Source organism: Gigantopelta aegis, chromosome 1 (assembly GCF_016097555.1).
Source record: "Gigantopelta aegis isolate Gae_Host chromosome 1, Gae_host_genome, whole genome shotgun sequence".
In the NCBI taxonomy this organism is placed as follows: domain Eukaryota; kingdom Metazoa; phylum Mollusca; class Gastropoda; order Neomphalida; family Peltospiridae; genus Gigantopelta; species Gigantopelta aegis.
Window position 1 is genome coordinate 6,884,321 of NC_054699.1, and position 144,179 is coordinate 7,028,499.

A 144,179-nucleotide genomic window follows, 5' to 3' on the forward strand; every position below is an offset into this window, starting at 1 on the left:
ATTCATATAATGTTTCCATTCATGAGTCCGATTACACGTACGTTATACGATCTACAAAGATTTACAAAAACAAATAGACTCATTTGTTTCGTAAACATGAAATGGTATATTTTCATAAGCAGCGGCTTTAGTAATATATAAAAACAATTATTTTCAAATGCAAATACAGTCGTATTATTTTGTACTGTAAACATTTGGCTGTAAAAAGAACGCCGTTATGCTATGACGTCACTTACATTACGTCATGTAATGTGCGTAAGATTATATGACGTAATGGCTGATGGCTTTGTTGTAGACTGCAGACGAATTTTTACATTAAAAATCAGTTAAAATTGACAATGGGTAATAAAGAGAATAACCAACTCGCTACGAGGAGTTACGAATTATCTGTCCCTCGTGAATGAATGTTGTAAAACCCTCGCCAAAGGCTCGGGTTTACAACATTCATTCACTCGGGACAGATAATTCATAATTCCTCGTAGCTCGTTAGTTATTCTCTAATTATTACCCATATGGGCTCAAATATACGGGGTAATATTTTTTCGATCTCTGCACAGTGTGCAGATTGCTTCTACAGCTACTGATTGGTTGGCTTTAAAATCACGACGTTTGGTTGGTTGCTTGCCATGGCCGGAACTTCATTTCATTCATATAATTTTTTCATTCATGAGTCAGATTACACATACGTTATACGATCTACAAAGATTTACAGAAACAAATGGACTCATTTGTTTCGTAAACATGAAATGGTATATTTTCATAAGCAGCGGCTTTAATAATATATAAAAATAATTGTTTTCAAATGCAAATACAGTTGTATTATTTTGTACTGTAAACATTTGGCTGTAAAGAGAACGCCGTTATGCTATGACGTCACTTACATTACGTCATGTAATGCGCGTAAGATTATATCAAGTAATGGTTGATATTGTAGATTCCCGAGGAATTTTTACATTAAAAATCAGTTAAAATTGACAATGGGTAATAAAGTGAATAACCAACTCGCTACGAGGAATTGTGAATTATCTGTCCCTCGTGAATGAATGTTGTAAAACCCTCGCCAAAGGCATATATGCCACGAAGGCTTCACGCACGCTTATCTCAGGCTTAATCTCTGACTTTCGCCAGTGACTAAGTCCGGGACAGATGGGGTGGGGAGGGGGGGGGGGGTAAGTTTGAAGTGGGCAGAATTTGGAGTGCGAGTGCGAATAATTTTTACATGCTCATATACCATTAGAGTTTCGAGCATGTCCGTCCCGTGGCCTGTCTCTGGATAGCCAGGGGCTTGCCCCGGGACAGAAAAAAAATTAAGCGGACAATTTTGAAATTTACATCCAAAAATTAAATGATGGGCCTTTAAAATTTTGATGCGCATCTCTAATTAATATAATTAATAAAGAAAATTCTACTCATTAAATTTGGTCGCTAAATTAGATCGGGTGGTCAAAAAGAAATTGGAACCTCCCCTCCGGATAAAAATTAAATCCACCCCCGTCTACATCACCCCCTCCTTGGCGATATGGGAAACGACCCTGAATCATTGACCTCCCCTGTGGGTGAACGGTAGAACCACCCCTTCGGGGGTTAAATCCCTCCTGGTAAGAAATGGGACTACTCCTGGTCTGATTACCCCCTTCTGGGTATGAAATTGGACCACCCCTGTCTGGGTAACCACCCTCCGAGGAAGGACCGAAATCGCCCCTGTTCGGATTATCCACCTCCGGGCATGAAATAGTACCACCCCTGTTCGGGTAACTACCCTCTGTGTAAGAATCAAGACTACCCCTGGCCGGGTTACCCCCCTCTGGGTATGGAAAACTACCACCCCCGTTCGGGTACCCCCCCCACCCCACCCCACCCCTGGATGTGCACGTAAAACCCTATGACATGACACATGATAACTCTCATGTCTTAGGCATTCGGCAATTTTCGCTTAGCACACAAACTGACAAAGTTGCTTCATGGATGTCCGATACCAATGAATACATCCAAGATGTTCCGGAGAGAGAGAGAAGAGAGAAGAGAGAGAGAGAGAGAGAGAGAGAGAGAGAGAGAGAGAGAGAGAGAGAGAGAGAGAGAGAGAGAGAGAGAGAGAGAGAGAGAGAGAGAGAGAGAGAGAGAGATGGGGGTGGGGGGGGGGGGTGTGTGAGAGGATCCCATGCTGCAACACATTTTAAGTTACTACCGAAAAGCAGCATGGACGGAACAGTACAAACCACAGCCTCAAATGATATACCGATTGATTTGAGGCTTTATTATTTATTTACTTTTACGGTAAATTAATTAATCATAAATTTATTGAAAAGGGATGGATTTAAATCATTTAGGGAGAAGTAATATTGTTTATTAACGCAACCGAACCAAACAATTCATTGCCCACGTGAATTTATTTGAGCCCTATTGTTACTATGTTTTCTTTTCTTTCTTTTTTTTCATACTTCTAGGTGATATTTAGTTTGTAGTCAGTTTAAGGAAGAAGGTGGAAAAGATTTATCCAGATTTTTACCGAGCGCATTGGGTGCTTCTTAGTCAAAGGTGGAAATATCTAACAGAATTGATACATCTATGACTTTGCAAAGTTCGGGAAAATGAATAACAAATTTGATGTGTATGTCACATTAATTTATATTCGTAATATTATTTATATATTGATTAACAGTTAGGTAAACATAAGGTTCCAAAATAATTACAGACTATGTTAATATGAAACTAACGTTCATATGCATTCTTTGTAGTATTGTACTAAGTCACTATGTGTTTCCGTGGTAGTTTGGTGTATCGTACAATGAGCAAAAGGCATATTGAATTAGATATTGCAGACCTTCGTTTTTGAAAAACCCAGGAGTGCTAAAAATCGCGGAGCCGTTATAGAATCTGTCCGCCACTAATCCTTCTGTAAAAAGAGGGATTTTTTGGTGGGATTCTTAAAAAAAGTGGGGCATGGTTTTCTGCGGAGGAAAAAGAAATAAAATAAAATAATTTATTTAGTAAAAAAATATGGACATTAAAACTTATTGGGGGGGGGGGGGCAGCCCCCCTTGCTAACCATAATCACTCTGTAGCCGTGTAGGCTATCAACACTCCTCTGTAACAATCGACCGACAAAGTTCCTAAATTAAAATAAAGTAAAACAGAAAATCACTCGACCCTATGTTCCTAAAACAAACTAAACCCTAACCGTTCCTGAAGTAAAATACAAAATAACGCAAAGTTCCTAAAATAAAATAAAATAAAATGGAAATTAACTTGAGTTATTGGGTTTATTTTAGTAATCGTCAGAGTAGTTAAAATTATCGAAAATTACATATTCGTTATTTAGTGTATACATAGTAAATGGTTGTATTTAGGTGGCGGACATATTCTATAACCGTACCAAAATCGCACTCCTCAAAATGCTTATGAGGGGGTGGAAATCGCACTCCTCAAAATGCAGAGTAGGGAAAAATCGCACCCCTCAAAATAATCAGAATTGGAGGCAAGACAATAACTCGAATGAGAGGAATTGCTGCGATTATTGCACCCATGAACTTGATTAAGGTTGAGGAGTAATGATTTCTAAATTAAATATCTTAAGGGTTAATGTTTTGTGTTTTCAAAATAAATATCCTAATTTAACTAATATTATGGTTGGTCTCAAAGATGAAGGAATGGGCCATTGCAGTCTTAAACAAGAAAAAGAAACACCATGTTATTTTGATTAGAAACATTACTTCTTAAGGTTAACAACTGGTGCTTGTTAAAGAGTATTGACACATGTATGTATGTATACATGTATGTATGAGCTTAAAAACTAATCTTAGGAAATGGGAAACACCAGGGCTCACCCTGGATCAAAAATACCTGTAGCCAAAATATTAGCCAAATGGAATTTTTATTAGCCATATTGAAAATGCTTTAGCCAAATTTGTTTTACGCAGTACTGTATAGAGTATTTATATATGAATATGAAAAAATATATTTTTTAAATAATTGTGTACAAACTGGAATAAATAGGAATAACAAAACCTCAATGAGGGTAGGGGCAGTTAATATATTACTTCGATTTTTCAGCGGGGGTGGAGTTGGAATGGGGTTATGCAATATCTTCAGAGTTTGAAGCCAGTACCCCATACACCCACCCCCACTTCTAAGGCCTATGGCATTAAATTAACAAACATACAGAAATATGGGGGTGGGTTGGATGTTTATGGATGTTGTTGTTTTTTTCTTCCTTTTTTTCCAAATAAAAATTCTAGAGCTTTTTTTTATATATAGAGCTCATTATTTCTTTAAATAGCAATATTTATGTTAGTTTGAATTGCTTTTTTTTCTCTCTCTCTTTTTTTTAAGTGACCCATCAATTCCCCACCACAAACAATTTCATAATTTGTGCCATGTTGTTGCGGTTGATTTCAGCGTCGTGTTAAATGTTTGTTGTGATTTCTGCTTACAAAATACCTCGGCTAAGAATGCCGACTTCATGGTATACTCCATTTATTAAAAAAAAAAAAAAAAACTTTTGTTTTAATAAAATACAAATTTACGGTCTTTTTAAAATCCGTCTAACTTATTAAATGTCACCTAACAGTCTTACAATTTATATCTAAAATTATCTAACAAATATGATTATTGTAAACTAATTTTATTCAGTGTACATTTAACTGCAATTTGTATAATTTAAATGCTGCATGTTCATTTCCGGCGATCGCGATCTGCATGTGTGCTCTCAACCATGGGTACGAAATTAACAAAGACAAAGGAATAAACAAAAACTGCAGTTAGGTGTTCATTGATGCAAATAACTATTGTTTTTCTACAAATTTACATCAAGATTTACTTTTGCGTAATCGTACTGTTTAATGTCCGCAACGATGTCTCTTGACACTCGGGTGTCGGCTGACTGAGGCATGACGTATATTCCACCGAGAGCTGTTCAGTTCAGCCAACGAACGTTCTTCCTAACGTTCGCGAACTATTTGATTGGTGTTCGTCGTGTCCATTTGGCTTAACATGAAGTGCACAAACCAGTCTAGCGAACGTTTTGTTTTCGCTCGGTCTGGCTGAACTCGGACCTTGAGATGGCCTACATGTCTTTCGGCCCTGAACTGGCACGTGTATTCAAATTGACACGCATTGTCGGTCTGTTTTTATTAGCCTACTTTGGTTCAAAGATTTTACAACGTAAAAATAACAAGTTACAGATTTTCCAGACATTGCTGTCATACAGACATTGCTGTCATACATGTTGAATGCATGTCGTTAGAATTAATAACCATGATTATTAAAATAAGCAAGCATAAGGCCTACACTGTATTCTGCATGACACCGTTTCTCGTTACCGGTCGCGAGATCGCTATTACGCTAATTGAATATTTGGTAGTATTATTATGTTTGAGGTGTCGGATAGATTATGTAACCGTTTGTTCACATCAGAAGACAGAAAATGGCTTAGCCAAAATTTTAGCCACTTGCAAATTTTATTAGCCATTTTTTGTAAAAATTAGCCAATGGCTAATTTGGCTACCGACAGCGCGAGCCCTGAAACACAGACTTCTGATAAATCGCCATCATGTACATGCACATGTCACGAGTGTTGGCCATGATCTTTTGATACGTTTTAAGTTGTTTTTGTTTTGTGTTTTCTCTGCAGATTAAAGCCAGATGACAGTGGTGAAGAAGACAACAGTGATATGGCCCCGAGACCAGCACCAGTAAGCAGGGCTCATTCTGACCATAGCCAAATTAGCCAGTTGTTCATTTTTGTCTCGTTAAAAGTTTTGTGTTTAGATCACTTTCTTACAAGCTATAAGTCCTAGGTCAATGAAATTTGTTATATAGTTGCACCTGTCAAAAATTGTATGGTAGCCAAGACTATTCTGTGGAATTCTTTTAAAATTAAAAAGTGGCAACCAGATTTAGTGTTTGGGTAATAAAATGTAAAATACTCTAGATGTACCAGAAAATTGGTTAACAAAAAATTAGTTTTAGTTTGAGGCTTGCCATAAAGTGTATTTGACGGTATGCGTCTAATTTTGATTATAAATTACAACACTATTGTAAATTACATTCATTTAGGAACAAATTATTTTAACGTGTAGAAAATTATTTTAAACAAGTTTTTAATATGCATTTCTGCCATTTACGTTATAGTCATGTCTATACTGTCAAATTTCCGACTTCATAAATGGCTATTTTGGTTCCATTTTTTTATATAAACATATATTATGCTATAAATCCCATAGACGAAAATAGTAACATGTGGCTAAAACTCCTACGTGCAGCGTATCAATCTACATAAATGCCACAGATATAAATACTACCACCCCTCACACTTAAAGTGAATCAGAAAAAATTGGGGGTCAAGCTGCTCGTTTCTGAGATGATGGATAGCGTCTATGACTACCCTAGTTCCGCACAAAATTTGAGTACTTTTTTTTTTACAGTTACACCATACATGTTTCAAGCACAAGGTTACTTGACACATTGGTACTAGAAAAAAATAAAATTGCATATTTGTTTACCCAGATGAAACTATTATTTTTTACAACCAACACACTCACATTTATAACCAATCACAGGACTTGTGGTGTTCACTTCTCTATTTTCAGTGCAATCAAAGTATGTGATATTTTTCAGATCACATACTTTAACAATTTGATAACTTTGCAAATTAGATGTAAATTAATGGAGGTCACGGCACTAGGTTTATTGACATTTAAGCAAACGCACATTGGGGACACTCCATAATTGACGCATGCCTTCATAGTCATCAAATAAAAATATTTCAATAGCAATTTTACACTGAAAGCTGTCCAGCGTTCAGAAAACAAAAAACGTTAGGCCCTAGTTTATTTTGATGTAAGGACATCCAAAATGACGTCATTCGAATTTGACGTCATTTCCATTCAAAAATACACCGCGCCACATATTCTTACGTCATTTGAATATCGCGTAATGGCTGACTGGAATTAAAGTTGCGTGTACAGTTTACAAAAACACGTATTAAGCGTGAGATTATATGATAAAGAGATTATTACCCTCGTGTATTTTGGTATCGTCAATATCATATATTAGGAATAAAAATAATGTATTATGCTCATAATACATTATTTTTATTCCTAATATATGATATTGACGATACCGAAAAACACTGGTAATAACCTCAAAAAATACATTATATATATATATATATACCTGTATACACCTGTACATGTGCCTTATGTCTTACTTTTTAATTTTTGTTCCTAATATATGATATTGACGATACCGAAAAACACTGGTAATAACCTCTATATATACATTATATATATATATATATATACCTGTATACACATGTACATGTGTCTTATGTCTTACTTTTTGTTCAGGAGGTGGGACATAGCCCAGTGGTAAAGTGCTTGATACACAGTCGGTCTAGTATCGATCCCCGTCAGTGTTAGATTATTTCTCTTTACAGCCAGTGACTCATGACTGCAATATCAAAGGCCGTGCTATTTGCTATCCTATCTGTAGGATGGTACATATTAATAGATCCCATGCCTCTTTACTAATTAAGGAAAAATATAGCGGGTTTCCTCTCAATGACTATGTATTGGAATTATCAAATGTTTGACATCCTATAGTCGATAATAATTAATAAATCAATGTGCTCTAGTGGTGTTGTGAAACAAAAGACACTTCTGGAGCATAGCCAGAGAGGAAAAAACGCTGAGGCAAACCCAGGCCTGTTTAAGAAATATCAGTGTCATGGGAAAAATAAAATAAATCTGGGGAAATTCCAGACGAGGCAAATGCCTTATGCTGGCTGCGCCATTGCACTTTAACTTTTAAAGTTGCAACACTATTGTAACTTACGTTATAATCAAGTCCACTGTCAAATTTCCAGACTTCATCAATGGCTATTTTGGTTCCATTTTCTTATAAACGTATATCATGCTATACAGTTGAAAATGTATTATAGCAGACTTGTGACCTGTATATACCCAACATGTATTATAGCAGACTTGTGACCTCTATATATCTTCAAAATGTATTATAGCAGACTTGTGACCTGTATATACCCAAAATGTATTATAGCAGACTTGTGACCTGTATATACCCAACATGTATTATAGCAGACTTGTGACCTGTATATACCCAAAATGTATTATAGCAGACTTGTGACCTGTATATACCCAAAATGTATTATAGCAGACTTGTGACCTGTATATACCCAAAATGTATATTAGCAGACTTATGACCTGTATATACCCAAAATGTATTATAGCAGACTTGTGACCTGTATATACCCAAAATGTATTATAGCAGACTTGTGACCTGTATATACCCAACATGTATTATAGCAGACTTGTGACCTGTATATACCCAACATGTATTATAGCAGACTTGTGACCTGTATATACCCAACATGTATTATAGCAGACTTGTGACCTGTATATACCCAACATGTATTATAGCAGACTTGTGACCTGTATATACCCAAAATGTATTATAGCAGACTTGTGACCTGTATATACCCAACATGTATTATAGCAGACTTGTGACCTGTATATACCCAAAATCTATTATAGCAGACTTGTGACCTGTATATACCCAAAATCTATTATAGCAGACTTGTGACCTGTATATACATAAATATATCTGTATGTGTCTTACTGTTTTATTTTTGTTCAGAAACCTGGTGTTGGAGAACACCCACTCAACTTCAATTACGCATATTGGTTTTCTCGCCGCACACCTGGGAAACAGATGACCAGCTACGATCAGAATCTCAAGTTCATAGGATCTTTTGCTTCAGTAAGATCTTATATACAAACAACAGTCACACATGTTCTGTTTGGTTTTCATATTCCTTTTTTGTTTCTGACAGGAATCTGTTAGAATTTTTCCAGGAACAAATAGTGTTTTGTGAAGGTGGTTGGGGCATGCAGGAAACATTTTCTTTTTAAAATATTGATTAGTGACAGTTGGTGATCAGCTGAAAATTTTACATTTTAGAATTGTGTAGTGATCTTTGAAATTTGTGTAATGAATCACAACGCGATAATAAACAAAATATTCCATGGGATGATATTAAGAGAAAGGAGAGGGATGGATGGTGCTAAATATGAGCAAGGGTCAATGTTGGTGATTATGGTATAGATATTGCTAAAAGATGAGTTGGCCTGATGTTACCAAATGTCTACTATCTCTTAAGGTTCTCTAGTGGTGTCATTACATAAAACAAACTACATGACATTGTATAAATTTGTTATGGTTATTACCGTATATCGCTGTGTATTAGCCGACTTTTTGATACAAAATTTATCAATTCAAAGGCTGGGGTCGGCTTATCTAAGGAGTCAACATTTTATTGGAAATGTAAAGTTAGAATAGTGACGTCACGGCTTGACTCGATCTATTGTCATTATTGTGCTCTGCATTTCCGCTTTCATAAAGGTTTAATATTGCATTTTAATACAAGCTATTACAAATAAAAGATATTAAAATTGTATATATATGTTCATCTTTAATAAATGTTGGTGTTTAAAAGTTATTGAGTAATATTTATCTGTTTAAACAACAATAAATGGTGACCGATCAAAACAATTTCGGAAAACTTCGCAGGTCACGTGTCATTACAAAACTGCTTACTAAACCGGTGAACACGTTAATTGTTCCAGCTTCATTTGTTTTGTTTGTCGGCTTGGGATTAATCGACACGGGTGGTTGGGTATGGTAGGGTATAGCCGACTACATGTAGTAATGAAAAGACCGATTAGCACAATCAACAATGCAAACAGTCACTGTGTTTTTAACGTGTGGCTGCAATCAAGAATGTTTAGGTATATTTCGCTATCTTGGTACTTATATTTTACGAGAAATAAATTAACCGGACACCATTTCTATAAACAGAAATCGGCTACTGCTTCCGGATAAGTTTGCTGTGACAAATGACGTTTGAAAGCAGATGTACTTTGTCATTTTGTAGACCACACAGACATCTGACTTGGTTAGTTTTATATAGGGGGGTCGGCTTATATACAAGGTCTATAATTTTAAAGCCGATTTGGAGGGTGAAACTAGGGAGTCGGCTAATACACAGCGATATATGGTAGTTGTACTAAATATTAGGGTCTCCACGAGTAGTCGGGCATGGGCAGAGTCTAACAAGACTCAAGTCCGTTCACAGGACTCAGTACCCGTGTAAGGAAGAGCACTTTCTTTTGGACTTTTAATTCCCGTTTAAGGAAGATCACTCTCATTTAATTATATATTTTTTACGTCATTTTGCCATATGCTTGCCTCTGGTTACATTATAGGGCTATGAGACATGGAGGGAAAATCAAAGTCAAATATGTGGAATGCAAGACAAGGGCATGATTTAGCATCCATGTTCATCGCTGGAATTAATAAGCATAATGCTAGTTTGCTTTATTCTTTAGTCTCATTATCATATAATGTAAGTGTCGGGTACTCTGGTCTGAGTCGAGTTTGACCCTCGAGTACTATTTTGGACTCGTGGAGACCTTACTGAATATTATTGTGACAGAATAGTCATCATTTGAATTAAAATGCTGTGTGACAGACTAAGCCAAATTTATTTATATTTTGTTTAATTTCCAGGTGGAGCAGTTCTGGCAGTATTACAGTCACTTGGTGCGGCCGGGGAACCTGTCTGGTCACACAGACTACCACTTGTTCAAAGAAGGAATCAGACCCATGTGGGAGGTAATGGGGCTGGGATGTAGTGGGAGATAATGGGGCTGGGATGCAGTGGGAGATAATGGGGCTGGGATGCAGTGGGAGGTAATGGGGCTGGGATGCAGTGGGAGGTAATGGGGCTGGGATGTAGTGGGAGGTAATGGGGCTGGGATGTAGTGGGAGGTAATGGGGGAGGGATGTAGTGGGAGGTAATGGGGGAGGGATGTAGTGGGAGGTAATGGGGCTGGGATGTAGTGGGAGGTAATGGGGCTGGGATGTAGTGGGAGATAATGGGGCTGGGATGTAGTGGGAGATAATGGGGGAGGGATGTAGTGGGAGGTAATGGGGGAGGGATGTAGTGGGAGGTAATGGGGGAGGGATGTAGTGGGAGGTAATGGGGCTGGGATGTAGTGGGAGATAATGGGGCTGGGATGTAGTGGGAGGTAATGGGGCTGGGATGTAGTGGGAGATAATGGGGCTGGGATGTAGTGGGAGATAATGGGGGAGGGATGTAGTGGGAGATAATGGGGGAGGGATGTAGTGGGAGATAATGGGGCTGGGATGTAGTGGGCTGGGATGTAGTGGGAGATAATGGGGGAGGGATGTAGTGGGAGATAATGGGGGAGGGATGCAGTGGGAGATAATGGGGCTGGGATGTAGTGGGAGATAATGGGGCTGGGATGTAGTGGGAGGTAATGGGGCTGGGATGTAGTGGGAGATAATGGGGCTGGGATGTAGTGGGAGGTAATGGGGCTGGGATGTAGTGGGAGATAATGGGGGAGGGATGCAGTGGGAGGTAATGGGGCTGGGATGTAGTGGGAGATAATGGGGCTGGGATGTAGTGGGAGGTAATGGGGCTGGGATGTAGTGGGAGATAATGGGGCTGGGATGTAGTGGGAGGTAATGGGGCTGGGATGTAGTGGGAGATAATGGGGGAGGGATGCAGTGGGAGGTAATGGGGCTGGGATGCAGTGGGAGGTAATGGGGCTGGGATGCAGTGGGAGGTAATGGGGCTGGGATGTAGTGGGAGATAATGGGGCTGGGATGTAGTGGGAGGGATGTAGTGGGAGGTTATGGGGCTGGGATGTAGTGGGAGGTAATGGGGCTGGGATGTAGTGGGAGATAATGGGGCTGGGATGTAGTGGGAGATAATGGGGGAGGGATGTAGTGGGAGATAATGGGGGAGGGATGTAGTGGGAGGTAATGGGGGAGGGATGTAGTGGGAGGTAATGGGGGAGGGATGTAGTGGGAGGTAATGGGGCTGGGATGTAGTGGGAGATAATGGGGCTGGGATGTAGTGGGAGGTAATGGGGCTGGGATGTAGTGGGCTGGGATGTAGTGGGAGGTAATGGGGCTGGGATGTAGTGGGAGGTAATGGGGCTGGGATGTAGTGGGAGATAATGGGGCTGGGATGTAGTGGGAGATAATGGGGCTGGGATGTAGTGGGAGATAATGGGGCTGGGATGTAGTGGGAGATAATGGGGGAGGGATGTAGTGGGAGATAATGGGGCTGGGATGTAGTGGGAGATAATGGGGCTGGGATGCAGTGGGAGGTAATGGGGCTGGGATGCAGTGGGAGGTAATGGGGCTGGGATGCAGTGGGAGGTAATGGGGCTGGGAGGTAATGGGGCTGGGATGCAGTGGGAGATAATGAGGCTGGGATGCAGTGGGAGATAATGGGGCTGGGATGCAGTGGGAGGTAATGGGGCTGGGATGCAGTGGGAGGTAATGGGGCTGGGATGCAGTGGGAGGTAATGGGGCTGGGATGCAGTGGGAGATAATGGGGCTGGGATGCAGTGAGATAATGGGGCTGGGATGCAGTGGGAGGTAATGGGGCTGGGATGCAGTGGGAGATAATGGGGCTGGGATGCAGTGGGAGATAATGGGGCTGGGATGTAGTGGGAGATAATGGGGGAGGGATGTAGTGGGAGATAATGGGGCTGGGATGTAGTGGGAGATAATAGGGGAGGGATGTAGTGGGAGATAATGGGGCTGGGATGTAGTGGGAGATAATGGGGCTGGGATGTAGTGGGAGATAATGGGGGAGGGATGCAGTGGGAGATAATGGGGGAGGAGGGATGCAGTGGGAGATAATGGGGGAGGGATGCAGTGGGAGATAATGGGCTGGGATGCAGTGGGAGATAATGGGGGAGGGATGCAGTGGGAGATAATGGGGGAGGGATGCAGTGGGAGATAATGGGGCTGGGATGCAGTGGGAGATAATGGGGGAGGGATGCAGTGGGAGATAATGGGGCTGGGATGTAGTGAGAGATAATGGGGCTGGGATGTAGTGGGAGATAATGGGGGAGGGATGTAGTGGGAGGTAATGGGGCTGGGATGTAGTGGGCTGGGATGTAGTGGGAGGTAATGGGGCTGGGATGTAGTGGGAGATAATGGGGCTGGGATGTAGTGGGAGATAATGGGGCTGGGATGTAGTGGGAGATAATGGGGGAGGGATGTAGTGGGAGATAATGGGGCTGGGATGCAGTGGGAGATAATGGGGCTGGGATGCAGTGGGAGGTAATGGGGCTGGGATGCAGTGGGAGGTAATGGGGCTGGGATGCAGTGGGAGGTAATGGGGCTGGGATGCAGTGGGAGGTAATGGGGCTGGGATGCAGTGGGAGATAATGAGGCTGGGATGCAGTGGGAGATAATGGGGCTGGGATGCAGTGGGAGGTAATGGGGCTGGGATGCAGTGGGAGGTAATGGGGCTGGGATGCAGTGGGAGGTAATGGGGCTGGGATGCAGTGGGAGATAATGGGGCTGGGATGCAGTGAGGTAATGGGGCTGGGATGCAGTGGGAGATAATGGGGCTGGGATGCAGTGGGAGATAATGGGGCTGGGATGTAGTGGGAGATAATGGGGGAGGGATGTAGTGGGAGATAATGGGGCTGGGATGTAGTGGGAGATAATAGGGGAGGGATGTAGTGGGAGATAATGGGGCTGGGATGTAGTGGGAGATAATGGGGGAGGGATGCAGTGGGAGATAATGGGGGAGGGATGCAGTGGGAGATAATGGGGGAGGGATGCAGTGGGAGATAATGGGGCTGGGATGCAGTGGGAGATAATGGGGGAGGGATGCAGTGGGAGATAATGGGGCTGGGATGCAGTGGGAGATAATGGGGGAGGGATGCAGTGGGAGATAATGGGGGAGGGATGTAGTGGGAGATAATGGGGCTGGGAGATAATGGGGGAGGGATGTAGTGGGAGATAATGGGGGAGGGATGCAGTGCTAGCTCTGGGTGAGCAGAACATTTTGCCAGATTATCTGTTGAACTTAAACAATTTCAGAAACCCAATTATTTTCAAATAAAATGTCAATTATTACCTGAAATCAAAATAAAATTACCAATAAGCTTTTAAAATTTGCAGTTGGGAAGATGGAACAATTCATTTTAAATTTTGGTGGATCCATTGGGCTATTGTTCATTCCATTCAATGCACCATAACTGGTATATCAAAGGCCAGTGTATGTGCCCTTGTGGCTGGGATTGTGCATATAAAAGATGCCTTGCTACTAATGGAACAATGCAACGGCTTTCCTCTCTAAGACTATATGTCAAAATTACCAAATGTTTGACATCAAATTGGCAATGGTTAATAAATCAATGTACTCTTGTGGCATCCTGAAACAAAACAAACTTTTAACTGCTGTGGTATGTGCTGTCTTGTCTGAGAAAGTGCATATAAAAGCATGTTTCCTCTGAAGACTTAAGTGTCAGAATTACCAAACGTTTGATATCCGATGATTAATAAATCAATGTGCTCTAGTGGTGTCAATAAACAAAGCAAACTTTAAACAATATAAATTGGAATCGCCATACTAATTTTAAACTGTTGCCCAACCTTAACCTAATTCTGGATATTTTAACCCACTTTCATGTCTTGTTGTTACAAATATTTCACTATATTTTTTTTAGGACTCCGCCAACAAGTCTGGTGGTAAGTGGATAATCCGGCTGAAGAAAGGTCTGTCGTCGCGCTGCTGGGAAAACCTCATCCTGGCCATGCTGGGGGAACAGTTCATGGTGGGTGAGGAGATCTGTGGAGCGGTCGTGTCCATACGCTATCAGGTCAGTTGGCTGTAGATGGTTGATTATAGTTTTCTCGGTCAGAGGGAGGCAGAACGTAGCCCAGTGGTAAAGCACTTGCTTGATGCACGGTTGGTTTGGAATCGGTCCCCATCAGTTTGGAATCAATCCCCATTGGTGGGCCCATTGGGCTATTTTGTCATTCCAGCCAGTGCACCATGACTGGTATATCAAAAGCCTTGGTATGTGCTGTCCTGTCTATGGAATGGTGCATATGAAAGATCTGTTGCTACTAATGGAAAAAATGTAGCAGGTCTCCTCTAAGACTAAAGTCAAAGTTACCAAATGTTTGACATCCAACAGCCGATGATTAAAAATCAATGTTCTCTAGTGGTGTTGTTAAATAAGAACAAACTTTAACTTTACAGGATCAGTGTTTAAAGGTGCATTGAACATGTTCAAAACTATCTCACCTTTACGAAGTTAAAAGGCGAGATCAGTGATGTCATTAAAAATAAAAATAGCAGGTGAAAATCAAATTATAGGCGGCCATTAATCAACAAAAAGTCGACAAGCATTGTTTATTGGAAGTTCGATACCCGGCGACAATTGATTCGATAGCCGGCGAAAAATCGCCGGGTGCCGGCTATTAATGACATCCCTGGAGATATAGGTATTACTTTGTTTATATGGATGTCAACAGTGTCAATTTTTACGTAAAGTTTAATACAGTCAAACTTCGTTATCTCGACCTCTGTGAACTCGAGTACCCAACATATCTCAAGGTCCAGTGTCAGTCCCGGCAATTTTCCTATGCAATGTTACGAAATTAAACACTGTTATATCGAGCATGCTAATCTCGATTATGAGGCTTATCTCGAGCATATTTTGGTGTCCCTAGGTGTACTTTCCTGTTTTTTTCTCGAAGTATATAAAACAATTACATGTAAAATGACTCCTTTTTTACTTATGTTTAGGGCATTAATTTCATACGTCATTTCATTCTTCCTTCTTCCCTAAATTCCGCCACTTAATTATAAATGAATCGATACACATAACAGAAAATGCTCCACATTTATAAAACCAGTGCAAAGTTTAGCATTATTATAGAGTAAAATATGCCAGTAGATGAACCACTTGTTGAAGGTCCCGGCCTTTCTGAGGGGACTGTTGAATCTAGCACTAAAAAAAACCCCACCAAAACAACGGGCATCAAACAAAAATTAATTGTTAGGATGATAGAAATGAAATTCGAAGCAATTAGTGCCGTTGAGCAGAATATAAAATCAAAGTTAGAAGTAGCGAACTAATTCCCTATTCTATCAAACATGCTACTAGTATCTACGTATATAAAAATACTGACAAAATTAAAGAAGCAATCTGCAGTGTGCTTGATGCTTTACGCATGATCAATCAGGCATGGGGAAATGTAATGCCAAAAACAATTAAGAACTGTTTCCCACACACAGTTTGGTACAAATGATGACCAGCCAAAACCAGACAGTGTAGAAAACTCAGACGACAACATCCTATTAAGCAGACTGTGTATACCAGTTGCCACTTACGCCAGCCTGGACGACCATTTGAACACATGTGAGACCGCGACCGATGTTGACAACATTATTTACACAATAATCTGTGCAAGAACCTTAACACCTGACGACGATGATGCTACTGATAAGGCCAAACAAAAAAATAGGTGTGTTCCCGGTCGACCGACCGTCCGTAGTTTTACCCCTTCCCCCCGTCCCTAATTTTTTCTCTCTTAAACTGAAAAAAAAAATGAAAAAAAAAAATAATAATAAAAAAAAATATATATATAAAAGAGGACAACATCACCAAACAAGAGTATTTCCTTCCTTACACATTGTTTATGTACTATTATACGATACATTTTGCACATGTAATTCCCTTCCAAAAAACATCGAGAAATTATGGAAAAGCTTTTGTAATAGAGTTCCTTCCCCTGATTAGCTACCACCGAACAGCTTAGTCGGTCACTGAAGTAACCGAATGTACGAACATAGCCTTGGTACAGGTTATTTCGATTAAATATAATCGTATCAATTCAGCTTAATTCTCGTCTTCACTTAAATCAGCAGGTCTTATTATTAATGCATCTCAAATGTTTGCATAAAGTATTTAAATTAAGAACAACGAAATTAATACAAATGTCCCATTAATTTAAGGAAATACACAAACAGTGCATACCAATACTACTACTACTACTACAACAATGACAATAACAATAATGATAATGATGATAAATAATAATAATAATAATTATTATTATTATGATAGTATTCAATTTAAAAAAAACAAAAAAAACTACCTACCTACCCTAATTTATGGGGGGATGCAATTGGAAACACACCTATTTTTTTGTTTGGCCTAATAATGACACCATAAGTTTGCAAACATAAATTTATGTTTGGTATAATTTTCATCAGGAAACTGTTATGTTTATCTCGAACTAGCGATATCTTGAGCATGTTGATCCGGTCCCCTCAACATGCAGATAACGACGTTTGACTGTATTTAGATGAGTTTCTCACAAACTGTAAGTCCTAGGTCAGTGAAACTCGGATTAACTTGCACCTAAGGATGTTCATCACAGAGCACTGAAAACATTTATGGTAGGCGACACATGTGATTCCACAGAATTCTCATCATGTCTGTTGATAGGAACGGGCAGGAAGTAGCCTAGTGGTAAAAGCACTCGCCTGATCCATAGTCGATCTAGGATCGATTAACACTGGTGGCCACATTGGGCGTTTTCTCATTCCAGACAGTGCTCCACAACTGGTGTAACAAAGACACTGTCCTGTCTGGCTCAGTGAATGCAAAAAATATTTTATTGCTTATAAAAAAATGTAGCCCATAGAGGAGTAATGGCGGGGGTTTTTCTCTAGTTATATCTGTAGTTCTTAACCATACCTGTATATATCTGACACCATATTACCATAATTAACCTTTAGACTACTGGATTAATTTTTGACAAAAACCACGTTGAGTGTGTACAAGTTTATAATTTTTACTCACATATATTCACTTAAATGTTTTATAAATATATAAAAATAAAGTTCATATTTGAATTGGTAAGTATTATTTTCGTGAGTTTTTCTAATTTTTATGATATTTTAGATCAATTGATGTTGATTAAATTTAGGCCAAAAAATTTGAAAACGTTGCTTTACTTGCAGGCATTTCCATTATTCCCAATAACTGCTTTTCTGACCAGAATGTTTTTTAAAAAATGAACTACGATTCATAGCCCAATATTTGGTGATTTTCATTGTTGGTAAAATGATAAAATATATTATTAAATTAGCTGTAACAATCAGCTATTGATTCCTGAAAACTACCGTGACATGCCGCCATTGTTGTCAAGCAAAAATACTTGCCGAAAACCACTTTTTGAACTAAAATTTCCAAGCTATTTTCCATTGAAAAACAATAAACAACTGCTACCATGCTGTTAAGAAAAAAACGTTTCCGGTGAGTTTCGTGTGCAAAACATCGGGAAATATGAATTGGGGAATGCACTGTATACAGTGTACAGTATGTCGACTGGCGTGACGTCGGGCAAGATATCTCGCCTGCAGTAGTCAGAAGGTTAAAATGAGTTGAGTGTGTGGTTGAAATATTTATATTTCTGTGTTGCAGGAAGACATCATATCTCTGTGGAACCACACAGCCAGTGACCAGGTGACGACGTCTCGGATTCGCGACACTCTCAAACGCGTCCTCAACCTGCCTCCCAACACCATCATGGAGTACAAAGCACACACCGACAGTCTCAAGTAAGCAGCTAGTCAATTAAAAATTGATTAGCAGTTACTGTTTTAATATTTTAAAATTGTGTAGCGATCTCTGAAACTTGTGTAACAAATCGCGACGCAATACGGAACAAAATGTTCCCTGGGGTGATCATAATATCCATCTCATCTTTTTGGGGCTGAATCTAGCTCAGTTGGTATAGCACGCAACTGAGCTGCTTAGGTCAAACGATCAAATCGCGTTGTGGATCCTTTTTCTGATTGCATTGAGATGGGAGGGCTGGCTAAGTTGGTAATAGCACGCAACTGAGCTGCTTAGGTCAAACGATCAAATCGCGTTGTGGATCCCTTTTCTGATTGCATTGACATGGGAGGATCATTTCATTTCAACTTATTTTCGTGCTTATATCCAATTAAGGTTCAAGCATGCTGTCCTGGGCACAAACTTCAGCTATCTGGGCTGTCTGTCCAATACAGTGAGTTAGTTGTTGGTTGGTTAATGGTTAGTGAGAGAGAAGAGGGTGTAGTGGTCTTACCCATTGAGCCCTTAAGAACTCGCTCTGGGTTAAGCCATACGAGGCTGCGGACCCTGTACGTACCACCTGTAGTCCAATGGCTTAACCACGACACCGCCGAGGCCGGTACATGAGGATCTGGCTAAGTTGGTATAGCACTCAACTGAGCTGCTTGGGTCAGAGGATCAAATGCCGTCAGTGGACTGATTCTCTAATTTGGTTTTCCATCCCAGCCAGTACCCCATGACAGGTATATATATCTAAGGTTGTATTATGTCCTGTCTTGGCTATGGAGATAGTGGATAGAAAAGATCACTTGATGCTAATTGAAAAATCATTTCATGGACAGAACTCTCTGGCAAAATCAGAAGTTCTGCTCACGACAGGCGTGCTTGAATAGTGCTCTGATGGAAGCATGCCCCGAATTACCCACACCCACAATTGAAAAATGTAGCAAGCTTTGTCCAAGACTGCATCAAAATTAATCAGGGCTTGAAACTTGCCAAAATATAATAATGGATGTTGGCAAATCATGGTAAGAGAACCACGAGCAAGATTTTAATGTGGAATACAAATATTAATAGTGGCTCATATGTTATAGCTCTAAAGAAGATCGCCCACATAATATTATTTGGGCGAATAACACCTTTATTTTTTTTTAAATTAAAGTCGCCCAAATGGGATATTGGTCACATTTGGTGCCCTGGCCACAAGCCGTTTCGAGCCCTGATTAATGGTGGTTTTAAACAAAACAAACTTTTTGAGGAGGTTGATAAATTATATGACTTTTTAATAAATGATGTTAACATTATATTATAGTAAGCAAGACTACAGCCTTAATATCTGAAATTAGAAGTATTATTTGTAACTTTTTAATATTTCTTTTCTTACAGAGATAACTCCAGTTTCCGCAATACTGATGTCTTCATGAGATAACGGCAACAACACTTGACAGACTTGCAACATTGACTACCTGCGTCACTCTAAGCAAAAACACTTTACATCTGAAAACAACAAAATAAATCCACCATGTTTAAAACCAAAGGAATCTGATACGTTAAGCAAAGCTAGTTCAACAGCAGTCATCAGACTAGGCCCTGTGTTTATTAAACTCCAACACAGGTAGTCTCATATCCTGATATTTCACTACAATGTGACCATTCGAATTTTTGTATGGCTTGAAGTTAACCTTTAACAAAGTCTAAAGATTTTAGTGTTGCACCTTTATTTTTGTTGGTGATATCTTAGCACAGCCAATAAACTGAGAATTGTTTTGCAACAGTAAATTCACCAATCTATGTCAGCACTTCGGAAAACACGGAATTTTTTTTTTTTTCCTATCCTAATTCAATTGTTTTTTTAATAGCAAATTGTTCCATTTTTAAAGTAATAATTACAAACATCACCAGCCAATGATGTCTTTAAGTGATTAAATAACAGGAGTTTGGTGACCGAACCGTTAGTGGTTCCAACAGATATTTAACAGCTCTCACTTATGGATAAAACCAAATGTTCATTTCTGATTTCTACAGTTAATGAATTCCTTGCATAATATGTATGTATGCTAGAGAAACTGTTTAATTTTATCATTCCAAAAAGCCTCTGTTTGTGGCTTAAGTTATGATGTACATGCACTTTGACTTCAAAATCTGAGGTTTTTCGATCTCAAATCTTAGTATAGATCCAAAATCAGATCAAATGTGTTGAATTATAATAAATATTTGAAAGTAGATTTTATAAGAAAACAATATACACACCCAAAAACAAATGGTAAAATTAGGTGGAACTTGCCTTAATGTGGAACAAGCGGATCCATGTTAACTTTATTTACATTGTGTGTAGTCAAAAACCACAGAGGATAGAATTTCTGATAGAAGTGAAACTATCTGCCATTTTTAATAAATTAAAAATTTTATTTGCAGAGTTTTGTGATAATGTGCAATATTGTTCTGCAATGTGGTTTCTCATATTCAGTTGTACATATTTAAAGTTCGACCTTTACTGTATAAGATAACTGAACGAGAATCTTGTAGAATAAATAAAAGTATAATTTGTACATTAATTTGTGTTCGTTTTTGTTTTATTCATACTTTTACCAAGATGCAACAAGAAATCTTTAATCACACCCCCACCCCTCAAGCAAATTATTTTTTTTCAATGCATTTTCTTGGATGCATGATTTGACCCACCTATAAACTTTCCTGGTCTTCTTGTCCACACCCCTTGTAAAATTCCTGCACACATACCTGTGTATATGCATTTTTCTATAGGAGGGGTGGGATTAGCTCAGTCAATTGAGGTGCTCGTGTCGTAGGATCGAACCACCTCAGTGATTGGTTTTTTTCTCGTTCCAACCAGTGCACAACTGGTCAAAGGCCGTCGTATGTGTGTTCTTGTCTGTGGGAAAGTGCATATAAAAGATCCCTTGCTGCATTAAGAAAATGTAGCAGGTTTCTTCTTGACTACGAGTCAGAATTACCAAATGCTTGACATCCAATAGCCGATGATTAATATATCAATGTGCTCTTAGGACAACACTTGCCCAACATTTGATCAATTGCCCTGAATGGAAACCCCATTTTTGTTTTGGGTTTTTTTTCACAGCAACTGGTACATCAAACATTGTGGTATGTATTGTCCTGCCTTTTGGAAAGTGCATATTATTTTAAAGATTTCTTGCTACTTTTTGATAGGAATGAACTTGATAAAAACAAGAAATATTGAAATACATGTATTACAAAACTTGTCCAGTTTGCAAAAGGAATTTTGGAATGACATCCAATAGGCAAGGATTGATCAATATGCTTTAGTTACGTTTGTTTTGTTTAACCACTATCATAGCACGTTGATTTATTAATGATTGGTTATCAAACATTTGGACAAGTAGTCTTTATAGGAAAGAAGGAAATGTTTTATTTAATGATGCACTCGACACATTTTATTTATGGTTATATGGCGTCGGATATATGGTTAAGGACCACTCGGATATTGAGAGGAAACCCGCTGTTGCCATTTCATGGGCTAATTTGCTTTGATAAGCAGCAAGGGATCTTTTATATGCACCATCCCACAGACAGGATAGTACATACCACAGCCTTTGTTACACCAGTTGTGGAACACTGGCTGGAATGAGAAATAGACCAATGGGGATTGATTCTAGACTGACCGTGCATCAAGTGAACGCTTTACCACTGGGCTATGTCCTGCCTCTCTTTAGAGGAAACCCTCTACATTTTTGCACTGACCAGTATCAGATCTTTTATATGCATCTTCCCACAGACAGGACAGTACACGCCACAGACGTTGAAATATGCAAGAATTCTGCTAACTAAATTCCAGTCAGCTTTCTGTTATAGACACACAACATAGAGTCATTTCAATATAGCACGCATTTTATTCAAGTAACTACAATGTACAAGCTATTAACTAGTTATTACATGTTTGTATATTTGGCTTGCCCTGTACAGATTTATTTTACAAACAAATAAGGTAGCACCAAAAGTATTAAAATAAACCATAACCAGTAATGCAAAAAAGTAAACAATTTTTTAGTAAAGACTGCAAGACATTGGGAGAAATCAATGATCAAACCCGATTATGCAGTCAACCCATATTGAAACCACCTGTGTTAATCAAGTTATGAAACCACTTTAATATTCTCATAAATCCACCTACGTTCAAAAGCCGGGAATTCAGTAGTTTTTCTAAATGTGTATCCAAATTGTGTCTTAAGAGTGCAAAATACATTAAAATCTCACACTAGTTTCAACCAATGAAAATGGAATATACGGATGGGCCAGTAAAATATTGTGCCCTGGATAAATCAAATAAAAGTTGTATTTTTATCAAAGGGTAGATCAGTGTCGTTTATCTTTTCTTTTTCAGGGGTGGGATGGTGGTGGGGGAGGTAGGCTTAATTAATTTCTTTGTGTAAATATAAAGTGCTAGTCTCTCTTGAAATCGATTACTTTTAAAGTTTGTAGTCTTGCAGTCTAAAAATTTGCACATATCCCAATTGTATGATAAAATAAAATGTTTACATTCAACACAAATAGGAAAATCAAAACTCAAAGCACTATTACAATGTTAAGTCAAAAGTAGGCTTTTTCTAAATATTCTAGTATACTGATAATTTCTGTTAAAAGGAACGAGACTTGTCATAGTCATAGTAGTCGAGTTGTAAACACATTTTGAGTTCATATTCCTTAAACGAAACACAATTATGTCAATGAATTAAATAATGCTTCGTCTTTTACTAATACCCTTTAATAATAATGGAAAAAAAACAAATAATAATAATAAAAAAAAAATTATAAGCAAAATGTTGCACAAAATGTCAAATGAGATGATGCTGTATGCTTAAAAATCCACCCAGATACTGTCGATATAGCCAAAGCAATGCAAAGAGAAGATGCTGGTTCAATATAAATAGTTCTGTACACGGGGTCACAGGGTTATCGCAGCGCCATGTTGGAATCCTCTTCTCTCTCCTGCGCGTGCTGTCTCAACTCCTGAATCGTGTGGACGAATCTCGACCACTCGTCCGGCTTCGGATTGGCAATGTGCTGAAGAAAAAACCAACAACGTTATAAGTAATTCATTCACGGTAAACAGTCTTCTGAAAACAGTGTACCAGTATATGAAATTAAAGTTTGTATTGCTTAATGACACCACTGGAGTATATTAGAAAAGAAGGAAGGAAATGTTTTATTTAACTATGCACTCCACACATTTTATTTACAGTCATATGACGTCAGACATATGGTTAAGGACCACAGATATTTTCGATTAGCAGCAAGGGATCTTTTATAAGCACCATCCCACAGACACATACCACAGCCTTTGATACCAGTCATGGTGCATTGGCTAGAACGAGAAATATCCCAATTGATTTTTAAGGCTATCAATGTGGGGTTGCTGATAGCTGCTTCAATGGATGTTCACCTCTATGCAAGTAAAAAAAACCAACAAATGAATTAAAAAAAAGACAAATTTTAATTTTTTTCTTTTAACCTGCTTTGAGATGAACATTCATAAATAAAAACCAAGTTTCATTAATGTAGGACTTGTAATTTTTAAAACTGGAGCTCAATGTGCAAAGTTTATGCTGTCGCCTATATCTCGTCTTGTTATGTATATATTAACATGAAAGAAAGAAAAGTGTTTTGTTTTGACGTAAATTACTTACATCAACGACGTCGTAAATCTTAATTCTGCCCATGTCGTCTCCCACGCTGATGTGGTGACCACTACGGTGCCAGCGAACCTGGTTCAAGGCAACATTGTTCTCCACAACAACTGACGCTGTCGGTACCTGGAACAAATGAATGAATGCATGTTTAACCACATTCCAGGACGGAAAAATACATCAGCTAGTGGGTGTCAAACTATGGTAAATGCAAACATTAATTGATGAACAATCTCAATATAAAAATTCATTAGTTAAATTAAAACACAGTGTAATGATCTGTGCAAAAACACAAATATCACAGAGAAGTAAAATTATAATTTATAATAAAATTCAGTATTACGAACAAATTGCAACAAAAGTATCAAGTATGTATGACCGATACAAGCAGAGTACCTGGAACAAAAACATTTATTACTTTCTGTTACAACAAGCATTCTGAGAGTACTGCTAAAGCAATACATGTCTCCTACCAGGCCCAACATATTTTCGTATCACCTAAGTTCAAGGGCCATAATTCTGTGAAAAAAAGGATAAATTGCCACGAAAAGTCAAACTTGATCTGTAACAGATTGCAACAAAAGTTCAGGATGCAATCGAAATGATTCCATCACATTTTTTCTACCAAATGTATCTTTTTCAAGTTGCCTTCAGATGACTGCACTCAACCAATGAATGAATGAATGGGTCAATTACGTATGACCAATATTAGCAGAGTACCTGGAACAAAAACATTTATGACTTTCTGTCATAACAAGCATTCTGAGAGTACTGCTAAAGCAATACATTCCTTCTACCAGGCCCAAATTTTTTTTGGTATCGCCTAACTTCAAGGGCCATAACTGTGGGAAAAAAAAAGAGTAAATTGCCATGAAAGTCAAACTTGATCTGTAACAGTACGTGATAAAGCTATACCCAAATGGTCAGCTCAATATCTTGAAGCATTCCAAACTGTTTTTGTAGAAAACAAATTTTCGTATCTCCTACATTCAAGGGCCATAACTCTGTCAAAAAAGGGTAAATAGCGTTGAAATCCAAACATGATCTGTAAGAGTTCTTGATAAAGCTATACACAAAATGTCAGTTCAATATCTCGAGGCATTGTGGAAAAAACATCCAGAAAACTATATGTGGGACAGACAGATAGATGAACAGACAGAAGGACAGAGGTGAAACCTATAGTCTGGTTGGACTGTTAAGGCACAAAACAAGAGTTGTTGTATGACATACTTCTGTTTCATTGTTCAGATTCCACAGGTCGAGTCTTCCCATTCCGTCGACGCTGGCAAACAGAGCGGGGTGAATCGGAGACCACTCAACACCGTAAACATAGTCGCTGTTGTCCTCAAACGAGTGGATAAACTTCTGGTCCTGTGGAAAACAAAGTGTGTTTTGTTTATCGATAAATGTTTGAGAAAGTCACTACAGACCTCACAGAAGCTTCGCGTGTAGTGTCTGTGTAAGTTATAGTAATACAGTTGATAAACCCCACTAGCCGGGATCGAGAGTTAGTGGACTGGTTGAACAATGACGTTTTATTTATCGACACTGCTACAGCACACTGATTTATTAATTGGATATCAAACGTTTGATAATAATGACATGTAGACATCAGTGAAAATTTGCTACATTTTTTTTCATAAGGGATCTTTCATATTCACTTTTCTAGACAGGGCAGCACTAACCAGTGTTTGATATACCAGTCACAGTGAACAGAACGGAAAAAAAAAGTGTCCACCATGGAGGTTCAATCCTACCACCCAAGCATTTCAGGTGACTGCTCTACCAACTGAGCTGAACACTGTCTCGCATTGAAAAAAAGTTTTGTTTATCTGAGACACTACTAGAGCACATTGATTTATTAATCACCGGCTATTGGATGTCAAACATTTGATAATTTTGACTCAGAGGAAACCCGTTACATTTTTCCATTAGTAGCAAGGGATATTTTATATGCACTTTCTCACAGACAGGAAAGCACATACCACAGCCTTTGACCAGCTGTGGTGCACTGGTTGGAATGAGAAAAATCCCAATCAATTGAATGGATCCACAGAAGTGGTTCAATCCTGCGACGCAAGCACCTCAAGCAAACACTCAAGCGACAGGGATAACTCACGCCCCCGCATTGAAAGAAGTTGAGAAATGTTCTGGTTACAAGTTAACTCTCATCATCAAAGTTGAGAAATGTTCTGGTTACAAGTTAACTCTCGTCATCAAAGTTGAGAAAAGTTCTCGTTACAAGTTAACTCTCGTCATCAAAGTTGAGAAAAGTACTTCCTTCTCAATAAAATCACATGGAGCTAAAACTTTACCACCTAAATACTGATTAGTTGTGTGTTAGTTAAATACAAGATAAACATAAAACTCTCGTCATCAAACATTGACCTAAAAGTACTGTGTTAGTCCAATTAAACATAAAACTATTATTAAAATCTCATGGAGCTAAAACATTACCACCTAAATGTGATTAACGTGTTAGTCAAATATAGTATTGAATCTCATGAAGCTGTTACCAGTTAAATGTGACAAGATAAGATAAACATAAAACTATTATTACAGAATCTCATGAAGCTCAAACATTACCACCTAAAATGTGATTAACTGTGTTAGTCCAATATAGGATAAACATAAAACTATTATTACAGAATCTCATGAAGCTCAAACATTACCACCTAAAATGTGATTAACTGTGTTAGTCCAATATAGGATAAACATAAAACTATTATTACAGAATCTCATGAAGCTCAAACATTACCACCTAAAATGTGATTAATCGTGTTAGTCAAATATAGGATAAACATAAAACTATAATTACAGAATCTCATGAAGCTCAAACATTACCACCTAAAATGTGATTAACTGTGTTAGTCCAATATAAGATAAACATAAAACTATTATTACAGAATCTCATGAAGCTCAAACATTACCACCTAAAATGTGATTAACCGTGTTAGTCCAATATAGGATAAACATAAAACTATTATTACAGAATCTCATGAAACTCAAACATTAACCTAAAATGTGATTAATCGTGTTAGTCCAATATAGGATAAACTATTATTACAGAATCTCATGAAGCTCAAACATTACCACCTAAAATGTGATTAACTGTGTTAGTCCAATATAAGATAAACATAAAACTATTATTACAGAATCTCATGAAGCTCAAACATTACCACCTAAAATGTGATTAATCGTGTTAGTCAAATATAGGATAAACATAAAACTATTATTACAGAATCTCATGAAGCTCAAACATTACCACCTAAAATGTGATTAATTGTGTTAGTCAAATATAGGATAAACATAAAACTATTATTACAGAATCTCATGAAGCTCAAACATTACCACCTAAAATGTGATTAACTGTGTTAGTCCAATATAGGATAAACATAAAACTATTATTACAGAATCTCATGAAGCTCAAACATTACCACCTAAAATGTGAAACTGTGTTAGTAAGATAAAACTATTATTACAGTGTTGAAGCTCAAATTACCTAAAATGGATTAACTGTGTTAGTCCAATATAAGATAAACATAAAACTATTATTACAGAATCTCATGAAGCTCAAACATTACCACCTAAAATGTGATTAATCGTGTTAGTCAAATATAGGATAAACATAAAACTATTATTACAGAATCTCATGAAGCTGAAACATTACCACCTAAAATGTGACTAATCGTGTTAGTCAAATATAGGATAAACATAAAAGTATCAATACGAGAAGAGTGATATGAATAAACAACGAAGTCACAATGTGTCTGTGAAGTATTTTTACAATAATGATATTAGGAATTATTAACTACAAAAATGTGTTGCAACATACAGGTTATCTGGACACAGGGCTTATTTTGATTCCTGCATCATTCTACACTAAATAACAAAAGAAACACATATGTTAATTTAGCTTTATTTTATTTATTTATAATTACTGGGCCTAATTTACGAAGCCTGTTGTTGTTTTTACACAAGTATTTATGCATTGTAAATGTATGTAGTTAAATTCAGCCTATTTTGTGTGAATCCCATAATGTATTCTTCATGTTTTGAATAATTTACTCTCATTTTGAGTCTATTTACCAAGTTAATTTTATTGCTGAAAAATATGCAAAAATATTTGCATTTCCTTTCTTGTTCACAGGGGCGGTGCATGCAGTAAAAAAAATAGTGGAATGGCTCGAGGTTGCCAGACTCGTCTTTCAAATTCACCTGTGAAGAACATTTTCACAGATACAACAAATATGAACAAAAAAGTGGTACGGCCATGCATCGCCCTTGTTTAGTATATATTAACGTCATGTACAAACCTTGATGCTCCACAGTTTGATGGTCCAGTCAAATGACGAGGTTATGAAGTACGGAGAGAAGTCGATTTGTCCCGGTACCGAGTGACAATCCACTTGTGTCACCGGGCCCTGGTGGCCATCAAAGGCTTCATTGATTCCCGCTTTACTGAAATGAAAGGAATATTTTATTTTATAATATTTTATTTATGGATACCGGCTTCTGAAAATTGCAAGAACAATAATTTTGTTTGCACTTTGCTCAAATGTATCTAGTTTTACGCAAATGATTTTAAATTTGTTCATGTGGATGTAATGGATGATTCAAATTTAAAATAGCTCACAACTTGCCGCCAAAACATAGGGAGAAAATTGTTACTAAAGTGATAAATGTTTTAACATTTCCCTTTCTGAGATTTTTGTATAATGTTTTATTTATTTAAAAATATGTTTTAAAAGTTTGTTTTATTTAACATTGAGCACACTGATTTATTAATCATCAGCTATTGGATGTTAAACATTTGGTCACTTTGACATATAGTCTTAGAGAGGAAACCCGCTTGTTTTCCATTAGTAGCAAGGGATATTTTATATGCACCATCCCACAAACAGGATAACACATACCACAGCCTTTGATATACCAGTCGTGGTCCACTGACTGGAAAAAGAAATAGCCTAATGGACCCACCAACAGGGATTGATCTTAGACTGACCACGCAACAAGCGAGTGCCTTACCACTGGGCTATGGTCTGCCCCTAATATTTCTGTTTAATCAGCGTGGTGTTGCTCTTCTTACCCCATTAACCCCAAAATAATAATATGACACAGAAATGATGTCACAATATATCATTTCTGTTTAATCAGCATTGTGCTGTTCTGTACCTGCCATGTCTACAGGCCGTGTAGACTGTACAGTCCTCGGCCCCCACTACGAAGTTGTTAACATCGCCCGACAGAAAGCAGAAACTTGTCACTGCAACCGCCTTGTTCTGCTTGTGATGCAGCTCCATACTGTCCTGTTCAAAAAAGCAAGAGAAAACTTTAATTTAAAAGAAAAAAGATAATTTCAAAACTTCTTTAGGGATATTCTACAACTGATCAAATGGTGTAGATGGGTGGGGTTGGGGAGTGACATTTTGTTTGTATATCCACTACCAAACAAAATAAAATTTTGGAGAAAGAAACGTGAAGTGTTTTCTCATTTTAGAATACTTCACCTGACCTCAAACAATAGCATATTCCCCTAGGGATAGTAGTCTGGTCCGAATTTCCCAAAAGTAAATGGGAAGATGGAAGATTTTTAGCCATCCCAGTGGCTGTTGGGATGTTCGAACCAGTCTAATATCCCTCGGGGAAAATGCCATTGTCTGAGGTCAGTGAAGTAGAAAAGAAATTTATCCTGTAACTTACCCATGATATCCATGTCATAAACCCATGTGATAATTTTATTTTATCAACCCGGTTAATAATGGTATGCAAATTTGCAAGGTCTCTCGGTAATGTGTTGCTGTGGATGAGTCATTTGCTTACAACCCAACAAGATCAGTGTACCTGTGCGCAACATTTTCAAAGATTTAGTTAAAATGTGTGACGTCAAACTAATTTGTGCTAATCGTGACAACGTCATATTACAGATGGCGACGACTTTAGTACTGTGATTTACTAATTTTTTTATTAAAATGTTATTTTAGAAGTGTTATAGGATAAATAGAATTCGCTACTCGTATTTTCTAATATGTAAAATATCAACCTCGTCTAGTTAATCAGTATTTGTCTCGGCAGAGCCTCGACAAATATCAATTAACATAGACTCGGTTGATATTTTCCCATATTAAAAAATACTCATGACGAATCCTCTATATATTAAATGAAGTACGCATGGAGGAAATCAAGAAGTTTGTTTTGTTTAACGACACCACTAGAGCACATTGATTCATTAATCATCAGCTACTGGATGCCAAACATATGGTGATTTTGAGTCACAGAGGAAACCCGCTACATTTTAACATTAGTAGCAAGGGATCTTTTATATGCACCATCCCACAGACAGGATAGCACATACCACAGCCTTTGATATACCAGTCATGGTACACTGGCTGAAACAAGAAATAGCCCAATAGGCCCACTGATGGAGATCGATCCCAAACTGTCCGCACATCAAGCGAGCGGTTTACCAATAGGCCATGTCCCGTCTCACATGGAAGAAATGTTACAGTAGACCCTTTAAGCATTTAAGGTTAACTCTATAATAGAATTAAGAACTATGAGTAAAATGGGTTATTCCTACTTTTGCTTTCACGTAAGCACTGTAAATTGTCTTACGAAATACTTACGCTAAATGTTCCAAATTGTATACAAAAACAAGGATGTCATTTAATGTATTCAGTACGTACAGTACATGCACTATAGAGCTGATGGGGGAAAATCATACAAATTACGTCACTATTCAAGAGAAAATCATAAACACTACATCACTATTCAAGAGAGTTAACTCTTGGTCATTTTTCCTTGTAGCCAAAAATCTATTTTTAATACAGGATTTTTATAAAATCGAAATAGCCTTTATCAGAAAAACCGAGACAAAATGGATGTCAAACATATGGTCATTTTGACACAGTCATAGATATGAAACCTGCTACATTTAGGAAAGAAAAGAACTAGATTAATTTGCTGATGATACCTGCGGCTGTGAAAGCATCTCCAGACTCCATGAACACATTTTGCCGTCAGTCGACACACTGATGAGATTGTGGGCATTCTGGGTTCCGACGACATTCACGCAGTACACAGGATGCTGCAACAGACAAAATACATCTTTACGCCCCTGACTCTGAGACTAATAAATCTTGTATTGAAAGATATCTTATTAAGAAGGGAAATAAATGCATAATACATAATATATGCATTTTAATGTCACATTGAACATTCAAGTATTTTTCTTGTAGACAATTTCCTTGTATTTATTTCAAAGGAAACAAATGGCATTAGAAAATTTTAAACATAAATATTTAAAAACTATTTACATTTTTGGTACCAACACTCTGGGTAACTTGCCATGAAAGTCAAACTTATCTTTAACAGATAAAGCTACACACAAACTTTCAGCTCAATATCTCAAGGCATTGTGAAAACACCATCTGGAAAACTATATGTGGGACAGACGGATGAACAGACAGAAAAAATAATGGAGATGAAACCTGTATAGTTGGATCGGTAGGTGACTAATAAAGAGTACCGATGAGGTACATAATATGTCTGTCAAAAGTAGGTCGTGGTGACCTAGTAAGGGCTAGCTCTGGGTCAGTAAATTATCTATCAAAACTTCAAATATGGTAGAAATCCAGTTAATTTTTCACAAAATATCAATTATTTCATAAAATTATTTTAGAAATTTGCAGTTAATTTGATGAGTGCCAGAGGTAGCCCTGCTAGTTACGCTATGCGACACACGGCCATCCCATGGTGTATTTACGTGAGGTAGCCCTGCTAGTTACGCTATGCGACACACAGCCATCCCATGGTGTATTTACGTGAGGTAGCCCTGCTAGTTACGCTATGCGACACACCGCCATCCCATGGTGTATTTACGTGAGGTAGCCCTGCTAGTTACGCTATGCGACACACCGCCATCCCATGGTGTATTTACGTGAGGTATCCCTGCTAGTTACGCTATGCGACACACGGCCATCCCATGGTGTATTTACGTGAGGTAGCCCTGCTAGTTACGCTATGCGACACACGGCCATCCCATGGTGTACTTACGTGAGGTAGCCCTGCTAGTTACGCTATGCGACACACGGCCATCCCATGGTGTACTTACGTGAGGTAGCCCTGCTAGTTACGCTATGCGACACACGGCCATCCCATGGTGTACTTACGTGAGGTAGCCCTGCTAGTTACGCTATGCGACACACGGCCATCCCATGGTGTACTTACGTGAGGTAGCCCTGCTAGTTACGCTATGCGACACACGGCCATCCCATGGTGTACTTACGTGAGGTAGCCCTGCTAGTTACGCTATGCGACACACGGCCATCCCATGGTGTACTTACGTGAGGTAGCCCTGCTAGTTACGCTATGCGACACACGGCCATCCCATGGTGTACTTACGTGAGGTAGCCCTGCTAGTTACGCTATGCGACACACGGCCATCCCATGGTGTACTTACGTGAGGTAGACCTGCTAGTTACGCTATGCGACACACCGCCATCCCATGGTGTATTTACGTGAGGTAGCCCTGCTAGTTACGCTATGCGACACACCGCCATCCCATGTTGTACTTACATGCAAGGTTTGATGATCCTATATGAACAGATATGAAAGATATTCTCAAGAATAAAAACCTTTATAGATGGACGGACGTACGGACAGATGGAGAACACTATACGACCCATAAAAGATGGGCATATTTTAAAAAAAAGGTGGTAAAAGAGTGGATAGGATTTAAAATGCTGAACAATCATGTAAGTGTTGGACTGTGAATCTTGATATCACGTTCTACTACAGCTGTGCAGCTTAAAACATTCACTGACCGTGTGGGCTGCGGCCGACAGTGGTGTCCGCTGTACGGGCGTCCGTTTGTTCACTCGGTTGTCCCACAGCACGATCTGCCCGGAGTACGTCCCGCCAACAATCAGGTTTGGGTGAAACTTGGCGAAACACGTCGACATCACCGGAGACTATAATCAAACATGTTAGTTTATATTCTGTAATTCAGTGAAGGAAGGAAATATTTAACAACGCACTCAACACATTTTATTTACGGTTAAGGTATCGGACATATGGTTAAGAACCACAAATATATGAGACAGGAAACCCGCTGTCGCCACTTCATGGGCTACTCTTTTTGATTAGCAGCAAGGGATCTTTTATATGCACCATCCCACAGACAGGATAGTACATACCACATCCTTTGTTAAACCAGTTGTGAAGCAACGGCTGGAACATGAAATAGCCAAATGGACAGTAATTCAGTGAATGCTGCTTTGTCAATATTTATTCAAACACTGATATTGTAAACGGTAACCAACAAAAACATTATTTAATAGGTAATTTCAGTCACTAAAAAGGCTTTATTAGTCAAAAAGATGTTGTTACATAACAGCAAACACTTTGATGTTTAACTTTAAAATAAAATTGTTAACTATAAGCAATATAGTTTAAATCTACTTTACTAATTACTTTTGTATTTCCAATAACATGTGAAAAGAGTTATTCCTATGTTTGCTTTCATCGAAGCACTGCAAAGCATTTAACAAAATACCTACTGCTACATATTCCAAACTTTATCCAAAAATAAGGATGTCCACCTTTACCGGTAGCTTTTTTCCCCCAATATGCCCCCGGCCCCCACTAAGCAACTCGGGCGCTACGAAGCTCCCTCACCATAAACCTAAATGACCCCCCCCCCCCCCCCCCCCCCCCACACTCAAAATCCTGGCTACGGGCCTGATATACGATGTCATTCTACACAGTTATCATTTTCAGTATGCACACTATTCATCAGATGGGGGAAATCATATAAATTATGACACCATTCAAGAGAGTTAACTCTTGGTCTTTTTTTCTTTTAGCAAAAAAAACATTTTAATTTTAGATTTTTCAGAAATTTTTATATAAAATTAAAATAGCCTTTATTGCAAATAAAAACATATGTGAAGTCATCTCCCAAGGCTTCTGCCAGAGGGTAAAATGGGTATAGCGTCATACCCAAATTTGTTTGCACATTTTATTTTTTTAAGTTAACCTTTTGACAAAATTAATCACTCTTTATCATTACTGTATGATTTTCTTAACCAAAAGCCTAAACTTAACCCCTTTTTTTTTTTTGGAGGTTCCCCCATGACCATGGTTGCATTCAATTTCATAGTGCCATACCCAAAAATGTCTTTCTGGCAGAAACTCTGTCTCCTGATATTTGACTACAACTTCGGAAAACATTTATTGTCTGGCTTTAACTTTACTTCATTATAAAGTTAACTTTTAACACTAAGTTTTGTTTATGTTAGCCGACAGTAAATCTGGTGTCGACTCTTAATGTGACAGCTCATGACTGGTAGATCAATGGCTGTAGTATGTGTTGTCCTGTCGGTGGAATGGTGCATATAAAAGATTCCTTGTTACTAATAAAAAATATATAAAGGGTTTCCTCTCTAAGAGTATATGTCAAAACGTATCAAATGTTTGACATCCAATAGCCACTGATTAATAAATCAAACTGCCTATGCACTGTCAAAATACAGAGCATGTTCTACATGTACGTCTTCTGCTATCAGATCTGTAGTTCATGCCAGCAGAGACGCAGTATATTTTGTCACATTTGATTCAATTTCAGTGCGTTTCTTTTTTTAGCTGGTACCATACTCGCCAGACCCTAAAATAGATGGTCGCCCAACGGACTACCTTTGTAATATTCTTAGTCACCCTTAAGAAATAAATGTCACCCATGAAAATTTCCAACACTGTTCTAATGGTGTTGTTGAACTAGACAAACGTTTAGTGCACCTGACAGTGGAAGACGTATTCGGGTGTGTCCTTCTTGAACTTGATGTTCCAGATCAAGGCCACACCATCTGGGTCATGATGGGAGTCCTCATTCATGTTGTACGATGCAACCAGCAACTCGGGGTGCTGCACAAACCAAACAGAATAACATATCAAAAATATGTACACAGTGAATTATATTCAGCACGGTGCAGGGAACATTTTGTTCAGTATCGCGTCGCAATTACATGTAGTTACACAAGTAGTGGAATTATATTCAGCACGCTGCAGGGAACATTTTGTTCAGTATCGCGTCGCAATTACATGTAGCTACACAAGTAGTGGAATTATATTCAGCACGGTGCAGGGAACATTTTGTTCAGTATCGCGTCGCAATTACATGTAGCTACACAAGTAGTGGAATTATATTCAGCACGGTGCAGGGAACATTTTGTTCAGTATCGCGTCGCAATTACATGTAGCTACACAAGTAGTGGAATTATATTCAGCACGGTGCAGGGAACATTTTGTTCAGTATCGCGTCGCAATTACATGTAGCTACACAAGTAGTGGAATTATATTCAGCACGGTGCAGGGAACATTTTGTTCAGTATCGCGTCGCAATTACATGTAGCTACACAAGTAGTGGAATTATATTCAGCACGGTGCAGGGAACATTTTGTTCAGTATCGCGTCGCAATTACATGTAGCTACACAAGTAGTGGAATTATATTCAGCACGGTGCAGGGAACATTTTGTTCAGTATCGCGTCGCAATTACATGTAGCTACACAAGTAGTGGAATTATATTCAGCATGCTGCAGGGAACATTTTGTTCAGTATCGCGTCGCAATTACATGTAGCTACACAAGTAGTGGAATTATATTCAGCACGGTGCAGGGAACATTTTGTTCAGTATCGCGTCGCAATTACATGTAGCTACACAAGTAGTGGAATTATATTCAGCACGGTGCAGGGAACATTTTGTTCAGTATCGCGTCGCAATTACATGTAGCTACACAAGTAGTGGAATTATATTCAGCATGCTGCAGGGAACATTTTGTTCAGTATCGCGTCGCAATTACATGTAGCTACACAAGTAGTGGAATTATATTCAGCATGCTGCAGGGAACATTTTGTTCAGTATCGCGTCGCAATTACATGTAGCTACACAAGTAGTGGAATTATATTCAGCATGCTGCAGGGAACATTTTGTTCAGTATCGCGTCGCAATTACATGTAGCTACACAAGTAGTGGAATTATATTCAGCATGCTGCAGGGAACATTTTGTTCAGTATCGCGTCGTAATTACATGTAGCTACACAAGTAGTGGAATTATATTCAGCACGGTGCAGGGAACATTTTGTTCAGTATCGCGTCGCAATTACATGTAGCTACACAAGAAGTGGAATTATATTCAGCACGGTGCAGGGAACATTTTGTTCAGTATCGCGTCGCAATTACATGTAGCTACACAAGTAGTGGAATTATATTCAGCATGCTGCAGGGAACATTTTGTTCAGTATCGCGTCGCAATTACATGTAGCTACGCAAGTAGTGGAATTTAATTCAGCATCATGCAAGGAACATTTTGTGCACAAAACATTTTGTTCAGCATCACGTCAGTTAGCCACCCAAGTAGTGGAATTATATTCAGCATGCTGCAGGGAACATTTTGTTCATATTGCATCGCAGTTAGCTACGCAAGTATTGGAATTATATTCAGCATGGTGCAGTGAAATGTTTGTTGACTAAGAAGGGTTGTATGAAAACATTCTCGACTAAGAAGGGTTGTATCAAAAGAGTAGTCGCTAATCAATTTTCAATTGACTAGAAATATCGCTCATCAAGATTTGGTAAACAAAATGTTCCCTGTGGTGGACAATCTTTTGAATGTTGCACCATCATGGAAGGGAACAAAACAGGGTTATGGAGTTGGGACAACAATGTAAATAAATACACACAGAATAATTAAAGCCTCTTTCATTGCAAGGTGTTAGTGATTTAAACAACAATTTAGAGCGAACAAAATATTGTTATGAACGACTGTGTAGCAAGTCCTTGCTGAATATGCATTTTGATACTTTTCATAAATGCACAGAAAAACAACTGAGTGCAAGATTTATGAAGGTATCACAGGTCATATTTTACTGAAACAGTGTTTGGAAATCATCTGTCTGTAAGCAAAACTTACTAGCAAAGAACTACCAAAACATTCACTGGCCATTCGTTAATTATGTTGAGGAGATACAGAATAATGAATAAATGGGTGAACAGACCTGTGTTGACCAGTCGAGGCTGGTAACAGTTCGATGACGAGACCAACGGTCATCGAAAAACTCCCGATTCATCTTGAGACGCTCACCAGCGAGATCATCACTAAAATGTAAAGATTAAAAACAATTGTTGATCATCATCATACTGTACATGCACGTAGAAGAAAGGCTTCTAGAATACGAAAGGCTTCTAGAATACGATAACATTATGCCCTAGGCCAGGGAATGAATGAAAGTTTAAAGTTTATTTTGTTTTGCAACACATCTGGAGCACATTATTAAAATTTGTTTTGTTTAACACCACCACTAGAGCACACTGATTTATTAATCATCGGCTATTGGATGTCAGACATTTGGTAGTTTTGATATATGGTCTTAGAGACGAAACTCACTCCATTTTTTCATTAGTAGCATGGGACTCGAGCACATTGATTTATTAATCATCGGCTATTGGATGTCAGACATTTGATAATTTTTACAGTCTTAGAGAGGATTCCTGCTACATTTTATTCATTAGTAGCAAGTGATCTTTTAAATGCACTATTCCACAGACAGGATAGCACATACCACAGCCTTTGGTTAGTTACTTAAAGTCGAAGACTCTAGTTTTAACTGTGAAAATGGACAAAACGATTGGTTAATCTACAAACCTGCAACACATCTGGATGAAGTTACAACACAGTGAAAACAGTCTGTGACATGAACTAAAAATGGCCCTCCTCGATCCTAGACCAACCATTCAACAGGTGAGCGCTTTACCACTGAGCTATGCCCAAACCAAAATTACAGATGAAGCACATTTTCTTGTTTAGAATATCAGTGTTTGTATATACAAAGTGATTCTGATCGCCAAAATGTTTCTAGACGTCAAAACAATATTTTATATTAGGAAGTAACCATGCAGTTTTATAGCTACTACAAACATTAGAGCGATCACAAACACATTAAATATAAAGAAAATGTATTTCGTGTGTACTTTTAGTTGTTCAAAAGGCTCTGTTACCGTTAGTTGTAAACATCTCACAATGGCAGCTAGAGCTGGGCGGTATACCGTATATACTGTTCGGTATCAGTATTATGTCAATACCGATTTACCCTACCGAGCAAATTTCAAAAGACAGAATTTTTTATATTGAAAAATATTTCCCGGAAAGCACTAATAATATATCTGACTAACGCAAAATGGGTTGGTATAAATCAGACGAGAGCCTTGTGTATGGAATTTAATTTTATTTACATGAAATTAGCGGGTGAGCCGTAACACAGGCATGATTTAAAGCCAAGTCTACCGAAAATAGCACTCGATATCAGTATTGTGTCAATACCGAATACCGTACTGATACTGAGGTAAATCACCCCCAAAATACCGATATCGATGCCGAACCTCAAATTTCAATACCGCCCAGCTCTAATGGCAGCCAACTCGGGACCGTCTCTTTAAACCAGGATCATTTTAAAGCCACTTACTCATCAGCTCCCTCTCTCTCCCCAGCGGCATAGTCGACAAAGATGTCGGCACTGCTCTCGCCGAGGGCGCGCTCAATGATCCGCGTCGTCTTGTCGAAAAACGTCGTGAAGTCCTCCGACATTATTATCTTCAGCTTCTCCTCCTCGCTGATGTCACGCACTGCAAGTAACCATGGTTACAGTCAATTATTGATGGTGGCGTGGGACATGTGCATTCATTCTCAACATTTAAAATTTAAAAACAAAAGGAATGTCTACAGTTATCAGGGTTTCTAACATAACATAACTGATACTTGCAAGGATTGAGAGAAGTAACCAAAAAGATAAAAAATTACAGTTCTTGGGTATCGGACAACCTCCTGTCACTGCCCTGGTTTCTCCAATTAATGTACAGGTCACATAACTTATTTTCAGATACTAGTTTTCTTCCTAACATTAATTAATTACAGAAAACCAATTCCAAGAATTACATGCACAATAGAGAAGTGATTAATTTTCTTTGCAACATCCTACACATCATTTCAAGCCTTAATTTTCACAACATATGACATTTTATGGACTTACACATGTATAGATACCTGGAATTTCATGACGGACATACCTGGAAATTCATGACAGACATACAAAATACCTGGAATTTCATGACATTGACATACAAGTGTACCTGGTATTTCATGACATTGACATACCTGGAATCTCATGACACTGACATACCTGGAATCTCATGACACTGACATACCTGGAATCTCATGACAGAGACTTACCTGGAATTTCATGACAGGCATAACTGGAATTTCATGACAGAGACATAGATGTACCTGGAATTTCATGACAGATATAACTGGAATTTCATGACAGTGACATACCTGGAATTTAATAACTGACATAACTGGAATTTCATGACAGAGACATACTGGAATTTCATAACAGACATAACTGGAATTTCATGAGAGAGACATACCTGGAATTTCATGACAGAGACATACCTGGAATTTCATGACAGAGACATACCTGGAATTTCATGACAGAGACATACCTGGAATTTCATGAGAGAGACATACCTGGAATTTCATGACAGAGACATACCTGGAATTTCATAACAGACATAACTGGAATTTCATGAGAGAGACATACCTGGAATTTCATGACAGAGACATACCTGGAATTTCATGACAGAGACATACCTGGAATTTTCTCTTCCCTTTTCTCCAGCTCATCTTGTGAAATGGTTGGTCCGATAAGTTCCACGTGGGGCATACGTCGGGCTGGGGGCGTATCCACGGCAACGTCCATCGAGTCCGTATCGGCTTCATCATCTGATTTGTCGTTGTCATCATAAACAAGAACTGAGTGTTAATAATTTCATGAGGCTGCTCATACACAGTCTTGATAGTAATGTCTAAATAAAGATTATCCTATGATTTTAATTCACAGTAATCGAACTAAGGCAGCCACTCACTATAAAAGTATTATTAACATTTTAACAAGCATACACAGTGGGTTGATGCTATTAAATGCTTTAGAATTTTTTTTGAAGAAAATATTCCCTGCAAAATGAATATTTTTGATGTACAGTATGTTTATAGGGGAGGCAGTACCAAAAAAGCTTGTGAAAATGTTAATAATTGGCAAACAGCTACTGACACTTAATTAAAATAATACTTTAAAATCTCCACCAAAAGCATGTTAGCAAATTGCTTGTATTTGCTAGATTATCTGAACAACAAACCTATTAACATGTTCAAGCTACATATAGTTTGTCTGCACAAAGCAGTGTCTAAAACTTAAAATAAAAATTTAAAATAAAACTGTATTAAAAATAATAAAAATACAAACATCATTTTGTTTGTTGTATAATTGTAACACTTTACTTTATTGTTCAAACTATAATTTATATCAGCAATTTTAAATGTTTCTGAATCAGTAAATTTTACCTTTTGATAAACAATTAAATTTATTTACTAATTAATAACAAACATTTACTAGATAGTCAAATATGTTAAAAATTATCAAGTAATTAATACTTTCTACGACTATTTATGGCATTTACAGAAACTGCATTATATAAATAATAATATATGTGTATAAGCAAATTTTTTAACATTATTTTTATATGCTCAAAGAACATTTAATTTGTTATCTAATTAAGACTACTAACCCTAGTTTTCGAAGTACGTACCTTTTCCGTTTCACAAAAAATAAATTAACTACAGATGTGCAAATATGAGGATGACAGGAAACATGTAATTTTGTCATGAAGTTGTATACATGTACAATGTGTAATTTAATGTTAGCAAAAGTTGTTCTAGCTGGATAAATACATGCATTTTACACTGCATAATGTTAATAAATATGGCCAGTGCCTTCAAATTAGTGAATCAGTTCTTGTCCGATCTGAAAACAAAGCTTTATGGTTCATGTATTATGACTGATACAACCACTGCAATTAAGAAAATGTCCACAGCAAAAGAAGCATGCTGCGGAAACAAATTGTAATATAATAATCCACTGTAAAAATAATATGCTGTGAAGCATGAACAACTGCACGTCTTTACCAATTGCCATGGGCAATTGCAGGGGTTGTGATATAGCATGCAATGGGATACATATGGAAGCTATATTGTCTAATCAAGTACCCTTTATACCAACTACAGGTCACCCGGAGATCTTCTACTGCTACATGTAAAAGCAATCAATGTAGCCTTCATTCCGAGGTAAGATTATGAACCTGTATTTGAATATGGTCAATGCTTTGACTACCCTTTACAGTAAAGAACTGGCTGTATAAGACATCTTGAAAACACATTAAATTTACTTTGTACCTGTAGTTTTTATACATGTAACTAGTGTAAGATTTTTTATTATGATAATTATTTTTATTTATTTATTTATTTATTTATTAGTACAAACAATTTAAACACTAAATACACATGCAGGGTTTATGCCAGAGGGTAAAACAAGTATGGTGCCATACACAAATTTGGTGGGGCTTTTTAGTTAACCATTTGACAAAATTAATTTCTTCAATCATTACTGTATTATTTTCTTCACCGTAACCGATTTTCTTTCTGGGGGGGAAGCCCCCCAATCCACCTCTTGACTGTAGTTGCATCCAATTCTATAGCACCACACTTAAAAATTTCTTTCTGGCAGAAACACTGACAAACATATACAAGCAATTAATAAGTGCAGATACAATTTTTTTAAATTTTTATTTACCTAAACTAAATTCAAAATAGACACAAATCATATTAAAATGTAAATCCAAATTCTAAACTTGGCAAATGCATTGCTCATGCAGGATTCTTCCTAGAATTTTATGGATGCAATAGCCTTCCTTTTCTCTACAAAAAGTTTCAAAGTGCATTTGTAGTATCACATTTTTATATGGTCGTCAATAGGATGTATGAAAACAACAATTTTGGCCAGAATTATATATTGAATTGCCAATTCAACCTGACCAGGGCCAATGGTTATAAAACTTTTAATTTGAGTGTCTAGACCAAACTATTTAATGACACCACACACATGCAATTAAATTTGTATGCATTTCCATGGGACTTTGACAATATTAGAGACTTGAAACTTAGTTTTAAAAGCATAAGACCAGCATCAACAACTGTCGGCAGGACCCTGCAGGCAAATACATAGGGCCGGATTTTCACTTAGAATTTATTTTAGATGAGAAAAATGCAATAAAAAAGGATTTTAGAGTAATTGTGATGGAGTCTTCATCGTAAACCTGCAACATTTTTCGATTAGCAGTAAGGCATCTTTTAAATGCACTTTCCCTTAGACAAGACAGCAAACACCACAGCCTTTGATACACCAGCATTGTCTGGATATTAAATGATAATTTTTTATACAAACATATATTATATAAAAAAACCTGACATATATAACATTTTTAACACGCACAGCCAATTCATAAACAGAAGACAAAGTTCTTTTTAATGAATAAGAAAAAGCTATATATATACATGTATTTATTAAAATATAACTTTATAGTTCTATTTAACTTGGATTGTGTACTGTATTAAATAAATGCACCTTCCACATACTAATAAACATAGAATGTTTAATACAAGCCTACCAATACTGGCTAATCAACCAACATCACACATTACTATAACATACAACATACAAGTTATTGTCAAACATATCTATTAAGTAACATACATGCATATTCTACTATATAGTATTTGATAAATTTATAAAAGCTTGTTGCTACTAAAGCTTTTTATTGTGCACATTTCCAGAAACAGGACAACACATACCAGTCACAGGCATCAAAATAAGTCGAGAATGCTTAGTCAGGATATTACATGTCTAGAAAGTTGAGACTGGAACTTTGTCATTCTCCACAAAATCTAATTAAACAAATGCTAAATCCACTCTATTTTGATCAATTGTGTAATATCAAATATATGATATACATGTACATACAAGTATCACGACAATGACAACAGTGAATTGAATGAATAACAAAGTATACGTGTATCTGCTAAGGGATGTAACATCATGTTTTAGTAATAACAATGGGATTGTAAACTTAATACATGTGCTGTAACATATGGCCTGTATTTTGTGGTAAACTGTACATGTACATTGGTTATTAGACACAAGCTTATTTCAATGCCTGGAATCAGCCTATTAGCTATGTGACGTACATACAATGTAGACACACAGAATAATAAAACAGGTTTGCTAATGTAGTTTGAAAATCAACAAATATTTAAAGGGAGATAACCCAATATAATAATTAGTAATTAACATAATGTTAATAGTTTTTAACGTATTTTATTTATTATTAAATTATTCTGTAAAATTAGTTTATTTCATATATTTATTTTATGGGGTTTTTTAAATTATTATTTGTTGTTGTTTTCGATTTTATAAAATTTACTTTTCATGTATTTGATTTTTCAGCAGTAATTTACATTTACTATTCCTCATTTTGGTACTTGTAATTTGGCATTATTTTAGTAATACAAAATTAATGTAATATAAAAACATTACAAAACTAATAAACCAGATATGAATTTTTTTATTAGAAATGAAGAAAATTAATAAACAAAAAACAAGATAAAAATGTATTACATCTGGATATGTTTACTTATTATTTTATACTATAACAGTACAGGTACATGTGCATACTGAAAAAAAGAAAAGAAAACAAACAACAAAAACAACAACACCTGTAGGTATGAAAAGATCAACATCTTAACGAACAGTCATAAAATGAGACAATCTTCACAATAACATGGAACAACAAACATCATGCACAATTATACAAATAGCTTTCATTCACTTAAGCTGATTATGATGGCTCAGACAACAGCAATCGCTATAAAAAAATATAAAAAAACAGAGCAAAATGAGGAAGTACATCATCAGACTTGGTGCAAAACTTGCAATTAAAAGGTGGCATATTTCCTACTTAAAAAAATTAAAAAATAAAATAAAAAATAAAAATGCATACGTCAGACGTGTAACTAGCAAGAGACGGAGAAACAACAGAAGATATATTCTTGACAACTATCAACAGTTAAATGTTACCTTCGTCAAATTCATCGTCCCACTCTAGATCGGTGAAGACGAAGCGAGGTGAGTGATGACCGTAACGAGGGGAGCCTGATTACACCAAATTGATTCAATTATCATAAATTATCATAAATTAGCACTTATTAAAAATAGGAAAATCATCTGACATATAAATTAATTCACTGAAATAAGTAATTGAGAAGAAAAAATTAGTTACCTGTAAATGTGTTCTGAGTTAAAAAGAATTTTTTTATTTATTTTCATTTGCTTAATTTTGATGTAGTTAGTTTGATAGTGAAACAATTTTTTGGTAGCTTTAGACAACACGCATGTTTATTTATTTTTATGAGGATCTTATTTATCAATTATCATTTTTAATTACTAATTACATGCAACTGAAATAATTATTTTCTCAAGTAAACCAAAAATATAAATTAACATTTAGTTGTGGTTAAATAATATGAACATTCTTGTATGATGACAATGTGTTCTTGTGTTATGTAATAAAGTATAATAATACTAATTTGCCTATTTTAAAACACTGCAGCAATCATAAAAAATACATATATATATTTTCCCATATTAAAAAGCTTTCACAATAAACCTACATGTAGAATTAAAATGTATTAATGTTTAATTTGTAAGAAGTCTTAATTTTACTACTTCACATTTTAACTTACAAGTCACCCCACCTTTTCACACATAATTATAATCTATTTTGATCACTAACAGCTCTGATGGCAACAAAAAATATAAACTAAAATGAAAAACAACTTTCATGTAAACTGAACCAAAAACTGCATGCAAATACAAATGCAGTTCTCAGGAATATATTGTCAGGTTTTCCTTCATAAAAACCATCTGGATACAGGTAACATAATATGAACACAGCGCTTTACAATAGCAGAAAAACTAAGGTTTTGAAAAGATATTTGGAGAAGACATTTTGAGTACATGTATGAATTTGATTTTTGTTATTATGATGGCCAAGGTATAATTTCCAAATGTGTGTTTTAAATAGAGAATATGCTAGACTGAATTTTAACCTACACATTAAAGGGACATACCCTATTTATTAAACACTACAGCACATTTTTCACGTTTATAATCAGTGAAATCAATTGTAACTTATATTTTAGTCTTTAGATTGTCCATTTCCGTACAACCGAAGTGTTTCTGGTCATCCTGGTGTTTCTAACAGAAAAATATGCATTTTTCATATTTTTAAAAATGCATGTGTATCTGCGAAGTAACAATTATGGAGTCACGTTTTAATATATTTTTAAGGGTATTTCAACGTCACACACTCTTGTTTCACTTTGTTGTATCCAAATTTGATACAGGTTTGTAAATTAACCAAACTTATAGTGTCCATATTTACGGACTAAAACTAGGGTCAAGGTGAAAAATATGCCGTAAGTGTTTAAAAAACTAGGGTCTGTCTCTGTAAACCAAATTCTCATTTCGGGAACAAGAAAAATAGTTTACAAATGTATAGCAATACACAGGTCATTGCCGTAAGATATTGGATAAGTTCAGTCAACCGCTTGTCACCAACGTTCACTAGACATGTTTTTATGCTAAATAGTAAACCGAATTACCACTTCGAGAAACAGCCAAATTAGTTTGCAAACATTACAGAACAATTGCCGGTTGAACTTGCGGATTGTCATTATACTGTGACAGTTAGAATAGGTAATGGCACAGTGACCAACTTAACCAACTGATAAGTCGGAGAACATCCTATAGAAATTTAACAATAAGGTTTTACTTCATGTCAGTTACAATAATCTACTTTATTATCCATATGGTTCAAGAAGTTCAGAGAAATATAACCAGTATGACTCACATGTGTCATAATGATTTCACGTGCACAGCGAATGACGTAATTTTCTGAAGAGACGTCATAACTTAACATGGCTTCCTCAGTGTAAATGCTTATCAAAATGACATCATTTCTGGAAATGACGTCGTTTCGTCTGTTTTTAGTTACGTTTTAAACGTTTTGACATTGTCCTAGCTTGTTATTCGTGAAAATAATATTTTGGATAATGTGGATAATAAAGAAATTATTACACTCATGTGTGAATCATACTGATTTTACGAAACGAGTGTAATACAATAATCCTAACACTCGTTTTGTAAAGTCAGTATGACACACAAGCTTGTATAATAATCTCTATTTAGACATTGCATTCATATATCGTACTGTTAGTCCAGAATTGCCACAGCAGATCAAGGTTTATATCCATCATTCATTACGTATCTCATTAGTGAAAAAACTGTCCATAACATATGTGGCAGACTATCATAGCAACTTGCAAACAAAATAGTGAAGAAAAATAATTAGATAACACTAAACGTTGGAGCTAACGCAGGGATTTATTACCTATGTTTATAGACTCCGATAATCGGCACCATTTTCCACCATTCCTCAAAAGCTAAGTTGTTTTTTATTCCCAATTTTGGAGTAAAAAATTTCCAATCAATGTAAATATTATCTTTTTATTACTATATAAAGGCATATTTTGAAAACAATACATAACACTAGATATTAATTTGAATAAATACAAGTATATGTATAGTATTAGTCTCTTCGATTCTAACAAGGCTTAGTAAGATGTTTTTTAAATGAAACTGAAAATTCCCAAATATTTGTAAAACAATGCTAAAATTCCCAAAGTCAAAGCCATGGGTGTCAAGTCGAATTTTAGAAATAAAACCCTGCAATGTTGTTGGAGTTGGGAGGGGAGTTGTACATTTTGGGGAGGGGGAGGGTTGTGTGTCGTGTTTTTATTTTTTTTGGGGGGGGGGGGGGGGGGGGTGGGGGAAAGGTTTGATAATAAATTACACAATATTATCAAATTTAATTACTAACATGCACAACTTCAAACATGGTTCTGCCAAAATAAGTGTTACTAAATGCTGGTATACTTTTTTTTTCTAGTCTAAAGTCATCAAACTTACCTGCTAGTAAAGCTAGCAATGAGTGACAATGCATAAAGCTGTACTTGTTTTAGATCATGTAATGTTTATCTGTTTTGTGCAGTATTTTCCTTTATAAAATCTGCTTTGGAAGGCTACCACAAATCTTTGGGACAGTTGCACCATTCAAAAAATATAATGAATCGTGGATAACCAAGACAGCAATTTACTATCACCAGTTTTGGATTAGGTAATAAAGAATGTACCTTGAGGAATTTATGGAGAAAACCACCTTAGAACTGCAGTAATATCTGTATGAAAAAAAAAGAAAAAAAAGTAACACGTGACTATATATATACAGATGTATTGCTAGCATGACTCAAACACATACCCTGTTTGGGACTGCTCGACTCAGATGTAGAATCTATAAAGACATTGTTAAATAACCGTAAAAAAATCCCAACCTCCTTAGTAATTACAGAAACGCAATCAACACAAACATGCCTGCCAAAAAAATAAAATAAAATAAAAAATTCAAATTAAACAGAATCTCAAAATTAATAAAAGACTGTTTAAGTTTTTTCACCCTTCCTAAAAATACAAAACTAAATTAATTAAAATAATTATTTTTGCTGACAATAACTTGAATGTATTAATAGTATTCATTGTAATACATAATAATATTGTTAAACATAACGATTTGGTTTTCATAATGAAATGGACAGTTACATAGTAATGTGTCGTATCCTACTAATAAGCAGAACTGTGTTACCTATTAATCTTAACATCAAACAACTTTTAAAAGAACATTTTATAGTTCAACTGCCGTAACGTTTTACCATAGAATTAGGATTTACCATAGAATTATGTATCTGAAAATAATCTCTGCTGATTTAAAAACGCTTTTGATAAACACTAGTACTTTTCAAGCAATATTAAAATAATTAAATTGATAAGACAGGACTTAGAATCATAATTTTGAAAATATTATTTTTTATGTGCACCAACTAATATATGATTACAATGAACCAATTTATGATTGGCTGGTTTTGACAGCAATGCAAGAATACAGTAAACCAATTTATGACTGGCTGTTTTTGACGGCAATGCATGAATACAGTAAACCAATTTATGATTGGCTGTTTTTGACGGCAATGCATGAATAAAGTAAATGTATTTATGATTGGCTGTTTTTGACGGCAATGCATGAATAAAGTAAATCTATTTATGATTGGCTGGTTTCGACAGCAATGCATAGAGATTGCTCGTGTCTGAATCATCAGTCATACAGATTCATATAACATGCAGTGCAAACTAATGGACAAAAGCAGCAAACGGAACAAAACACAACACTAATCAGGGTTCACGCTGCCCAATGCCAAACAAATGAATTAATGTTTAACGACATCCCAGCACAAAAATACACATATCGGCTATTGGGCGTCACAAATGTTTATACAAAGTGGCTACAACATTTATATTCGGCTAAGTTTGATGAAATTAGTCACTTCTTAATATTTTCACAGAATATATATTAAAAAAACCTTGTTAAAACAAAATTCTTTTCAGTGTGAGCCCTGATTAATTAATTAATCTCTCTCTCTCTCTCTCTCTCTGTCTTCGTCTCTCTCACATATATATCAATGTTTGTCTGTCTCTCTCTCTCACACACACACACAAAATGATGTCTCCTCTCAAACAATAATTAACAGACATAACAAGGTAATAAGTTAAATATCTTGCTTATCATAAATACGTCTTGCTTATCATAAAAAAATTTGGTGCACTGTAATGTATATTTATAGGTGCAACCATCAATCAAGTTTCAATGACCAAAGACTTAATGGAAAAATTTTAGATTCTTTTTTTTTTCAGTTAACCTTTTGACAAAATTAATGACTCTTATCATCACTGTATGATTTTATTAACCCTAACAGTAAACCTAACCCATTTTCATTCTAGGGGAGGTCCCCCATACAATTCCATAGCCAATAGCACCATACCCAAACATTTCTTTCTGGCAGACACACTGAAGGCGAGACCAAAATGTCCACAAAGTTTGATCCTACAAGATAAGCACCTCAGGTGAGTGATCTAGCCACTGAGCTGCATGCTGACCACGTCCAAAAGATGTTAATACCAGCCCAGCATTAATAAAGAAAATATATGCCATTAAGTCTCATTGATTTTTTTTTTTGGACTAGTGACACTTTCACACTATACTGATCCACTAAAGTGCCACATAATAAACCAGCCTCGGTGGTGTAGCGGTTTTGTCATCACTTCTGGCTAGTAGGTACTCGGTCCGTTTCCCACCTGAGGCAATGGGGGATTTTTCATGCCAGTACCAGCTCCAACCCAGAGTGAGTGCACCACTAGGTTCAATGGGTAGGTGTAAGGCCATATACACCAGAGTTTCACCCACTTCACGGGTGCGATTATGGGCGTGTCTCCCGAGTGTATGACCTCACATGGGGGATGATTACCCGGGCATGCACTGCAGGTTCCGTGTACCCTGGACTCGGGTGATACTGAGATAGCTCAACTGACAGCAAGCGTGGAGCACAGACCTGTCAAGTAGTCCCATACCGAAATGGAAATACTGTGGCTTCACCATTCATCTCATTATCATCCTTGTTTGTAATGTCCAAAAAAAAAAAAAAAAAAAAAAAAAAAATGTTTTAAATGTTAAAACTTAAATGTTTGTGGCATTTTTATTAAAAAAAGAAATGGGAAAAAAGTGCCACATAAAGTTATTACCACTCATCTGAGACATCACAATAAAACAAACCCACAATAAAACAAAACACATACATAATCTCCTATTCCCCCACAGAGAGAAATAATAAAACAAAAATTAAGAAGCAAATACTTTAAAGGAAACCAAATCCATGCATAAAATAAAAATACAAAAGGACAATATGAGCACAAGGAATACTCAAACACCAACAATAGCCGTGTACTAAATCATGTCACTGATATTTTACACTCATTTTCTTCTTTAAATACTGATACGGATAAGTTCAAAATACATATATCATACTAAATACATTAGAACAGCGTATTCTCAAAGTTTAAGGACAAAAAGCTAATTATGGTATGTTTATGATTCAAAACATTAAAATTACATGAACATAATCCACATTAATACTTAAGAGTTCTTGCTAAGTTTCTCCTTTAGTTAATCCTAATAATAGTAATGTGATAATTAAAGTTTGATTATGAAATTTACACTGCATATACATGTTGTATATATACTATTTACATGTATAAATCTATATTTTGTTAATACACATGTAGTTAAATAATAGTACATATAAATTATTATCTGTTTGTCTTACAATTTATTGGAACTCATTATACAATGGAAGGTGCATTTATTTCAATACTGTATAACAAAAACCAATATGCCATACATGTACGAACAGAATGTTTTTTTATCGTAATGCTGAAAAAATTATAAAATTCCCAAAAATATGTCTTGTTAATTCAGAAGCCTATTATTTCAGGTACACGTAAGGCCTACAATACATGTATATATCATTATAAACCAATACCCAATAATTCAACAGTATGTAGAATTCAACAGTTCAGATATCACTACAGATGATTCTTTCAATTTTAATGTTTAATGTTTTGGCACAACAAAGATATTTGTAAAACTGTGAAATGTACGATGTATGAAATACATTAAGGCATACATAATATAAATTTAGATCTTAAAATTTATAATAAATATTTAAACATGCCATACCAATTAGCTGAACTTAAAAAAAATCTAAAGTGTTTCAATTAAAGTAATCAGCTTTTTTTAATCGATTTGTAGCCAAACACTTTTAAAAATGTGGAAAAATAATGTACCGTACACATGAAGCCGAGGATTAATTTAACTGTATAACTCTTTAACTGTCAAATGACAGATTTTATAATTTCTACAATTAAATTATGTCCAACAATAAATGTAATTACGTGTATTTCTTAAGAACCACATAAAGAAGAATGTGAGGTTGTCTTTATTTTAAAATGTTTACTTATTTGTTTATTTATTTTATATTTTTATGTTTATTTTACATCATTTATCTATTTGAGACAAGACATTAATTTAAAAATGACATCACTGAAAAGACATTAAATTTTAAAATGTTAGACAAGAAAATGAGAACAGTTTTAAAAATTAATAATAATAATAAATTTTGGAATGATCACTTAATTTGGAGATGATTATTAGATGGGTAATGAATTACAATACCGTAACCAGTCAATAGGTATTTGAAATAAAGCAGACTGTGATGCAGATGAAAACCTCCAGAACACAACTTACCGTAATAATCCCATGGCCCACGCCCTTGTGTGCATAAACAAACAGGGATAAATGATTAAACAAACCACAAACATACAGCATATAAAATTCAAACCTGTACCTCAATTTAAATTTGTCACATATTATGCTCGACACCTCAAAAAATAATTATCATCTGAATCATCCAAACAGAGACTCACTGTTTAAGTTGTCACTCACCGAATATAAATTTTATATTTTATAGAAAAATAACAAATAAATATTATGATAATTTCAGTAGTAGTACAATTAACAATTTTACAACTATTTAATTTCATAGGAGTAAGGGAAATTGAATTTCTATCATACATGTAAACTTTTCTCTCTGTTAAAACATTTTAAATTAATAATCTCACTGTTTGTCAACTTTACAAAATAATTTAATGTTGAATTTATTTAAAATGAAAGAATAATTTAATACTAATAAATGTATGATTTAAAAAAACAAACATTTTAATTAAATTTAATAAAACTCTAAAACTGTTTAATATGTTCAATTGTCAGTATCTACATGTAACAAACAAAACTGCAGTGTACTCTTTTCCTGTCTACTTGTAACCACATATTAATAGCACCACAGTAACTGTAATACAACCGTATGCTTAGGAAGTTGTCATGTAGTCTGTGTTTTTTAACAAAATAAAGTCCATTTCCTTTTTCAGTAAGTAATCAAGTATCAACATATTTATTGTTAAAGGTGCAATTAATTTTTTTTATAGAATTATCAATAATTATATCATAATTTCAAAATAAATTATTCACCTGTTTTTGTGTATATAAACACTAAGTAGGTCAGCCTTATTGATATTAAGAATGTTAAAACCAATCTAAAAACACATTTCTCGCATTTTTAACATTATAGTAAACGGTATCATTATTTGTTTCGGTTATTTTTAGTTAAACTGAAAAGGAAAACACAGACAAAACGAAATTTTTACACCTTAATCGACAGTCATTCCAGTTCACAATTGTCACATTGTTACAAAAAATAAAAGTAAAATAAGATCCATGTGTGTGCACAATCTACCCGAGAAAAAACATCCATGTAGGCACCTTAGCCATGCATGAAAATGAATATGTATGCATCTGCAGTACTGTGCCACTCAAGAAAACGATTCCGAAACTGATCATGAGATGGGTCATGTGTGATCGTTCATTTTCATAGTAATATTTTTAACAAGACAAAACAAAAAAGTACTAAAATGATCTTGGGACAATAGTGTAGTGTTTATGGGCTACAAAGCTTATGGGCGGTCTATAAATAGCGGGGTCAACGATCCACATCTACTGCGCCGAATCACCGGACATGCAAATCGTTTCAGATACAAGGGGGTGCCTATATTTATGCACCATTTTAAAATGTTTATTTACTACAGACATAAAACAATTTGTAGTGTATTTCAGATTATTCACCGATTCATTGGTGAGAGACACATTTTATTAAGTATTTCACATAGAAAATGGTCCTTGAATGCTTAGGTGCGACGACAGACTGGACAGCACTGTACTGCAATAACAAAACTGATGCTTGACAGATAAGCTGCAATTATTCAAATTAACACAAACACACACTCTCTTACTCTCCGTCTCTCACACACATAAATATGCAGAAACCAGGTCAAATATGTTTGTCTATTAGCAAAAATGCATGCATATCATATGTACACATGTACATGTATAGTAATAAAATAAAAATAACATCGACTTGTTAAAATGCAGTATGATAATACATATTTCCTTACTTTATCGCCTAATAATGTTAAAAAAAAAAAAAAACCCAACATATAACAGCAATATATAAAACAGTAATTAAAATAAAAATATCAGAAGTTTATTACACAATATACATTAGGTGTTTAGTATTAATGTTCTGTTGCATCAGTTTAAATATATTTATAAATGTATGTTTACAAAAATTAAATTAGTACTCAAAAGCTGTTTAAATGGGTGAAATTCCGCCAGTGTGTACATCAATGTACCAGTGGGGGTGGGGGTGGGGGTAGTGAGGTTATATGAATTCTTAATGTACACAACATTGTATAAATCAGACCTTTGAAAACTCCCAAGAACAATCTCAAAAACATCAGTAATACAACCCAGACAGATGCTATGGACCAAGAATAATGACATACAGGTACATGGTACTGGTGAACACAAATGATTAAAAAATAAAAAAAAATAAAAAAATAAAATAAGCCTCAAAGAAAGTGAATTGTTCCCAGGCGGGGTGGGGGTGGGGGGAGAGAAGACTTCACGACCTCTGCTGTGTCTGTACTTTGTTTTTATACTAGACATGAGACAGCTGCTCAAACTTTCCCCACAGTCGCTCAATGATGAAAAGTGGTAAACTTGCCTTTCAACATTTTGTTTTATTATTTGTTATGATGTGTACGTTGTTTTTAGATGTGTGGAACTGTTATCATTTAGAACTTATAGCCTGGAATTATTATCCGGAAAACAAAGGATGGTTCCCCTGCTATTTGCAAATGGAGAGGCCGGTGTAATGCAAACAAATATATAGACATAAATGCGTAAATACTTTCTTTCTTAAATTAATATTTTTTCAAAGTATTAAAAAAAATAACCCAAAGAATAAAAGTCAACACAACGTGCATATACACTGTCTTAACAAAAGTTTATAAGATTATAATTAAACACACACAACACAAAAATCTTTATAAAATTAAATATATACACAACAAAATAAAAAACCTGCATTAAAAATGTTATATATATATATATACACACATAAACTTAATGGAAGTAAATGTCTTGCCTACCATAACAAACTTTTAATGCACTGTGATGAATATCCATAGGTTAAACTATAAACCAAGTTTGATTGACACAAGACTTATAGTTTGAGAAATTGGTCTGAACATGAAACTTTAAGGCAATGTTGACACGGTCACAACCGCTGCACCCGTCAGAAAAGTAACTATATTTCACCTTCTTACTTTGTAATGGTGAGATGAGACAAAAATTATACACATACACGACACACTTAAAAAAGCGAACTTGTGAAATCTCGGACAAAAAAAACAGTGTACGTATGAGCAGCCTCTATGCAATACAAGATATATCAAACACTACAGTATATACCTGTCACACAGACTCACAGAATGGTGCCATGAATGGACGGATACATAATGCAGTGGACAGACTTTCAAAACAGTCAATCAAGATAAAATTCCTGTCTTCAAACTGGCACACACATCAAGGTAAATATTTGACAAATAAAATACATTTGTATAAATTATGTTAACTAGATGACATTGTATATACAGATCTATAACAAGTTTAATACTGAATAAAAAAGGTATTACAAATGAATTGTAATTTAATCATATTTTTTATTTAATTTAAACAACAGACTGTTTTGATAATCTCTCCAACATGACAGTAAAAGTTAAAATGTGTGTGCATGCTTTACTACAGGTTTGCCGAGTTTTCATTTTTACAGTTGATTGAATATTTTGACACTAATAACAGTAATACTGAATGGTACTAAGGACGTAATAATTTCAAAGACTGGTACATCAACAAGATATTTTGGAAATACATGTACATTTGTACATCTCAAAGTATTTTGTCAATATTTTTAAGCCAAAAATATTAAAACAAAATTTACCTTTGCCCATCAAAAGCACCATGCTATAGATTAAATATATATTAAAATCACCAAAACAACAAAAATACTGTCAGTTGATTAACCCAAGAAAAATCACAAAAACTGTCTTAACATGTTTGGTTTTTGTCCCAGATTTTAACTTTTAATGCATTTTCTTCTTGTACAAAAGAAAAAGCCATAATTACAGGGGGTTTTAATGTATGTTGCTCAACTCCAATATCTGGCTCCATTCCACAAAGGCTACCTGTAGGTTGCTTTTAATTTTCAACTTTTCGATTTTTTAAAGACAGGTATATGTGTGTATTTAAATACATTATTGATATATTTCAATGCACCTGCTAAATAGAATTAAGTATTTCTCTAACACATTTTTAGTATTTTAAAATAGTCAAGTCCCAATGTGATACAAATCAATGTTTAAATTTTCCAATGTCAGTTTCATGGGCATCAAGTCAAATTTCAGAAATAAACACTTGAATTATTAGCAGATAAACATCTACAGACTAACCCTCTCATAAAAGCTGTGTTCAGGTACCGAAAACCACGTCTTTAATCAATGTAACTGGTAACAACTCGGCAAAATCCATGTAGTATCTACTACTATTTACAAGACTAGCCACCGATGGCATCATTCTGTGTCACGGTTAAATAACTCACTGCTGTGGGATTTCACTCTATGTCCTGGTAGCCAACAGATTTCAAGGTTACAAGTAGTCGAATTAATAAATGTGGTACAAACAAAGATGATCAATGCATATTATGATAATATTTGGTTCTTATGTGCTTGTTGCTATATGTAAATAAAAAATATTATAGAAGTTATGCATGCCCAGAGAACAAGATTTTAAAAGATAAAGGAAGGAAAAAGAAAAATGTAATTGCGTATTATTTTATTAATATAGACAACAATAAAATATTAATTAAATTAAACTTATACATGGTTAAAATATATCATGCTTAGTTATTAATGTATTATTTTTAAAAATAAAGATATTAGACAAATACTGTTAATATACATGTAGATGTTTATACAACACATTAACTGTATTTAGTGTTATTACATTTGGTTCTAAACCTATATTTAGAGGGTTTTTTCAAATATTTTTAATGTTAGTAGAGGCTTAACCCTGCTTGTTTCTAAATTAACTGAATGTTAATTTTATATGTTTTTTTATACTGTTTTACAATAACTTTCTAAAATCGTCATAAGTATTTAAAAAATAAATAAAAATCTCAGATTGAATTACAATGAACTCAGAAAAAAGAGCCTATTTAGGGTGACCACTGAACAATACAAGGATTAGATTAGTAATAACACAAATCAACAAAACATCATGACTAAAACTGCCATTACAAACATATATTAAGTAGAATTTGATTCTACAGCAAAAATATTTAAAATATGAAGAACACATTAAAATATTAAGAGCCGATTTGGATGGAATCTGACGAAAGCACATAAGCTGCTCCTTCCAATTAACAGCAAGGATCTATTATATAAATACATCTTTCTCAAACTAAGCTGCATATTCACCAGCCTTCAGATATCCTAGCTGTGTAATACTGGTATGGTACACAACCCATGGGTTAATTAACAAGAATACATCTCAAGGCTGAGTTCTCGTAAATAACATGTAAACATTAAAATGACTTGAACTGACTTACTAGTGGTCAATTTTATTTGCTATTCCGAAAGTAAATTGAAAAACTGAGTTGCCCATTGGAAATCCATAAAATTATCTCCGGGTTAAAAATTAAGAGTTGCCTCTTCACTAAGTTCAACTGAGAATTTCATAAAAATTGTCCATCAGGCAGGCATTAGTTAAAAAAAATTTAAATTGTACCGAAAAAAGAAAATGTTATCTGACAATTCCATTTGGTGTTTTTAGTAAGTTCCTCCTTTAAATGCAGTAATATGAAGGCTACTTAAATTTATTAAAGTCCAAAAACAAAATTGCTTTATCTGACACATCTGGCCACTATGATTTTAAAGTGATTCAACTCCATTACCACACCCCCATCCCCTGCTTACCATCCTTGTCCAGCGGCTCCGAGGTTACGGTCTGCGTTTCCTTGCTATACACAACATTCTCACGCGGCGGAATTGTGGTTTCACTCACTCGACAGAAACTTAGCTTCACTTTCCGACGAGAACTACAAAACAATCAAGAAAATATACACCACTATGTCACACCAATTAAAAACAAGTATTCTGAGAGTACTGTTAAAGCAATACAGGTCTCCTACCAGGTCCAAATCTCCTAACATTTTTTCTTCTCTTTACCTTTTTCAACAATAATTATTGGTGTTTGAATTAACGTTGGAAATTGACCAACAGGCGATATCTATATTAAGGTCTCTACCTACATCTTACAATTATACTAAAAGGCAAAAGTTATTGCGACATTGGACTGTTTGGAGTAATAAATTTGTGAATGGATTTATCGATGTAAACCAGAGAAAATGTGCATGAAATATCTATATTAAGGTCTCTACCTACATCTTACAATTATACTAAAAGGCAAAAGTTATTGCGACATTGGACTGTTTGGAGTAATAAATTTGTGAATGGATTTATCGATGTAAACTAGAGAAAATGTGCATGAAACAGTTCGAAGAAATGCAACCAAAAAGTTGTGGCAGCGATTGCATGCTTTGTGCAAGAAACATGGAATATTCGGGAGAAATCCTGTCCAGTGTTCACCATAAAAGGCCAGACATTCAGTCGCAAATCATTGCCACTCTGTGCAGCCTTCAGAAGTCCAGAAGTAAGAAAAACACCATTAGTGAACTGTTTGATGGAATTTTGACAAGTCACGCCTCAGTGAAAATGACAGATGACCAGTCATAGAGATGCTTGAATCTGGACCTTGCAGCGTGATATCACACATCAATTCAACGTCCACAGAAACACCATGTGGCACTTATGGCAACGATATCAAAAAAACAACCAGGTCAGGGACTGTCCCCGTAGCGGCCGACCAACCATAACAACCCCTCGCCAAGACACATGGATCCGAACCATGCATCTGAGAAATGGCATTCCCAGGAACTTTCTCCAGCGTTAAGTGGCCTCAATGACAACGGTGCCAGGCTGTATCAATACTCAAGGTGGACACACTCGCTACTGACTGTGAATTTCACTCTGGACCCCCTCTAGTGATGTGGCTCATTTGCATATCACAGGTGCACCTTTTTCATGGACTATTGCTCATTTCAATACCTTCGGACATTTCTCTTTCCATGTTGTACAACGTTTCATACACGGCAGTAAAAACTTATCAGCAATTATCTTTGTCTTTTGTTAGACAGACAGACAGACAGACAGACAGACAGAGAAGACAGACAGAGAATATGATTTGTCAGAAATTGTCAAAGTATTTGCTTGCAACTATAAACTGCTAAATCATTTTGAACATAACATTTTCTTGATTGTAAAAATTTCTGTTTCCAAGTAAAAGTATTTTGTAGTTTAGATTGGAATAGGCAGATACAAATAATTATGTTATAGACTGTACTTGGGAGTAAGAAATGTTCAGAATTCTGTTCTTTCAAAAACACTTTTTTGGTCATGCCAAACTGAAATTACTGACAAAACCCCCATTTAGTGACGACAGAGATGGGCTGTAGTTAACTGTGTGTGTTCCAACCTGGGCTTTGTAACGACATGAGCCACATCACCATCACCGCTGGCAACGCTTGCACTCAGCTGACTACTCGAACTACTGTTCGTTTCCGGGCTCAGCGTCTCCACTGAAAGACAGAAAGGAAAGGAATGTTAGTCTAACGACACTGCAGCACATTTTAAATTATAGCTATTCAGACTAATTTTGCTGATGAAATGGGTCATCTTTGTTTTATGACCTAAGGTTGGCTCTAGTAGCCAAAATGTTAGCAGTGGTGAGTAATACCTTTGACAATAAGATTTGAGAAACAAAATCAAATAACAGGATTTACATGCCATTTGCAGTAAGGACGAATCAGGGTGATCGATATTACATGTAACCCCCAAAAATATAAAGAATATGCAATGATGGCAGTTGTTACATTGTTACCTTCGTTACCTACCAGATCATCAGATAACCAATCAATCGCCTGATGTTGTATTGAAGCAAATACAAATAGAATGAATGTATTTAGGCCAAATATACATGTATGTAACAAGGATTAATTAATAATGTACCTGAAGGAGGAATGCCTAAATCCTTAAGTAATTCCTCAGTCTCTGTCCGCAGGTCAACAGGTGGCTTCACCTTCGGTTCTTCAGTCTGAAGTTATCAAAGAGATAATTATATTTCACTGCATATCAAATACATGTAAACTGCATTGCATTACAGAGTACAGATACTTGACAATTACACATAATTACATTACATTACAAGTCAATTGCATGTAATTATATGGCACAGATTAGATTCTAGAAAAAAATTGATCTTTAATGACACAACAGCACCAAAAATACATCAATTGGCGTAATTATATAGCATTACATGTAGTGCTACAATGTATATATATATATATATATATATATATATATATATATATATACACACACACACACACACGTGTACATACATATATATATCTTGTGATATCATAATTTATCAGCACTAGTTGATAAAAGTAGGAAATCTGAGGCTTGCATTACTCGTTAACTAGAACAGTGGCGTGACGTCGCTAATGATAGGTTTAGCGCTAAAACATACACAGTGACGTAACAAAATAATGCTGTGTGATTAAAATTTGACTAAACAAGATTATAAGAAGCAATATCTCATAGGAGAATACCGTAAATAATAGTGCCAGGGATATATCTCCTACAAAAGCCTTTAATGGATGATAAATCATTATCATCATTAACAATTAATACACTATTTTACACCAGTCGTTGCCACATAGGCTACTCCCAATGATAAGGCAGCAAGAGATATTTTAAATGAACTTTTCCATCTCTAGATAGGATAGTACATACCAGTCTTTGAAAGAAAGAACGAAATATTTTATTTAACGACGCACTCAACACATTTTATTTACGGTTATATGGCGTCAGACATGGTTAAGGACCACACAGATTTTGAGAGGAAACCCGCAGTCGCCACTACATGGGCTACTCTTTCCGATTAGCAGCAAGGGATTTTTTATTTGCACTTCCCACAGGCAGGATAGCACAAACCATGGCCTTTGTTGAACCAGTTATGGATCACTGGTCGGTGCAAGTGGTTTACACCTACCCATTGAGCCTTGCGGAGCACTCACTCAGGGTTTGGAGTCGGTATCTGGATTAAAAATCCCATGCCTCGACTGGGATCCGAACACAGTACCTACCAGCCTGTAGACTGATGGCCTAATCACGACGCCACCGAGGCTGGTTACCAGTCTTTGAGGTATCAGTATTGAGGCACCACTCAGAATGGGTTGTAAAACTCAATCTATTGAGGTTGATCGACCCTGCGAACAAGGTGCACCTCAGACAAGTGCTCTACCACAGTAATATGTCTATTCCATTTTGTTGTATGAATACCACAATATTTTTATGCTTACTTTTAATACTGAAAGCTCTTACAGACACTAAATTCTGTGTTGTTCATATCACTGTTCTCACTTGATTATAAATGTATATTAAAGAGTAAAAGACAATGGATCAAAGAGTATTTGGTGTTGACTTTTGTTTAATTAAATCAGTGTTTGACAAATGTTTGAGAAAGTCACTAATCCTCATAGAAGCTTTGGCTAGTGCCCTGTGTATTATCAATTTATTTTGATGACTGAAACACTTAAATTACATACAAGTTCTAAATCCTAGCATACATACATGTATGTATAACAAACACCTTGCAAAAAGTTTGTCATCGCTAGATAAATACAAACATGAACTACAAAGTATACGTACATGGTCTTCATCAATCAAATATATTATACATGTATGTATTTGCTATTTAAATTACCAAATAATACATATTATTATAATTATGTATATATATATATAACTGTACAACACCTTGCAATAATGCACACAGCTAACTCTGGGTGAGTAGAAAATTTCGCCAAATTATCTATTAAACTTTAAAAATGGCAAAACTCCAGTTATTTTGTAACAAAATATCAATTATTATATGAAATTAATTTGCCAAATTAAAATAAAATTCGCCAATTGTTTTTGACATTCACAATTGCCGAATGCCAGAGCTAGCCCCGATGCACTTAGTATGTAAGTCTTTAATACATGTATATATTAACTTCAGTTAATGGGACACTCCTGAGTTTGCTGGAATTTGTAAGATGTTATCGACTAACAGACTTTTTAATGATTGTAATTACATATCAAATATATTTTTCTGCATAAAATATTAGTGGCTGTATATTGAATGTGTTTCTGATCGTTCTAATATTTGTACTAGGTTAAAAAAAAAAATTGTATGTACGAAATTATTTGAAGACAAAATCCAGTTTGGACTAAATTCAAATATTAAGATGACAAGAAACACACTGAATACACACACTGATATTCTAAACAAGAACATATTTTTAATATGTAAGTTTAATCGTAGAAATATTTTATTAGTAGGAAACATCTTACAGTATAGCAAACTCAGGAATGTCCCTTTAAAGATATGTGTCTGTAACTTTAATATTAAAGTTTAAATGTTTTGTACACACAACTCTAACAAAACTGATGCAGTTACTTGTAAAGTCTAATTCTGCATTATACGTAGGCATCCTAGCAATGCAGCAAAGCAGTAAAGGGCGTCTTCAATGGTTATTATGTTTCTTGTATACACACACACACATCAAACTCTAAATAATAATAGCAAAATCTGAATCATCTAGGTACAGCTATAGGCCCCATAACCAGAAAAATATATACTGAAAATGCAACATAAAATAAAAACTACATGTATTAACTTTTTAAATGGCTATGATCCAGTATAAAATAAATTGAATTGATATATTAATCACTGGCTATAGGATGCAACGGTTTTGATCTCACTAATTTGGGCACAACGTGGAATTCTGTCTTTTCTGAGCAAAGGAAGGGCAGTTTTTTTTACTTCAGTACTGTCATTAACAGCTGCTGGAGAGTTGTCAGTATTCAAAAATGCATTTCAGGTTATTTTAATCTAATTAAACTTAACATTTCAGTGCTTTTGAGGTGAACTAGTTTGAGGGCAGCTGCTTTGTACTTAATTTGGGCTTGATTATTTGGGGCACAAGTATTTATTACCCAATTGACTTTGATGCAATCTAAAGAACATTTGGTAATTCTGTCAAGTACATGTACATACCTCGAACTTAACGATGAGACATGCTGTCATTGAGATATAAATTTCCATAGATAGGTAGCATCACCGACAGCACAAAAGTGTCATCGGTAAAGCTCCTCCATGATGATAAAATGTTTACACTTGGGTGTACATTATAACATTACCAAATTTAAGATATGTCTACATACAGCGAATAGACTAAGAAATATAAGCTTGCTATCTAAAAATGCAACCTGTATTATGATGCAATACAAACTGATGAACACAATGTACCGTGTACAATGTTGTCTACACAAGTACACACGTCACATACACTATGTTTCACAATTAGCTGCATGGGTCCCAGAAGCATTTTAGTTCATGTTCTAGTTTTACATGTACATATGTATGTAAACTAGAATTCTATGGAACCAATATTCTCTCATCCTCAGGTATATGGAACAGAGTTATCCCATGAAAGAAATTTCTATCTTACATGGGATATCATGTGCTTGCGTTTAACATGAGGTCATTCAGCAGAGTTTTAAATTAATATTTTGTTATTAAAACCTTCATTTTAAAAGCTATCCTGGTAATTTGTAGTGTTAAATTTTATTTAACACATGAAACAAACACGACAAATATGATAGTATATTTATTTATGACAAAATGGTAAAAAAAAAAAGTTACTTGTTCTGCCATCATTGTCTGTTTGTGTAAAATAATGGTTTATTTACAGAATGAATGAGAGAAAAAGACTCCATCATATGCGGTCATGTGGGATGTAAACATAAATTATATGTAAAGAAAAATTAAAAGGGGAAAAAAAAGAAGATTAAATCATGATATCAATTTTAATTTTATTTATAAAACAATTATTATTAAAAAACAAAATTCATAATTTTGACTCTTATACATGTATGCATCATTTACATAATTGCACCTGTGGATGATAGACACTAGTTTCATCAAGCTAGTAAGTACTATATTACTGTACATATCTAAATGTACACCTCCTTCTTCTGACATTCTGGCCTCAATCAGGGCTAGCTCTGGGTGAGCAAAACACTTCGACAAATTGTCTATTAAACTTAAAAAATTGCAGAAATCAACAATTTGGGGTTTTTTAATTGTCAATTATTACTTGAAATTATTTTGCCAAATTAAAATAAAATTCACCAACTGCTTTCAAAATTAGCAACTGACGAATTTGGCGAGTGCCAGAATGAGCCCTGTCAAAGTATAAATGTCTGTTTATGTGTACGTGTATGTAAATACGTGTAAATATATCACACATGTAGTTACACTGTGACTCACAGCAATAAAAGTTCTTGTTATAATTAGGATAGGATCAAATCTGAAGGTAAACTGTGGGTATCCACTCCAAAAAATCGCAAACTCAGTCAGTGTTCTTCAAAGCAAATACAGATGTGAACAATGTATGTACAAATTCATGCAGTGTAGTTTGCTAAAAATGTGTACATGTAGGATTCAGACCTAAAAATATTTTGTTTTATTTTACATTAATAAATTTAAAAATAGTAATAACTTTGTAATAATGCAAAACACTGTAAATTTTGAAGTTATTAACTATTGAAAAAATATATCAAAGGTCTGAAAATGGCCAAAACAAAATCATTTCCATAAAATGTACATATGCATCAACAATTGTAACAATGCTGCAAAGAACTCTGAGTGGTTGAGGGAAAGAAATTTTAATTAAAATCAGTAATAAACCTTTTGCTGAGTCACTTCAACAGAACTAGCCTTCTGAAATTAGAAACATAAATAAAAATAATGAACTCCTATATATTTTGCATGATTCCCCAAGACTTTGTAGGCTACCTGAACTTGGCTGAAGGTCAACTATTTGTAAACTTGTACTGTATTTATTAGTGTATCTTTCTGACCATGTTTTTTTAAGTATTAAAAAACAAAAGAATAACTATTTTAGAACTATTTTTACTCCAAACTGATCATGAATATAGGCTAATTATTATACTGATCATCATTATCACATAATGATAATTAATACAACATTTTCGATAATTCCTGGATGATTGTCAATTGAATGATGTTATTTTAATTTTTAGCATTGCAAATATGTTTTATCAAGACATCACTCATCTGTGTGATCAAGTTTGTATGTTATTGCAAACACTGGCAAGTCTTTGCAATAATCCACATATTGATTTTAATTCCTACATATGTAGCTTAGCCGAGACAACAGTTGTAATGCATGACTCATAAATTATTATAAACACCTAACAAGCCAACTCAAACTGAGGAAGTAGGCCAACCTCTCGCGTCTTCTTCTGTCGTTCTTTTTCCTGCCGCTCTTTTCTCATTTGCTCCAGGCGAGCCTTCTTCCTCTCCAATTCAACCTTTCTGTCCGCCATGCTGACTTCAATTTGTGCAGAAATCAAAATGAAATGAGCCTTTGGACGTCATCCATTGCAAATTTCCACAACCGGAAGTCTGCCAGTTTTGTGAAAAGTTGGATTGATCCGTCAAGTGAAATAGTTAAACATTTGGAATTTATAAAGGAAACGAATTAAAAATTAATTAATTAATTAAAACCCCCCACTAATTAATTAAAAACTACAAAACCCCACACCCATACCCACACCCACACCCACACCCACACCACAACAAAAATGAGAACAACAAAATACTAATCAAACAAATCAAACAAATTTAAAAAAAAGATATGAAAAAAACACAACAAAAAACCCCCACCAAAGGAAACATAAGAAGATCGCCAACTTTGAAGATCTGACAATGTCATTCATTTTTGAATGTGGCAATAATAATATTTTATACGTCATTCAATGGGAACACTAGTAAATAAATAAATAAATAAACAAACCATTATTGTGATACCACACCGTCTGTAATCGCCTCATCATGCCTCATGACTTATTTTATTCCCATTAATCAAAATGAAGCTGAAAGGAAATCTTGAGATATATTTGACATTTTAACCATCTATAATAAAAGTTAGTTTTGTTTAACGACCCCACTAGAGCACATTGATTTATTAATCATCAGCTAGTGGATGTCAAAAAATTGTTAATTCAGACATATAGTCTAAGAGAGAAAGCCATTAACAGCAATGAATCTTTAATATGTGCCATCCCATAAACAGGATAGCACATACCAGCCTTTAATATACCAGTCATGGTGCACTGGCTGGACATATACGGGACTTCACATAACAGTAGGCCTAACTGGAAGTTTTGAACCAGCAAAATGTTTCTGAAAGTCCAGTTTGTTTATGTTTAACACACCAGTAGAGCACATTGATTTATTAATCATCAGCTACTGGATGTACTGGACGCCCTCCTGTCTGAACTAGATCCTGACTGTGTTTAACACACCACTAGAGCACGTTGATTTATTAATCATCAGCTACTGGATGTACTGGACGCCCTCCTGTCTGAACTAGATCCTGACTGTGTTTAACACACCACTAGAGCACGTTGATTTATTAATCATCAGCTACTGGATGTACTGGACGCCCTCCTGTCTGAACTAGATCCTGACTGTGTTTAACACACCACTAGAGCACGTTGATTTATTAATCATCAGCTACTGGATGTACTGGACGCCCTCCTGTCTGAACTAGATCCTGACTGTGTTTAACACACCACTAGAGCACGTTGATTTATTAATCATCAGCTACTGGATGTACTGGACGCCCTCCTGTCTGAACTAGATCCTGACTGTGTTTAACACACCACTAGAGCACGTTGATTTATTAATCATCAGCTACTGGATGTACTAGATGCCCTCCTGTCTGAACTAGATCCTGATTGTGTTTTCCTAAAACTGGCAAAAATATTGAAACAATTTTATAATTTTTTATTATGAAAATAAATAAATAAAATAAAATAAAAAACCAAGCATTTCGAGAGTACTGCTAAAGCAATACATGTCCTCTATCAGGACCAACACATCATCTAAGTAGGCCTACATAACTCCGTGAAAAATATGTTAATCGCCAGGAAAGTGAAACTTGGGTCTGTGTCATAATAAAGGTATATACCAAATTCCATCTCAATATCTTCAGGCATTGCCAAAAACAACGTTTGGGGTGGGATGTAGCCCAGTGGTAAAGTGCTCGATTGATGCGCAGTCGGTCTGGGATCGATCTCTGTCGGTGGGCCCATTGGGCTATTTGTCGTTCCAGCCAGTGCACCACAACTGGCATATCAAAGGCTGTGGTATGTACTACCCTGTCTGTGGGATGGTGCATATAAAAGATCCCTTGCTGCTAATTGAAAAGAGCAGTCCATGTGTGGTCCTTAACCATATGTCTGATGCCATATAACCATAAATAAAATGTGTGGAGTGTGTCGTTAAATAAAACATTTCCTTGCTTCCTTCAGACCGGCCTCGGTGGCGTCGTGGCAGGCCATCGGTCTACAGGCTGGTAGGTACTGGGTTCGGATCCCAGTCGAGGCATGGGATTTTTAATCCAGATATCGACTCCAAACCCTGAGTGAGTGCTCCGCAAGGCTCAATGGGTAGGTGTAAACCACTTGCACCGACCAGTGATCCATAACTGGTTCAACAAAGGCCATGGTTTGTGCTATCCTGCCTGTGGGAAGTGCAAATAAAAGATCCCTTGCTGCCAATCGGAAGAGTAGCCCATGTAGTGGCGACAGCGGGTTTCCTCTCAAAATCTGTGTGGTCCTTAACCATATGTCTGACGCCATATAACCGTAAATAAAATGTGTTGAGTGCGTCGTTAAATAAAACACTTCTTTCTTTCTTTTGCTTCCTTCAGAAATTATGGTTAAGGACGACAGAGGAAAGCTGTTTCTTACAACCCATGGGCTACTGTATGTTACCATGTTTGTATCTAGTGGTAACTCGTACACATGCATGGAATATACCCGATATTCACATTTTGATACCGGTAATTGGAATTATCTTTTAACTGAAACACAAATATTCTATGGAATTAAGCAAACAAAACAAGAAGAAAAGAAGTAACCTTTATTTTCATAAGTTTACATAGTACAAAAACATTTGTAAAGATAACAATAAGAAAAAAACAACAAATGTAATCAACAATTTGGCTATAAAATTAGTTTTCATCCCCAAACCTAGATAATAATTTAAACTAAATTGTACACAATTACAGCACAGTGAAATCATTCATTCGCTAATGGATGTCAAACATTCAATAATTCTGTAAGAACTTTGACAAGAAACTTGCTATATTTTATCCTTTAGCAACAAGGGGCCTTTTAGCATTTTCTGACATACAGGACAGCACATACTACAACCTTTGATATACTAGCATTGATTGGGACAGAAAACCCAATGGGTTCGGCAAGGAGTTTGATCCAATGACCCAAACATTTCATGTGAATTCTATAGTGACCAAGCTAAATCCAACCCAGTAAACTGAGCTGCATTGCTGAAAAAATTACCTTTATAAACGTTTAATATTTTCAGCTTTTTAAAGATCACATTCAGATATTATATTTAAAAGTGTATCAGGGCACAATATTTCACGAGAACCGTTGTTCTGTTCATGTGTCGGTTATGCCACTTTAAAATCACGTGAACCGCCAATTGGTTACGTGTTGAAAAAATTTATTTCTAAAATTAAAAGTATCCTATCAGAAGTCAAATAGAAAATCATTGTTTGTTTTTTTAATACATTTGATGCACCAGTGTAGCACAGAACCATGGTTCAAGTGTTTTACGATTAGGTACATGTAGGTCTCAGGGCCGTAGCTAGGATTTTTTGTTTGGGGGGGGGGGGGGGGGGGGGGGGGGGGGGGGGGGGGGGGGGGGCAACTGAGTAGTTAATAGTCTAAAACTCCTTAAACAGTTAAGAAGAGAATTTTCTTTAAGTTTCTAAAATGTCGGTTACAAGAACTACATTCACGTAACCGACTGTTCGGTTACCTAAGTAAACCTAAGTAAAATTCACGTGAACCTACTTCCGGTTACCTAAGATTTTGAAATATTGTTCCCTGGTGTATTATATCCCAGTATAGATTAACTGATTAATAATCTAGGGGAATATTTCTGTTCGCAGCCCTCCATTTGTCAAAACTTCATTGCTGAAACTTTTGTTACCTTTATTAACTTTTAATATTTTCAGCTTTTTAAAGATCATTTCAGATTTTATATTTAAAAGAGTATTATATCCCAGCATAGATTAATAATCTATGGGAATATATCTGTCCATAGTCTTGTTTTGTCATTTTTACATGATCTATGAACCAACAGCCTTTGGCATGGTGACCATCGGTTGCTAGTATGCGAGTCCTACAATTAGATCATACCTTTATCAAAAACATGATTTGACAGATAATAAAATAACTTTTATTATAAATAAATGAATGAATTAAGTTAAAGAACATCCCAGAATGAAAAATATATTGTCTACTAATTGTCAAACAAAGTAAAATACATGTATACGGAAAATAACCCATAATAACCATTAAATGAAAGATACAGTTTTGGGAACACTATTGGGATAATACACAACTAACCTAGCACGCTATTCAAATCAAAAATGAAATCACAGATTTATTGACTAAAGGTTGTGGATATAATAAAATGTCATAGATATTAGTGTTGGAAATTGATTGGGATTTTATCATCGACTATAATCGTTTTTCACTACTACAGATCAACTTTCGATTACACAATCGGTTAAAATTATACAAACATATGAAGAATTTTAATTATAAGCACCAAACACCTATTGTCGTGTTCACCAGGACACACCCTACAAATTGCTAATTTTATCCGGGGGGAGGCACTGAGGGGCACACTCCTTTTTGGGGTAGAAGTCAAGGGAAAAAGACACCATCCCGTTCAAAAATCTCCCATCTTACCTGGTACCCCTCCCCCTTCACAAACTCCTTGATCAGCTGTTTAATACCTTTTCTCTTCATGTACTCATGAAAACAAACACCAACCCCAACATATTTACATCAATTTCATCATCTAAACAAGAGGAACAATTACAGTTAATGTATTCTCACACATTCGAGTATGGTGTTGTGTAATCCATAATCACACCGAACCAATCTATTTTTAATTGTAATCGATCATTGGAACATCACTAATAGATATATCTGTATCATACAAAAATTGTTATTACAGAAATATATTTGTAAAAATATAGATGTTGTGTCTGAAAAGAAATACTACTTAACAGGAAAATAAAATCAGTTTTACTGACTAAGCTTGATAATACAACAAAATGGCAAAGAAATATTCTTATCACAGAAATAGTGTAATTACAGAAGTATAAAAGTTACATTATATTAATATTTTGTCTCAAAAGAAACACTGTTTAACAGGAAAACAAAATCAGTTTTACTGAATAAAACTTGAGAATATAATAGAATGGTATATAAATATTGATATTATAGAAATACTTTATTAAAAAAAAAAAAAAGAAGAATATCTATAGTGTAACCAAAAAATGAAATACTTCTTAAAAGTAAATTGACATATTTAGGCAATCAAAGTCATATTATCGTGCGTACATTTTTTTCTTCTTCTGATTATTTTGCATCCATTCACAGTTGAAATCAGCATACAGTGCACAGTGTCTCTTACGAGTTCTTCTTTGGAACTTTAATGGTGATCTGCAAATGAAAATGTTTAATACTTGTAACAGTTATTATAAATTACATTTTCATAATGTATATGAAGCCATTAAATAATTACATGTGTACGTAAAGTGCAGGGGGGGGGGGGGGGGGTAATTTTAATAAGTGGAGGGAAAGTCTGTGAAGTGTTTCGTAATATTTTCAGATTTTTTTTTTTTTTCAAGTAAATGTAGCTAGTTATATCATCAAATTTTCTTAATTACAAAGGAAATAAAACAAAAATACAAACAAAAACACAATAATGTTGGTCAAATTATGTCACAATGACGGTGAGAATAAGGAAGGAAGGAAATGTTTTATTTAACGATGCACTCAACACATTTTATTTACGGTTATACAGCGTCCGACATATATGGTTAAGGACCACACAAATATTGAGAGAGGAAACCCGCTGTTGCCACTTCAAGGGCTACTCTTTTCGATTAGCAGCAAGGGATCTTTTATGTGCACCGTCACAGGATAGCACATACCATGGCCTTTGATGTACCAGTCGTGGTGCACTGTTTGGAGCGAGAAATAGCCCAATGGGCCCACCGGTGGGGATCAATCCCAAACCAACCATGCATCAAGCAAGCACTTTACCACTGGGCTACGTCTCGCCCCGTGAGAAAAAGGGGTTGAAAAGAGCGTTATATTATTTTAAAGAAACATACAAAGGTGGGAGGTGAAAACAAATCATAGATCTTACACCACAGATTGTTAAACAGCCAGTATCCAATCTTAAATATCTATGTGCTGATTCAAGTCTGAATTTGTGCATATAATAAATACAGATTTCTCTGAATATGACAATACTTTTTTTCCCCCTTTCTACAGACACTCGTTAACTACAGACTTTAATTAATGTTTGTTCATTACTGGTTCAGATTTATACAGGTTGCAAGCACGCCTGCAAGAATTTCAAAGCAATTTTTATAATATGAAAATAAAATCTGAGAAAAATATCACAAGACTGAAAGAATAACGTGATTTCTAGTTTTCAGAAAACAGTTACAATAAAGGATGACCACGAAAATTCCTCATTTGGCTGTTACATACAAGTATGTGGCAGGATCAGCAATCCTATATAGTATCCTGGACCCGGTAACACCAAGCATTGGTAACACTTATGTCAGACGTACACCACACATTATGTTTTATGTACGTCTGACGGAAGTGTTACGAGTTCTTTGTGTTACCGTGCCCTGGTCATGAAACATTACAAGTCTAGCTACTACCTTGGAAAATAACATGTGTATATAAATTTTGCATCATTTGTTTCCAATGTTGTTGTGAAATTTACATGTTGCATACACGAAGCAAGGTGTGTAAAAGCGTATATTTTGCAAAAGAACAATGTTGTAATATTAATCTAGTTTACGGTATGTGTAGATGTATAAAACTTACCGTTTTTATTTCTGTGTATTCTTTCAGTGCATATTCACCCCTAAAATGAAAAAAATGGAAAAACAATTTTGAAAAAAAAAAAAAAAAAAAATTCAAGTAACTAAGTTTTATCAAATTATATAATTAATTTGAGGTTTTGGGGTTTTTTGGTTAGTACAGCATATACTAGAGCTGCAACGATGTTTCATCAGCCTGATATGAACCGCGGTACAGTTTTACACGGTATTCTTTTCTTGTATCTTATTTGACAAACAAACAAACAAAACTAGCATTCTATTAACTACTGGGACTACTGGCTGTCATTCAAAACATCGAAAGTGTCCAAATAACCATGCATACCACTCGTCTGTTTATGCGGTTAACTTTAAGTTAGCGATGAAATTACATGCTTTGTAGCCTGGGAGATATTATAGAAGTCAATATAGGTGACCATCTAGTATGTGGAATGTTTGTCATTGTAATGTTGGGGGGTTTTTTTCACGATTTTTGTCTGGAGAAAACATGGGGAAATCTACCGGTAATTAAAGGTAGGTCCTAATAGAGTACAAAAATACTCCCTGGTGTTAGTTCAAGCTGTCCAACGTCCCAACAGTGTTATCCGTCATTAATTTTCCAGACACAGTACCGAATATTCGTATGTTATACAGTGGACTCTTGTCTAAACCGGACTCACTTTGTACCGTCGAAATAGTCCGGTTTACATACAGGACCAGTTTAGACAGAGTTCATCCAGAGTTATGGTTCTTGAATGATCGACAACTCGCGATCAACAATGACATTTCAACCCATGGCTGGTTGGGAAACACAGTCATACAAGCCAGACTTGCAATCGATTATTTCACAGACATAAAAAAATATACTTAAAAGGACATTCCTGAGTTTGCTGAGACTTTTTAATGATTGTAATTACATATCAAATATATTTTTCTACATAAAATATTAGTGGCTGCATATAAAACGTGTTTCTGGTCGTTCTAATATTTGTACTAGGTTACATTTCATTTTATTTCCTAAAACATTATTTATTTATTCGTACATGCGAAATTATTTGAATACAAAATCCAGATCTAATGGCCTACTGCAATAAGAGTAAACTTCACACGAGTGCGATTACATTTTGTATTTGATATTGCGATGGCGTCCTGATTACTTGGCAATTGACGATCACTGTTCAACTAATTAAGCAGCCCATCGTTCAGTTAAATCCCAATCCGGTGTAGACAGAGGTAATTAATGCATGAACGGTTCTTTCATTCTTGATTTTTTTATCCGGTGTCCGGAGTAGACAGAATACGGCTTAGGCAGAGATTTATACCTAAGAGATAAATGGTAGCTGGATGGGGCTTTAGAAATGGACTGGTTTACACAGAGATCCTTTCATTTATTATTTATTTCATTAAGTTAAATGTACACAATTGGATTTGTTTCCCTTCTGCCTTCATTAAAAAATCCATAAATATTAAATTTAAATAATATCAGATATATCGCAATACATACTAGAATACGTTTTTTTGTTTCGCAATATATCGCAATATGGTTTTGACCATATTGTTGCACCTCTAGCGTATACCACAACCTTTGACTTGCCAGTCATGGAGTACTGATTGGGATAGAAAAAACAATCTGAGAATGAGTGCACTGAGGTGGTTCGATCCTATGACGCAAGCACCAGGCGAGCATTCTACCGAGTTAGATCCCACCCCTGGATGTCACTAAAGTATTGCACATGAGGTGAATACAGGTTATCACTACAGTATTACACCTATGTGACTGATCTATCATTGACCTGTATCACAACCCTGCTACTGAGACGCACTCAACACATTTTGACTATGGTAACATGGTGTCGGACATATGGTTAAGGACCCCACAAATGAGAGAAGAAACCTGCTACCGTTATGCATTGGGTTACTTTTTCCACTTAGCAGCAAGGAATCCTTTATAATATGCACAATCTCACAGACAGGATAGTACATACCACAGCCTTTGTTATACCAGTTGTGGAGCACTGGCTGGAACGAGAAATACATGTATCCCAATGGGCCCACCAACTGACCGACAGTGCATCAAGATAGCACTTTACCACTGGGCTATGTCCCACCCTCTATTTTCACTACAGTATTACACCTATGTGACTGCTCTATCGCTGAATGTTATCACACTCCCTGCTGCTGTATGTCACAATGGTTTTACTCCTGATGTGACTGCCCTACCACTGAATGTTATCACACTCCCTGCTGCTGTATGTCACAATGGTTTTACTCCTGATGTGACTGCTCTATCACTGAATGTTATCACACTCCCTGCTGCTGTATGTCACAATCCCTTACTGCTGATGTGACTGCTCTATCACTGAATGTTATCACACTCCCTGCTGCTGTATGTCACAATGGTTTTACTCCTGATGTGACTGTATGTCACAATGGTTTTACTCCTGATGTGACTGCTCTATCACTGAATGTTATCACACTCCCTGCTGCTGTATGTCTGATGTGACTGAACTGAATGTTATCACACTCCCTGCTGCTGTATGTCACAATGGGTTTACTCCTGATGTGACTGCTCTATCACTGAATGTTATCACACTCCCTGCTGCTGTATGTCACAATGGTTTTACTCCTGATGTGACTGCTCTATCACTAAACTAAATTCTGTCTGTACATTTCATTTCAACTTATTTTTGTGCTTATATCCAATTACGGTTCAAGCACTCTGTCTTGGGCAAACACACCTCAGCTATCTGGGCTGTCTGTCCAGGACAGTGGGTTAGCTGTTAGTTGGTTAGTGGTTAGTCAGCTATTGGATTATGGATCTGTAAGGAGTCTAACGTACGTACACTTCTCTTCCGTGGCCCGACTGCTTGAAGCCTCCAAATGGAGTCTGAGGAGTTACAATGTCGTAACAGTTAATCCTGCAAAAACAAAACACATTTTGAAAGAAAGAAAGACATATTTTATTTAACAACGCACTCAACACTTTTTATGTACGGTTATATGGCGTCAGACATATGGTTAAGGACCACACAGATTTTGAGAGGAAACCCGCTGTCACCACTACATGGGCTACTCTTTCCGATTAGCAGCAAGAGATCTTTTATTTGCGCTTCCCACAGGCAGGATAGCACAAACCATGGCCTTTGTTGAACCAGTTATGGATCACTGGTCGGTGCAAGTGGTTTACACCTACCCATTGAGCCTTGCAGAGCACTCACTCAGGGTTTGGAGTCGGTAGCTGGATTAAAAATCCCATGCCTCGACTCGGATCCGAACCCAGTACCTACCAGCCTGTTAGACCGATGGCCTAACCACGCCACCGAGGCCAGTCAAAACACATTTTGAATAACCAGACTGAAAAAGTAAAGTTTGTTTTGTTTAACCACATCACTAGAGCACATTGATTAATTAATCATCAGCTATTGGATGTAAAACATTTGGTAATTTAGACATACAGACTTAGAGATGAAACCCGCTACATTTTTCCATTAGCAGCAAGGAATCTTTTATATGCACCACCCCACAGACAGGATTGCACATACCACTGTCTTTGATATACCAGTCGTGGTACACTGGCTGGAACTGAGGTAAAAGGAGAAAAATGGAAAAGCAAACGAAAGGAAGCATGCATGCCTCTAAAACCTGTCATAACAATAGTTTTGTTTGCACCTTGCTCACACAAATCTAGTTCTGTGTAAACCACGTTTCATACATCAACTAACCCAGACCGTTGTTCTGTTCACGTGTAGGTTACGCAACTTTATAATCATGAGAACCGCCAATCAGTTACTTGGTGAACAATTACATTCTAGAATTAAAAGTACCATACAAGAGCATGTTTTTTATTTTTTATTTAAAGACGCACTCAACACATTTTATTTACAGTTATATGGCGTCAGACATATGGTTAAGGACCACACAGATATTGAGATATGAAACCCACTGTCGCCACTTCATGGGCGACTCTTTTCGATTAGCAGCAAGGGATTGTTTATATGCACCATCTCACAGATAGGGTAATACATACCACGGCCTTTGATATGCCAGTCATGGTGCACTGGCTGCAATGAGAAAACAGCCCACCGACGGGATCAATCCTAGATATAAGAGCAATTAAAGTGAAAATCAGTTTATGTTTTTAAATTCATTTGAACCACCAATGTATCACAAAACCATAGTTCAAGTGTTTTAGGATTAGGTAGGCCTAACTCATCGGTTATGAGAACTACATGTATATTCACGTAACCGAACAATCGGTTACCTATTAGTAAGTAAATCTCACGTGAACTGACTTCCGATTACCTAAGATTTTGAAATATTGTCCCTTGTAAAATTATAGTGTTTTGGCATTCAACAAAGAAAAGCATTATAAAAATGGAATGTGACCGTCTAATATGTACGGATGTTGGCGGTTTAGTAGTTATTAAACCAATAGACTTGGGACTCGTCATGTAGGCCTCTCGGAATTGACTACCCAAAGCGAGTTAACAGGTCAATGGATTGGTGTTAGGACACTACAACGACTTCAGTCTCAATAAACGTTAAAGTTTGTTTTGTTTAACGACACCACTAGAGCACATTGATTTATTTTTTGATTATTATAAATTTTTTTTTTTTTTTTTTAATCCCACTGCCCCCTTTCCTTTCTCTCCTTTGAATTCCATCTCAAATCTTCCCCATCTGGCAACTCCTATCTTTAAACTTCTTTCGCTGTCCACCTCCACATCCCAGTCCTTGTCTCTCCAACTGTGACAGGTGCTTGTCTCTTGTGGCTATCTGTGCCACACACCTGCCATTCCCCCATCAGCTTTTTAGCTGTGGGCTTAGTCTGATTTATTGATCATCAGCTAATGGAAGAAGAAGTTTGTTTTGTTTAACGACACCACTAGAGCACATTGATTTATTAATCATTGGCTATTGGATGTCAAGCATTTGGTAATTCTGACACGTTGTCGTCAGAGGAAACCCGCTACATTTTTCCTAATGCAGCAAGGGATCTTTTATATTCACTTTCCCACAGACAGGAAAGCACATACCACAGCCTTTGATCAGTTGTGGTGCACTGGTTGGAAAGAGAAAAAAACCTAATCAGTTTAATGGATCCACCGAGGTGGTTCGATCCTGCGATGCAAGCACCTCAGGTGAGCTCTCTACTGACTAAGTGAGATCCTGCCCCCATAGGAGTTGTAAGGCAATTACATAACATTCAGTCTCACTAATAACTAATCCTCCGTCCTAGGCCCATATTTTTTAGCCATCTTAGCGCTACGAAATCATAAAACCATCACAGGTTGTGACGTCACTACAGCACACATCACTGTGACGTCATAGCTTACGATGGTTTTACGATTTCATAGGCTAAGATTGCTTTACAAATATGGGCCCTGGACAGACAGCCCAGATAGTTGAATAACAGAATGCTTGAACATTAAGGGAAGAATGCCTACTGACCACACACTGCCGGCCTGCACTCTCTGAGCAAACGTCATGGCCTTATCGATGTCGCTGGTGATCACCCCGGCGGCCAGTCCATACGACGTGTTGTTGGCTCTCTCTACCACTTCATCCATGTCCTTGAACTTGATAATACTCTGCACAGGCCCAAAGATCTGAAATATAAAAACAATTACGGAGAAATGTTTTATAAAAAAAAATTCCCATTTATAACGAGTTCAAAGTTCAAGCATGCTGTCCAAGCCCTGTGTCTGTCTGCAGAGTTCGAGATAAGAAATTTTGGGCAGTATCCCAGTTGGATACTAACATTTTAAAATCTGGTATCCCACGTGAAAATTTAATATCCCATTTAAATGATATTCATAAATAGCATCGTAACAAACTTGGACAACACTGTTCTCGTTCCCAATCTATTGCTATGCTGCAATCGAAATCGTGGAATTTGTGAAATTCGTAATCAAACGGAATTGGCTAAAAGAATTGCTGCATCTATTTTTAAGTAATACTGACATAAATTAATATTTAGCAGTAATCTATTAGTGTTTCTGACATTACTAATGATAAACCTACCTGTAGCAATTTTCTGCAGATGTGGAATCAAAAAATATTTGAAGGGAGGAAACATCCAACAAAAACAATATTGACTAAGCAGTTCCCAGTCTATTGCTACGCTGCTATTGCTCCAGTGTTGCATTAGACTGGGTTCGAGTTGGGGGAGATATTGTTACGGCATAGTGCTCATTAGACTGGGTACAAGTTCGAAAATACTGTTAATAAAAACACAGGATTGAAAAAAAAAAATCCCCACCTTATATGGTATCCCTGTGGGATACTGGGTTATTGAAGTCTGGTATCCAAAATTAAATTCTGGTATCCCCGGGATATCGGGATACCGTTAATCTCGAACACTGGTCTGTGCTTTAAAAAAACCATGTTTAAAGTCTTGGCTGTTTTAAAGTCTTGGCTTTAGTCTGTAATAATGTAGTGAGACTTTACTGTTCTTTCAACTCATACAAGTTGCATGTGTGTGACATTACTAGAGATTTTAGTCTAGACTTAAGTTTTATAAGCACGGGTCCTGGTCATACATTTCAATGACAAAAAGAAAGGAATGTATGTTTAATAACACTTCAACACAATTTAAACTATGGCTACTGGCTATTTTGTGTCTAACATAATGCTTTTTTGACACAAAAAGTAAAGTTTGTTTTATTTAACGACGCCACTAGAGCACACTGATTTTTTATCTTATCATCGGCTATTGGACGTCAAACATATGGTCATTCTGACAATGTTTTTTAGAGGAAACCCGCTGTCGCCACATAGGCTACTCTCTTATGACAGGCAGCAAGGGATCTTTTATTTGCGCTTCCCACAGGCAGGATAGCACAAACCATAGCCTTTGTTGAACCAGTTATGGATCACTGGTCAGTGCAAGTGGTTTACACCTACCCATTGAGCCTTGCCGAGCACTCACTCAGGGTTTGGAGTCGGTATTTGGATTAAAAATTCCATGCCTCACCCAGTACCTACCAGCCTGTAGACTGATGGCCTAACCACGACGCCACCGAGGCCGGTCTGTTTTAACACTTCAGATAGGGAGAGAGAGCATGACACAGAGAGGAGGGAGGGGGAGAGGGGGAGCAAGAGAGAGAGAGAGAGAGAGAGAGAGAGAGAGAGAGAGAGAGAGAGAGAGAGAGAGAGAGAGAGAGAGAGAGAGAGAGAGAGTGAGAGAGAGAGAGGGAGGGAAGGAAGGAAGGAAGGAAGGAAGGAAGGAAGGAAGGAAGGAAATGGCTTATTTAACAACGCACTCAACACATTTTATTTACGGTTACATGGCGTTGGAAATATGATTAAGGACCACAGATATTGAGGGAGGAAACCTGCTGTCGCCACTTCAAGGGCTACAGTTTTCGATTAGCAGCAAGGGATTTTTATATGCATCACCATATAGACAGGATAGAACATACCACGGCCGTTGATGTACCAGTCGTGGTGCAATGGCTGGAGCGAGACAGAGACAGAGACACAGAGATACAGAGAGATAGAGAGCGACAGAGAGACAGAGAGAGAGAGACACACACACACACACAGAGACAGAGAGGAGAGACAGACAGAGGAGAGACAGAGAGAGAGGAGAGACAGAGAGAAGGAAACAACTGCTGCCACACAGGTCAATGCCATCAAGAAAGCAAGAAGGGATCTTTTATATACATGTTTTCATAGACAGGACAGTACATACCACAGTCTTTGATGTACCAGTTATGGGGCACCGGTTAATACATAAAACAAAATCCCAACCTCCATAAAGGTTGACTGATCCTGCAACATATCGCTAATGTTCTACCACCCACCCAGCCCTTATACAGTTTTAAGTACATTTTATCATATCCCACTGCAGGGCTTGAAATTATTGACGGCACCGACAGCAATTGCCATAGTTGAATTACGACTTGCCGTCAGTCAGGGGCATCACTGATGGCACTTTTTTGCCAACAAATAAAAATTATTGCCATTGGTAGAAGGGACTATGTTTGGTTTTTATATATTTCTTGCAAAAGTTACTGTAGGAAGCCTTAAAATTGCCGTTGGTGAGCATTTTAGCTATGGTAAAAACATTTTAAAACTGCCTCAAGTGAAAAATGCTTAAAGGGACATTCTTGAGTTTGCTGCAATTTTTAGGATGTTATCGACAAACAGAGACTTTTTAATGATAGTAATTACATATTAAATACATTTTTCTGCATAAAATATCGTGGCTGTATATTAAACGTGTTTCTGATTGTTCTAATATTTGTACTAGGTTAAATTTCATTTTATTTCCTAAAATATTTTTTTTCATACATACAAAATTATTTGAAGACAAATTCTAATTTACATGTGGGCTTCAAGACAAATTCTAATTTACATGTGGGCTTCTTACAAATATTAAGACCAGAAACACATTGAATATACGGACACTGATATTCTAAACAAGAAAATATATTTAATATGTAACTTATATCGTAGAAATATTTTATTAGTTGGAAACATCTCACAATCCCTTTAAGTTCCCAGCCGTGCACTGTAATGATACAGTTCCATTCCTTACCTCCTCCCTGGCTATTCTCATGTTGTCAGTGACGTTCGAAAATACTGTCGGCTGAATGAAGTAGCCCTTCTCCCCAACTCGTGCTCCACCAAACTCCAGCTTAGCTCCCTCTTTCTTACCGCTCTCGATCAAACCGAGAATCTTCTCAAACTGAGCCTCATCAATCTGAAACAGAAAGTTAGAGTTTGTTTGGTTTAACAACACCACTAGAGCACATTGATTTATTAATCTTTGGTTACTGGATGTCAAATATTTTGTTAACGTGACATGTATATGTAGTCAAGAGAAAATCAATTACATACAGGGGTTTCCTCAGAGGCATATGGCGTAGGGGGCCACTACACCTTAGGTGTGTAAGTAAGCGCTTTGGCATCATGTAAGGGCCTTTAATCAATTGGCTCTATGCTTTAATTGGCTACGTGTGACAATCAACTGTTGGTTGTAACAACTTTTAAAACTTTACAGTACACAGGTATTCATACTTGTCCTACATACCTAATTAGGTGCAAGGCCCTCAGCACCCTTTCGTTTAACAACAGTTGATTGCTAATTGTTATAGAAAACCAAGCTGGCACTGAAAATGTAAGCGCTTTAAAAACATCCTGGGGAAAGGTCCGACACATTTCCACTGGCAGCAAGGGATCTTTTGTACTTTATTTCCCATAAACAGACAATGATATTCCAGTCATGAGGCATACGTTGGAGAATGGATCCACCAAGGTGAACCAATCGTACAACCCAAGCACCTCAACCCTGTGATGTGATACTGAACAAAATATTCTTCATAGTGGCCCAAATTGGAGTTTACCTCCAAATAATTTAATATGTACACACACATTTAAATTCCTGAAAGATCATGAAGTTTGTGCCAGTACAAAAATTAGGAAGATCAGAAACACACTAAACAAACACTGATGTTTTGAAAAAAAAAAAAAATGCATCTAAATGAAATTAGTTGGTATGATATATGGATTATTTGCTTAAAGGTCAACTTTTTCATTCATTCATTCCAACTTATTTCATGCTTGTATGTATATTCAATTACAGTTCAAGCACGCTGTTCTTGGCACACATCTCAGGTATCTGGGCTGTCTTTCCAGAACAATGGTTAGTTGTTACTAGTTAGTGAGAGAGAAGTCGGTGTAGTGGCCATACACCTACCCATTGATCCGTCAAACTCGCTCTGTGTAGGAACTGGTACCGGAAGGCTAACCCAGTACCTACCAGTCTTATGACCGATGGCTTAACCTGTCGAGGCCGGTAAATGTTTTAATAAAATTATTATTTTAGGTTTACCTGTGGCCCCTGTTGTGTCATGGCATCGTACGGATCTCCCACTTGACGCATTTCACTCATGGTTCGAGCTTTCTCCACAAACTGATCATAGATGCTGTCCTGTACAAACGTCCTTGACCCAGCACAGCAGTTCTGTCCATGGTTGTTCATGATTGCACCGTGTGCCCACATTGCGGCCATGTCCACTGAAAACAACAAAGCAAAGGTAGGGTTTGTTTTAACAACACACAAGTATATTGGTAAATCAGCTGTTACTAGGGCCGACTTCAGATAGACCAAGCAGAAAAACGTTTGCTAGTCTAGACTGTTTTATATACTTCACGTTAAACGAAATGACCACATCAAGAACCAATCAAATAGTTTGCGAACGTTAGCATCTCTCACTGTCGCTGAACATAGGGCTCACATCAGAGACATGTTCTGGAGAGCAAGTCATCACTAGACTGGTGTTTATGCCCAGCATTAGATGAATTTGATGTGATACAAGATGATGGTACCAGTCAAATTGTTCTTGAGTGCTCAGCAATACTGAATATGCCACTGGCCCACCGACTAGGGCCTCCACGAGTCCAAAATATTGGACTCGGGTACTCGAATGTCAAACTCGACCCGGACCCGAGTACCCGACACTTACACCAGATGATGATGAGATTAAGGAATAAAGTAAACAAACATTATGCATCTTAATTCTCATGTCATTGTATTGCATTTAGAAGGATGGACGGCCAGTTTAAAAAGAGAAACTAGCACATGATTATATAATTATTGTGTAATTTATATCGTTGATTATCTACTGCTGAAATTATTGTCCTACATTGTCCATTGTATTATAGTTGATCATTGTATTCCACCTTGTACGGGTACTCGAGTCCGTGCCCGAGTACCTGAGTACTCGTGGAGACCCTACCACCGACAACGATCGATCCTAGATGGACTGTGCATGAGGAGAGCATTTTATCACTGGGCTATGTCTCAACCCATTTTAGAGACGTGCTGTTTTATGCAGGATTGTATGACAGAGTCCCATGGCTGATTGTATGACGGAGTCCCATGGCTGATTGTATGATGGAGTCCCATGGCTGATTGTATGACGGAGTCCCATGGTTGATTGTATGACGGAGTCCAATGGCTGATTGTATGACGGAGTCCCATGGCTGATTGTATGACGGAGTCCCATGGCTGATTGTATGACGGAGTCCCATGGCTGATTGTATGACGGAGTCCCATGGCTGATTGCATGACGGAGTCCCATGGCTGATTGCACGACGGAGTCCCATGGCTGATTGCACGACGGAGTCCCATGGCTGATTGTATGACGGAGTCCCATGGCTGATTGTATGACGGAGTCCCATGGCTGATTGTATGACGGAGTCCCATGGTTTATTGTATGATGGAGTCCCATGGCTGATTGTATGACGGAGTCCCATGGCTGATTGCATGACGGAGTCCCATGGCTGATTGTATGACGGAGTCCCATGGTTTATTGTATGACGGAGTCCCATGGCTGATTGTATGACGGAGTCCCATGGTTTATTGTATGACGGAGTCCCATGGCTGATTGTATGACGGAGTCCCATGGCTGATTGTATGACGGAGTCCCATGGCTGATTGTATGACGGAGTCCCATGGCTGATTGTATGACGGAGTCCCATGGTTTATTGTATGACGGAGTCCCATGGCTGATTGTATGACGGAGTCCCATGGTTTATTGTATGACAGAGTCCCATGGCTGATTGTATGACGGAGTCCCATGGCTGATTGTATGACGGAGTCCCATGGCTGATTGTATGACGGAGTCCCATGGCTGATTGTATGACAGAGTCCCATGGCTGATTGTATGACGGAGTCCCATGGCTGATATGATTGGGAAAATTAGCACAAATAAATCATATTTGTGATTTTTTCCAGGCCACTGAATGATGTAGTACACATTGATTTATTAAAACACACATAATTAAATAATATATATTGGGAATTTTTAGCATAGAAATTGGGAATTTTCAGTGTCACTTTCTTTTGGGAAGAGGCCTATGTTCGGACCCACAGATAAATCCCTGAGATGAGCCTTCTAACTATACACAGGGCTTCTAGAATATGGTAGCCCAACTCCCATGGCTAGTGATATTCAATGTTAGCCTAGTAAATAACTACTATTGCCATGCCTGACGGCTAGTGAATTTTTTATTTTATTTTGTAAATATGAATATCCTGCCCCCACCCCACCCACAATGTTAGTGTTTTTAAGCTCTTGCTCCCTCTATAGGTGACATTATTTCTATTAGTAAAATTGTATTAACTAAAGTAGGGCTAGTGAATTTTTAATTGTGGCTAGTAAATTAAAAAACCCACTGATCCCATGGCTAGTGGATTTTATTAAAATTCTAGAAACCCTGCTATACAACTGCATTCCACAGAGATAATCGCAGGGCTGTTTGAAAGCACAAACTGTGGTACTTACAGTCACAATCGGCAAAGATAACGAGTGGACTCTTCCCTCCGAGTTCCAGGCTGACCCGCTTCAAATTGCTCCTCCCTGCAGCCTGCATGATCAGTTTACCAACCTGCAGAGGCACACAACACAACAAAAAGTTTGTTTTTGTTTAATGACATCACTAGAGCATATTGATTAATTAATCGTCGGCTACTGTATGTCAAACATTTTGTAATTCTGACTCGTAGTCATCAGAGGAAACCATCTACCTCTTTCCATCAGCAGCTAGGGATCTTTTATATGCACTTTCCCACAGACAGGTCAGTACATACCACGGCCTTTGACCAATTGTGGCTAACTGGTTAGAACGAGAAAAAACACAATCAGCTGAATGGATCCATTGAGGTGATTCAATCAGGGTGCACTCAACTGATTGAACTAAATCCCGTTCCCAGAGCACTCAACCGACTGAACTAAATCCCGTCCCCAGAGCACTCAACCGATTGAACTAAATCCCGTTCCCAGAGCACTCAACCGATTCAACTAAATCCCGTTCCCAGAGCACTCAACCGATTGAACTAAATCCCGACCCCAGAGCACTCAACCGATTGAACTAAATCCCGTTCCCAGAGCACTCAACCGATTGAACTAAATCCCGTTCCCAGAGCACTCAACCGATTGAACTAAATCCCGTTCCCATAGCACTCAACCGACTGAACTAAATCCCGTCCCCAGAGCACTCAACCGATTGAACTAAATCCTGGCCCCGGAACACTCAACCGACTGAACTAAATCCCGGCCCCAGAACACTCAACCGATTGAACTAAATCCCGGCCCCAGAACACTCAACTGATTGAACTAAATCCCGGCCCCAGAACACTCAACTGATTAACTAAATCCCTGCCCCAGAACACTCAACGGATTGAACTAAACCCCTGCCCCAGAACACTCAACCGATTGAATGAAATCCCAGCCCCAAAACACAATGAACTCTGTTGGTAAGCAGGCATCACAGCCAGCTTTTCCACAATTTTGTGTTGCAAGTAAAAATTAAAAGAACTGCTTGGAATATTAATATTTAACATACACAATTAAATAATAAAAAAAAAAAAGAATTTCGAGAGTATTGCTACAGCAACACATGTCCACTACAGTCAAGCTTGATGTGTAACAGTACATGATAAAGCAATATAAATATTTTAACTCAATATCTGGAGGCATTTTGAAAAACATGTCTGGAAACTATGTGGGACAGATGGACAGACAGACAGAATAGAATAGAATAAAATAGAATAGATGTTTATCGACACCCCAGCACGAAAAAGACATTGGCTATTGGGTGTCAAACTATGGTAAAATGAATGAAAGAACAAAAGACAGACAGACACGAAACCTATAGTCTCCTCCAGTTGGACCGGTAAGGGACTGATAACCAAACACGCACAAGGGTTTGTGTGACCCAGTTGACGGGAAGCTCACCTCTGTGGACCCAGTGAAGGCGATCTTGTCCACGTCCATGTGTTCACTCAGAGCTGCCCCTGCTGTCGGACCATAACCAGGGACGATGTTGACCACTCCAGGAGGAAACCCAGCCTAGGATGACAACCACATTGACAATAGTCATACAGAATATAGTGACTCATACACATACAGATTATTATACGAGCTTGTGTGTCGCGCTGATTACACAAAACGAGTGTCAGGATTATTGTATTACCCGAACCAGAATCCTGACACAAGTTTCATAAAATCAGTACGATTCACACACGAGTGTAATAATTTCTTTATTATCCACATTATCCAAAATATTATTTTCGTGAATAACAAGATAGGACCATGTCAAAACATTTCAAACATAACTAAAAAGAGACAACGAAAATAAAATACGTCATTTTCCGAAATGATGTCATTTTGATAAGCTTTTACAATGGGGAAGCCGCATTAAGTTATGACGTCGCTTAACAAAATTATATCATTCGTTGTGGACGTGAAATCATTATGACACATGTGGGTCATGCTGGTTGTATTTCCTCGATTAATATCTTGAACTATGTGGACAATAAATAGAGGTTATCAGTGCTCAATTTTAAGGATTTTGGTTGCTTGCCCGGAGGGCAAGTATGGGTTCACATTGAGGTTGCCCCTCCAAAAATTTGGTTGCCTTGATTTCATCCGTGTTTTGAAACTAGAGTTATATTTATATTCCAATAAAACAGTAACCAACAGGTTTGGAATTAATATGTTGTCAATGTAAAATGTAATATGTACTGTCTGACAATAAAATACATTACTTTTTAATAATGTTTTTAAATGTTTGAAGTTATACACATGTACACATAGGGCCTAACTGCTTAAGATTGTTGTGATTTGGCGACACATCAGCTATTTTCTAATTGAATGCACTCTATGTTCCAATCGAATGCACTCTATGTTCCAATTGAATGCACTGGGATGTTTACTATTCAGAACACTTCAGCTGATTACGATTTTTCCTGATGTCTCACAGAATCGGCCGAGGAGTTCCGAGTGGCAAACAAACACACGTGATTTCGACTGATGCTTTAGTAGAGGGGATGATTTTCCGTTTCAGATTTTGCCACATTCCGTTTCAGATTTTTGCAAATTCCATGTGGGTTTTTTCCTTTTTGTGTGTTAATTAATGTCATGTTTTATTATTATAAACTATATCCATTTGTGTTTTATTGTTCCAGCTTTGAGCTTGTTGGCTATTGCTATTTTTTAAATATCTGTAAACATTTTTGTTGACACAAACTTAAAAAAAGAAGAAGTTAAGTAATGTTTACTTGCCACTAATAAAGACTAAAAAAGTGATGTACCATATTTTCTGGCCTATTACACGTATTGGTGTATAAACCGCACCACTTGGTTTTAGACAAAGTTTTGACCTTCGTCCGTACATAAGCCGCAGTTAAAACAAAGTTACAAAGTTAATTACTGTTAATTATTGTTTGTATTTAATAATAATAAAGAGATCCATTCTCCCTTAAATTCAAACAATACACAATTGTTGATTGTCTGGCTTTCAGTTTCATTTCATTTAATGGATTATGGTTAAGATTCATAAACAAAACACACATTTGACAAACCCCGCTATTTTCATGAAAATATTAACAAGAACTTGGTAATGCATTGTTTGTAATCTTACATTAGTTGCCAAAATTATATAAATAAATAAATACATGATAACATTTTATTTGGTCCAGTATGATTACAAAACGTGAACCAAAAAAAAAAAGTGCACAAGTAAGAATTACTAGTAACCACTCGATTACACATGTATGTTTCTCTGTAAGCTAACTAGCGTGCTGTGTGCACAAATTACATATTCAAACGTGGTCGGGTCAAGCTGGATATAGGCCAGCGGTAGTGAACCGACACTAAGCACTGTTCTGTCGATCGTTTACAGTTTCGACATTGTTTTATAACTTTTAAATGAAGGCCTTTAAAAATGAAGGCCTTTAAAAAATTTTTTTTTAAAAAAACCCCCACCCAACTCTTAATCTTTTAATCTTAAAACTACCAAAAAGATTGATAATGGTGTTTGAACCAAAAATACAACGTTTGAAGGTTTTGTGTTTTTTTTTAAATCGCGAATTGCGTTTCAGTTACTAAATTCTGTGATTCCGTCCGTGTTTTTCGTGATCGCGGAAAATCATCCCCTCTACTTTAGATAATGACAGTTTAAAAGCGATTGTGGGCAAGGAAACTGCACATTATTTTGCGACACAACTCACCTTTTGGTGTTTAAACAAGTCAGTCATCCGACGGACAACTAGTATCATAGAATTAAGTTGCCCAACTGAATATTAGGTCGTCACAGACGACCGGACGACCGTAAAAATTGAGCGCTGGTTATTACCAGAGTTTTTTTCACTATTGTCAATATCATATATTAGGAATAAAAATTGTATTATGCGAGCCGCTGGCAAGCATAATACATTATTTTTATTCCTAATATATGATATTGACGATAACGAAAATACACAAGGGTAATAATCTCTTTATCATATAAGCTCAAGCTTAATATGTGTTTTTTGTAAACTGTACACGCAACTTTAATTCCAGTCCGCCATTACTAGATATTCAAATGACGTAAGAATATGTGGCGTGGTGTATTTTTGAATGGAAATGACGTCAAACTCGAATGACGTCATTTTGGATGTCCTTACATCAAAATAAAGTTCATCTTCATAAATCATGGCTAATATTTCGTTCCTCGTATTCAGCCTTGATACATGTAGTCAAGATTACTGATATCCACTACTAGCGCCCTCTATTGGAAGAAAATTTGTAACACCGATTATGTCCCTTACACAATGACATCGCTGACCACTCACAGCATCGGTAACATGTGACAATCTTGAAAGCAATATCAAAAATTAACCGCCGGATGCTGACGCTGCCATCTTTGTTTACAATAACAAGGGAATCTATAAGGAGCGTTGCGATTCGTTGCAATCAGATCTCATCGCATCCAATGAAATTTAAGCATTTTGTGGCACGATTTCTTGACGACATGTATCAAGGCTGAATACGAGGAACGAATATTAGCCTTGATTTATGAAGATGAATAAAGTTATGCCTAACGTTTTTTGTTTTCTGAACGCTGGACAGCTTTCAGTGTCAAATTGCCATTGAAATGTTTTTATTTGATGACTATGAATGCATACGTCAATCATGGAGTGTCACCCAAGTATGTTTGCTTAAATGTCAATAAACCTAGTGCCGAGACCTCGACTAATTTACATCTAATTTGCAAAGTTATCAAATTCTTAAAGTATGTGATCTGAAAAATATCACATACTTTGATTGCACTGAAAATGTAAGATATTATATGATAAATATAATTATTACATGTCTTGTTAACAGCTCCTGCTATTGACCATGGTAAATGGCTATGCCGTCACGTTTTTTAATTCTTCACAGCACATTTTGTTTTAGCTGTGGACTATATTCGGATTTATTTTCCATGGCATGCTTTTTGCTATGGATAGTTTCTTATCTTAATGGGTTGTGTGCCTTATGCAGTTTTTACTTTATCTATTGATTAAGTAATTAGCCTTTCATATAACCACATTTATGATAAGCAAAAAGAAAGAAAAAAGAAAAGTAAAAGATAATATATCATTTACAGCCTCAGTATTAACAAAATTAAGGTTTGCACATTATAAGTATTATACATTGACTGTATGTAACTCTTTCTTTACCATTCTCCACTGTCTACAGTCAAGATTCATTTTATTTAAATCTCAAAATGTTGCAGAGCTTTTGAAAAGAAATACTGTAGGAGATAGTGTATCATATAAAATGTCATATATAAATGGCTTATTATATACAGTTGTTATCGTCCAACATGAGCTATTGCTTGTGCTCACGCAAAATGATTTCTACATGGGTGAAAAACTACCCGCCTCATCAAATATTGATATCACAAATATAATTTCCTCAAAATTGCTGTGAATTTGATGAGAGCAATTACTGCTTTCCTACATAATTTCAGCAGAGCAGTTTATTGCTCATCATCTATTTCCAAACCATATTTATCCTGCAACCAGCGTTTCTACTGACAGAATATGATGACGTCACGTGTATAGCTACACTACAAAATCACTCATCTGACCTCTAGGTCATTGTACAATCAGGGCTTCTAGAATTTTCATACAATCCACTAGCCATGGGATCAATGATTTTAAAAATTTACTAGCCACACTTAAAAATTCACTAGCCCTGCTTTACTTAAAGTTAACATAATTCTACTAAATACTAGTAATAATCAAATATGTTACCTAAAGAGAAAGCTTAAAACTCTAACATGGAGGGGTTGGGTGTGGGCAGGATATTTATATTTACAAAATAGACTTAACTGCAACATTTTACCTAAAAATATCACTAGCCGTCGGGCATGGCAATAGTAGTTATTTACTAGCCCAACATTGAATATCACTAGCCATGGGAGTTGGGCTACCATAATCTAGAAGTCCTGACAATGTAGCTAAGTAATACCTGGAACCTCTGTGGTATAGAGGCATGTAACTAAAGTTAAAGCTAAAGCTGAAGTAACAGAAATAATAGCTTTCCCCCTTAATTGTTATGGTCTTCAGGATAAAAATAGTAACTAGTTAATGATGTCGGATATCGGCTTTATTCTGTTCAGGCTGAATGAGAAATTCTGCTCTTCTAATTTCCCAATCTTACCATCACAGGATAAAGCAGATATCTGACATCATCAACTAGTTATTTTCTTTATGCATGAAGGAAGGGAGGAAATGTTTTATTTAACGATGCACTCAACACATTTTATTTACGGTTATATGGCGTCAGACATATGGTTAAGGACCACACAGATACTGAGAGACGAAACTAGCTGTCGCCACTTCATGGGCTACTCTTTTCGATTAGCAGCAAAGGATCTTTTATATGCACCATCCCACAGACAGGATAGTACATACCACGGCCTTTGTTAAACCAGTTGTGGAGTACTGGCTGGAGTGAGAAATAGTCCAATGGGTCCACCGACGGGGATTCATCCTAGACCTACCGCGCATCAAGCGAACGCTTTACGACTGGGCTATGTCCCACCCCTCAAAAACAAGTGATGAATACCTCCTTAATCAGGGCTCCACAGTACAGGGCGGAGAGGGGGGTCTGTTCGGCTGGTTTCAGGATAACGGTGCAGCCACACGCCAGGGCCGGGGCCCATTTCCATGACAACATGGCCACCGGATAGTTCCACTGGAATATACAAAACTGTCTTAAAACTCAGCACACATTTATGGTAATGGTTAATGTACATGTAACAATGACCCCCCCAAAAATGTAACAATAGATAAAAAATTCTGTCAAAAATCTATTTTTAAGAAAGAAATTTGCAATAATCGAACCAATATATGAAAAATTTCCATAAAATATTTCTGTTTCTAATATTTTTGTTTTTTTAATATTACTACTGTTAGCTGAAACAAAAAATTACATTTCAGAAAAAAAAATTCTTTGTAGAAGTTTGTTTCAGTGAACAGCACCACTACAACATATTGTTTAAATAAATCGACTACTGGATGTTAAATATTTAATAATTAAAAGTTTGGTTTGTTTAATGACACAACTGGAGCACACTGATAGCTTAATGTCAAACATTTGGTAATTCTGACAAGTACATGTAGTCATCAGAGGAAACCCGATACATCTTTTCAAATTCAGCAAGGGATCTTTTATATGCACTTTTCCACAGACAGGAAAGCACATACCACAGCCTTTGACCAGTTGTGGTGCACTCGTTGGAACAAGAAAAACCCCAATCAGTTGAATGGATCCACCAAGGTGGTTTGATCCTGCAATGCAAGCACCTCAAGTGAGCACTCAACCGACTGAGATAAATCCAGCCCCCATTTAATAATCATGCAAATTTCTGAGCAAACCCACTACACTTTCTCCCATTAGCAGCAAGGGCTCTTTTACATGCACTATTCCACAGGTCCAATTCAATAGGTCCGCCAAGGTGCTTTGATCCTACGACTCAACAACCTCAGGCAAGCACGCTAACAACTGAGCTACATCCTGCATACTCAATCTCCTTTGAGGATGGACCACTAAAACAAATCTTGATCTAATAAAAGATTACTTCATTGTCAATCTGCGAAGAGAACACAGTGAGTAATCTGTGGCAATACATAGCAATATTTACACGTGGAAGAGACTCATTTAAAGACAACTGATTGGCTACAGCTAAATGGTATCTATCAGCCACACATGTAGTATTTTCTACACCATAGTGTGACCCAGATCTGTTAGACATTAGTGTCACTTACAGGAATAATTTGGGCACAAACACCAACTGGCTCATGTCGGGTGAAGGTCATGTAGTCTCCATCTGTGAAGATAAAAACAAGCATTTTGAGAGACTACTAAAGCAATAAATGTTCAAGAGCAATAACTTTGTCAAACTGGGATAAATTCCATTTCTGACAAGAGTTGTGGCCCATGAATAAATTCCCATGAACGTCAAACTTCGTCTGGCAAAAATGAGCAAAACCGAATCAAAGTCAAACTTGGTCTGAAACTGTACGTGATAATTTAACCTGCACACAACATTTCAGCTCAATATCTGGAGGCACTGAGACTAGACAAATGTCAAGGGGCCTAATTCACTAAACACTCGCAAGTTTGCGATCTCACGGTGCAATGCTAAAAAAACCTTGCAATGAGGATACTTTGTACTCTAGCAGAGGCTAAGAAACGTTTGTGAATTAGGACCCTGAAAACTATATGTGGGACAGAGAGAGACAGAGAGACAGATGGAGAAGAAACCCATAGTCCCCCCTCTGGTTGGACAAGTTAAGAACTAATAACATCATAGAGTCAATGTCCTACAAGAAATCATATTAAGAGCCTACCGATGATAATTAATATTATAATAATTTATATAATTTCATTTTGCTTCAGTGTAGTTATAAAGGATAAAAGAAACAACAAAATATGTAATTCTGTGAGCAATTAGTTTATTTTTAGCAAAGATTAACAGTAAAAAAAACCCTGCTTATTGTCTACCAAAATGTTTTCCCAGTTGATTGGCTAAATAATTAAATAAAAAATAAAAGTAGTTTGTTTTGTTTGACGACACCACTAGAGCACATTGATTTATTAATCAACGGCTACTGGATGTCAGACATATAGTCTTAGAGAGGAAACCCGCTACTTTCTTCCAATAGACGCAAGGGATCTTTTATATGTGCCATCCTACAGACAGGATAGCACATCCACGGTCTGTGATATACCAGTCTTAGTGCACTGGCTGGAATGGGTGGAATCGATCCCAAACTGACCACACATCAAGCGAGCGCTTTACCACTGGGCTACGGCCCGCCCTTCATAAATGCGAGACAAAAACATGAATAATTTAAACGACATACCGACTGGAATAGTCTTTCCAGTGATCTTGTCACACCAGCCGGCGAAGTACCTGAAGAAATCAACAGTTGCTCGGACATCGTCAACCGCATCAAGAAATGGCTTGCCATTGTCCAACGTTTCCAAGTTCTGAAACATAATAAAAGATTTATAATCCATGGTAATTAAATATCTAATCACGGGTGGGAATTGGTGAACTGTAAAAAAAATAGGAAATCTAGAAGGGTCCTGGAAATTCTCGAAATCCTAGGTTAAAATCTGTGCCATCTGACACAATTTGGAGGAAAGGACGATTAAAATGTGAGGAAACGCAATGTTCCATGAGAGGAAAACAGCTGATCCGAGAAGAATTCCCACCCCTGCTAATAAATTACAGTGCGAGTACAGCATAATGTAACAATGAGAACTGATGAATTGTGTCAAACAGATATTTCAAGACACTTCAAGAATTCCAGGAACAATTGGTAAATTTTAAAATAACCACCATTTTGAGAGTACTGCTAAAGCAACACATGTCTCTTACCAAGGTCAACAAATTTTCAAATCTCCTATGTTCAAGGTCCATAACTCTGTCAAAAATGGGCAAATCTCCATGAAAGTCAAAACATGACCTGTAACTATAGGCCTACATATGATAAAGCAATAAGCACAATTTTAACTCAATATTTTATTGTCCTACATGTAGCTTTACCGTCTATTTAATGTTGGCAAGTGTTTCATTTGTGACCTCAGGCTAATACCTTCAGTCAAAAATGGCATTTGTGGATATCAAATCTGAAAACTCCACATGCATGGTTACAAATTTATGTATATTCTAATTCACATTCAACAAAAAACTTTGATATGTTTAATTCTGTTGTATTTTGTACTGTATATTTATTTTCCCCATTTTGTTTCTGTGTGCCTCCTACCTTGCCCACAAATAAATTGTTTAATATTTTGGTGTTCGATGTCGATTGACATAGCGATTTATCGGGCAAGAGTAGAACTGTACTACAGTACTGGATGTGGTAAACAGATCATTCACTTCTTGTCTTTTTATAAATTATACATTTCTGGGGCAACGAGGTGTATTATTGGTTTTCTTGCTGATATTTTTGTCCGCGGATGTCCATCTAAATCCTGGTCTTTCCCTTACTGTGTCGGCTAGTTTATCTGTTGTCCATCTGAATGTAAATGGTCTTGTATCAAAAGTGAACCCTATTGACATGGAATTGGGTGATTTTGACGTGATTGCTGTTACGAAAACCCACTTAAATATTTTGAATGAAGAAATTATAATTAAAGGATTTAAAGAACCATACCGTAATGACAGGACTTACAATACTTGGGGCGGTGTAGCAATTTATGTAAAAGAAAATATCATATCAAAACATAGGGATAATATGGATATCCTTGGTCTAGAAGCTCTAAGGGTGGAACTAAATCATAACAAATGTAAAATTTTAATTGGTAACTTTTATCATGCACCATCTACATGTAGTCCTATGCACACATTGAATCTAATTGAAGAATCATTTAGTTGTGGCATGGATGATCGAATAAACAAGGTTGTTATTGTCAGAGATTTTAATTCAAATATTTTCGAACACAACCATCATAAAATCGACCATTTGTGTGCCCGCTTCCAGTTGTATCAACTAATTAAAGAACCTACACGAATTACTCAAAACAGTAAAAGTATTATTGATTTAATATTTGTCTCTTGTCCATTATATGTTGAAACCGTTGAAGTTCTAACTCCTTTATGTAGCGACCATTCTCCAGTTTCACTTTATATTAGTCCCAAATTAGAAAAAAAAGAAAAGAAAGGAATTCCAGAGGACTTTATGGGATTACCCATCTGCCGATATCTATGGTCTAAAATCATTTATTTTGGACTATGACTGGGATAATATTTTTGATTCTGAGTCGATTGATACAATAACTTCAAATTTAACGAGCATTCTACTGAATGCAGCTAAAACGTTTATTCCTTACAAAACTGTTACAGTACGACCAAATGACAAACCCTTTATGAATGGAACCATTCGAAGATTAATCAAGCAAAGGCAAAAACTACACTATAAAGCTAAGACTCTCAACACACCAGTAGCTTGGGTAAACTTTAGAAAAATAAGAAATCTTGTAATTAACGAAGTACGTAAATCTAAGTCCGATTATTTTAACACACTTGATAACAAAATAAATAACACTGATGATGCTGGATCAAAACACTGGTGGAAGCTTGTTAATATGTACTTAAAAAATCGTGGTTCTAGTAATTCAGTGATACCCTTGTTAGTTGATGGAACTGTCATTGAAGACCCCAAAGAATTAGCTAATGCATTCAATGAGTTTTTTATAAAACAATCCACCTTAGATTCTCCATCAGTAGAGCTTCCAATACTAGTTAGTATGGTTAATGATTCACTTACAGGTATTGTGTTAGAGCAAACTGAAGTGGAGGACATCCTAAATTCACTTGACGTATCCAAATCATTGGGCCCTGACCTTATTAGTAATAGATTACTGAAATTATTAGTTAAAGAACTCTCCTATCCCCTTACACGACTGTTTAATTTATCATTGTACCACTCCTTTTTTCCATCTGTATGGAAACTTGCTAATGTAAATCCTATTCATAAAAAAGGTAGTATTCACGAACTTTCAAATTATAGACCAATTTCACTAACAAGTAATAATTCTAAACTTTTTGAAAAATGCATTTTTAAACAACATTATAACAAAATTTCAATCTGGGTTTATTCCAGGTGATTCAACTGTAAACCAGCTTCTGGATTTGTATCATTTTATTTGTCAATCTATGGATGAAGGAAAGGGAGTTAGAGCAGTATTTTGTGATATAAGTCAAGCTTTTGATAGAGTTTGGCACAAGGGTTTAATTCACAAATTGGAAAATGTTGGTATAAAAGGAAAATTATTAGCATGGTTTGAAAGTTATCTATTCCATCGGGAACAGTGTGTAGTATTGCATAACCACTTTTCTCATATCAAGACTGTCCCTGCAGGTGTCCCCCAAGGTTCCATCCTTGGTTCTATTCTGTTTTTGATATATATAAATGATATTGTAAGTGATATCACCTTAAATGTACGACTGTTTGCTGATGATACTTCACTTTATATAACTGTTGTAAATCCTAATGCATGTTGTAAAATTTTAAACACAGATTTAGAGTGTCTTAATAGATGGCAAAAAAAATGGTTAGTAAAATTTAGTCCTAATAAAACTGAAACAATGACTTTCAGTCGTAAAAATTTAAACACTAATAATCCTAGGTTATTCTTAGACAATGTTCAGATATCTGAGGTTGAGGTTCAGAAACATTTGGGTTTAACGTTTCATAAATCTGTAGCATGGGACTGTTATATATAAAAGATATTGTGGATAAGGCCAGTAAAATGATAAATTGTCTTCGTTATTCAAATTTAGATTATCTAGAAAGGCATTAGTAAAAATATAGAGATCGTTTATTCCTCCCATATTTGACTATGCTGTACTATACATCAGGCAAACACCCCTGAAAATCTCCAATTAGATGCTCTTTGTACAATTTGTGGTGCTGTTAGAGGAACACCTCACCAATTGTTATATAGAGAAACTGGTTTCATACCTTTACTAGAAAGGAGGAAGCGACACAAACTCTGTATGATGTATAAACTTTCAAATAACGTTACCAACTTTTTTAACCTTACAACTACCTCGCTCTGCTGCAGAACGTAATGAATACCATATGTGTAATGCAAAGAACCTACAAACATATTTTTATCGAACAAAATTGTTTTCGAACTCCTTCTTTCCTTCTGCAGTAAAATTATGGAACAATATCTGTTGCCTGATATTAGAAATTCTTCTTCATTAAAAATGTTCAAAATACAAATGAACAAACACAACCCTGCTGTTCCATCTTATTTCTATGAAGGTGATAGATGGCAACAGATTCTACATAGCCGACTCCATTTGGGTACCAGTGATTTGAATGGTCACAGATTTGTACGACATGTGACAGATACCCCTTCTTGTATTTGTGGCCATCCAGTTGGAGATGTAGATTTTTTAAAATGTTTTTGCCCAATATATTCTGCAGCTCGCAATACCCATTTACTGAACTATTATAATCTCAAGTGTCATACTTTGCTATTTGGAGAATCAAATTTAAGTGTCCAAGATAATATCTCTATATTTAAAATCTGTTCAGAATTTTCGCTAATAAATATTGTTTAAACCAACAACAAGCTCATAATAATGTGTTATATTACAGCAACGTAGGACAGGTCTCTTTCAAGCAGGTCACAGAATTTGTTGATGAGTTTTCCTCTCTTTGATGCATCCATTGTCCGCCAGGGGGCGTTGGCCTTGAATGCAGCCCGCGCTGCCACAACAGCCTTGTCAACATCGGCCTGAAAAAATTACAAAGCTACAATTATGTACAGAAGTATACCCATAACCAGTTAGTTTTACGTATGTTTTTTAAAATGTCTTTTAGGAGCAGTAATCCAAGGTGGCTATGTTCACAGTTATTATCATTTTCACAAGCTTACAAAGCACATTTTGTGTTTTTTGCTACCCTCTACTACCCTCCTAACAGCAATTTTTTTGCAAGAAATGTTCTTTTTTCCTTCTTTTTTGTTTTGTTTTTTGTTTTGGTGGTGGTAGTGTGTGTGTGTGTGGGGTGGGGGGGGGGGGGTGTTCCAAAGCGTACATAAACTGGGAACTCTATTAACGTGCCCATATCCTTTAAGGTTCAGGCACGCCTACCACGGATCCAGCCTCTGACATAGCCAGTGGGTGGTTCCGGGGCAGGGTGTACATAAAATGTTCAACTGTTAGCTAATTGAAATATATAAAGAAACTATCATGAGCAGTTGTTAGATATTATTTCTCTTTTTTTTTTTTTGACATTGATCATTTATCATTGATATGAATGTAGTATATTTTATTTCTAACATATCCTTAAAAGTTAGGTTTAAAATGTTTAAAAATCAAACTACAGCTGATTTATGGAGTATTTGTACTTGCAGTTTAACTTTATACATTATAGGTTTGTCAGTTTCATTAGTGTTTCATTCATTGTTCCAATGTGGGTTTTTTGGGGGGGCTTTTTTTTTCTTTTTTTTTTAATTGGGATTTATTACTCAGGTGATATGTTTAACTCATTATTAGTTTTATGTTCCTGCTAATCCATTGGTATGGTACTTGCATTGGGGTTACCCAAGCATACCATGATACCGTATGGTACGATTGTTCCAATGTTTGATGTGACTTTGGCATCTGAGCATGGAGCAGCTATTGGCCAATCAGATGTCTGTAAATTGATCTCTCACAACCAGCCTCGGTGGTGTCGTGGTTAAGCCATCGGTCTACAGGCTGGTAGGTCCTGGTTTGGATCCCAGTTGAGGCATGGGATTTTTAATCCAGATACCAACTCCAAACCCTGAGTGAGTGCTCCGCAAGGCTCAATGGGTAGGTGTAAACCACTTGCACCAACCAGTGATCCATAACTGGTTCAACAAAGGCCATGGTTTGTGCTATCCTGCCTGTGGGAAGCGCAAATAAAAGATCACTTGCTGCTCATCGGAAAGAGTAGCCCATGAAGTGGCGACTGCGGGTTTCCTCTCAAAAAATCTGTGTGGTCCTTAACCATATGTCCAACACCATATAACCATAAATAAAATGTGTTGAATGCGTCGTTAAATAAAACATTTCTTTCTTTCTTTCTTGATCTCTTACATGTTATCATTGTGTGATACAGTGCTTAGGCCAAACAAAATAGTTTTCTAGTGTCTGGTCACCACGCATCGATTTTGACCCTCACGTGTCAATATATATTTTTCCCCCAAAGAATGGCGTAAATTTTTGCCTGGATTTTCTTGCTATGACAAAACCACATTTGGATCGGATCGGATAAGGCTTTAACATGCTCATGCACCACTTAGGTTTCGAGCATGTCCGCCCCAGGGCTCAGCCTCTGAAGGTCAGGGGCCCAATCCGGGGCAGATCGCATTTGGAGCCAAACTGCTATCGTACATGAACTAGGACGAGCATTCTGATTTCAAGTTAAATGTGGCCCTTATTTCAGTATTAAATATACCCACCTTTTCTGTGCAATCACTGCATCAATTCTGGAACTTTGGTCTGACCAGAGACCGAATTTCTTTTTTGGGGACTTAATGTTTCAAACATTTGATGGTAAATTGATCTCACAAATGTGTTATCATTGTGTGATAGTGATTATGCTTCGACAATTTGATGGTGAGCAATAAACTGCCCTTACCTTTGAAATACCCTTATAACAATATTGTGTAAAATAAATTGATCTCACACACGTGTTATCATTGTGTGATAGTGATTATGCTTCGACAATTTAATGGTGAGCAATAAACTGCTCTCAGCTTGAAATACCCTTGTAACAATATTGTGTAAATCAGCAATACCAGCATGTGATGAGGCAAGTAGTTATAGTTGCCCACATGGAAATAGTTCTTGAACATGCATACGCATCAAACCATAAGATGATAGCAAAGATATCACACAGTGTTGTCTACAATGAGTGTCAGGCATGGGGGAATGTGGGGGGTTGGGTGGGCTCTAGCCCTCCCCCAATAATTCTGAATAAAAAAATACTATTGGTATAGTAAATCTTAAAGCAGAGATGAATTTTATTGTTTGAATGCTGGAAATTGCATTTCTGGATATCTAGTTTTAAAACATGTACGTGGAACATACCCCCTAACCCTCTAGATATTTTGCTTTGCACAGTCGATCTCAGTCAGACCCACCTCCCAATGTCTACTTGCTTTGCCGTGCCTGAGTGTGTAAGAATTTGGTTTTTTTTTATCCCACTACTGCCCCCTTTCCTCTCTCTCCTTTGAATTCCATCTCATTTAATTACAATCTGGCAACGCCTCCTATCTTTCAACTTCTTTCGCTGTCCACCTCCACATCCCAGTCCTTGTCTCTCTAAGAATTTACCTTATCACCTTCTTGTATGTCACAGATTTTCTCTCCATTGCATGGGTTGATTACAGGAAAGACTTTTCCACTGACCGAGTTATGCCACTCATTGTTGATAAAAATCTGAAATATTAAAAAACCAAAAACAGACAGCTATAAAACTTGTGTACAGCATTAGGCTATTCCAGAGATTTTTACATCACAAAAAAAACCCACAAACACAAAAAAACAATGATGACTACATGTTTATTGTTAGTTTGCTTTGGTTTCTGCAGAGAACAATATTTCAAAATCTTAGGTAACCGGAAGTCCGTTCACGTGAGTTTTACTTAGGTAACCGATATTTCGATTACGTAAATAATACAGTTCATGTAACCGATGAGTTAGGTATACCTAATGCTAAAATATTTAAACTGCGGTTCTGTGCTACATTGATGGTTCAATTTAAGCCACGCCTACTACCCCCCACCCCCCACCCCAATCATATTTAGATATTTTGAAGAAAACACACGTGAAAGCTACAAAAAAAAAAAAAAAATGTATACGATAAATTAATGGAAAATGCTATAGCAGAGTAGACATATAGATTTATACGCATTGATTTTTAAAAAAACGTCTTCGATAATCCTGACATGAGACTCGGTCGGTGGCCAGAGAAATCATATAGGAAACGTCACGCCTGTAACTTACTTGTAAGCGATGTTCTACAGCTGTTGGCGAAAATTAAACAGTTCCACCGACAGCATAAATGTTAAGACACATTCCCTTCATTCACTTTCATAAAATATAAACTAAACATGAATAGGACAATTCCTTCCAATATAACTAAATGATCCGTAAGAATGCACAGCAGCTAGAGGAAATGATGTCATTTACAAAAAATCACCTGATTCAAATAGTAGTGAATGAATGTTCGTAATGCTTATGCGACATAAGTATCAATGAAGTTTACACAATACTACAAGCGTATTTAAAGCTAAACAAAATAAATTCAGTTATGTATTGTTAAAGTATGCATATAAATTTAATTATAAGATTTGACTGCAATTATTTTTTGGTTCATGCAAGTATGAACCGAAAAATAATTGCAGTCAATTCTTAAATAAATTAATATTTTTGTTTAATATGAATTTTATCTTTATTCATTATGAAGTTAAATGCCAATTAACTGGGTTGTTTTTTTTTTTTGTTTTTTTTTAATAATCCCTGTACCGGTAATAATGGAAAATTCCATTGTTATTGTGAGGTAAAACAACAAGACAGATTTTTATTTTGTGCCAGAATAATGTAAGCTAATTAAATATGATTCATTTTTACCATAACATTGAATAGTGTCAAAAACTAGGTCTACAATATAATTATGGCGTATCAAGTCCCAGTCCAAAATTGTAGATTCTGGTCAGTTTGGCTCTGTCAAAATATACGTTCTACAATGTTGTCTGTTGCCAGATCTGTAGTTCGAGCCAGCACAGACGCAGTGTGTTTTGTATTATTCGATTCAGTATCAGTGCCTTTCTTTTTCAACGGGTTCCATACTCGCCAGACCCTAAAATCAATGGTCGCCTAACTGACTATCTTTGTAAAATTCATGGTCGCCCATAGCCAATAAAGATCGCCATGGGCGACCGGGCGACTGCTAATTTTCAACCCTGAACACACCGAGGAATGAGTTGTATATGTACTTGTTTTCTTTTATTATATATATATATATATATATGTGTATGTCTATGTCTATGTCTATGTCTATGTGTATGTGTATGTGTCTATATATATATATATATATAGAGAGAGAGAGAGAGAGAGAGAGAGAGAGAGAGAGAGAGAGAGAGAGAGAGATAGAGAGAGAGAGAGAGAGAGAGAGAGAGAGAGAGAGAGAGAGAGAGAGCGTAGAAGAAAACAAGCTACATTTTGGTACTAAAATTTGATTAAATGAAAACCACACACATTTGATGATAAAAAGAGTATACTCTTTATTCAAGAACTGGATGCATCCGGGTTTTTTCATGGAAGTCGATAGAATTGTGTATTTTCTTTTCAGTATAATGTGGAATTTTTATCATTGTACATGCTTTAACCATTTTGGTTGCTATTAACGTCAGTTAGTGTCGACAAGCAACAACATTAAACCCAACGTAGTCACATTCTGTATGGGAACTAGGGAAGCCATGGCGTTTATTCAGGTTTGACACATTTTAGTGCATCTACCCAGAAGCGGCATCTGATCTCTTCTTTTCGAAATTTAGAAAACGATATTTTTTTTTTACATCATGTTATGATTTATGCAGCCAACTGCACAACTTGCTTCAGGCATCGTGGCCGTTAACTGCTGTAAATGATCGGCCAAAGTAGCCTCAATTCACTATCAAACCATACGTAATGAAGGAAGAGCTTCACCGTGTCACGTGATAAACAATGGCGGTCAGGGGTCGAAGTACCCGTATGTTCGGTTCCGAGAATGAACTAAGGTCTCACTACACAGATAACTTCCAGGTGAGAGTTCATTCATCACGGTCCACTATAGTTCCTAATGGTGACACACGTTATGGTTCACATATTCACTTCTAGGAAATGGTGAAGAATTAAAACAATATGTATGTTTAATGGTAAGCCTTCTGGCTGTATTTTGTCCATGCTGTTGTGTAATATTGTGCATTGACCTTTTGGGATATGGCTATACAGAGCAGGAGACAGCCGTGATGAATCGGTTAATGAACCACCTGTTCGGACAGGTACTTCAGCCAGATGAGGTCATATAGCAAAAAACTGAGACGGAAATGTTCTCAATTTTGGAGTGAAAATAAATGCTTATACAATGTATGTTTGCAATGGTGTATGTTGTTAGTGCCAATGAGAACCCGTTCTATTGGCAATCCTCATTTGAAGTTGGGCAATTTAACATGTGTTTCAATAACAGATGACATCTGTGTAGTGAGACCTAACCTGGAGGCAACTCGGCTACGGTAGGCGGTACGTATTATAGTCCCCATAACCATCGTAATGCTGATGACACCACTGTACGTTTACCTGTTTGTATTTTATAGGTGGGTTTCGATCCGGTGTTGGGTCAGACATGTCTTAATGTGGGTTTTTTCTTTGTTTTTAATTCAGTTTCGTCTTTTCACACAAGTGACACGGTCCACAAAATCTACAGGCCTATTAGTCTGTTTCTTAGTCATAAATCCTCCTTTCACTCAAGAGCACACGCGAATTTATTTTTTTGAAAACCCACTCTGGCCGATTACTATACACGAACCCCTGTCAATCAGTGACACGTCACAATCTCGATCGATTCACAGTCTAATCTGTCGAGGCTAACTGGAGTGGAGGGTGTGTGGGGGGGGGGGGGGGGGGGGGTAAGCGCGTTGACAAGGGGAGTGTTTCTGGAGTCAAAATCCATCCCTGCTCAAGCAAAATAATTTATTTTTTTCCGTTTGTTTTTTCAATATATTTTTCGATGGAACATGACTCGACCCCCTGTAAACTTCGATCGCCAAAGTCTAGATCCCTCGCTAAAATCCATTTACACTCACCTGAGGATTCATTACCTTCAAATACATACTTAGCCTACATACTTACACGACAAAACTACAACAGTATTGATATATATAAACTTCTGTCTGACATAGCTATTCTACATAGAAGCTGCATGGTTACGGCAGTTAGTTAGTGAAATTGACTTCATCGGTCTATATGTTTCACAATGACTTGCATTAATGAAAATATTAAATGTACATTGAATGAACAAATAAATGAATGGTACCTGAAAGTGTTGTTTTATACTATATAAATGGGAACTCTCAACTGTGCGTGTAAATCAGCGTTTTTATACCCTGCATAATGTAAGGAAAGTCTCAGGGCTGTAGGCATGCTCGAAGTTGGCACCACCCAGCGAATTGTGGCCCGTAGACTTAATGTCACATGCCGATTGTGGGCTCGATATCGACAAACCACAAATGTGGATGATCGTCCCCGTTCAGGATGGCCAAGGACCACAACTCCGGTTCAGGACCGCTTCATTAGGACGTACACGTTGAGGAATCGAAGTCAATCAGCCGATCTTCTTCTTCTGCGTTCAAGTTATAGTTGATCATGCTTTAGATTTAGAGTCCGGTTGTGGTGATAAAAAACGCTGTCAGCTGATCAGATCACAAGAGAACTCCGTTTTACAAATGGACTGCATAAAAGTAATATCCACGCATGTCGACCCTACGTTACCGCACATTGGACTGTGAGAAACATTGAATTAATGAATGAATGTTTAACGACACCCCAGCACGAAATATACATCGGCTATTGGGTGTCAAACTATGGTTAATGCAACCCAATGTGATGATCAACATCAATATAAAAATTCAACAGGTCAATAAAAACACAGTGTAAAGGACTGTGTAAAAATACAAATATCACAGATAGATATAATTAAAATTTAGAATAAAACTCAGTGTCACATAAAAATTGTAAAATAATTTCTGGATGGAATCAAAATGATTCCATCACATTTCTTTGTCCAAATAAATCTTTTCGCGTTTCTTTCAGAAACTGACACTCCACCAAAATGTGGCGCACAGTCAGAAGACACTGACAATGCTCACATTGAGGCGGAGGATCCTTCTTCAAGATAAATAAATGAGTCAAGCAAGTGTGACCGATGCGGGCACGACACAAGACGATTTCATCCTTCCTGCACTGTCTATAGGAGGACTGCCACTCTCCCAAGACTGGCTTGATAGCATGACACTTGTTCGCAACCTCACCGTCCCAATCACGTTGCCAAGTGGAAAAGATCAATTGGTTGATACAATATTTAAAATCAGTATAAGGTACACCAACCCTGGCATGAGGCAAACCCAAAGAAGACTTGGCAGCAGAATCTGCCTTTTCATTACCCCTGATGCCAACATGGCTGGGTACCCAACAAAATACAATGTCTTTATTGGCAATAGATAAAAAGACACACTTTCGTAAAGCTTGAAGACACGAAAGTGAGTCTGTAAAAATAATAAATTTGGATACACTAGAATCCTTTAGTTCTTCCAAGGCTTTGATGACTGCCTAAACTTCAGCACTAAAAATCGATGCTGAGTCAGGCAGTCTCATGGAAAGTATTGTGTCTGATGGAAAATCTGTAGCACAAGCCACAGAATTTCCATCCCGTGATCCATCTGTATACACAGGAATGTAACCACGGTACTTGTCTTGAATTTCCATGAAAAACTGTTTATAAATAACAGCATCTGTGCGATCTCTCTTCAGCTGCGCCAGATCAAACACAATTTTAGGTGGTGTCAGACACCAATGTGGTAAAACAAAATATGAAGGAGTTTCCAAAGTGTCATTTAAATCAATGTTGGAAAGCGACAAAAAACGCTTAATGCGAAGACCAAATGTACGAATAGCATTTAGCTTTGCATCAAACAACTTCATATATTTGTTGTCAAACACCGCATCATGTGCTGGATGTTTTGGTAAAGATTTAATCTTGGCAGCATACTGCAGAGAAAGCTTGGCACGTCTAGCACCCAAACAAGATTCGTGTGAATCAACGTACAAGCTCTCTACAGGAGATGTTCTAAACGCACCAAGACAAAGCCTAAGTCCGTGATTGTGTACACCTTGAGGTACACCCATCTCCTGTGGATGAATGTCGGACAAAGTCGACCCCACCCGGACTTTAAAAGATCTATCTTTTAAAAATTGAGATATAAAAACAGGAAGTCGACCTCTTAGGCCCATGCCATGGAGGTCGTTTAAAATCCCATACTTCCACGTGGTATCGTAAGCTTTCTCCAAATCAAAAAACACTGAAACCAAGTGCTGATTATGGATGAAAGCTTCCCTACAAAACGTTTCAAATCTAACAAGATGATCAACCGTGCTACGTCTAGATCTGAACCCACATTGCACGTTAGTAAGCAATTTGTGAGATTCAAGATACCAAACGAGTCTACGATTGATCATGCGTTCCATGGTTTTACAAATGCAACTTGTCAAAGCGATAGGGCAATAACTAGTAGGATTGGTTGGAACATTACCAGGTTTGGGAATAGGAATAATAATAGCTTTCCTCCAATCAGAAGGAAAGTCTCCAGAAATCCAGATGTTATTAAAAATATTCAACAGAACAATCAAAGATGATTCAGGTAAATGTTTCAATAACTGATAATGAATTTCATCCGGTCCTACTGAAGTATCATGGGCTCAACGAAGAGCATCCTGCAATTTCTCCATAGAGAAATGCCTATTGTATACTTCAGCATTTTCGGATGAAAAATTAATGGACTGCTTTTCAGCTTTAGTTCTGACAGATGTAAAAGCATCTGTACTGAAAGCAGAAGATGAAGTATGAGAAAAGTTATCTGCCAATGCATTGGCAATGTCACGATGAGACGTAACATCCGTATCATTGACAGACAAATGATGAACTGTATTACTGGTTTCTTTACCTTTGATTTTACGGATCCTATTCCAGACAGATTTCACTGATGTTTGTGAATTCAACTTGGAGACAAAAGTTCTCCAAGATGATTTCTTACTCTGTCTAATCTCTCTGCGAGCCTTAGCCCTAGCGATACGAAATGCATCCAGGTTGTCTGCTGTAGGTTCACGTTTGAACCGCTCAAGCAACCTGTTTCGCTCTTTGAATGCATCTTTGCTCGTATCATTAAACCATGGTTTATTGAAACGATTTGGCACTGCCGAAATCTTAAGAATAGTTTCATCTGCAATGTCCTTCAAGATGGAAGTGAACAAAGACATGGGCGCATCAGTAATGGCAAATTGTTGCAGACGAGTGCTGCACAGATGCTGAAACTGACCCCAATTTGCCTTCGCCAACTTCCACCTTTGAACCCTTTCAAGTGATGGTGGTCCATCATTCTCCAAAATAATGGGAAAGTGGTCACTACCACAAAGGTTTGAACCAACTTTCCAGGAGAAATCAACAAAAAGTGATGGACTACAAAGAGTTAAATCTATGGAAGTGAAAGATCCACTTGCAGAATGAAAATATGTACGACTTTTACCATTAAATAAAAGTAAGTAGTTTTTGAGAATTAAGTCTTCCAATTGTTTACCTCTAATATTGATATCCTCGCATCCCCACAAAGTGTGGTGACCATTAAAATCTCCCATAATAATAAAGGGAGTAGGGAGCTGATCAAGAAGACCTTGAAGATCCCTAGGATTGAAATTAAAATGATTACGAGGTGGCAAGTAAACTGAGCACATAGTAACAGTTTTATGAGCCGTGACTTTGACAGCCACAGCTTGTAAATAGGTATTTAATGTTACTGAACTCTGAGGAATGTTTTCATTAACAAGAATGGAAACACCCCCAGATGCTCTATTTTCAGTTTCTTGAAATTTATGATAGAGGTTAAATCCTCTCATGGTAATATAATCAGTGTCCTTCAAGAAAGTTTCCTGAAGACACACTGCAAGAGGATTATGTTTTTGAATTAAAAGACTTAATTCATCAAAATTGGGCCTAATTCCACGGCAGTTCCACTGAATGACTGAATTAGTCATTGGGAGGAAGTATGGGAGTTAATTTGGACTTTCCCTTTTGTTTTGAAGAAGGTGCATGTACTCGTGGAAGATCGATGGACATGTAATCCATCCCATCTTCATCATCAGTAACCAAAGCAGTAAATGAGTTGCTGATTGGGATGGTACGCATCTCAATCTTCTTCATTCTTCCAGAGTATTTGTTTTTTGATGACTTTGCATCTTTGCTTGGCTGAGGTCCTTTACTGGTTCCAGGCACCCCAGAAGTCGACCTACGTGGCGGATCTATAGATCCCAAAGATGCCCGAGACTGTTTATTTGCTTCATTTTTTTTGTGGGCGACCCTTACTACTTGCTTTTCAGCTTTCTGTATATCTGACAGTTTTTTGTATTTAGCGTCATCACAGTGCCAGGTAATATCAGTATTAGTTTCAACGCTTATCATAGAAACCCGTACTGCTGAAGCATATGACTGCCCAGCTGCAACAACTGGTGTCGATGTCTCCACCAATTTCCTAGCTTCCTGGAATGATAAGCGCTTTTCAACCTTGACCTGTTGAACCTTCTTTTCTGTTTTCCATCTTGCACATTCTCGCGAATAAGCAAAATGGTGCCCCTTACAGTTTATGCCCATGATCTCATTTTGACATGTTTTGCTGTCATGGTCTAGCTGACCACAACGCGCGCATGTCAAATGGTTTCTACATGCAGTCTGACTATGGCCAAACATTTGGCACTTAAAACAGCGCAAAGGGTTTGGAATCTAAGGTTCCACAGGTATGCTGAGATACCCAGCCCTGATTGATTGAGGGAGTGTTGGCTTGTTAAAAGACAGGATAAATGTATTCGTAGGAACTAATTCATTGTTCCTACGAACCATTATCCTCTTTACAAATGTCACACCTTGTGATGATAAATTCTCAAGGATCTCATCATCACCAACTCCCTGCAAATCACGAGACCTAATCACTCCCTTAGAAGAATTAAGGGAGGCATGGACTGTCACTGTGATTGGCACATTGCATAAAATAACCGACTTTAAAAAACATTTAGAATGGCTTTCTGTTGAGCATTCAACAAGCAAAGTTCCATTCCTTAATTTTTTAACAGTCTTCGGCTCACCAGCCAAGCCGACAAGCCCCTTCTGGACAGCAAACGGTGAAAGTTTGCTCAAGGCTCTGTCAACAGTTGAACTAATGACCAAGAACCTCGGCCAGGAATCAGAAGATATCACTCTTGATTTGTTTTTAACATATATGTTCTTGAATTCTTCATCTGAAGAAGAAGAATCCGCAACTTCGGTATGGACCCTTTTCGGGGTCACTTCAAATGGTTGAGAATGGTTTGTACCCATATTAGAGTTCAAATGTTTCATCAACCATGCCCCCACCCACCACGGAGTCCAACAAGGGGACATGATGTTACGGATAACCAGCAGACACTCATGCCAGGGATACATGGCTGATATACTCAGGCAAGAAAAAATTAATCACCCGATTGACCCTAGCCACCGCCCCAAGAGCAACAAATATAAAAAGTAATTAAAGCAATGTTTGTTCTTGACTACTATAAACAAAACAAAGGTTGCGTGCTCTCGAGCTTGGCATGACCAGCCGATTGATCAGGTCTTGCCTCCCTGACTACCCGTCTATATGAACTCCGGGCCAAAGTGATGTATTGCCAGAAGTCATACCCGCAGGTATGCCCCAACTCAATCACCAGGATCCCATCATCCATTTTCACGGGTTGCACCTCACGGCAAACAAGGTGCCCCAAAAGGGGAGTTGTGCTGTATTGGCCATTCTCAAAGAGAATGTTACAGCACGCGCAGGGGTGAGAAACATTGCTGCCAGACGTCAATGGTGTACACATCGTAGACATTGGGCTAACATGCGTTGGGCTCGGGTAATGTTTTCAGACGAGTCCAGATTCACACTAGACTTCTATGATCGACGAACGACAGCGTGTCTGGCGACGTCCCAATTAACGCTACGCCAACGTCAACTCTCGTCCTCATGACCGATTTGGAGGAGGGTCCGTTATGGTGTGGGGTGGCATCACCATGACTGCCAGAACCCAGCTGCATATTGTTCACGGGAGGGTCACTGGGCAATACTACCGTGACAACATCCTTTCACCGATCGTTGTGCCCTTCGCACGTCAGGCTGGACGCCAACGCCCGTGCTTACCAGAGTCTACTGGCCACTGCGTATCTGCAGTAACAAAACACCACCACACCACCATGGCCAGCCCCAAAGTTTGGGTTCACATTGAAATCAGATCTCTTGTGACCTTGTGTTTCATGGTTTGGATTCACATTGAAATCAGATCTCTTGTGACCTTGTGTTTCATGGTTTGGATTCACACTGAAATCAGATCTCTTGTGACCTTGTGTTTCATGGTTTGGATTCACACTGAAATCAGATCTCGTGTGACCTTGTGTTTCATGGTTTGGATTCACATTGAAATCAGATCTCGTGTGACCTTGTGTTTCATGGTTTGGGTTCACATTGAAATCAGATCTCGTGTGACCTTGTGTTTCATGGTTTGGGTTCACACTGATATCAGATCTCTTGTGACCTTGTGTTTCATGGTTTGGATTCATATTGAAATCAGATCTCTTGTGACCTTTGTATTTCATGGTTTAGATTCACATTGAAATCAGATCTCTTGTGACTTTGTGTTTCATGATTTAGATTCACATTGAAATCAGATCTCTTGTGACCTTGTGTTTCATGTTTTAGATCCACATTGAAATCAGATCTCTTGTGACCTTGTGTTTCATGGTTTGGATTCACATTGAAATCAGATCTCTTGTGACCTTTGTATTTCATGGTTTGGATTCACATTGAAATCAGGTCCTTATGTATGGAGTTGTCTGGGACTGCTCCACTGTCATGGATCCTGTTCTCGGCTTGATCACAGGATCTACTAAACAACAACAACAACACACACAAACAACAACAACATATACACACACACAACAACAAGAACAACAACAACAACACAGAAACAACAACAGCGCACAAACACACACACACACACACGCGCGCAAACAACAAAGCACACAGACAACAAAGCACACACACAAAAACAAAGCACACACACAAACAACAAAGCACACACACATACACACATAAACAACAACAAAATACACAAACAAACAACAACACACAAACAACACACACACACACATGCAAACAACAACACACACAGACAACATACACACACAAAACCAAGAGCAATAACAACAAACACACGCACGCACGCACACAGAATTAACAAACCTGTCCCAGCGACCGTCTGTTATCAGCGATCGTCTGCCAGAAGCAGCCACTTTTCCAATATGAAACCGTTTATGTAACGGCACTTAAGGGTATTGGTACCCATTCTGTCTCTGCTGTGTATTATCTATGTAGGAGGACAGCCACTGTGGAACAGCCTTCTTAAAGGTAGAGTAAACTCAAAAAAGAGATTTATGTTTTGGAAAGATGCATACCCGGACCACTAACACATACTGACACTTTAACAAATGAAAAACGCGTAATTTTAGAGTTAATAAAAAAACAGGATTATTCCTGCTAACTGGGGGCAGCCATTTTCTTTCGTTTTTATGACGTCCGGTGGTATAGTTTGGGGCGAAGTGACGTCAGCTCTGTCCATCTGCTCTATGCACAGTGTAAACTAACGCTCTAATTTACAAGGCGCTTCGCTTTCATCAATCTGACTTGTAAAACAACATAAATGACTTGATAGTATAATAAACTATATAACTAAATATATTTCAATTTGCATTAATAGAACGAAATGGAGTTATAGTATTTTTCTTTTTTTTAAAATTCAAAGAAAGAAATGCATATTGTTAGGCCTATTGGTATGCTACGTTCGAGCAAAAACGACCACTCACGATACCCAAGTGATAATTATCTTTTCTTTGGGACTACGTAATTGGTCAGTTTTGTGATTTTATATAGGAAAGTCTACTTAATCAAGGGTTTTACAGAATTACTTACACTAATAAAGCAAGACGGCAGGTAAAGTCCATTACGATTTGAGGTTATCACACAATACCCTGGGATCTTAATAAAAGAGGCATGTATTTTTAGTGTGTCTACACACAGTGTCTGGGGACCGTCTAAATATACACCTGTCAATCAAGAACCACAGGTACAGACCACGGAAAGAAAAGACCAATTAACCAAGAAAACACCCCGACTATTATTTCAGTACGTGGGTTAATTTATATACAAAACATAATATAGTTATTTCAACACTTTGACAATGGTGGTTTATTTTGTATTGAAAAATAAACCACATATACACGTTGCTGTGTTACTGGGATGGATATTATTACAGAACATTGCAATGCATCCGCAAAAATCAGGTATGTTTTGTTTCTTCAGTTCGAAGACTAATTCCTGACGTGTCACACTTTAGGTATTACGTAACCACCAGCTCGCCAGAGGGCGTATTCACTGGGATGGTACAAAATGGCTGCGCCCATTATATATAATAGCCGTCACATTTAACCGTTTTATTAATTAAGTATACGACTATACTTGTTGATATTAAGCAATAATGTGCGTTATATATAGTTGAATATGCATACCAGGTCAAATGCCTTGATTGTCCCTTCCTTTAATTGGTCACCACGAAAAATGTGTTTTATTCATTTCTTTAAACAAATTTTTTTTTTACAAATGTTAACCACACATTCGCCCATTTGATATTTTACAGTTGTGATGGTATGCAAATGACAATCACTGTTAAAGAAATGGTGGTGTTTGCAAAAATTAAAGTGTCTTACCCATTTCGAAATAGAACTTCCGGGAGCATGCCACTGTAGCTATCACACAGATGACTGGATGTATTACACGGTTGATTGTATCACAGGTGGCTTTCATCCGTTTCTGCTATGGACATTATTAAATTATTTTACTAAAATATGGAATAATGCCAATGGAAGATACTTAAGAAAAAATGATATTCTATTACAAAAGATATAGACAAAATATTTTACATTTGACAGTGGATTGTACCCATAGGTACCCGTGCAATGGTCGTTGTCGATAGGTCTGCGAGATGCCAGGTCATCTTCGCATAAGTGACACACGGTCGTGAAATCGACGGTGAGTGGATCCCACTGATTTAGTTTATGAGGACTGGATCGTTCAAGATCTCACTGATCTCCACGTAATCGGCTGAAATACTTTCCATGAAATGATGGAAAGCATGTTCACCGCTGAACGTACTTAAATCGTAAGACAAGACCAGGTTCTTGACAGACAATTTGACAGGAATTGCCCAACTGAACATGATGCAGAACGCGCTGGGTGTGGTCATCACCTGCATCGTCTTCAATACCAATACGTATTCAAAGTCCGCGTAAAGGACAAATGTCTCTCTAGCTGTTTTGGACAAATGACCTTGTTGCCTTGTTGAGCTCGGACATTTTAAATCTTTGAGATTTGTTATACAAATAACATCATCAGACATTTATAACATATATATTTAGAATGACTCCTTCGATCTCCACACTCATGACACCCTGCCAACGAAGTGATCAAGAAATAATGAAACATGTGTTCCGGATTGGCTGACGTGTCTTTTGAGATCAACATGTGAGAGGTCGTCAGTAATTGCTTTGGGAAAGATTAACCTTTGTTTGTCAGATGATACATTTATCTTCTCTACCTTGTATATTCCTAATGTTAAGAAGGCTGTTTTTCCTCCGTAAAAGAGGGATACGAGCTTCTGCGTGCTAAAACATGGTCACCGGCAGTTTTAACCGTCAAGACCCATTCGAAATTCAAATTGGACAAGTTCCATTCAAACTTGACCATGTCAAACATTATCATATGTACAGCCTATGCTTATGTCATCTCCAAATTGTTGGCTGCAGTAGCTGGGGGAAATAGGGGTACAGTTTATGATATTTATCCATAGGGATTTACTTATGAAAAATTTAACATTTGAATTCTATTCCTGTTTCTAAATGTCGAATGATCTGATGTTGAATTATTCAGAGGTAAAAAGATGGGGTCGGCTCCGTCTCAATCATGAAGAAGAAATGTAATTTCCCGCACCTTCCCGTTAATTACTTGACAAGAGCAGCCCGAGGTGTCCTATTAGATGTCTTGGATCTCAGGTCTCCACCACCACCTTGCTGAGAAGGACGTTTAAGATGTTTACTCTTGGAATTAGGGGAGAGAGAGAGAGAGAGAGAGAGAGAGAGAGAGAGAGAGAGAGAGAGAGAGAGAGAGAGCTTTGGTGGTTGAAAAATATTCACAACAGCGAAGATATGTAAAATATAGAAACTGTATAGAAGGGATAGAATATTCAGCATCATTTGCTCTACAAGTCGAAATATGTATTATGTGATGGTCAAAGATAAATAGGGAAGATTACAGGTCCGACAGGTCAAACCATGTCGTTTAAACTACAGGTTTTCACATGTAATGCGAAATAATCCTGACTATTAAAAGTTTTCAGACATTGCTCCATAATTTGACTGATGACCAACTAATGAGCGTTTCGACAAAATTTGTAGGTGCAAACAGGATGATACTACGTATTTAACCAGAACATATTTGAAAGAGGGGTGCTGTCGGGTTTTTGTTTTTGTAGTGTGTATTAGAGAGTAATATGTGAAAAAAATGTGTTATAAGGGAACTCGAAAATGATCAATGTAAATGTATTTAATGTCAAACATAGGATTGTTTTTGTATTAAAGCGGAAATCTATAACCACTGCTTGGTAGGCAGAAATTGCCCAATATTGATACTGATTGTTCTTTGATGGTAAGAGAGGATGATAAATGTTCAAATGTGCGTCTAGCTCTGTTATCGTTAGAGTACACGGGCTACAACAACAACAACAACAACAAAAGTAATACAGTTATCAGGTTTAATACGGTTCCGTTACAAAGATGTAGCTTATCCGAATGCTATTTTAATCCGAACCTCCGTTTAGAGTCCAGATTGAAAAAGACCCTCGGGGAGAAACCTGAGAGCTAAATATTCCAAACTGGACATTATTGGACTATAGCCGTCCTCTTGCCATGGGTGCAGTAACCAAGGAAACCAGCGGAACGGGGTCACCAAGAGGTGCTCCAGATCGTGTGGAACGAGTGAATAGCATGACGCGAATATTCCGTCAACTACAAGAGTTCCTGCGTCTGTTATAGGCACATACAGGCCTGTGTTAACAACAAATAAAATAAAACAATAAACATATAATAAATAAATACATACATATACATATATGTATGTATGCATGTATGTATGTATGTGTGTGTGTGTGTGTATACGTATGTATGTATGTATGTACTGATGTATGAATATCTATATATTGTATGTTTGTCGAGGTTGACTGTTACATACATAGATATTGTGAAAATAGCCCACATATGTATGATAGATAGGTACAGATAGATAGATAGATAGATAGATAGATACAGACATCCATAGGTTAGCAGACAGACCGATTCACCAGGTCCATACACGATATTGGATTACCTTGTTTCAAGCTAACAGACACTTGGATGACTCGCTCAGGACACAGGTCCTTATTGCAGGATTTTGTTGTGAAAATGTAATCTCCTTGTCTTACAGAGATCGCACGTCTGAAAAAAAAAAACTTCTATTGTAAAATTGTTCATATATGATTAAAAAGCGAGTTTTAGATCCGCTAACACATTCGATAGTGAAGCTTTTCTAATTGCTATTTGTCCAGCTTCCTTCTGTCCATCTGCCAACCTTTTCTTTGAAGTTTTATTTTCTACAGTTTTGATTGAATTGTTCTGACACTTGGTACAATGATCCTCTGGGCTATTCTCCACAAACCAATGGAGATATTTTGAAAAAAAAACAATTTTTGTTTTATTCAATTTTGTAAAAAGAAATTCCATAAAATTAAAAATGTGTAAACCTATCTTGTAGAGTTTTGATTGAAGAGTTCTGAAATGTAGTATGAGTATTCATAGGGGCAGTCTTCATACACAGATAGAGAGATATTTTGGAACGTTTGAACAGTTTTTTTCTTCTATTCTTGAACTTTTTTCTTCTATTCGTAAAGGGGCAGGACGTAGCCCAGTGGTAAAGCGCTCGCTTGATGCGCGGTCAGTTTAGGATCGATCCCAGTCATTGGCCTCATTGGGTTATTTCTCGTTCCAATCAGTCCTCCACGACTGGTATGTACTATCCTGTCTGTGGGATGGTGCATATAAAATATCCCTTGCTGCTAATCGAAAAGAGTAGCTTATGATGTGGCGACAGCGGGTTTCCTCTCTCTATATATGTGTGGTCCTTAACTATATGTCTGACGCCATATAACCGTAAATAAAATGTGTTGAGTGTGTCGTTAAATACAATATTTCCTTTCTTCTATTCTTAAAATTGAAATACGCATTTGACATTAGGACTCTTGCTTAAAGTTGAATAGCAGCAGCAGCAAAAACAACAACAACAAAAAATCTCACACAAAAACAATCCCAAACCCAGTAAGTAGGCAACGCAAAAACATATGGATATTTGCGCAAAACGAGCTTCATATGTTGTTGTCTGTTGATGGTAAACATTTCCATTGCATAGCTTAGTTTTAAACTGCGCAAATGTAAACATCTACAATGTGCTTTCATGGCGTATACATTCATTCATTCATTCATTCATTTGGAGCTAGTTTCTGGCTTATATCCAATTACGGTTTTAATTTTTTTTTTTTCAACTTGTTTCGTGCTTATATTCAATTAAGGTTCAAGCACGCTGTTATGGGCACACACCTCAGCTATCCGTCCAAGACAGTAGGTTAGTTGTTAGTGGTTAGTGAGAGAGAAGAGGGTGTAGTGGTCTTTAAAACTCGCTCTGGGTGGGAGCCGGTACCGGGCTGCGAACCCTGTACCCCTTCAGCCTTGTCCTATGGCTTAACGACTACACCACGGAGGCTGGTAGTATACATTATTACCTTAGGACTATGTATATTGAGAATATGTACTTGAAAATAAGTACCCTGCTATATAGTGAAGTGTAACTTTGTGCATAATACGTACACATCTTTCTGTGACGTTAATCTATTCACTTTATTGTATATTGTAAATATGTACATCACTGCTATATATAGCAAAAGGTACGATTTTATTTCGTGTATATTGTATGTACAGTGATATATTACGAAATGTATCTTGTTATATTTTGCATTTATATTTCTGCCATGTTATGTGTTTTGTAAATGTATACATCGGTATATCGCTTAAACATCACTGTATGTGTATTGTAAATGTATACATGCTCTAAAGAGAAATGTACTAACTGCAATATCAGAGACAGATAGTTTTAATTTTACCCAGATTGCATGTCAGTTGACTTGTTTGTTGTTGACACAAAAATCTGATGATTGTCGGACATCGTCACGTGATTACCTTGCTCCGTCGTCAGTGTTAGGTATGTAGCATTCTTGTTGGGTAGTCGTTTTAAGAACGTTCTTACTTCAGAAAATACACGCCGACCATTTTGAACTGCAAAATGAAGATCAACAACATGATTGAAGGTAGGCTGCTGCGTTCTTAAGATAATTTGAGCAATATGTCTGTAAATTACGTACGGTTCCTTACATTCCATGGGAGGGGGGGGGGGGGGGGTATCTAAGCAGTCGACTGAGTGCTCACTTGATGTGCTTGTGTCGTAGGATCGTTGCAACGTCTGGATCCAATTGAATGACGTTATGTTGTGTAACGGAAATTTAATTATTATGTCTGTATATTTTCTCGTTTGTTGTTAATTTCTTTTGCAAAACATATGGACATGATTGGATTCACATTTGTGAAACCGTGTTTCAACATAATATTGAATTATTTCGAGGAATTCGACTAAGTTTATAATTTTTACTAACATATTTTCACTTAGTTCATCATGATAAACGTCTCCGGCACAATATTTATTATTGTGATGTTTTTTGCGGCGGTGGAGATCCTGGAAAACGTTGTTGTCTCTCACTTTGAGGGGCGAGACGTAGCCCAGTGGTAAAGTGTTCGCTTGATGCGCGGCCGGTCTAGGCTCTATCCCCATCAGTGGATCCATTGGGCTATTTCTTGTTCCAGCCAGTGCTCTACAACTGGTGTAGCAAAGGCCGTGGTATGTACTATCTTGTCTGTGGGATGATGCATCTAAAATATCCCTTGCTGCTAATCGAAAAGTGTAGCCCATGAAGTGGCGACAGCGGATTTCCTCTCTCGATATCTATGTGGTCCTTAACCATATGTCTGACGCCATATAACCGTAAATAAAATGTGTTGAGTGCGTCGTTAAATAAAACAGTTCCTTCCTTCCCTCACTTTGATAACCATGATTTGGTCACGAGACCAGTGTTTATAGATGACAATGCTAGACCCAATCGATCGCGTGCAGTAATGGATTTCCTACAGCGAAATGCAATCACTACCATTCCTTGGCCGGCACGATGCCCCAACCTCAATCCGATTGAGAACTTGTGGGACATTCTGGGTCGAAGAGTATGTCAGAGAGATCCTCCAATCCAACATTTAGCAAAATTGTCAGCAGCATTGCAACAGGAATGGCGGGCGATCCCACAACGTCAGATCTAACGTCAGGTCGGTGGGGGTTAAACCAGATACGGAAGTTTTGAAGATTTTCAAACACTCTGGACCTTGTTCGAGCATGACAGCCACAAAACACTTCTGCAAATCATTTCAAACTAGCGCCAGTCCCTTCAGAATCACAGACAAGAATCATTTATATTTGTCGATTCACCTCTTTTGACTCATTGTCACACTCTTGAACTTGAACCGTTTGAACTGGACTCGATTTATCTAATTAATACTCCATGTCCTCAACCTAAATCATTTATATTTAAGTCGATTTACCTGTTTGAATTCATTGTCACTCATGGACTTGAATCATGTAAACTTTAGTTGTTGTTACTACCACCTGAATATGAAATATTAAAAAAAAAATTCTTTTAATACTCTTTGCTCTGAACGTAGTCCTGAACCATAATAATTTAAATTTAAATCGATTTACTTCTTAATGCCTATAGTGATGAACTTGAATCTCTTGAACTTGAGATGTTTTACCTTTTAAAATACATGTAGTCGTTGTGCTGAACTTGAACATCAAACATATGATCTAAGTTGGTTTACCCATTACCCCGATCACGAAACATTTAGGGTAAGTTGTTTTACATTTTACTACTCGTGGTCCTCAAATTGAAACATTTTAATTTGGTTGTTTTACCTTTAAACCTTACTGCTATTTATCCTGAACATGAAACTTTTGAAGTTGAGTCTATTTACCTGTTAATACCATGAAACCTTTGAAGTTGAGTCAATTTACCTTTTAATACTCATTGTCCTGAACATGAAACCTTTGAAGTTGAGTCGATTTACCTGTTAATACTCTTTGTCCTGAACATAAAACCTTTGAACTTGAGTCGATTTACCTGTTAATATTCTTTGTCCTGCCCTGACGTTTTCAATGAACACTGCGTTGCCACTCTCAAGTAGAAGACGCACTTCACCGGGGAAACATGAAGTGTCTCCGCTGGGTCTAGGTGGTGGACGCCTTGTTGTATATCCAAACTCCTCCAGAGCGCCATGTCCTATGCTGTCCCACTCCTAATTAACGGAGAGAAAACATCGGTTATAACTTTGATATTTTACTAAGGGACAGATCTTGTAATTGTTTTATATGGGATAATATGTGTTGAAGCAATTACAAAAACGGGACACACGCATTGAAATATAAACTTAAATTTGTCTAAAAGTCCTTGTTTTTCGTGATCTCAATCACTACCTATAGTATTTTAAAATGACAAGGGGAAGATAGTTTTGGTATGGTGTGTTTATTTTGTGTGGATTTTTGTATGTTTTTTTTTATATTTTTTTTGTATAACGTACCTGATTTGTTTATATTCGAGTATTAACGTGCGTCACTGAACCTGAACCTGAACTCTTTTAACGTGATCCTATAACACGAAGGCTTCAAGCACGGGTATCACGGGCTTAATCTCTGACTTCACCAGTGACAGGAGGGGGGTGGGGTGGGGTTAATACCATGAAACCTTTGAAGTTGAGTCGATGTACCTGTTAATACTCATTGTCCTGAACATGAAACCTTTGAAGTTGATGTCGCATTACCTGTTAATACTCTTTGACAAGAGTGATCCTATAACACGAAGGTTTCAAGCACACGTATCACGGGCTTAATCTCTGACTTCACCAGTGGGGGGGGGGGGGGGGGGGGGGACAAGAGTGATCCTATAACACGAAGGTTTCAAGCACGCGTATCACGGGCTTAATCTCTGACTTCACCAGTGACAGGGGGGGGGGGGACAAGAGTGATGCTATAACACGAAGGCTTCAAGCACGGGTATCACGGGCTTAATCTCTGACTTCACCAGTGACAGGAGGGGGAGGGGACAAGAGTGATCCTATAGCACGAAGGCTTCAAGCACGGGTATCACGGGCTTAATCTCCGACTTCACCAGTGACAGGAGGGGGGGGGGGGGACAAGAGTAATCCTATAACACGAAGGCTTTAAGCACGGGTATCACGGGCTTAATCTCGGGGGGGGCAGGAGGGGGAGGGGGACAAGAGTGATCCTAAAAGACGAAGGCTTCAAGCACGGGTATCACGGGCTTAATCTCTGACTTCACCAGTGACGGGGGGGGGGGGGGGGGGGGGGGCAAGAGTGATCCTATAAGATGAAGGCTTCAAGCACGGGTATCACGGGCTTAATCTCCGACTTCACCAGTGAAAAAAGGGAGTGGGGACAAGAGGGGGAGGGGACAAGAGTGATCCTATAAGACGAAGGCTTCAAGCACGGGTATCACGGGCTTACTCTCCGACTTCACCAGTGACAGGAGGGAGAGGGGACAGGAGGGGGAGGGGACAAGAGTGATCCTATAAGATGAAGGCTTCAAGCACGCGTATCACGGGTTTAATCTCTGACTTCACCAGCGACAGGAGGGGGAGGGGACAAGAGGGGGAGGGTAAGTTTTAAGCAGGCGGAATTTGGAATAAATTTAGAAGGTCAAAAACTTAAATGGAGAATAATAATTTAAAAAAATGCTGGCAGTTCCGGCTTGATATGCTTCTGAAGACTAGCAGGCTTGGGAGGTTTAGTGAGGGGGGGGGGGGGGGGGAGAGAAGACGGGGCCGCCGCTGACAGTGTCGCTGCCTGTTTAGGTCCCCCATGTGCCGCCCCTGGTGCGCGTTACCTCTTCCGCGTCTTCTTAGCTTCGCCGTACACTAAAGTCACGGTGGCCCGTGACCCGGTGTAGGGAAGTCGGTATTCAAGTAGTAGTCCGAACGAGATCAGCGTCCCCAGGGGTGGGGGAGATCAGGAGCGCAAGGTACAACGACTTGTTACAGCAAGATGATCATTCAAAATGGGCGTGCGTAACTAAGTATATGTCAAACCAGCCTTGAGCCACGTTTCAATGCGACTATATCGATTTTACAAGGGTTCCTAGTTTTGGCTTGTTGATCAACTTGTTCAGTCTGGACTAATACACAGCATTTCGTTCATGGCTACATGTGTGTTATTGTGACCCTAACGTTTTACAAACAGGAAGAGACAGGATCCACCCCTGCAGTATATAATTGTACTTACCCTTTTTTGAAGTTCGAAAAGTTTGGTAAATTTCCTAAAATAAATAAATAAACAAATAAACAAACAAACAAAAATAAACAAAAACAAATACACAAAAACCAAAAACACCACCCTAAACAAACCCAAGCCACTCTTTATAGACCCACCCTCCACCGAACAAAACAACAACAGATATGTTATATTATATGTGTGTATGAGTGTGTGTGTGTGTGTGTGTGTGTGTGTGTGTGTGTATATATATATATATATATCTATATATAGCATGACCTTTGGTGTGCGTGGCCACACATATAATTAGGTCAGTGAGGTCATTCTTTTATATATGCAATAGACTACAACAGTTAAACAAATTTGCATTTTATAGTAGAGACATATCATTTTGTATGTGTGAACTTAGACCCTTTCTGAATGATATGAGCAAGATAAACACCGTGGCCACACATTTAATTAGGTCAGTGAGGTCATTTATGCAACAGACTATAACAGTAAAACAAGAAAATTGCACTTTATAGTAGAGACATATCATTTTGTAGGTGGGTACTTGAACCCTTTCTGAATGATATGAGCGAGAGAAACGTCGTGAGCATGACGTCTGGTGGGCGTGACCACACATTTAATTCGGTCAGTGAGGTCATTGTTTTATTTATGCAATAGACTACAACAGTAAAAATAAAAAAAGTGCATGGTGCTAAAACATAATCCCTTGCAATGTCTGTCTGTAGTCGTTCACTTTCTGATCCACACTGGTGCGTTCATAAATGAGGACAACAAATCTCTCTATTGTATCCATCGGAGTATCTGTGAGGGTGCAGGGTCTGTCCATCACTGCTAAGAAGGCATCAGTGGCCTCAGGAAAAAATCACCAGGTGTTCCAAGCTGTTATCTTTCCTCTGTTGTTGAAAAAGGAGACTGTATCGCATCCAGTGAATGCGTGGAAATCTGGTAGAGGCCATGGATGTTTTGTTTATCCTGTCTGTGTGGCAGTTGGATGAACAGGAGCATACTTGAAGTGTTCACCTTTTCCTGACGCATCCCAGATTTCTTGGCAGCTGTAGACTGAAAACAACCAACTGCTAAGAGAAGGATTTCTGTATCTGTGATTGGGATCAAAATCTTTTTCAAACCTTCATGTGCACAGTCTGCAAGGTGAAACAAGATCTTAGTGTTGGCCTCCTCGTGTGAGCAGACTTGCAGGCTACTTGTGGTTTTGCTATGAGGAATGCTGAGCACCCTGTCGCCACATGTAATAACCAGCGTCTTCCCCATCACGTCAACTTTCTCAATTGCTCCTGTGCAATGTACTGAAATAATTCAGTTTTGTTGTCATCCATCCTGAGGAAGCTATGCCAGTTACCAGGTAACAACACAGACGGCAACACCCTTCTCTGCACTCCACACACTCGACTCTCTCTGGTACATGCTTTCAAACTGCCAGGGCGGTATACATCAAAACCAATGTCTAGCCTAGAAGCAGATTCAAAATATGGCAGAACGATATTGGTCACATACTCTTTAAATGCCTTTGTAAGTTTTGGTGACGACATTTGGACAAATGCTGCCCCATCAAGAATGGTTGTCCATGATAAGCACACGTGTCTTTCCAAGACTGAGATGTAGGATTGCTTTCCTTACCAAACTCATGGTATGTTTGATTAATGCTATACTGTGTGCATATCCCATGAGGAGAGGCAATACTGGATGTTGGAACATCAATGCGTTGATGAAGAGATGCATGGAAAGCAGCCCACAATAAGCAGCCCTTGTCGTTCACCGTGTCTAAAGAGGCAAGAACATGTTTCAACCATGCATATTGCCTTTCGTGGTTTTGAACGTCGGGTGTGATGTCTGGTCGATGATGTCCTAGTGATGGAGGCACACACTGAGCTTTGTTTGGCTTAGGTACAGGAAGAACATGTGTGTAATCAGATGGCAACAAAGGAATATTTTGACTTTAATTTTTCGATTTGCCCCCAATGAGGAGTCTCTGTTGCTCTTCTCTCTCATCTTCAGTTAACCTGGTACTGATTCTTCTTGACAGTTGTCACTGAACGTTCCACTGAATCCTCCCACTTTGCCGTCCTTCCTTATGATCTGGTCTGCTTAAGTAGCTCAAAGGCTTCAGAGTCACAAGTACATGCTTGTCTTAAAGCATTGCCAATATCTTTATCAGACAGAACATATTTTCCCTGATTTGCATCTACCAGGTCTTTTATGGCTACTTCAGTCTTTTGTTGCAAGCTAGTAGTATGTACATGATCATTCAAACCAAAATGAATGAGATGGGAGGAATAGATTCGAGACATAGTAAAAACAGGGGCAGTGTGTGGGTCATCACGTAAGTTTTCAATGTATGCCATAACGTTTGCAAAAAGCAATCGTGATTCACTGGTACACGTCTGTAAAACGCAGATAAACATTTGTTGTGATAGTAAGAATCCTGCGCCACCGTATCTTTGAGGGAAAGCTGTTTAAGTAGTTCTCGGTATTTCAATCGCTGATCATGTGCGAGAACTTTGTAGTCCATTGACAGAGTCAGTGCTCGATGAAATCCTACAGTGTCAGGCGAATCATTGCAGAATTGTGTTTTTTTTCTTCATCACTAAACGAGTCATCTGTTAACTCTCTTGTTTTCAGAGGGCTAGGACGATCATCTATTGCCTTTCGTTTCCTGTTCCAAACAATCTTGCTTACTTTTATGCAAAAAAAAAGAAACGAAAAAAAGAAAAGACCCCCCCCCCCCCCCAGCGCTAACAATTACTACAAGTGCTCTTTGAAGTTAACCAGACTGTGTCTGTAACTGTGTATTATTACATATATTATTATTATATATTAAGGAAGGAAGGGGGGAAGGAAGGAAATGGTTTATTTAATGATGTACTTAACACAATTTATTTACGGTTATATAGCGTCGGGCATAAGGTTAAGGACCACCCATATATAGAGAGATGAAACCCGCTGTCGCCACTTCATAGGCTACTCTTTTCGATTAGCAGCAAGGGATCTTTTATGTGCACCATCCCACAGACTATTATATATTATTACAAAACCAGTGTCAAGATTCTTATATTGTCCGAGCGAGAGCGAGGGTAATGCATAAAACCTGACACGAGTTTCATAAAATCAGTGCGATTCACACGCGAGTGTAATAATTTCTTTATTATCCACATTATTCTCTTCTTTTTTTTCTGTTTTTTTTAATATGAATAACAAGGATCATGTTAAAACGTTTCAAACGTAAAGACGAAATAACGTCATTTTGGTAAGCCATTACAGAGAGCTAAGACTGGAGAAGCCCATTACTTTCCAAAATGACGTTATTCGATGTGCACATGAAATCATTATGACACATATGTGTCAAACTGGTTATATTTCCCTGACAATGGTGTAGCCAGTATGAGGCAGACAAGGGTCTAAAATTTCCCCAGATTTATTTTATTTTCCCCATGACACTGATATTTATTTTACAGGTCTGGGTTTTCCTCGACGTTTTTTCTTCTCTGGCTACGCCCCAGCCTGGATATCTTGAACTATGTGTATAATAAATATATTTATTATATAATATCCAGCATATCCAGTTTAATCAAAGTATGTGATATTTTTCAGATCACATACTTTAAGAATTTTGTAACTTAGATGTAAATAAATCGAGGTCACGGCACTACGTTTATTGACATTTAAGCAAATGTACCACGGTGATAGTCTATAATTGACGTATGTATTCACAGTCATCAAACAAAAACATTTTAATAGCAACTTAATTGTGAAAGCTATCCAACTTTCAGTAAACAAAAAACGTTTTAAGCACTAGTTTCGTTTTAAGTAAGGACATCCAAAATGGCGTCATTCGAGTTTGACATCATTTCCATATTCCATATTGTTACGTCATTTAAATATCGGGTAATGGCTGACTGGAATTAAAGTTGCGTATACAGTTTACAAAACACGTTGTATTGAGCTTGAGATTATATGATAAAGAGATTATTACCCTCGTGTATTTCTGTATAGTCAATAGCATATATTTGGAATGAAAATAATGTATTATGCTCGCCAGAGGTTCGCATAATACAATTTGTATTCCTAATATCTGATGTTGGCGATAGAGAAAAACACTGGTAATAACCTGTAACACCTCTGATGTACATAACAAGAATTACTTTAGTTATTAACAGTTTTGTCACAGTACTATTGATACTCTACAGTGGCCTATTGAAACAACCATACACACCAAACTCTATGGTGACATAGCTGGAAAAGACAGCTCATTTCATTTTAAAGACTGGACTACTGGTATAGCCTGTGAAAGAAAAAGAAAAAGAAAAGAAAAAAAAAAAAGAGTTTGAGAAAAAAAATCTGCGAGGGAGGGACATGTCTGCGGTAAAAATAATTTTGCTACAAGTATGCTTACTGAACTCGGAAGGCATTTCCATTCTCAATGGCTTTTTCGTTGAGAGTATCTATATGTATAACATGATACAATTCAATATAATACAATACAATGTAACTATGTAATTATGTAAGGATGTACGTAAACACATAATACATGAGTCTTTGTGCAAACTTTCAGATTGCAATGTCAAATATTATGATTATTGTTATTCCATTTAAATGACGAACGTCCAATGGTTTTCTAAGATAATCTTGTAATTTGAAATTTGAAATGACTTAACAAGTGTTTATATAGACTTCTCTTTGGAGATGTCATTATTCTACTGCAACATTGTTGCCTGACTATATTATTTATAGTTTAAACCTAGTTACTCGGTTCCAAACTAATGTAACAGTTTGTATTGATATACAGCAATTTTTAAATTGCAACTGGGCTAATGACGCACTCGGGGACTAATAGTCCACCAGCAGAAACGTCGACCCAGTAAATATATTATATTTAAAAGACAAAGTGTTAATTGGCAGGAGCCGATCCTACTGCACCGATACACATGACATTCAGGGCATATTTCAAAAGTGGTCAACACCAAACCAAATAATTTCAATTAGCAGCTGAAATTAGATTTTGCCTTCAATAATTTCATACATGTAAAAACTAAATCCTGTTTAAGCTACTATAAACATTGGGAATACCAGAAACACGTGATGTATATATATTAATATTCTAAACAAGAAAATGTAATTAATATTAAATTTCATTCATTAAAAAGCCTTGTTAGCCGGAAGAATGTTGACTCATTTCTTAATGAAGTATAATGATGAAGAAAACACTTTAATATATATATATGTATGTATGTATGTATGTATATGGGTGTGGTATAACGTGTTCATTAAAATTATACTGACGCAATGTATGAGATTTTATTTCAGTCCGACACCAAAATAATATTTCCACCCGACACCAAAACTAAAGTGCCTATAGAAGACAAAAGGTTAATCAGAGAAGTAAGCATCTTTGATTTATATTAATGTCCGACACCAAAACTATTTAACGTTCGCTGAGTCAAAATGGGTTAATTAAGTGATTTGTTATGCGTCGTCTTAATACAGCTCCTCCTGCCTCCTACAAAGCGTTATTACATTAAGCCCTAATGTGAATGAAGTTTCAAATTTCACACGACACCAAAACGAATATTCTGAAACATGCTCTTCAGTCATCTTGGAATTGCTCCCACCCATGCAAGACACCAGACTGTCACATCAAGAACGTATAGGTAGACTACTTACAAGAAAGTGCCAGGTGAAGAACCAGAAGTAGGAATATACACGTATTCTTCATTTTGATACAAGGTCAACAAATATGCTGAAAGTCAAACCGAAAAACATAAGAAAACATTAGGATGTATACATTCTGGATACTAACTAGAGTTTTTACCCGTGTCTTGATATACGTGTTTGAAATTAATCACAACCAAAGTTTAACTGTCGTTATATTCGCGTTAATACTGATCAGTGTTTGCCTACATCCTCGGATTCTTGTTACAAAGATAACAAGCATTCTGAAAGTACTTCTGAAGCAATACATGTCTCCTACCGGGTGCCAACAAAGTTTCGTATCTCCCATCTTCAAGGGTGATAACTCGGTGAAACATTTGGTAAATGTCCATTACAGTTAAACCTGATCTGTAGCAGTATATGATTAAGCTATACACAAAATGTCAGCTCATTATTTTGAGGCATTGCGAAAGAAAAAAAAGGTCTGGAAAATTATTTGTGGGACAGACGGACGGATGGACAGGAAGATGGAGATGAAACCTATAATCCCCATTGGTTGGACCAGTATGGGACTAATAACAACCAGAGTTTACCTGTACCGTGATATTCGAGTTAGAGAGTTAATAACAGAGTTTACCTGTATCGTGGTGTTCGTGTTACAAACTTAACAACAGAGTTTACCTGCATTGTGATGTTCGTGTTACAAAGTTAATTATTAGTTCATATACATTTTCTGGATTATATTTCAGGAAGATTTGCATATCAAGAATAAGTAAACGACCAGACTCGTGTATAGTATTGAACAAACTTAACAACAGGTAAGGTAAGCTCCCTGTTACACGCGATGTACTTGAACACAGATATCTGTTTTTATAGACAATATATAAATTTACAAAAAGTACATCAATGACAATACGTTAAACGAACTTGAGTTCATCCATTGACTATAAATTCAAGACAAAAAAAAACAGCAAGCTACAGTGAACGGTTCTCATATTTACATTAGTAAAACGATTCATGATTAATAAATTAATATCATTAGAATAATTTATGAATCATAACGTGAGTCACCTTGGTATAACGACAGTGTTACAATAACGCGAAAAATACATTAACATGCCACACATATGGGTGATATATGTTCACATTATTTATATCTGAATTACAAAACAGTTATGACTTTGGCATGAACAGTTCTTGCCGGACTGAGTTGCATATTAACATATATGTATGAGAGAGAGAGAGAGAGAGAGAGAGAGAGAGAGAGAGAGAGAGAGAGAGAGAGAGAGAGAGAGAGAGAGAGAGAGAGAGATATACATATATATATATATATATATATATATATATATATATATATATATATATATATACTCTTCTAAAGAAGAAACGCAAAACCACATTGTCGTAACATTTGGAGAATTGATTTAATTATTGAATGGTGAGTCCGATAATTACCAAATGTTGCAGGATTGTTCACAATTCACTCTAGTCCATTGTGAGTAAGTGATAGGACACATGTGTCCACCAAGGTCAAGGTCATCTGGAGTCAATACCGGGTGTGGCCTCCGCGTGTGTTGACAACTGCCTGGCACCGCCTGCCCATTGAAGCAACCAGAGTACGGATGACGTCCCGGGGGATGGTGGCCCACTCGGCCTGCAAGGCTGCTGCCAGCTCGGGCAGGGTCTGGGGCTGTGGTTGTCGCTGTCGGTCCAACTCGTCCCATAGATGCTCAATTGGGTTCAAATCCGGTGATTTCGATGGCCAAGGAAGGACATTAATGTTGTTGTTCTGTAGGAAAGCCGTTGTGAGACGTGCTGTGTGAGGCCTGGCGTTGTCATGTTGGAACACTGCGTTGGCGTTGGCCATAACTGGAACAATGTGTGGCCGGAGGATCTGGTCAATGTAGCCCTGTGCATTCAGGTTGCCCTGCACGTGGACCAGGTCAGTTCTGCCAGTGTGTGAGATGGCTGCCCACACCATGACACTACCCCCGCCGAATCTGTCCACTTCCTGCACGCAGTTTGCCGCATAACGTTCACCACGACCCCTATACACGCGACATCTTCCATCATGACGTCGGAGCAGAAATCGGGACTCGTCACTGAACCACACCTGTCTCCATCGCAGTTGAGGCCATTGTCGATGAATATGGCACCACTGCAGTCGGAGTCGAAGGTGTTGTGGTGTTAAGATGACACCTCGAACTGGACGTCTGGCACGAATTCCTACCTCACGTAGGCGGTTCCGTACGGTCTGGTCGGATATCCTGCGCAAACCTGGTATTGCTGCGGCTGTGGAGGTGGCAGTAGTCAATCGTTCCCGAAGGTGGCGTACCCGGATATAGCGGTCCTGCCAGGGGGTAGTGACCCGTGGTCGACCGGATCTAGGGAGGTCACGTGTTGATCCATGTTGCTGGTAACGGTCCCACAGTCTGGAGATGGTGCTTGGGGACACATGGAATGCCCTGGCAACGGCCGTTCTGGATTCCCCTGCGTCTAATCGGCCGATGGCATTGTTTCTCTGCGGTTCACTGAGACGTGGCATGTCCTGGATTGTCAACTGTCGGCCAGATACAGAGGCCAGGCAAGCGAACACCCTGCACTTTTATACTGTCGGTGTTCATGTTGCACGTGCAGACAACGCACGTGCAGTGGTGACATGGTTTGCACGTGGCTGCGTTTTTGCGAATATTCACATTTTGGAACTTTATTGTACAGTAGCTGCGTTTTATCGAATGTAACCGTGGGAATGTGTTTGGGACATGCAATGACCTTATATTCACAAAGCATGAACCGGTAGGAAACAGAAAATCGGAGTTATAACCCATTTGTACCCTTTTGCGTTTCTTTTTTTGAAGAGTATATATATATATATATATACATATATACATACATACACTGAACAGCATTGGACACGCACACCAGTTGATGATAACAAATGTGAATGGAGCCTATATCAGCATTAAAAATATCATTGAATAAGTACAGTACTACCTTATAGACCATGAATGACGACGAATAGCTTACCCAAAAAAACACATAAAAAACCCACCAAAAAACCCCGATTGCATGAACACTCCATGAAACACAACACCAATACACAGCATATTGCCATTGGATGCCACCATTCAACAATCACTAGACTCCACAGGATATACCAGCATACAGGGATAACCAGGGACCGTCCACGTCCAGACCAACGACGTGTTACGACACCACGAAAGGATCGCCATATTGTTCGTCTCCATATTCGTGATCAAACGCTGCCACCTGCCAGGACTGCACCAACTGTTCAAGGTCCACGAGGGGTTATTAACGCAGACACTGTGCGTCGCCGTCTTCGCTCTGCTGGGCTGCGTGCTCAACGACCATATGTTGGTCCGACATTTGGAAGGAAGGTATCGTCATTGCAGATTACAACATTGGCATGGTGTGCTATTCTCTGACGAATCCCATTTCCATTTAAGGAAGGAGATATTTTTATTGAACGACGCACTCAACACATTTTATTTACGGTTATTTGGTGTCAGACATATGGTTAAGGACCACACATATATGGAGAGGAAACCCGCTGTCACCACTTCATGGGCTACTCTTTTCGATTAACAGCAAGGGATCTTTTATATGCACCATCACACAGACAGGATAATACATACCACAGCCTTTGTTACACCAGTTGTGGAGCACTGGCCGGAACGAGAAAATAGCCCAATGGGCCCACCGATGGGGATCGATCCTAAACCGACCTCGCATCAAGTGAGCTGTTTACCATTGGGCTATGTATCCCCCCCGCCGCCCCCCCCCCCCCCCCCCCCCCATTTAAGGGAATGCTGATGGTCGGTTGCGGGTGTTGCGTAGGTGTGGAGAACGTTACCACAATGACTGCCTTGTCCAGACGAATCGATGGGGTGGAGGGAGTGTCATGGTGTGGGGCAGAATCAGTTATCATCACCGAACAGCACTCCATGTTTGCCGTGGCAGAATAACTGTCATTTACTACCGGAATAACGTCTTGCAAAATCACGTCATTCCCGTCTTTTATCAGCATCGGGATATGCACACATTTCAGCAAGACAACGCCCGAGCGCACACAGAACGTGTTACAACACAGCATCTAGCTAACAATATTGTCCCTTTGCTTAAATGGCCAGCACTGGCCCCTGATTTATCGCCAATAGAGTATCTTTGGGATTACCTTGGTCAACGCCTCTCACGTCGTCCACAAATGAATAACGTTAGAGAAGTTGAAAACGCATTAGAGCAGGAATGGAATGCTATCCCCCAGAACACTATTCGCAGACTTACTGGGTCGATGAGAAGACGTTGGATGGCTTGTGTTGCTGCAGGTGGTGGTCATACGCACTATTGACTTTTCATTGTGACCCCACGTGTCTTTCATACGTAGATGAATTAAAACTAATCAATGATTGTGCATCCTTTTTCATTTGTTGTCATTATCAATCATCAATCTATTGCTGTTCACAACAAAAACATTTATTGCTCAGGTATTCTTTTCGAAATCCAAATATTTCTTGATGGTGCGATTTCAATGCTGTTCAGTACACACACACACACACACACACACACACACACACACACACACACACACACACACTGAACAAAATAAGAAACTTCCGCTAACTTTGCTTGAACATAACTTGATGAAAACAAACTTTATATATGCGTTTAAAGAGTGTTCCATGATGCATCGTTTGGCGCAAAACTCATGGCCATAGGTTAACAGAAACTGGGAGAAACTTTGACCAAGTGTGGTAGGGGTTAAAAAAAAGCCACCCACTTAATAACGGGTATGACCACCTCTTGAATTGACCACTGCAGTGCATCGCAGGCGCATAGAATTGACTAAAGTGTTGATTTCTGCCTGTGGAATATTGTTCCATTCCTGAATGAGCGCTTGACGATGTTCGTTGACGTTAGCGGGTGGGTTGGGACGACGCCTCATTCATCTGTCCAGACTATCCCAGACATGCTCGATGGGGTTGAGATCAGGACTTTTAGCGGGCCAGTCATCAATGAAATCAATGTTATTTGTCCTAAGAAAATGTACAGTAGTCTCTATCTGTATGAGAGGTGGCATTATCATGCTGAAAAATCGAGATGTTGGCGTTGTTATGGAACAGAGGAATGACGTGATGAGCGAGAATGTCATCGCGGTAACGTTGAGCATTTAAATTGCCATCAATGACGACTAGTGGTGAACGATAACCATGGGCAATGGCTGCCCAGACCATGACAGAACCCCCACCCCCGAAACGATCTCGTTCAAGAACACAACAGTCAGCATAGCGTTCATTTCTCCTACGGTAGACGCGCACCCTGCCATCACCACGTTGTAAAGAAAATCTGGATTCATCCGAAAAAAGAACGGTATTCCAGCGTCGCCGTATCCAACGAGTGTGTACACGTGCCCAATTAAGACGATTTAGACGATGACGTTGCATTAAAATGCATCCGATGTAAGGACGTCGTGCATGTAAACCATTCTCCCGCAGACGATTACGAACAGTTTTGCCGACTGATTCGGTTATTATGAAGCCCAGGTGTGTTGGCAGCAGTGGCAGTTTGGAATCGATTGCGCAAATGCGTGTTCATGATATAGCGGTCTTGACCACGCGTTGTAACACGCGGACGTCCACGACGTGGCAAGTCGTTGGTGCTTCCTGTCGTTCGAAATCTTACGCGAAGATTTCGTATCGCTCGACTAGAACTCCCAACATGCCTTGCAACGTCTTCTGTCGACATGCCAGCATCAAGCATGCCAATCGCCCGTTCGCGTAAATTATTGGGTATTCTTGGCATACTAAAAATGCTACAATGTAAAAAAACGTTAATTTTATTTACAAATTATGAAGCGTTTTCGTTCACTTGACAACAATGTCAGTAAGATAAGTAAAACAAATTGACCGAATACTAAACGGGACATGTCGAACCATGCATGCACGTGCAAATTGAATTTCACGTTGTCGACGATTAACAGTGCAAAAATAATCGATAAAATTCATGAATCCTGATAATACAGCTCACGGCTAATACTACCTATATAATTGCATTACACAATGAATTCTTTAACACAACAAATACTATATGTACAAATCGGAAGTTTCTTTTTTTGTTCAGTATATATATGCGTGTGTGTGCATGTCTGTTTCTCTGTTTGTGTGAGGGTGTGGGTTTTTTGTACGTTTTTTGTGCGTGTTTTTGTGTGTTTGTATTTGTACGCGTTTGTGTTTTGTGTGTGCATGCTTGTGTGAGTTTTGTGTGTGCGTGGTTGTGTGTGTTCGTGTGATTTCTTTTGTTTAGTGTGTGTATGTGTGTGTGGTTGTTTGTGTTTTGTTTGTGTGTGTGTTTTGTGTGTGCGCGTGTGTGTGTATACATATATATATATATATGTATGTATGTATGTATGTATGTATGTATGTATGTATGTATATATATATATATATATATATATATATATATATATATATACACACACACACACACACAACGTATATACTCTTCAATAAAAGTAGGGGAACCTGAAATATTAATGTTAATATCAGCTATTAGACCGAACATACGTTTTGACCACACACACTCTAGTAAAGAACGTTCAGGTCTGTTTATCAACACACCGAAACACATTCCATAGTTTACACGTGCATCACGCAGTTGCCCCGTACACGTGCGTGGGGTGTCCTTCTCGATTTTGACAATTTCCAGGAATTCTGATTAATCACTGTAGAACATTATTTCTGTCAATCTTTTTCATTCTGTTGATCATACAGTTGTTATTGTTTTGTTTTTAGTAATTTTTATTGTTGAATTTGCGATACGGCGTATGCAACGCGATGAGCGTCTACGGGCTATTGGCATGCTGCAAACGGCCAGAAGTCAGCGTGAAGTGGCCAACACAAATCGTCACATTGCCCACAGACGTGAATGGTGTAGGGAGCGTCAGAACTGGCGTATTCGTCGCTGGTCACGTGTCGTGTTTTCAGATGAGTCCATATTCACTTTGGACTTCCTCGACAGGCGTGGTTGGCTCTGACGACGACGAAACGAACGGCACGCCAACGTCACAATGCGATTTCATGACAGATTTGGCGGTGGATCGGTTATGGTGTATACCCTAGACCCCTATCTGTTACGGGCCTGCATTGGCGTTGCCAGTGTGGAGCATGGGGCCATGACCCTCCTCAGTCCCCCCCCCCCCCCCAAATACACGATTGCAATGTAGTAGGTGGCCCCTCAATAAAACCGTCACTACGCCAATGCCTACGCACCCCAACTCAGACTTCAACGGTTCTGATAATCGAACACCTCTAGTGATATATCCAGTCACCACTTGTACAAAACATTGCAACGGAACTACGGTAGTGGCCTAGTTATCTGTCATCATCAGGTAGTATTAAATTCATGCATGCACACACATGTATGTGTTTGTGTCTGTCCCTCTCTCTATATAATCACACACACACACACACACACACACTTGTATATACATTTGGACTGATATGATCGTTCGCTCAGCCAGATATCAGTCTAGAGCGAAAACACGTAATTGCTGCCTACCACAGGGAAGGCATAAGATTCCTACTCACCGACGGGAATTGATCCAAGGCCCACCGCACACCAAGTGAATGTTTTTGGGGGGTTTTCCACTGGGCTACGTCCCGCCCACAAAATAAAAACTATTTTAACACCCCACAAACCTTTCTCTCCAAAATGCAACACAAATATATTCGAGAGTAATAAATAGTATATTTTACTTCTTAATATATCATGTGTATGACAAGCATGAATTGCTAATACAACAAACTAGAAAAATACATTTCACTGAGAACATGAACTAATAATTAACATGCATCTTGTTTATATTCTTCTTATGTACATCTATCCGTTGTTAAAAGATCTTTATTATATAACATTTAGTGAAATATCTTAAAATATATTTGTAATAAAAGTGTTATCAGTCACTCATGACAATAATACATTTTAGAGTGAAATTTTACTATTTCATTCTAAAATGTGTTATCGTCACTGTAGAAAGTGTTATCATCACTGTAAGACAGCCAGAACTATTTTGCTGCTGGCATTTTAAAAATAAAGGTAAATTGCCAAAATTTATATAATAAATAGAACATTTCATGGAGTTTTTTTGGGTCAAATATGATTTATATCTCATCTCGTGAAGTTTGCAATCATATCACACTCGTCACGCAAGCGCAACTCGTGAGATATGAATCATATTTGACAAAAAAAACATGAAATATCCTCTATATATCACATGCATACCTGTCCCTTTTGTTGAAACACCTACAGGTACCACATACATGTCATAAAACATCTTATATCACAAGTATTTTGAAACATATGGTTATTTCAGAAATGATAATTTAGATGGAAGTTAGTTGCGACATACATGTAATGTTAGGATCAGACTACCAACTACCAGCATTAAGTTGGCCAACGTTCTGCTATCACTTCTACAACTGTCCAGTTGCTAGTCTGAGCGCTCTCACAACTCTATTCTCGGCGTATAACCCATTGTTAACCTGAGCGCACCCATCGTAAGTCGGGGGGGGGGGGGGGGATGGGGGAAATTACAATGCGAGTCGAGTTGGCCAACTTCGTCGTGCCAGTTGACAGTCTGAGCTTAGCATAACGCTCCCCTCCCCAACATTTGTTTGTGTGGGTTTTTTTAATTAATGCAAGTATTTTAGCACAGGACTGCTATATCGTAAAGTTGTGAGAGTTTAGTGAATTAGGCCCCAGGGTCCCGTTCCACAAAGCGATCTTAGCACATAAGGTAGCTATGCACTTACGGTGATCTCACGGCTAAGATCGCTTTGTGGAACGGGGCCCTGGGGTCCAATTCACAAAGCTCTCTTAAGCTTTGTTAGACAACAAAGCATCCTCTTTGCAAGTTTTTTTGTTGTTGTTTTTTTGCACTGGACTGCGAGATCGTAAAGTTGTGAGAGTTTAGTGAATTAGGCCCAAGTTTTACTAAAGGCGACGCCACACGATACGAATACCTCGTACGAGAATAGCCGACTGACAAGACAAACATTACGATTCCACTGGTTGCAGTGCAATCCATATTTGAAAAACTAACGTAGACTAAACAGATGAGTAGAGTCGTGCTTAACCCAAAAATATATTGAAAAAAAAACATTTGCTTGAGAGGGAGTGGTTTCGAACCCCGAAACCGTCTCCTTGCACACGTGCCTGCAAAATGTTAAAATGTTTTGGGGTTTGGGGTGGGTTTTTTCAAAAATTATCAGGGAATGATGATTATACTAGTATTAGTAAAATGAAAGTGTAAAACAAAACAAAAATGTAATCTCACATAGTTCTGTACATGAATCGAGTATGATACAGGTTGGGGGTTTTTAAGGGGTTATTTTAAGGTGTTTTTTTTTTTTATTATTTTTTTTTTACGACAGCGAACAATATTTCCATATTAATATACATATCCTTTGCTTTCCGTCTGTTCGATCGTCCATCCATTACACTTTCTGTCCATCCGACCACCAATCTCTTTCTATTTGTCCGACCATACATCCCTCTTTCTCATTCTGTCCATTTGACTATCCCACTTTTTTCAATTGTCCGACCATCCATCCCTCCGTCTCTTTCTGTTCGTTTGAACATCCATCCCTCTTTCTGATCGCTCACTATTCATTCATCTCTTTCTTTCTGTCCATTTCATCAACCATCCACCTTTCTCTTTGTCCATCAGACTATCCATCTCTTTCTCAGACAGATAATAGTAATATCACTCGTGTTTGCAATGTTACATCCTCAGAAACATTACTCTAAAAGGGGTGGCATGATACTAAAGTAGTAAAATGTGTGCCCCCCCCCCCCCCCCACCCCAGTGATGTATATACTATATCGTAAGGAATATACTCAAGTAGGTAACCAAAACATAGTCCAGGTCATTGATATAAATGTAAAATAATAATGATGGAAGCATTGCACACAAATGAACAAATTCACATGCATGTTCAATAAATACTGAATAACGATTCCAACTTACTGCACAAACTGAAAATGACATTTAAAATTCCATGACAGTAACTACACCATCAACTGGACTTTTGTTTTGTTCAACGACACCACTAGAGCACATTGATTTTATTAATCATTAGTTATTGGATGTCAAACATTTGGTAATTTTTGACCCGCAGTCCCAAAGGAAACCTGCTAAGTTTTTCCATTAGCAGGAATTGATCTTTTATATGCACTTTTCCAAAGACAGGATAACACATACCACAGACTTTGATACACTAGTTGTGACACATTGGATTTTGATGAGAAAACCCCCAATCAGAGAATTGAAAAAAAGAAGAATGTTTTACTTAATGACGCACTCAACACATTTTATTTACGGTTATATGGTGTCAGACATGGTTAAGGACCATACAGATATTGAGAGAGGAAACCCGCTGTCACCACTTCATGGGCTACTCTTTTTGATTAGCAGCAAGGGAACGAGAAATAGCGCAATGGGGCAACCGACGGGGATCGATCTCACACCGACCGCGCACTGTACCACTGGGCTACGTCCCGCCCCCTCAGAGAATGGGTTCATTGAGGTGGTTTGATCCTGTGATGTAAGCACCTCAGGCGAGCACTCAACCAACTGAACTTCATTCCCCCAACCTCCAACCCCATCAACTTGAACATCAACAAAATGAATGCCATATTATTTGTAATCACGGTCAACTGATGAACATAAGCCAATTTATTTGCAAGCAAAATGAGACAGCACTATTTCCCAAACATTGCTTATTGTAGTGAATCGAAGGTCACATAAGGCAACAAGGAGTAATTATACTGTATTTGAAAAACCCCACCCCAAAACACAAACAAACAAAAACAACTCAGGAAACAATAGAAAAATTAACTTGAAGCACATATATGTCATAAAGTGTGCGTCAGCCATGATGTTAAAAGCACAAAACCACAAGTACATGACTAAGTATTTGTCATTTGTCTATATACAAGTAAATAATTTAAGCAAGTGCGTTACAACAAACAAAAACAAATTAAAGTTATTCCGGATGATCAATCAAACACAAACAGTCTACTCAACCAGCCCAATCACACAAATTATCTTGTTATCTCAAACCAACCAACAGTTTAATGCAATCGACCAATCAACTACTAATAATTTACTCCAGGTGACCAATGAAAGACCAACAAGTCTACCAATCATATTCATGTAGTAGGTTACAAAACAAATCTTCCTTCAAAATCCATCTATGCTCAACTTGACCAATCACATCATGATGTTTAATCCCAATGACCAATCAAAATTGTAACAGCATAGTGGAACTAACTGATCAAATACTGATTAATTCTTTCAAGCTGACCAATATAATACTAGTAATTATATCAACAACTCACGTCAAAAGATGCATCATAACAACTAAACACCCTCCCCTCCCAACACACCGTTCTGGACAGACAGCAAGTGCGCCAGACGGTATTTAACATTGGGGTGACGGAGAGAGTGCGTGTTGGGAAAGGTGTGCACCTCTTGCAGATGGTGCTGCACGGGTGTTCCCTCTTGAAACATTTTCAAAGATATCCACTTTCGGGTGATATTGTCCGAATATTAAACAGAAAGAACACTCAAATATGTAGGAGTATGCAGTTTAAAAGGAAGAAGCCAAAACACCCCTGGACAGCACATATAGGTTAAGCGTGTCCAGGACATAACTGGACATAACCATGAAAACAGAGGAATGAATAGAAATTGCTTGACAGTTTATATACATATTTGTTGAACCAACGAGTTAAAAAAAAAAAAAAATTTTTTTATTTCAGGGCTTATATATAAAGGGATCAAAATGATCGTGAACAAAAAAACCCTGAAGACTGAATGATCTTGAAAAGTTAGCACTTGCGTTGGTATTAAAATAATGAATTCCAGATAAATCCAAATATTTCTTCCGGTTTTTTTTATCAAATTATCATGCACAAATTGAAAAAGCTGCAACCAGTTAAACCTAATTATTTTTTCTCTCAAATTACAAACAAGTTATATCTGTGAGGGCTCGAACACTAGATTAAACATTCCATTGGATTTAATTTCTTTAACACCCAGAAAATTATTACAAATTCCATACTATCAAGAATTTCTAGACTGCATTTTCCATACTTTTGTGTTTTTCTCACAATCAAAAATAAAAAAGCTGGAAATTACAAATTCCATATTTTTAAAATGTTCAAGAATGTGTAAGAATATTTTCCATACTTAATTTTTTTTAACAAACCAGTAAGCAGGTAATCCATACTTCTAAAAAAATTCTCAATGGTATATTAATGTATTATATTATATTATTTTTTAACATGCCACCAATAGAACTTTTTACGAAGATCAAGAAAACAAATATTACATATTCCATTCCTTTGAAACATTTAAACACTGGGTGAATGTTTCACTTACTTTCTTTTAACATCAAAGTTTGTAGTTTTTGTCAGCACCCAGTAAATGGATATTGCAAACTCCATATTTTTCAAATGTTTCCACACTGGGTATTAATGTTGTCCACACTTAAAAAAACACAACAAAAACACATACGTGATTTCTTCTCAAAACTCCAAAATGGGATATTACAAACTCCATAGTTTTCTGGAAATTCCAGACTGCATATGATCTCCATGTTATGTCATACATAACAACTGACAGCCACTTGTAGTTTATGAAAACTTAATCGCTGGAACCGTATTTCAACCGAGAGGATGCAAATTAAAAGTGCATGGTTAACTCAGTGTTGTGAAAGCTGTTAGCACAACCCCGTCGTCGTGATAACATAACAGAGATTTGTTAATTCCTTTCAGAAGAACATGTGTGTGGTCAGAAAGATGTAACCATGGCCTCCCTGCAAGACAAACATCAGTTGTTAGTCGTGTTGTAACGCTGTCAACTAAAGGTGCAATGCTAGCAATATTTAGAATTACAGAAATAGAGAAAACATTACGTTTATTATTATTAAAGTATCTTTTTTCTTTAGGGCTATATATTTACCTATTGCAATAAAACAAACAGGTGCAGCTGGAAAAAGAAAATGAAAGTCAAAGCACAGTGCTGGTCAAGGCTCAAAATTAACTGCAAGAAGAATGTTAAAATTTGTTTTGTTTAATAACACAACTAAAGCAAATTGATTTTTTTTGTTTATCATTGGCTATTGGATGTCAAATGTTTGATAATTTTGACATCTAGTCTGCTACATTTTTCTATTAGTAGCAAGGGATCTTCTTATGCACCATTCCACAGCCTTTGATATACCAGTCGTGGTGCATGGACTGGGACTAGCTAAGTAACTAATACATGTAGTGTAACCTTTTCCACAGCAATTCAATAGACCCGAGATAAATATCAATAAAAAGGTTATGATACAGAGATTACTAAACGAGCTTGTGTGTCATACTAATTGGACAAGACTGAGTGTCAGGATTCTTGTATTACCTGACCGATAGGAGGGTAATACATGAATCCCGACACAATTTGTAAATCAGTACAATTCACAAGTGAGTGTAATAATTTCTTTATTATCCACATTATCCAAAATATTATTTTCATGAATAACAAGCTAGGAACATGTCAAAATGTTTCAAACGTAACTAAAAAAGAGACGATGAAACGTCGTCATTTTGTTAAGCGTTTACACTGGGGAAGCCGCATTAAGTTATGATGTCGAATCACAAAATTACATCATTCGTTGGGCATGTGAAATCATCATGACACATGTGAGTCATACTGGTTATATTTCCCTGAATGTATTGAACTATGTGGTAAATAATTTATATTATTACTCTTGAAAATAAGCAATTCTATATGTATCTGGAACATGTAGAGTATTACGCCATTGGTAATACATGAATGTAATGTCATATTAATGCGAACTGGTGATCCGAGGTCATCAAACAACAGATTTAGATTGATATTTTGTTATTAAAACACTCATTATAAAAGCTATCTTGTTAATTTGTAGTGTTAAATTTTATTTAACATATGAAACAGACACAGCAAATATGATGAAATGGTTAAATAAAGAAGTTACTTTGTCAGCCATCTTTGTTTGTTCGTGAAGAATAATGGTTTATTTATCGAAGAAGAAGTTTGTTTTATTTAACGACACCACTAGAGCACACTGATTAATTAATCATCGGCTATTGAATGTCAAAGGTTTATTTATCAAATGAATGAAAGAAAACGACTCCATCATATGTGGTCATGTGGAATAGAAAATTACATAATCGGTGGTGGAAATTTCGACCCTGGGACGAGACTTAAACTTCCACCACCTCGAGTGTACCATCCCACATAAGAACATATGATGGAGTCTATACATATAAATCTCCTAGCATAAAAGTCATATTAGTCCCTTTAACAACACCACTAAAGCACAGTGTTTAATTAATCATCAGCTATTACATACATGTGATTAGTGATACGTTTCGTAGGAAACCCGCTACATAGAGGATATTTCATGTTTTTTGGTCAAATATAATTTATATCTCATCGAGTGAAGTTTGCAATCATATCTCATGAGTCGCGCAAGCGCGACGAGTGTGATAGAATTCCAAATTTTACAAGATGAGATATAAAACATATCTGACAAAAAACATGAAATTTTCTATTTATTATGTAACCTTTGGCAATTTACCTTTATTTTTAAAATGCCAGCAGCAAAATAGTTCCGGCTTTCTTACAGTGAAGATAACACTTCAACAGTGATGATAACACATTTTAGAGTGAAATGTTCACTCTAAAATGTGTTATTGTCACTGAGAACACTTATTTCACTGATATTTTAAGATATTTCACTATATGTTGTATAATAAATGTTTCTAGTAGTAGCAAAGGATCATTCATATGCATTTTACCCACAGACAGGACAGCACATGGCCTTTATGCTAGTCATGTGGCACTGGTTGAGATAGGGAAAACAATTACCAGGGAACTGATAGACAAATGATTCAATGCTACAATTGGACAGGACGTAGCCCAGTGGTAAAGTGCTCCGTCGGTGGGCCCATTGGGCTATTTCTCATTCCAGCCAGTGCACCATGACTGGCATATCAAAGGCCGTAGTATGTATTACCCTGTCTGTGGGATGGTGCATATAAAAGATCCCTTGCTGCTAATCGAACAGAGTAGCCCATGAAATGGCAACAGCAGGTTTCCTCCATCAATGTGTGTGTGGTTCTTAACCATATGTCTTGACGCCATATAAAAATGTGTTGAGTGTGTCGTTAAAAAACCCAATTCTTTCAATCCTATAATCCAACTCAGGCGAGTGCTCTACCGACTTAGACAGATCCTGTCCCTTGTAGCTAGTTATCAAGCAATGTCTTGGACATTATCAGGGGGACGTCACAAAGCCCAGTAGTAAAACACTTGCCTGATGCGTGGTCAGTCTAGGATCGATCCCCATCAGTGGACCCATTGGGTTATTTCTCGTTCCAGCCAGTGAACCACGACTGATATGTCAAAGGTTGTGGTACGTACTATCCTGTTTATGGGATGGAGCATATAAAAGATCCCTTGCTACTAATGGAAAAATGTAACATGTTTCCTCTCTAAGACTATATGTAAAAATTACCAAATTTTGACATCCAACAGGTGATGAATAATACATCAATGTGCTCTAGTGGTGTTGTTAAACAAAACAAACAACACACAGATCACATGCGTAAACAGTACTTGTAAACAGTAATTTTTAGTCCCTCCCCAAAGAGAACTGATAAATTGTAAACCGGAAAACAATAACAATACCAACAAAAAACATTTAACAACAGAAAAACAATAACAAAAACAAAACAAATGAAATGAAACAAAAAACAAACAAAACAACAAAAAACCCTTTCATAATTTCTTAAGAAATCGACAACTGTGACATAGGAAATGGAACCATTCTCTAGTAATTCTTGATGAAACTGAAAAATATGGCTGACAATGCTCAATGAACATAGGAATTATACTGTACATAATGGCTTGGCAGACACACACACCCCCCACCCCCCCCCCCCCCCCCCCCCAACAACAAAAAAAAAAAAAAAAATTAATTAAAAAATTCATCTTCCATTTTTATTATAAAATGCAACTTTAAAACATTTAACAAAAAGGTATAATTTAATAATAATATTCATAATGAAAAAAAAAAGCTATCCACAAGTTCAACTACATGTAAATTATGAAATCTTTATTGAAATATGACTTTCAGTTTGTGACACATGAAGATAAGATAACAAGCTGACATCACCAACTAAGCAAGCTTATTTGTATTTTCATACATACATGTACATACATTATTGTCATGTAGTAAAATGTTGTGTCGAGAGTTTAGAGAAGTCATTGTTAAACTGGGCTGGGAAAAGAGAATGCAAGCAGATCCAAATTAGGCAGGGTTGTGATCACTGAAACATGACAGCAGGAAGGTTCATTTAATATTACCAAATTAATTTAATATTAAAAAACGAAAATGGGAGTTTTGTGACAGAGATCATCTTGTTAATGGGGTGATGGATCAAGATGCAGGGTGTGCATTTCAAGGTCGCCTCAGGAGAGTGAAGAAAAAAACACCTTGGGCGAGTCAAAACCGTATCATGAGTTACCTGCCTGGCAACCAAAATTGTGTGCATTCATCACAGCACATTATTTCGGAATATCCAAAATGTAATGTTTGTAAAACATCATTGGGCGTGTAAGTCAAAGTGCTAACATGACTCCCCCAAATGGCAAGTGAAAAAAGAAAAGTCCAAGTGTACACCCTGAAAATGGTTTACGAACTTCTGTTTTGGGGGATCCAATAAAAATCGAACATAAACATGTTACTCTTGGAGACCACTAAAATCCCAACAGTCTACGTAACATATAACGAATATGTAAGATCATTTACTAACAGTCTACCCAGTTTAACCAATGGTACACCTAGTTTTCTCCTACTGTTGGTTGTAGGCATTATTAACAGTCTACCCAGTTTAACCAATGGTACACCTAGTTTTCTCCTACTGTTGGTTGTAGGCATTATTTGATTCCTCAGATTTCACTTGTATCAAATTTTACTGTTTATCTTTCATGTTAGAAGTATACATGTACACCATCGTGTGCCAACAAAAACTCAGTTTGTGACTCAGTCTAACAAGGTTTTTGATCTTCTATTTAAAACTAATAATTCCTTAGGACAAATGAATTCAGAAGAATGAGCTACTGCTCCACATACATTGTACATGTATTATATACATCTTATTTTCATTTCGTTCTGTGTAACAAATAAAAGATAAAACATAACGACAATAATATTAATTTTACTTCAGTCTTTGAAGAACAGAACATCATTTAATCATGGTATTGTTTGTTTTCTTCTTGGTTAACAAATTTGTATAGACCAAAAATAAAAACAACTAAGGAAAACTCCTTTCTCTGAATTAAACTACATGCATAGATTAATCCCCCTTTATACATATGTACAAGTCATGAATCTAACAGAAAAATGTGCAGAGGGGAGTTGGGGCCAAAACACCCCCAGCTCCTCTTGTTCCAAGAAAATAACTCCTAATAAAACTATCTAGCTCTGAGTCAGCAAAACATTTTGCCAAATCAGAGAAAAAGGCTACACTCATTTTTATTGTCGAACAAACTATCAATTATTACATGAATATTTTTGCCAAATAAAAATAAAATTTGCCAATTAGTCCAAACATTCCTTATTGGCAAATTTTGTTGAGTGGCAGAGACTTCCCTGCCTAAAACCATCGCTCGTCACAGTCTAAACCCCCTGCACAATTTCCTGCAAACGTGCCC

At 37.3% G+C, this 144,179-nt stretch overlaps 6 protein-coding genes across 24 annotated transcripts in view; 1 reads left to right on the forward strand and 5 right to left on the reverse strand.

Moving 5' to 3' along the window:
* Positions 1–2,518: 2,518 nt before the first annotated feature.
* LOC121387089 (eukaryotic translation initiation factor 4E type 2-like) lies at positions 2,519–21,049 on the forward strand. Its single transcript, XM_041518144.1, has 7 exons — positions 2,519–2,608; positions 5,630–5,690; positions 8,653–8,775; positions 10,585–10,689; positions 14,583–14,735; positions 18,360–18,496; positions 19,881–21,049. Exons 1-7 carry the CDS (start codon positions 2,589–2,591, stop codon positions 19,921–19,923), a joined length of 642 nt encoding a protein of 213 aa, XP_041374078.1. The 5' UTR covers positions 2,519–2,588; the 3' UTR covers positions 19,924–21,049.
* Positions 21,050–22,361: 1,312 nt separating this feature from the next.
* On the reverse strand, positions 22,362–64,866 carry LOC121369984 (cytoplasmic dynein 1 intermediate chain 2-like). Of its 15 annotated transcripts, none has more exons than XM_041495081.1 (19): positions 64,675–64,866; positions 64,112–64,144; positions 59,317–59,401; positions 58,784–58,886; positions 57,166–57,287; positions 55,791–55,814; positions 51,485–51,508; positions 47,555–47,587; positions 39,879–40,010; positions 38,695–38,854; positions 37,231–37,330; positions 34,973–35,098; positions 33,001–33,147; positions 31,149–31,262; positions 29,351–29,484; positions 28,492–28,636; positions 25,406–25,546; positions 24,176–24,301; positions 22,362–23,552 (listed from the first exon to the last, which is right to left on the reverse strand). In XM_041495081.1, the coding sequence occupies exons 1-19, from the start codon at positions 64,771–64,773 to the stop codon at positions 23,442–23,444; spliced, it is 1,959 nt and encodes a 652-aa protein (XP_041351015.1). In that variant the 5' UTR covers positions 64,774–64,866; the 3' UTR covers positions 22,362–23,441. The 15 variants fall into 15 exon arrangements, with proteins under 15 accessions (XP_041351015.1, XP_041351004.1, XP_041351024.1 ...); XM_041495070.1 differs by having other exon boundaries at positions 39,879–40,040; XM_041495090.1 differs by lacking the exon at positions 64,112–64,144 and having other exon boundaries at positions 39,879–40,040.
* Positions 64,867–67,364: 2,498 nt separating this feature from the next.
* LOC121370067 (retinal dehydrogenase 1-like) lies at positions 67,365–102,788 on the reverse strand. Of its 2 annotated transcripts, none has more exons than XM_041495179.1 (14): positions 102,585–102,788; positions 99,579–99,683; positions 96,866–97,006; positions 92,608–92,734; positions 91,507–91,568; positions 90,305–90,433; positions 85,160–85,273; positions 83,708–83,810; positions 81,250–81,434; positions 79,954–80,118; positions 76,860–77,017; positions 74,248–74,326; positions 71,416–71,455; positions 67,365–70,005 (listed from the first exon to the last, which is right to left on the reverse strand). In XM_041495179.1, exons 1-13 carry the CDS (start codon positions 102,630–102,632, stop codon positions 71,450–71,452), a joined length of 1,422 nt encoding a protein of 473 aa, XP_041351113.1. In that variant the 5' UTR covers positions 102,633–102,788; the 3' UTR covers positions 67,365–70,005; positions 71,416–71,449. The 2 variants fall into 2 exon arrangements, with proteins under 2 accessions (XP_041351113.1, XP_041351105.1); XM_041495171.1 differs by having other exon boundaries at positions 74,252–74,326; positions 102,585–102,784.
* A 6,463-nt stretch (positions 102,789–109,251) lies between these two features.
* On the reverse strand, positions 109,252–109,671 carry LOC121369468 (circumsporozoite protein-like). Its single transcript, XM_041494576.1, has one exon. The coding sequence runs from the start codon at positions 109,669–109,671 to the stop codon at positions 109,252–109,254; it is 420 nt and encodes a 139-aa protein (XP_041350510.1).
* A 4,293-nt stretch (positions 109,672–113,964) lies between these two features.
* LOC121369497 (desert hedgehog protein B-like) lies at positions 113,965–121,957 on the reverse strand. The gene is made up of 5 exons (XM_041494608.1): positions 121,709–121,957; positions 118,518–118,692; positions 116,406–116,577; positions 114,584–114,690; positions 113,965–114,264 (listed from the first exon to the last, which is right to left on the reverse strand). The coding sequence occupies exons 1-5, from the start codon at positions 121,955–121,957 to the stop codon at positions 114,035–114,037; spliced, it is 933 nt and encodes a 310-aa protein (XP_041350542.1). The 3' UTR covers positions 113,965–114,034.
* Positions 121,958–138,681: 16,724 nt separating this feature from the next.
* The window catches only part of LOC121370095 (monocarboxylate transporter 12-like), a 41,189-nt gene continuing 35,691 nt past the window's right edge, over positions 138,682–144,179 (reverse strand). For all 4 annotated transcript variants that reach the window (XM_041495200.1, XM_041495221.1, XM_041495214.1 and 1 more), the window contains exon 7: positions 138,682–139,251. In XM_041495200.1, coding sequence (XP_041351134.1) covers positions 139,227–139,251 — 25 coding nt within the window. In that variant the 3' untranslated portion in view covers positions 138,682–139,226. The remainder of the gene's footprint in view (positions 139,252–144,179) is intronic.

Bases quoted from the DNA above. Each gene is read 5' to 3' on its own strand.
- LOC121369497 (XM_041494608.1), bottom strand. From the start codon at position 121,957: ATGGGGAAGACGCTGGTTATTACATGTGGCGACAGGGTGCTCAGCATT. The intron at 116,578-118,517 runs GTAAATCGACTC...TTCATTTTGCAG, and splicing joins AGGACAAAGAATATTAACAG to TTCAAAATGGTCGGCGTGTA. The intron at 114,691-116,405 runs GTAAAATTAAAA...TTTTTTTTTCAG, and splicing joins TCAACTGACATGCAATCTGG to ACGTGCGATCTCTGTAAGAC.
- LOC121370067 (XM_041495171.1), bottom strand. From the start codon at position 102,632: ATGTCTGACCCAACACCGGATCGAAACCCACCTATAAAATACAAACAG. The intron at 97,007-99,578 runs GTAAATTCTTAG...TAATTTTTTCAG, and splicing joins ACATACAAGAAGGTGATAAG to GCCGATGTTGACAAGGCTGT. The intron at 83,811-85,159 runs GTGAGCTTCCCG...GTGCCTCTGCAG, and splicing joins CCTTCACTGGGTCCACAGAG to GTTGGTAAACTGATCATGCA.
- LOC121369984 (XM_041495070.1), bottom strand. From the start codon at position 64,773: ATGGCGGACAGAAAGGTTGAATTGGAGAGGAAGAAGGCTCGCCTGGAG. The intron at 40,041-47,554 runs GTATGTGTTTGA...ATTAACACTCAG, and splicing joins GTCGAGCAGTCCCAAACAGG to TTCTTGTTTATGATGACAAC. The intron at 23,553-24,175 runs GTAAGTAATTTA...TTTTTTCTTCAG, and splicing joins AGATTTACGACGTCGTTGAT to CACATTGCCAATCCGAAGCC.
- LOC121387089 (XM_041518144.1), top strand. From the start codon at position 2,589: ATGAATAACAAATTTGATGT. The intron at 5,691-8,652 runs GTAAGCAGGGCT...ATTTTTGTTCAG, and splicing joins TGGCCCCGAGACCAGCACCA to AAACCTGGTGTTGGAGAACA. The intron at 10,690-14,582 runs GTAATGGGGCTG...TATTTTTTTTAG, and splicing joins GAATCAGACCCATGTGGGAG to GACTCCGCCAACAAGTCTGG.
- LOC121369468 (XM_041494576.1), bottom strand. From the start codon at position 109,671: ATGAATCCAAACCATGAAACACAAGGTCACAAGAGATCTGATATCAGT.